Here is a 144,179-nt window from a genome sequence, read left to right on the forward strand (position 1 = left end):
TGACCCATCAATTTAGACAAGTGTTTCTGGGTAAGCGTCATCTAATATTTATAAAATATTTTTATCTGGACACTTTCTGTTCACCTGGTATATTTCCTTATTGTACGTTACTACTTTTACCACTTTTGGTCTTAATCTTTACTAAACTAATCTTTTCAGCACATGACCTCACATGTAAACCCTTAAAGAGATGGGTGGCAATGCTGAATGGGTGTAGACAAAGGAGAGCTCTCCAGTTGACACCAACACATTCAAAGGCCATTTTCTCAAAAGTGAGGTTAGAAAGTTTATCAACTTTCAAAGCACAGTTACTTTCCCATTCTTCCTCAAATGCAGTGTGTGATATATATCATTTTGTAGCTCTGAGTCTCTGATTTTACTCAATGTAAAAACACAATTTCAAATTTTGCTACATAAGACCGAATCAAGGCGGTCGGTCACATTTGAGCTGTTCTTGTCATAAAATGGACTTGGTCTTTTTTCACATCTGGCTATCTACTGTATACCACACCTACTTTATCACAACAACTGATTGGCTCAAACGCATTATGAAGGAAAGAAATTCCACAAATGAAATTTTAACAAGGCACACCTGTTAATCTAAATGCATTCCACATGACTACATCATTAAGCTGGTTGAGAGAATGCCAAGAGTGAGCTGTCATCAAGGCAAATGGTGGCTAATTTGAAGAATGTCAAATATAAAATATATATGTGTTTAACACTTTCTGGGTTACTACATGATTCCATATGTTATTTCATAGTTTTGATGTATTTAATATTATTCTACAATGTAGAAAATATTACAAATAAAGAAAAACACTAGAATTAGAACGTGTGTCCAAACTATTGACTGGTACTGTATGTATACAGTTGAAGTCGGAAGAAAACATACACTTAGGTTGGAGTCATTAAAACTTGTTTTTCAACCACTCAACAAATGTCGTGTTAACAAACTATAGTTTTGGCAAGTCGGTTAGGACATCTACATTGTGCATGACACAAGTCATTTTTCCAACAATTTGCACTGTTCGCACCAAAGTACGTTCATCTCTAGGAGACAGAATGCATCTTCTTCCTGAGCGGTATGACAGCTGTGTGTTAATAGTGTTGATGGTGTTAATACTTGCGTGCTTTTGTTTGTACAGATGAACGTGGTACCTTCAGGTGTTTAGAAATTACTCCCAAGGATGAACCAGACTTGTGGAGATCTACAATTGTTTTCTGAGGACTTGGCTGATTTCTTTTGGTTTTCCCATGATGTCAAGCAAAGAGGCGCTGATTTTGAAGGTAGGCCTTGAAATACATCCACAGGTACACCTCAAATTGACTCAAATGATGTCAATTAGCCTATCAGAATCTTCTAAAGCAATGACCTATATAATAATATATGAGTAATAATATATTGGCTAACTGAATGAGCCAACCTTTTATTTATTTCCTTTATAAATGCTGTCAGTCCTTGTGGTTGTGGCTGAGGGTCAAGTAATAGTGGGTATTATTTAATGAAGGCCAAATACAAATTGTAGTAAACATTAATAGGAACATGTAGGCTTATTAAATCATTATGGAGCTCATTATGGAGCTCAAACCATTACCTTGAACTTGATGCACAGCGCAAGACTTGGCAGGTGCCATCAAACAGTTCCATGGTCAGTGTTGGCAATTGGGTTATACTTATTAGTACATGTACACTATTCTCTATATTATAATTATAGGCCTATTGTAGGCTACAATAGGCCGACTTCCAACGTCACCATTGATGAATTGAATGTGGCAACTTTCAGAATGAATCAAATCACCTTTTTTCTGTTTGTGCATGAAGGCTCTATTTTTCCATGACGATTCATAAGATTCATGATGATTCCCTAAACATAAACAATGTGTGAAATCAGAGTGTTTTTAAATGGAGACAAATATGCATATGTTTTCATGGCTATCTTCATGGCTAATAGGGTGGAGGTGTATGTTTCAACTACTCATGGTGTGATTGTGATAACATAGAGGAACTCAAGTCCGTTTGTTCACCCGACCTAGAATACCTCACAATCAAATGCCGACCGTATTTCCTTCCAAGAGAATTCTCTTTGGTTATAGTCACAGCCGTGTATATCCCCCCTCAAGCCAATACCATGACGGCCCTGAAAGATCTTCACTGGACTTTATTCAAACTGGAAACCACATATCCTGAGGCTGCATTTATTGTATCTGGGGATTTTAACAGCAAATTTGAGGAAAACACTACCAAAGTTCTATCAACACATTGACTGTATGTAGGACTTGCATTGCCAAAACAATCGACCACTGCTACTCCAACTTCAGGGATGCCTACAAGGCCCTCCTCCGCTCTTCTTTCGGCAAATCTGATCACGACTCCATTTTGATCCTCCCTTCCTATAGGCAGAAACTCAAACAGGAAGTACCCGTGCTGTGGAATGCTGGTCTGACCAATAAGAATCCATACTTCAATATTGTTTTGATCACAATCTTGAACATATCATGGGATATGTTCCGGGTAGCGTCTATGAATAACATTGGCTGGAGTGTTTAAGGACATATTCAATCTCTCCCTATCCCAGTCTGCTGTCCTCACATGCTTCAAGATGTCCACCATTGTTCCTGTACCCATGAAAGCAAAGGTAACTGAACTAAATGACTATCGCCCCATAGCACTCACTTCTGTCATCATTAATTGCTTTGAGAGACTAGTCAAGGATCATATCATCTCTACCTTACCTGACACACTAGACCCACTTCAATTTGCTTACCACCCCCAATAGAGCCACAGACGATTCAATCGCCTTTGTACTGCACACTGCCCTATCCCTTCTGGACAAGAAGAATACCTATGTAAGAATTCTGTTCATTGACTATAGCTCAGCATTCAACACCATAGTATCCTCCAAGCTCATCATTAAGCTCGGGGCCCTGGGTCTGAACCCCGCACTGTGCAACTGGGTCTTGGACTTCCTGACTGTAGTATGCCTGATTACCAAAAATTACGAGACAGCCTAGAGGAATCAAGTGAGGGCCCTGGGAGTGTGGTGCCAGGAAAATAACCTCTCACTCAACGTCAACAAAGCAAAGGAGCTGATCGTGGACTTCAGGAAACAGCAGAGGGAGCAGCCCCATCCATATCGTCGGGACAGCAGTGGAGAAGGTGGAAAGCTTCAACTTCCTCAGGGTTCAAATCACTGACAAACTGACATGGTCCACCCACAAGAAGAAGGCACAACAGCACTGAGGAGGCCTCAGGACGCTGAAGAAATGTGGCTTGGCACCTAAAACACTCACAAACATTTACAGATGCACAATTGAAAGCATCCTGTCGGGCTGTATCACAGCCTGGTACAGCAACTGCACCGCCCACAAATGCAGGGCTCTCCAGAGGGTGCATCACCGGCGGCAAACTACCTGCCCTCCAGGACACCTACAGCACCCGATGTCACAGGAAGGCCAAAAAGATCATCAAGGACAACAACCACGCAAGCCACTGCCTGTTCACCCCGCTATCATCCAGAAGGTGAGGTCAGTTCAGGTTCATCAAAGCTGGGACCGAGAGACTGAAAAACAGCTTCTATCTCAAGGCCATCAGACTGTTAAATAGCCATCAGTAGCACCTTAGAGGCTGCTGCCCTATATACATAGACTTGAAATCTCTGGCCACAGGGCGGCAGGGTAGCCTAGTGGTTAGAGCGTTGGACTCGTAACCGAAAGGTTCAAATCCCCGAGCTGACAAGGTACAAATCTGTCGTTCTGCCACTGAACAGGCTAACCCATTGTTCCTAAGCCATCATTGAAAATAAGAGTTTGTTCTTAACTGACTTGCCTAGTTAAATAAAGGTAAAAACACTAGTCACTTCAATAATGTTTACGTATTTTTGCTTTTCTCATCTCATATGTACAGTGCCTTGCGAAAGTATTCGGCCCCCTTGAACTTTGCGACCTTTTGCCACATTTCAGGCTTCAAACATAAATATATAAAACTGTATTTTTTTGTGAAGAATCAACAACAAATGGGACACAATCATGAAGTGGAACGACATTTATTGGATATTTCAAACTTGGGCGTGCAAAATTATTCAGCCCCTTTACTTTCAGTGCAGCAAACTCTCTCCAGAAGTTCAGTGAGGATCTCTGAATGATCCAATGTTGACCTAAATGACTAATGATGATAAATACAATCCACCTGTGTGTAATCAAGTCTCCGTATAAATGCACCTGCACTGTGATAGTCTCAGAGGTCCGTTAAAAGCGCAGAGAGCATCATGAAGAACAAGGAACACACCAGGCAGGTCCGAGATACTGTTGTGAAGAAGTTTAAAGCCGGATTTGGATACAAAAATATTTCCCAAGCTTTAAACATCCCAAGGAGCACTGTGCAAGTGATAATATTGAAATGGAAGGAGTATCAGACCACTGCAAATCTACCAAGACCTGGCCGTCCCTCTAAACTTTCAGCTCATACAAGGAGAAGACTGATCTGAGATGCAGCCAAGAGGCCCATGATCACTCTGGATGAACTGCAGAGATCTACAGCTGAGGTGGGAGACTCTGTCCATAGGACAACAATCAGTCGTATATTGCACAAATCTGGCCTTTATGGAAGAGTGGCAAGAAGAAAGCCATTTCTTAAAGATATCCATAAAAAGTGTTGTTTAAAGTTTGCCACAAGCCACCTGGGAGACACACCAAACATGTGGAAGAAGGTGCTCTGGTCAGATGAAACCAAAATTGAACTTTTTGGCAACAATGCAAAATGTTATGTTTGGCGTAAAAGCAACACAGCTGAACACACCATCCCCACTGTCAAACATGGTGGTGGCAGCATCATGGTTTGGGCCTGCTTTTCTTCAGCAGGGACAGGGAAGATGGTTAAAATTGATGGGAAGATGGATGGAGCCAAATACAGGACCATTCTGGAAGAAAACCTGATGGAGTCTGCAAAAGACCTGAGACTGGGACGGAGATTTGTCTTCCAACAAGACAATGATCCAAAACATAAAGCAAAATCTACAATGGAATGGTTCAAAAATAAACATATCCAGGTGTTAGAATGGCCAAGTAAAAGTCCAGACCTGAATCCAATCGAGAATCTGTGGAAAGAACTGAACTTCTGTTCACAAATGCTCTCCATCCAGCCTCACTGAGCTCGAGCTGTTTTGCAAGGAGGAATGGGAAAATATTTCAGTCTCTCGATGTGCAAAACTGATAGAGACATACCCCAAGCGACTTACAGCTGTAATCGCAGCAAAAGGTGGCGCTACAAAGAATTAACTTAAGGGGGCTGAATAATTTTGCACGCCCAATTTTTCAGTTTTTGATTTGTTAAAGTTTGAAATATCCAATAAATGTCGTTCCACTTCATGATTGTGTCCCACTTGTTGTTGATTCTTCACAAAAAAAGACAGTTTTATATCTTTATGTTTGAAGCCTGAAATGTGGCAAAAGGTCGCAAAGTTCAAGGGGGCCGAATACTTTCGCAAGGCACTGTATATATTGTATTGTATCGTATTCTACTGTATCTTAGTCTATGCCGCTCAGACATTGCTCGTCCAAATATTTATATATTCTTAATTCCTTTAGATTTGTGTGTATTGTTGTGAAATTGTTGGATATTACTGCATTGTTGGAGCTAGAAATACACGCATTTTGCTACACCCGCAATAACATCTACTAAACGTGTATGTGACATAACATTTGATTTGATTTGATATTCTGAAGCCATTCTTCATAGTCTACATTCAAGTCTTGTGCAGATCAAATTCTTATTAAAAAGAACATCGTATTTAAAGGGATTGCTTTAGATAAATTAACAGAAAAACTAATTTAACAAAAACTCCCTGATCAAATTGGTAGGCTACCGAGTGGGTGTTTTCTGGGGTTGAATTAAATGTATTCAGTGCCTGCAACAGAATCATACCCGTAAACCTCATTACGTACCTCCTTCCGATAAGTCTGAATACCAACTACTGAGAAGTGCATATGTAATGCGTGCTTAGTCTGAATCGGCCCCTAACTACATAGGAAGGTTAGCTCCACACAACAGGTCCTTGGTCATAAGTAGTGTAAATATACTGTATAGAGAATATGGTGTCATTTGGGACACATTCCTAAGCACTAGAAGGGTCAGCTCAGTGGAGACTGGTGGGGGGACTTCACTGTGCTCTGCTAACATGGTACAACCAGGGAAGAACCAGGGGGATGAGCCCCTGTTTACCCCCACACTGCACTGCAGCTCTGAGGAGCTGGGTGTTTGCTTTAGGGGGTCAGAAATGTGTAGATTTACTCGTTTCTGAGTACAGACCAGTGTGAGAGTTACGAGTTAGGACTGTGTGTGTGTGTGTGTGTGTGTGTGTGTGTGTGTGTGTGTGTGTGTGTGTGTGTGTGTGTGTGTGTGTGACAGCCCCACCGTTAAACAGACTAACAATCTCAGACTACTCCCTGGAGACCTCTTATCTGCAGAAAGGCATCTTTGAGTTGATAATCCTGCTCGTCACCTCAGCACCACACACACACACACACACACACACACACACACACACACACACACTCCCCTCCTTGTCACTTCAGCACATCACACACAAACACACACACACACTCCCATTCAGCATCCCCCATCCCTTCTCACCCCCGCTCCCCTGCCCAGACCCCAAGGGAGAGAGAGGGCTGCTACCTGTCATTGCTTATGCCTCCTGGCGGCTGAACCAGAGAGGAGGAGGGTGGAGAGTGAGAGGTTGTCACTGTGCCCCGCATGAGTCACATTTCTAAAATTAACCAAACTAATTTTGTTTTATTAAGGTCGACGTGCTAGCTTAAAATGGTCAACTACAGAGGATCACCAACGTGTGACTGTCAAAAACCCTGGACAGCAGCATCATGTTCTAACAGACAGATAGAATCACATCAAATTATTCCTCTCCTCTGCGCTCCTCTCCTCCCTCGGCTGCCCATTAACAGTCATTACTCATTCTTTGAAATTCTCCCCTGCAACAAAACATTTGAATGACAACGGCATAATCCTATAACATCCCTACCAACATTTCCCTGACTAGTGCTCCGTACAGCTCCGCTCCCCTTTCCTTCCCTGGGTTCTTCAATCTCAAATCAATCAGAAGGAAAACAAACGACCTGGTTTCATATCACCACTGACTGACACACAGACACACACACACACACACACACACACACACACACACACACACACACACACACACACACACACACACACACACACACACACACACACACACACACACACACACATACGGTGATGTCTGAAATAGCTCCTCACTACAGAGGGAAATGAGTGTTTCCACGGTACAAAAGGTTCCATTAGTTGTGGCTGACCTGGTGCTATTGTGACGCCTGGCCCCTGAACAGGGCACCCTGGGACGGGCTGGGAAGGGGGGGATTGGGTATATGTCCCAGATAGCACCCTATACCCTATTGAATGGCCATAGGGCTCTTGTTAAAAGTAATGCACTATATAGGGAGGAAATAGGGTGTCATTCGGGACAAGTGAGAGGGGAGGACGAGCTCTGTGCTGTAATCCTCTGTGTACCTGGGTGGTTTATACCTGCTCTACTGGAAGAAGGCCAGAAATACTGTCTTTCCCTCTCACTAGGAATCTCGCTCTCTCTCTTTCTCAATCTTTCTCCCTCTCTTTCAATCTCTCTCTCTCTCTGCTCCTCTGTCTCTCTCCTCTCTCCAGATCTTTATCTCCCATGCACACTTTTGCTCTGTGTGTGTGTCTTGTACACTACTTCAAATATTGTACTAGGGTAAATGGGATTCTGTAATTGAACTGATCCTACCATTGTTCCCAATGTTGTAGGAGAGAGGCATTGCTCTGTCTGTCTGTCTGTCGTGTGTGTGTGTGTGTGTGTGTGTGTGTGTGTGTGTGTGTGTGTGTGTGTGTGTGTGTGTGTGTGTGTGTGTGCGTGCGTGCGTGCGTGCGTGCGTGTGTGTGTGTGCATGCTTTTGTTGTGTGGGATGTGTAGCTGAGATAGTGTTGATGTAATTAGTGATGTGCCAGGTTGGTCTGTCCTGTCTGTGTGATTTACTGCTGCTATCTACCTGCTACTGTTGTTCCTCTCGACTTCACTGGTAGTCTACACAAAAACAAGGCACTCTAAATGCTGACTGTACTGCCTACTACTCTGGAGTCCACACTGGAGGACCACTCCGGTCCACGCTGCCACTCCAGTCCACGCTGGAAACAAGTGTTTTGTTGTATATGTTTTTTACCCAAATAAATTCAATTCACACTGGGAGTCCACACACATACAAGACATCCTGAACACTGTATGTGCCTGTTTCTAAGCAAACACAGTAAGCAGTTAACAGCTAGCACATGGCCCAATAAAACAGGATGATGTCATAATTGGCCTACGATAGAGGGTTACTGAAACTGATACAAGAGTTGGAATTGCATTCCCTTTCTTCGTTCCCTTTCATCATTCTTGAATAGCTATGCAGTTTGGGAGTGGTGACTGAGGACTAAGGGGGAGGGGCTAAATTATGTGGAGATTATATAGCAAATGGTTCTCATTCTCCCCGAGCATGTTCCTTCATTAGCCCTAACCACGCAGCGCTAAGCAGCGCAGTGTGTCGTGTGGAGCAGAGAGGGACCAGAGTAGAGCAGGAGTGGCTGTACTAAGTGGTACAGAGCACATCAGCAGTTGGGTGAAATTCAACTGCCACTTTCAATGTTGATCACATATTGCAACTCGCAGCAACCCGCAACCCCGCAAGGCCGTAGTCTCGCACCGCGTCTGGGAAAGAGATGAAATGAAAGAAGAAGAGACATTTGTTTGTAATCCTACAAAGCAACACGGCAGAGAGAGATAGAATAAATAAATGCATAGTTGTATTGCAAATTGAGACTACGAGAAATGAGAAATAGGCCCAGGCCAGGGTTGCAAAACATAAATAACTCTAACTGTCATTTGGAATATAACTTTGAAGTCAAATCAGGGTTGATAGAAAAATGTTTCTGTCACTCTGTCTGTCACTACTACATTTTGAGTTTAACTTTAGTATTCCAATAGAGCTTCTCCATAGATATTTGAAGACAAATCAGGATTGATAGAAGAATTCTGTTACATAAGACTGCCCCTGAAGTGTCTGTCACCGAATTGTCTGTCACTTCATCACATTATCATGGAGAGTGAAGTTGTGAAGACGTATTAGGTTGATGTGAGTGATATAGCCTATTTGAGCAAATGCCTAAATTATGTTAAGTGAAGTTCATCTTCTTTTCCCTTCTTGTGCAACAATAGGCCTCTCTACTGACTGGTATCAGTCACATGGTGTGCAGTAATCGCCAAGGAGACCTGACACTGCCTTCTCACTTTTCTTGTCTTTACTTGTTTTTTTGTTTTTTTAAATACTGCCAACATTTTAGGTGCTAAAAAGTTCAAAGCTTGTATTTGTTTGTTGTTTTTCTCACGTTATTGGAGGGTATGCGCTATGCAGCTGTACCGTCATCTACCCTATTACAGTTTTTTTACGATTGCTTACACACTAAAATTGAACTTTTCCCACAATTAGCAAAACCTTACACTCAAGGAGCAAAACACAAGGCTAGATTTGCACAACTGTAAGCACATTGTCAGCTTCACACTATTTGCAAAACATTACACACAGTGATTTGCAAAACACTAAACACACTTGTATACATCAGACACAGAAGTATATCATGATGTCACTTCCTTGCAATTCCAAAGCACTGACCGTCAAATTACCACACCTATGAGCCACTCTGTTAAACACAGCCATCAGGTGCACAAACACATGATTGCTAAATTGTAGACACACCAATCAGGTTTAAGCACTATAAAAATGCAGCAGGTAGGTTCACCTGCCTTCAACCACAATGGAAGGAGTCAGAAGAAGAGTGAGGTGAGAGGAGGAGTACACAGAGAAGGGGGTAGAGGAAGAGGCAGAGGCCGAGGAAGAGGTCGAGCCAGAGGTCGAAGAAGACCTGAAGCAGGAGGAGAACGTGCACAAAGAAGAAGAGGACCAAACTTATCAAATGACATTCGTGCAACACTAGTGGACCATGTTGTGAACCACGGATTGACGCTAAGGGAGGCTGGACTGAGAGTTCAGCCAAATCTTAGCAGATATACAGTGGCATCTGTCATAAGGACTTTTCGACAGGAAAACAGATTAAAGATCTGTCAACAGTTACAGTAATCATCCGCTTATTGAATGCACCATATCAACACTTGTGATACCCCTTCCTGTGACATTGTACAGTAAGTTACATGTATTATTCTCTACATAGGTTTGAGGGTCGGGAACGACAAGGAGGAAGGGGGCCCATATTCACGGAAGAACAAGAGTGAGAGATAATAAACATGGTTTTGGCCAATAATGCTATCAGGCTCAGAGAACTACAAGCCAACATTATTGGTGACCATGCCATTTTCAATAATGTCCATCAGGTCTCTTAGTCAACACTGGCACGCATCCTGAAAAGACATCAGGTTCAAATGAAACAACTTTATCGAGTGCCTTTTCAGCGGAATTCAGAGAAGGTCAAACGGCTGTGGCATGAGTATGTGGAGGTTTGTATTGTTCACTTTAGCACTGATGTTGCATACTGCACACAACCTTTTTTTACATTGACTGTATACTAGACCTGAACTACACAATCTTGTCTTTCACTGTATTTCAGGGAGTTTTCCATCTGGATGCTGAGGAAATCCTGCATGAATTCATATATATTGATGAGGCAGGGTTCATCCTCACAAAAGCAAGAAGGAGAGGCAGAAATATCATTGGCCACAGGGCTATAATCAATGTCCCAGGGCAACGTGGGGGTAACATCACCCTTTGCACTGCCATTTCACAGCATGGGGTTGTCCTCCGTCATGCCAAAATGGGCCCTTACAACACACCTCACATTCTTACATTTTTGGACCGATTGCACCACATCGTCACAGCAGGTAATGAAATGCACCAGATGCAATACACGGTCATCTGGGACAATGTGTCATTCCACCGCTCTGCTTTGGTCCAGAACTGGTTTCAGCACCATCCACAGTTGACAGTACTGTACCTTCCACCATACTCTCCGTTTCTAAACCCTATCGAAGAGTTTTTCTCTGCATGGCCGTGGAAGGTTTACGATATCCAGCCCCAGGCTCAGGTACCCCTCATTCAGGCCATGGAGGACGCCTGTGACCAAGTCCCGCGTTGTCTTGCTAATGACGATATTGCGTGTGATGTTGATGAAATTCTCTGGCCAGATCCAGCTAGGCGAAGAGATAATGTATAGTATGTTTACTGTAGTATTTCTGTACAATATTGTCAGGTTTTTTTCCGAATTTTTTGCTATTTACTGTAATTGTAACCTGTACTGGATAGTATTTTACGTTTGTCTGCTTGCTGAGCTAACAGTGTTGTGTAGTAGCATGAAAACTGGGACATGTTTTGTTGTGATTTTTCATGTTGACTGATTTGGGTATATGGAGAGAAATAAATGATAATTTCCTCAGTCTGCAGCATTGGTCTTGTGTAGTGTTTATAGTTGCACTTTCTCTGTACTTCATTTACAGTACTCTAATCACTGACAATTAGACTTGCTAAAAGTGTTTTAGGTTAGCAACAGCAGTGTGTAACTGGTTCAAAAAGATTGAAGTCATGTGAAATGTGTGTGTTTCGTATGGTAACAAAATATTATTTTTATGAAGTCGTGTATAGTTTTGACAAAAGTGTTCCATTTGGCAAATGATCTGAAGTGTTGTGCTACTTTGGTGTAGGGTGGTGCTAATTGTGTGTAGTGTTTTGACAAACCGGGCCCTGTTTTCAAAATTGTGCTTAAACAATTGAAAAAAACTTACAAATGGCATGTTTCCTTCACCAGGTGGCAGTAAAGAGCCACATTGTCAGTATGGGGAGATGCACTGGCCTTTCACGCTCCATAGTCATGCAAGCAACAGATCCAACAAAATACACTTTTGGCCTACAATTTCAGAAATGAAATCATTTCTATCAGTCTGTCACTCCCCTCTCCATCTAAGAGTTGCTCTCCATGCACCCCTGCTCCTCCCATGCCAGCTCAAACTCTGGCCACCACTGTCTCTGACATGACACTCCATTCCCTTTCACAGTGCACTGCTTTTGAAAAGTAGTGCACTGTGTATGTGGTGCACTACGTATGGAAACGAGTGCCACGTCGGACATGAGTTCATTGACATGCTGTGCACTTTGGCCAGAGGTAACCTGGCTGGGGGTTGACACATACTGCATCATGCCGTGCCGTGAGGCTGAGCCATGTTCTCCATCACAGTCACTAAGGAACAGTAGCACATAGGCCGTAAGTGCTTTACATACACCAAAGACCCTCCGTATCAATATTGTAAAATTAGAAAGTGGCTTCAGGTCTGTAAGGGCCTGTGTGTGTGTTGGTTTGTGTGTGTGTGTTTGTGTGTGTGTTAACAGACAGACATGGATGGTAAAACTGCAAATAGCTTGACTGTAAATGAAGAGAGATCTAAGGTCACCATGCCCTATACCCATTGAACATTAATATTTCAAAATTGTTTACAGAGAATGGAGTTTTGAATCATCCTCTCAGGGTGATGTGGAGTTCCTTCCCGTATTTACCACAGCTTTTAAAGCAACACTACCGACTGCAAGCCAAGATACTGCTAATTTTGTATAGCCTTCACTACACATTAGTTAATTGTGAACAAAGATAAATAATCAGTCAAATCTGTCCTTTTTTTAAAGATTGAGGTGCCAAATTTGCATTTCTAGACGTGTTTAATTTAGTTTTTTTTTGTTAGATTTTGGGGTTTCATCCCGTAACGTGAATTTTTGTCTTACAAATGAATTGCATTTCAGAAGGTGGCAAATTTAGTTAGACAAAAAACTCTTTGTTCTCCCTATTTTTCATGAGATAACCAAACGTACATGATCAATAACACTAGAAAGAGAAATTGAGAAAGACAGAAAGAAAGGGATGGGCTGTTGTGCATAAGACAGACAGCAGGCCAAGGTGATGGTGAACAAGGAACAAGGAAATAAAGGAATAACAAGGAAATAAAGGAATAACAAGGAAATAAAGGAATAACAAGGAAATAAAGGAATAACAAGGAAAAAAGGTTGAAGGGACAAAAGGGAAAGAAAATTCTCTCACCTCACATTTTCTACTCAAACTAATGATCTCATAGTAGCCTAAAGTATAAATGTTTATATGAATGTTAACATTAGCCCTACTGGCTTGCTTGCTTTATTATTTCCATGTGTAATTGTAAGTGTGTCATTTGAATAAAAACTATAGTTTACAGACATGTAGAGTGGCCTAGTGTCAAGCAGGACTAAGGTCTGAGATAATTAGAATAGTGTGGTCTGCTGACTGCAAACATCGAGAAAACGAATGTGCACAGCCTAACAATCATCTCGGCCATAACCTCCCATGATGACTAACTAGTGTGAACCAACATCCTCTTCCAGTATTTGGGGGGTGCAATTCAAACAAAATAAATGTGTAAATTATATAATTTGAAACATTAAAGGAGAGCTGCAGAACCTAACCGCCATCGTTTCGACAGACATATATATTACATATATTATACCCCGATGAAGACAGCTTGTCTGTCGAAACGTTGGTTATTAGGTTATTCAATTATTGCATCTGAGCTCCTAGAGTGTGCGGCTCTCCTTTAATAGTTGAAGTGTTCTTTCGCCTCCAGATTTATGCCAACTTTTACCGACAGTTCTGGGAATATATTTGTAAAAAGCACACACCAGTTCAGTTGGCTACACAAGGCTGGTATTTTGTATTTGCATACAGGTGAGGGAGAAGTAAAACGGTAGGCTACCTGTCGAATCGAGAGAGAATGAGAGAGGAGAGAGAGAGAGAGAGAGAGAGAGAGAGAGAGAGAGAGAGAGAGAGAGAGAGAGAGAGAGCGCGCAAACAAACCAACGACATTTTCTCAGCAACCTCTCTAGCTTTGAGTGGAACAGAAGATGCTCTCGTGATCTTCACTCTCGTAGCCTATGCGTTCTCTTCTTGCGAAGGTGACTTTGCCTCTGCGCGCAAACTTCCCGACTTCCGTCAGCATCCATCCTTCTAAACTATGGATATGCATCACACTAACGAAACGGACCGGAGAAGCTAAGCCTGCAACTAGTTGTTCGTGTCGAAAACACTGTAAAATAGACTGATAAATACCGAAACTGCTAATATCGAAACTTTTTTTTATTTTTTTGTGTGTGCGCTCCCTGCCTGCTGTTGCTGCTGTGTGTATGTTAACCCAAGGAGGCTCGTAGTGTCAGGGTGGTCCGCAACGGAAGGTGTGCTGCGATGAAGGTACTCGGTTGGACCATTGTGATCCTCTCCCAGTGGATTTTACGAAAGGTAAGCGAGTCGGATAACGTCTGGTTAGGCTACTGAACCTTAACGTATTGAATTAACAGAAAGTTTTTGCACCGTTCTTCACTAATGTTCTTGTAAAATGTCAAACATGTTGTCTGTAAATGGTGTTTATCAAAATACTTTCAGAAGGTAATGGACCCCATCATCACGAGAACATTTTCAAATACATTCATAGACGAGTAACGTTTAGCCAATAGAGATGTTAGGTCGGGCTCATCTCTAAAATCTACCAAAGAGGATAACCTACTATTTGACATTCCACCTGTGTGACCTGCCAGTCCAGTCCAGCTACTACGTGAGAAGCGATGAGATGTCCAGATACATAAGCGCGCTTTTCAACCCCACTTTTTTTTTCATTATTTATTTATTTTTTTGACAGTTGCTTGTATCTCATGACTAATTAGCATATGTTTCCGAGGATAGTGTTTTTAACAGTTCGGGAGAATGGTGAGCTTCTCTGGAATGGAAGAGCGAGCGCATTACTTTTCCGCACACACCCTGCCACGCGCGGAGGCTCGCTTGGCCGATTTTCAACCGTAAAGCAGCATGCAGACAAACAGCTCCAGATCCTTACTGGCTCACAGCCCCGCGCTTCGCTGACTCAATTATTCCGTCTGAGCGTTTCCCTTCCCCCCACTTAAGCATCCCGCCATTATCTATTTATCTATTTGCGCTGGCAGCAACTTCCTTCAAATTTCTTCAGAAGTTAAAAATGCCTTGGGCTTGTTTTATCTTCACATCGTTTTACTAAGCAAATAGTTTGTGTGTTTATTATAGTTGGAATTTACAGTGTGTGTGTGTGTGTGTGTGTGTGTGTGTGTGTGTGTGTGTGTGTGTGTGTGTGTGTGTGTGTGTGTGTGTGTGTGTGTACGTGTGTGTGCGCGTGTGTGTATGTGTGAGAGGCAGTATAGAATGTACTGCGTGAAAATTCTTGGAACTTGGGAGGAGTAGTTGTTTTTTATTGTGGATAGAACAAACATGTTGTTTGCCACTTTGATCCATAAATACCGTTCAATCCTAGGTCATAGGAATGGTCTACATGTGATCAACCATCAAACCCACTCATTCATATAGAGGGGCAATGTTTTTGAAGAAAGGTACAATGGAAGGTTTGGTTAGAAGTGCTTGTGGATGAGTAGTAAGGGTCACACCTCAAGTCTCTCAAGTTCACCATGTGATCTGCATCATAGGAAGGGTCATGACTCATGACCTATGCACCAACCTTACTATAAAACCTTTTAGGAAAACAAACCCCTCTCAACCAGATAAGACATACAGTGCATCACGCAAACAGGCCTGCATTTTTTTGGGTGTGCAGGTATGAAAAGATGCATTTTGGTGACCTTGTGAATATTGAAATGTCACACCTCAAACTCTCTTATTATTTTAACATTATTTGTAATATTGATGTCAGTATATTTTACATTATATTACCCTAATTCTCATGATTGTGTTTGTTTATCATCACATGAAAACATGTATCAGAGACAAAAAGAACAGACTCACTCAAACGTTAGTAGCCATGGCGACAGCTCAGTAGCTTTTTAGCTATTTTTAAAACGACTTAAAAGCAGCCATGAAGTGTAAAACAAGTCTTTCTTTTTAGTCTGGAATCCAACAGAATAAATTGTTTCAAAGTGACAAACCTTAGTGTTACTAGGGCTGTGAGAAGAGGCTGAGGCGATCATTTTCAGCAGTTTGGGTGTGTGCGTGTGTGTGCCTGCCCGTCTGTCTGTGTGCCTACGTCCCTGTGTGTATCTGTGTGTGTTTGTGCGTGTGTGTGTGGGTATGTGTCTGCTTACAGACAAGTTTACAGTTGACTTTTCAGACATGTTGGGGATGTTAAAAACACCCTGTCATCTGGCAGATTGAGGTTACGCCAACTATTGTGACAGATGACACTTAGTTCTTTTGAGGATTTGAAAACAAACGGAAACATTTTACTGGTCATAAATTATACCTGTATTCTGCTCTCACATCAGCGTAAACTCAACTGCCACTGTATTGGTTTCTCTTAATGTTGGAGTTAAAACCAGAATGTAATAATGTGTCTTGAAACACTATTCCAATACATGTCTTCAGGACATTTATAGTATAGAGAGAACATTAAGTAATTGCTAGGTTGAAATCAAGTTATTATTATAAGCCTATGGGCCTGTAGATTAGGGGGGGGGGGGGGAAGAGAGAGAGAGAGAGAGAGAGAGAGAGAGAGAGAGAGAGAGAGAGAGAGAGAGAGAGAGAGAGAGAGAGAGAAAGAGAAAGAGAAAAGGAGGGAGGACCGGAAAGAAGCAGAATATGTGTGAAAAAGAGATTGTTTAGACTCCAGGCACTACGCAGCGTTGAAGAGGGATGATCACACATTTTCATGGTGGATGTAAAATGGCCCATCGCCGTTAGCTGATATGGAATTATGTTTTAGTCATATTTTTATGAGTAGTATTAAAATCGGATTATTATTATTACGTTTTGATGACCATTTTATGTTACATAGCCTATCTAATATTGTATACACTGACAAAAAATATAAATTCAACATGTAAAGTGTGGGTCCTATGTTTCATGAGGTGAAATAAAAGATCCCAGAAATATTCCATACACACAAAAACCTTATTTCTTTCAAATGTTGTGCACAAATTTGTTTACATCACTTTTAGTGAACATTTCTTCTTTGCCAAGAAAATCCATCCACCTGATAGGTGTGGCTTATCAAGAAGCTGATTAAATAGCATGATAATTACACAGGTGCACCTTGTGCTGGGTACAATAACAGGCCACTCTAAAATGTGCAGTCACACAACACAATGCCACAGATGTCTCAAGTTTTGAGGGAGCATGCACTTGGCATGCTGACTGCAGGAATGTCCAATAAAGCTTTTGTCAAAGAAGTTAATGTTTATTTACCATAAGCCGCTTCCAACGTCATTTTTAGAGAATTTGGCAGTACGTCCGACCCGACCTCACAACAGCACGCCACGTGTAACCACGCCAGCCCAGAACCTCCACATCCAGCTTCTTCACCTGTGGGATCATCTGAGACCAGCCACCAGCCACCAGCCACAGACAGCTGATGGAACTGAATCAAATCAAATCCAATCAAATTTTATTTGTCACATGCGCCTAATACAACCTTACAGTGAAATGCTTACTTACAAACTCTTAACCTATAATGCTTTAAGAAGTTTGACGAATAAATAAGTGTTAAGTAAAATATAGATAAGTAAAAAATGTAAAATAAAAGTAATAAATAATTAAACAGCAGCAGTAAAATAACAATAGTGAGGCTATATACAGGGGGTACCGGTACAGAGTCAATGTGTGGGGGCACTGGTTAGTCAAGGTAATTGAGGTAATATGTACATGTAGGTAGAGTTAAAGTGACTATGCATAGAAAATAAACAGAGAGTAGCAGCAGCATAAAAAAGGGGTCTGGATAGCCCTTTGATGAGCTGTTCAGGGGTCTTATGGTATGGGGGTAGAAGCTGAGTATTTCTGTCTGTAAAAAAGCCCTTCTGTGGGGAAAAACTCATTCTGATTGGCTGGGCCTGGCCCTCACAGGCCCACTCATGGCAGCGCCCCTGCCTAGTCATGTAAAATCCATAGATTGTGGCCTAATTCATTTATTTCAATTGACAGATTTCATTATATGAACTGTAACTCAGTAAAATTATTGACATTGTTGCATTATGTGTTTATATTTTTGTTCAGTATTTATATCTATAAATATACAGTGGGGCAAAAACATATTTAGTCAGCCACCAATTGTGCAAGTTTTCCCACTTAAAAAGATGAGAGAGGCCTGTAATTTTCATCATAGGTACCTTTCAACTATGACAGACAAAATGAGAAAAAAAAATATTTTTCTTTACGAAGCCCTCCTGTTCTCCACATTACCTGTATTAACTGCACCCGTTTGAACTCGTTACCTGTATAAAAGACACCTGTCCACACACTCAATCAAACAGACTTCAACTTCTCCACAATGGCCAGGATCAGAGAGGGTGTAAGAACATCAGGGATAAAATTGTAGACCTGCACAAGGCTGGGATGGGCTACAGGACAATATGCAAGCAGCTTGGTGAGAAGGCAACAACTGTTGGTGCAATTATTAGAAAATGGAAGAAGTTCAAGATGACGGTCAATCACCCTCGGTCTGGGACTCCATGCAAGATCTCACCTCGTGGGGCATCGATGATCATGAGGAAGGTGAGGGATCAGCCCAGAACTACACGGCAGGACCTGGTCAATGACCTGAAGAGAGCTGGGACCACAGTCTCAAAGAAAACCATTAGTAACACACTACGCCGTCATGGATTAAAATCCTGCAGCGCACGCAAGGTCCCCCTGCTCAAGCCAGCGCATGTCCAGGCCCGTCTGAAGTTTGCCAATGACCATCTGGATGATCCAGAGGAGGAATGGGAGAAGGTCATGTGGTCTGATGAGACAAAAATAGAGCTTTTTGGTCTAAACTCCACTCGCCGTGTTTGGAGGAAGAAGAAGGATGAGTACATCCCCAAGAACACCATCCTAACCGTGAAGCATGGAGGTGGAAACATAATTCTTTGGGGATGCTTTTCTGCAAAGGGGACAGGACGACTGCACCGTATTGAGGGGAGGATGGATGGGGCCATGTATTGTGAGATCCTGGCCAACAACCTCCTTCCCTCAGTAAGAGCATTGAAGATGGGTTGTGGCTGGGTCTTGAAGCATGACAACGACCCGAAACACACAGCCAGGGCAGCCAGGGCAACTAAGGAGTGGCTCCGTAAGAAGCATCTCAAGGTCCTGGAGTGGCCTAGCCAGTCTCCAGACCTGAACTAGAAAATCTTTGGAGGGAGCTGAACGTCTGTATTGCCCCAAAACCTAAAGGATCTGGATAAGGTCTGTATGGAGGAGTGGGACAAAATCCCTGCTGCAGTGTGTGCAAACCTGGTTAAGAACTACAGGAAACGTATGATCTCTGTAATTGCAAAACAAAGGTTTCTACACCAAATATCAAGTTATGCTTGTCATGCAATAAAATGGAAATTGATTACTTCAAAATCATACAATGTGATTTTCTGGATTTTTTTTAGATTCCGTCTCTCGTAGTTGAAGTGTACCTATGATAAAAATTACAGACCTCAGTATATACAGTAATATATATATATATATATATATATATATATATATATATATATATATATATCGTCCCCAAGAACACAGTGGCCTCCAGTTTGGAACCACCAAGTTTGGAACCACCAAGACTCTTCCTAAAGCTGGCCGCCCCGCCAAACTGAGCAATTGGGAGAGAAGGGCCTTGGTCAGAAAGGTGAACAAGAACCCTGACAGAGCTCAAGAGTTCCTCTGTAGAGACGGGAGAACCTTCCAAAAGTACAACCATCTCTGCAGCACTCAATCAGGCATGGTACAGTGGCTAGACGGAAGCTACTCCTCAGTAAAAGGCACATTACAGCACGCTTGGAGTTTGCCAAAATGCACCAAAAGGACTCTCAGACCATGAGAAACAAGATTATTTGGTCTGATGAAACAAGATTAAACTCTTAAGCCTGAATGCCAAGTGTCACGTCTGGAGGAAACCTGGCACAATCCCTATGGGGAAGCATGGTGGTGGCAGTACAATGCTGTGGGGAAGTTTTTCAATGTCAGGGACTGGGAGACTAGTCAGGATCGAGGGAAAGATGAACAGAGAAAAGTGCTGCTCCAGAGCACTCAGGACCTCAGCCTGGGGCCAAGTTTTACTTTCCAACAGGACAACGACCCTAAGCACACAGCCAAGACAATGCAGGAGTGGCTTCGGGAAAAGTCTCTGAAGGTCCTTCAGGGGCCCAGCCAGAGCCCGGACTTGAACCCTGTCGAACATCTCTGGAGAGACATGAAAATAGCTGTGCAGCGACACTCCCCATCCAACCTGGCAGAGAAACACCCCAATTACAGGTGTGCCAAGCTTGTAGTGTCATACCCAAGAAAACTCAAGACCCAAGAAAACTTGAGGCTGTAATCGCTGCAAAAGGTGCTTCAACAAAGTCCTGAGTAAAGGGTCTGAATATTTATGTAGATGTGTTATTTCAGTTGTGTCACGAGTCCGACCGAGGGTGTTTCCCCTTCCCGGGTGGGTGGCGCTCGGCGGTCGTCGTCACCGGCCTATTAGCTGCCACTGATTGTCTTTCCTCCCCCTCCTTGTATGTTTAGTGGTAGCACCTGTTTATGTTTAATTGGTTTGCCTTTATTAGACAGCCGGCCCGCCTGGTTGTTGTGCGGGATTAATTCAATGTAACCTTCGGCTCTGTTGTAAGAGGTACGTGTTAGTGCCTGGTCGTGATTTTTTCCATTGTACATTTTGATTCCCTGTGTTTGGGAACGTAACTTTTGTGAGCACCCTGTGGAGCGTTGGTGCTATTAAAAGACGCACAGCATTGAACTCTCTGTCTCCTGCATTTGACTCCACACCCACGACACCCGGAGCCTTACAGAATCACCCACCACAACAGGACCAAGCGGCGTGGTAACGGGCAACGGAAAAAGCAGCAGCAGGAGAAGCAACAGAGGCAGCAGCAGCAGGAGCAGCAGCAGCAGCAGTGGGAGAGGCTGCACTACTTGGAGAAATGGACTTGGGAGGAGATTCTAGATGGGAAAGGACCCTGGGCAGAGCCAGGAGAATATTTCCGCCCCAAGGCCGAGCTGGAGGCAGCAAAAGCAGAGAGGCGGCATTATGAGGAACTAGCACGGCAGAGCGGATGGAAGCCCGAGAGTCAGCCCCAAAAAATTATTGGGGGGGGGGGGGGGGGGCTAACAGGGAGTATGGCTATGCCAGGTAGGAGACCTGTGCAAACTCCCTGTGCTTACCGGCGGGCTAGAGAGACCAGGCAGGCACCGTGTTATGCTGTGGTGCGCACTGTGTCTCCAGTGCGGGTGCATAGCCCGGTGCGGTACATTACAGCTCCGCGTATCGGCCAGGCTAGATTGAGCGTCAAGCCAAATGCCATGAAGCCGGCTCTACGCATCTGGCCGCCAGTGCGTCTCCTTGGGCCGGCTTACATGGTACCAAGCTTGTGCACGGTGTCCCCGGTTCGCCTGCATAGCCCAGTGCGGGCTCTTCCACCTCGCCGCACTGGCAGGGCGACCGGGACCATTCAACCGGGTAAGGTTGGGCAGGCTCGGTGCTCAAGAGCTCCAGTGCGCCTGCACGGCCCGGTCTATCCGGTTCCACCTCCACGCACCAGCCCTCCGGTGGCAGCCCCCCGCACCAGGCTGTCTCTCCGTCTCATCCCTACAGGTGCTCCCTCCTCTCCAGCGCAGCCGGAGTCTCCCGCCTGTCCGGCGGTGCTGCCGGAGTCTCCCGCCTGTCCGGCGCTGCTGCCGGAGTCTCCCGCCTGTCCGGCGCTGCTGCCGGAGTCTCCCGCCTGTCCGGCGCTGCTGCCGGAGTCTCCCGCCTGTCCGGCGCTGCTGCCGGAGCCTCCCGCCTGTCCGGCGCTGCTGCCGGAGCCTCCCGCCTGTCCGGCCCTGCTGCCGGAGCCTCCCACCTGTCCGGCGCTGCAGCCGGAGCCTCCCGCCTGTCCGGCGCTGCTGCCGGAGCCCCTCAGCCCAGAGGCGCCAGAGCCCCTGCCCCTCTGTCCCGAGCTGCCCCCCCCGCTGTCCAGAGCTTCTGCCCCTCTGTCCCGAGCTGCCCCTCTGTCCAGTGGGGTCATTGAGAGGGGTGGCCATGGTTAGAAAGCCGGAGGCGGACAATAAGGTGGACTAAGACAATGGTGAAGTGGGGTCCGCTTCCCGCGCCAGAGCCGCCACCACGGACAGACGCCCACCCAGACCCTCCCCTATAGGTTAAGGTTTTGCGGCCGGAGTCCGCACCTTTGGGGGGGGGGGGTGGGGGGGGGGGGGGGGGGGGGTACTGTCACGTTCTGACCTTTATTTCCTTTGTTTAGTCATTATTTAGTATGGTCAGGGCGTGAGTTGGGGTGGGCAGTCTATGTTTGTTTTTCTATGTTTCGGCCTAGTATGGTTCTCAATCAGAGGCAGGTGTCATTAGTTGTCTCTGATTGAGAATCATACTTAGGTAGCCTGGGTGTCACTGTGTGTTTGTGGGTGATTGTTCCTGTCTCTGTGTTTTGCACCAGATAGGGCTGTTTTGGGTTTTCACGTTTCTGGTTTTTGTTAGTTTGTTAGTTTGTTCATGTGAAGTGATTTATTAAAACATGAGTCAAAATGACCACGCTGCGCTTTGGTCCGCCTCTCCGTCAATGGAAGAAATCCCTTACAAGTTGACATATTTTTATACATTTATACAAAAGTCAAGGGATCTGAATATTTTCCGAATGCACTGTATATACTGTATTTAAAAAAAATATATATTTTCCTTTATTATTTTCCCCTAACCCTACCACCCCTCCACAAATTGGAATACAGTAATGGAAAACAACACTTAGACTTCTACTTCCAGCTTATGCATTCTTTATATTTATGGACACAGTATATTTGACAAGAGTTCTCCTTTTTTTGTTTTTAGTCCCATCCTTCAGCTACCCTCAATCCCTCCCATCTATCTGAAGACCATCCAGTTCAACTGTGCTGTTTCACAAAAGTTATGAACCTACAGTATATACATTTTATAGACACATTGTATTTTGTAGTCCCACCATTCAACTCCACTCAACCCTTCCCGTCTATCTCTGAACACCATCTAGTTTTGATTTCTATTTGCCATGTATTTTTCAGCTGTGCTGTGATGTTTCACAAAAGTTCTGAACCTTTCTATTCTCATAGTTTCTACAGATTGTAAATTAAAGATAAACATTTTTGCTATTTACAGAGTTAGCTCCAGGTAAACGTTGCAATTCTTTATCCATTCCTGAACCTGTAACCAAAAACAAGCTACATATGGACAGTACCAAAGCAAATTATCTAATGATTCTCTCATCATTCTCTCAAAATTTTCAGAGCTGGGATGGTTGTATCCCCCCATATATATAACATTCTATTGGTTGCAAGAATTTTTTATATTAATTTGAATAGAAAAACTCTAGGTTTTGAATCTGGCTTCGTTTTGTGTATCAGTTCCATGTGCCATCAAATCGGTAGATCGAAAATCTCTTCCCAACTATTTTGCAGTTGCAAACCGTAGTCTGGCTTTTTTTTATGGCAGTTTTGAAGCAGTGGCTTCTTCCTTGCTGAGCGGCCTTTCAGGTTATGTCGAAATAGGAATAATTTTACTGTGGATATAGATACTTTTGTACCGGTTTCCTCCAGCATCGTCACAAGGTCCTTTGCTGTTGTTCTGGAAATTATTTGCACTTTTCACACCAAAGTACGTTCATCTCTAGGAGACAGAATGCATCTTCTTCCTGAGCGGTATGATGGCTGCGTGGTCCCATGGTGTTTATACTTGCGTACTATTGTTTGTGCAGATGAACGTGGTACCTTCAGGCGTTTGGAAATTGCTCCCAATGTGAGGTCTTGGCTGATTTATTTTGATTTTCCCATGGTGTCAAGCAAAGAGGCACAGAGTTTGAAGGTAGGTCCTGAAATACATCCACAGGTACACCTCCAATTGACTGAAATTATGTCAATTAGCCTATCAGAAGCTTCTAAAGCAATGACATAATTTTAGTGTATGCAAACTTCTGACCCACTGGAATTGTGATACAGTGAATTATAAGTGAAATAATCTGTCTGTAAACAATTGTTGGAAAAATTACTTGTGTCATGCACAAAGTAGATGTCCTAACCCACATGTCAAAACTATAGTTTGTTAACAAGAAATTTGTGGAGTGGTTGAAAAACAAGTTTTAATGACTCCAACCTAAGTTTATGTAAACTTCCGACTTCAACCAGTCCTATTAATTATATAGTTTACAAAGATTATCATTTTTTTTTTTTTCCCCCAAATATCATGTGTTTTCTTAGTCAATAATATTTGTTGAAGTCCGGCTTCATTCATGTAATGTAAAAGTTGTATTTTAGGTGGATTAAACTGGATTAAACAACCAACTTTCTGATCTCGATATTTTGGATATTTTCAAATAGGTTGTAATCTGAATAAAGAGAAAAAGGCCATTCTTGAACATGGTGTGAGACATTCTTACTAATCTGCTAGAGAAATTTAAATCTAACTTTTTTGTGACTGAAGCTTTTAGTGAGAGGTCTAATGCTTAAATATTAAATAATTTCTGCCCTCTGATTTCATATTCATTATTTAAATAGGACTTTTACATTTTTTTTGCCTGGCTTACCGTTCCAAATCAAATTGAATATTTTTTGCTAATAGAATTTTAAAAACAAGTCGCTAGGTGTAGGCAAGGCCATAAGCAAGTAGGTAACAAGGGGTGTGGCTAAATAGTTAATCAGTGTGATTTTTGCGCAAATAGACAGGTGTTTTCCTTTCCATGGTAGCAAGATTTGATCAATTTTGCTAACTTTCTATTACAATTTATTGTAGTGATATAATTTCTTTCTTTTGGGATATGAACACCGATTATGTACACTTCACCGTCAGACTTTTTTATTGGTAAACTACACGGTAATGTAAAAATATATATTTTTTGTGATCAATGCAAAATAAAATGCACTTATCATGATTTGGTTGTAAGAATTACCTAGATCCTCTATGAGGCTGTGGAGGGATCCAAATTGTGGATGCAAAAGAAAACATGGATCATCAGCGTACAGTTACACCTTTGTTTTTAAGCCCTGAATTTCTAGCCCCATGATATTATTGTTGGATCTGATTTTAATAGCTAAGATTTCTATGGCCATATTAAATAGATATGCCAATAGTGGACAACCTTGTTTTACTTCTCTTGACAGTTTAATACTTTCCATTATTTACTATTTACTATTTCACTATACATAACTTTAGCCCATTGTATAAGATATTCTCCAGAATTGAAATATTCCAGGCATTTATATATAAATTCTAGTCATACTTTATCAAAAGCCTTTTCAAAGTCAGCTACAGTATGAATCCCGGGCCTGGTTTCTCAGATTTTTCCTTTTATATTATATCCAATGTGTTGTCCATGAAAAAACATGTCTGATTAGGATGGAGTCTGAGGTCCTGAGCACTCTAGAGCAGGTTTTCATCAAGGATCTCTCTGTACTTTGCTCCGTTCATCTTTCCCTCGACCCTGACTAGCCTCCCAGTCCCTGCCACTGAAAAATATCTCCACAGTATGATGCTGCTTCCACCATTCTTCACTGTAGGGATGGTGCCAGGTTTCCTCCAGACGTGATGCTTGGCATTCAGGCCAAAGAGTTTCATCAGACCAGAGAATCTTGTTTCTCATGGTCTTTTGGCAAACTCAAAGCGGGCTATCATGTGCCTTTTACTGAGGACTGTCTTCTGTCTGGCCGCTGTACTATGACGGCCTGATTGGTGTAGTGCTGCAGAGATGGTTGTCCATCTGGAAGGTACTCCCATCTCCACAGAGGAACTCTGGAGCTCTGGAGCTCTGTCAAAGTGACCATCTGGTTCTTGGTCACCTCCCTGACCAAGGCCCTTCTCCCCCGATTGCTCAGTTAGACCAGCTCTTGGAAGAGTCTTGGTGGTTCCAAAATTCTTCCATTTAAGAGGAGGCCACTGTGTTCTTGGGGACCTTCAATGCTGCTGAAATGTTTTGGTACCCTGCCCCAGATCTGTCCCTCAACACAATCCTGTCTCGGAGCTCTACGGACAATTCCTTCGACCTCATGGCTTGGTTTTGCCCTGACATGCACTGTCAACTGTGGGACTTTATATGACAGGTTTGTGCCTTTCCAAATCATGTCCAATCAATAGAATTTACTATAGGCGGACTCCAATCAAGATCATCTCAAGGATGATCAATGGAAACAGGATGCACCTGAGGTCAATTTCGAGTCTCATAGCAAAGGGTCTGAATACTTATGTAAAATAAGGTATTTCATTATTTTTTATACATTTGCTCACATTTCTAAAAATCTGTTTTCACTTTGTCATTATTGGGTATTGTGTGTAGATTGATGAGGGGGAAAAAACATTTAGTCCATTTTAGAATAAGACTGTAACGTAGCCTGTTTATTGGGGAGTTTCTCCCATTCTTCTCATACTTTTCAAATGCAGTGAATGTTATGTCGGAAAAAGTAAGTAATACATTATTTTGTTGTGGTTAAAAACAAGTAGGTCACCCAATAGACTTTGATACATTATTTGATGGTCCGACCCCATTCTGTCCCCTATCAACACTTTTTAAACTTTTGGTGCTATCGAGAATGACATAAGAATGTATTCAAGACGATTAGCTTGATTGAGCTTTCGTCATGTATATCTCACTAGGTCAGGATATTTAAGCCTCCATACTTGTTCCAATATATCCATGATATTCGTGATTTCCTTAAGTGCACGAGGGTGATAGTTTGTAGGGATTTCCTTTACGGTCCATTGAGGTATTAAAAACCACATTGTAGTCTCCCACCATAGTAACAGAGTCTTGTATTTAATTCTTTCTCGCATCTATCTACGTGCTCTCACCTTTTCCCTTCGCTTGTGGACTTCAGTGCAGTTTAGCAGTTACACCGGCTGGCCCCGTTGTCAATACATTTATAAAACCAAAAGCTTACCTTGACTTGGAAGAGTTCCAGTGTTGGATAGCCATAGCCAGCTAGCTAACATAACATCCCTCTCTGTTTGAGCCGGGTGTTTGAGTAGGCTAAACTAGCTAGCTGCAGTCAATGCTAGCTAAGTAAGTGAATGTGAAAAAATATATACTATGAAATCTCTCTCTCATCTCCTTAATTTTGGAAGAAATGTATTTGTTAAAAACTGTTAAACTATTGTCTTTCTCTCTCTTTGAGTCAACTACTCACCACATTTTATGCACTGCAGTGCTAGCTAGCTGTAGTTTATGCTTTCAGTACTAGATTCATTCTCAGGTCCTTTGATTGGGAGCATATCTCAGTTCAATGCGTGTATACAACTACAGCTTGCCCACTCCATAGAAAGCTCCTATATCTGCACTGATTGGTGAAGTAATGTAATGTTGATCTAAATGTAAAACAAATAATAATAATTCAGAGGTTTAAAAAGGAACAGAAAGGAACAATATAAACCGTTACTTGTTTTGAGATTAAACGGTTCAGAACTTTATTTTGCTGGTCAGAACAGTGGAACAGAATGAAAAAAAGAATGCTTCTGTTCAGAACCAAACAATTGAAAAGTAATTTTGGTTCCAACCTCTCCTTCTGAAGCATGTGCTCATTCTATTGTCAGTCAGACACCTGAGCCAGCCACTAGAGTAGAACTGTTCCTCTCCCTGCCAGGTCATATGGCTCTCTCTGAGGGGGAGAGAGGGCAGGGTAGAAGGGGAAGGGTGTGTGTGTGTGTGTGTGTGTGTGTGTTTGTGTGTGTGTGTGTGTGTGTGTGTGTGTGTGTGTGTGTGTGCGTGCGTGCGTGCGTACGTGCGTGCGTGCTTACGTTAGTGTGTGTGGTGGTGGTTGGTAGGTAGGTAGGTAGGTAGGTAGGTAGGTAGGTAGGTAGGTAGGTAGGTAGGTAGGTAGGTATGTATGAGTGTATGACTGGCAGTCGTCCGGTCTATTTTCAAGGCACAGAATCATCCACAATAGGTCCCCTAATCTGTCAAATGATATTCTATGTTCACTAACCCATAATCTGTTGTGTAATCTGTTGCATGATGAAAAAAGCAATCACATTACTGGTATACCAGATGAGTAAGTATCTATCTATGCCTAGTGTATATTTATCATAGCTACTGTATTCCCTCTGAAACAGCATTAATTCCCATTGCCCAGATCAAACTATAGCCACCAGGATTTTTATTTTATTTTAACATTTGGCCTACCTACAATTATTAATTTCCGTCCCAATTAAGTTTTTGACATTTGTATCAACATTTAGGCTATGACAAACTACTGTTTTTATATTACTCATTGCAGACTACCAATTACCTTTCTTACAACGAGTACAAAATACCTTGGCTATGGTGCTAAATATTTTCTGTGGTTTTCTTTTGGATTGTCTAGAGATACAACCAGGAGGTTATCAATAATTTCAGACATGCCAGAATGTTCTATTCATTGATCTCAAGGCCTCCTTCAGACCTCTGGCTGGTTGGACACACAGCCTTAGCATTGTGGATTCATTGTAGTGTAGCAAGCAAATACATGTGTTGTTGTTTGTACATAAAACTTTAAAAAAAAACTTGAACCAATTTCCATTAAGATCAAGAACACTGCAAACATATTTCTCATTCCGACTGGAAGTATCTATGGAGTATTACAGTAAATGAGATGGACAGCATACCATCTGCAGAAAATGTCCTATGGAATTGTATCACAACCAACTTTTACCAGTGCTCTGGTTCGACCTCTCCTCTCTTCTCTTCTCCTTTCCTCAAACTCAACTCTTCTCTCCTCACACTTATTATCTCTCTCCTGTCTTATCCTTCTCTCCTCTCGTTTCTTCCTCTTCTCACCTCTCCTCTCTCTTTTCTTCCCCTCTCCTCTTCTCTCCCCCTGCCTCCCCTCCGCTCCTACCTTCCTCCCTAACCCTCATATTTCTTCCCTCCATTCCCCTTCTACCCTGCCCTCTCTCCCCCACCCCTCGTGCTTCCCCCACCTCCCCTCCCTCTCTGCCAGTGCTCTGGTTCCTCCTGGGGAGTCCTGGTCTACTTCTTCTTCACTTCTTCTAAAAAAAAATGAGCCCCATCTGTTCAGGCTCTCTGCTGGTGGGCCATGGTTGTTAAATTAGATGGCTTCTGATCCATCCATCTATCTGGCCTGATCTGGACACTCCTCACAACTCTCTCCCATACGTCCACAGGGGGGCACACCTCAGGTCATTAACTATCAGACACTATGGTTGGACTACGGATCGGATGGTGAGGGGAGGAGGGGCTGCCATCATTGGTGGTGTTAATGGTTGCTCTCTGTGATCTTATTCGGTATCTCCTCTCCCCACCCTACTGCCTTCCTGCCTCCCAGTAGGGTGGGGAGAGAAGAGGCAGAACAAGAGCACTGGGCTCCAGATCAGACCTCAGCCTGTTTGGATTGGCCAGGTCTGGGTGTATGGTGCCCTACAGTACATGGTGCCAGCCTGCTCTGGAGCTGACCATAGCCAGCTGCTGCCCTACTCCTCCAGGACGCCCTTCTCTCTCTGTCCATCGGGGAGGGGTCTTCTCTGTACTGGGGCCAGCCTGGTAGTGGTGAAGGTGTGGTGGTGGAGGGGTGCTTCCAGGACTAGTCTCCGCCAGAATGGCCAACAAATGCTGATGCCAAGACGACGTAAGGATGCCTGAAACCTGCCGTGTCTAGCTAGTCTACTCTGGTCCCATGTGTGGTGTAGCTAGCACATGCCTGGCATTTCAATTCACTCACATACCCCACACAGACACACAGGCCTGATAACAGTCCAGATCACCGACGACGACGATGAAACAGCTTTTTGGGAGGAGGTCAGAGACCTGGCAGTGTGGTGTCAGGACAACAACTTCTCCCTCAATGTGGGCAAGGCAAACAAGCTTATCGTGGACTACAGGAAACGGAGGGCTGAACACATCCCCATTGAAATCGACGCGTCTGTAGTGGAGCAGGTCGAGAGCTTCAAGTTGCTCGGTGTCCACATCGCTAAGGACCTATCATGGTCCAAACATGCCAACACAGTTGTGAAGAAGGCACGACAAAGTTCTACAGCTGCACCAATGAGAGCATCTTGACTGGCTGCACGGCATCTGAACGCAAGGCGCTTACAGAGGGTGCGTACGGCCCAGGTGGCAGGCACCTAGGAAGGCCCTAGAAATTGTCAAAGACTCCAGCCACCCGGCAAACTATACTGGAGCGCCTAGTCTGGTACCAAAGTCTCCTAAACAGCTTTTACCCCCAAATCATAAGACCGCAGAACAGTTCATCAAATGCCTACCCGGACTATTTACATTGAACCCCTTTATTATTTACATTTTTATTTGCACTGAATCTCTTGCACTGGCTCTATGCACAATCACTAGACTCTAGCCACACACTCACACATACTACACTGACACTCCAACACACACACGCATGCATGTACACACACACACACACACACACAACGTACGCTCACATACACACAACACAGACACAGACATGCATATTGAGACCACACACACACACACACACACACACACACACACACACAGACACACACACACACACACACACACACACACACACACACACACACACACACAGTCACTCTTCGACACTCTTCACACACACTGCTGGTACTCTGTTTATTATATATCCTGATTGCCTAGTCACTTTTACCCCTACCTACATGTACATACTGTATTACCTCAATTACCTTGTACCCCTGCACATTGAATTGACTTCAAATCATCTAATCAAATCAAAGGTCACATACACATGGTTAGCAGATGTAAATGCGAGTGTAGCAAAATGCTTGTGCTATTATAGCCTTGCTATTGTTATTTTATTGTGTTACTATTTCCTTCTTTTATATATATATATATATATATATATATATATATATATTTCTCACTTTTTAAATCTGCATTGTTGGGTGAGTAAGCATTTCACGGTAAAGTCTACACCTGTTGTATACGGTGCATGTAACCAATAAAATTTGATTTAATTTGACACACACATTCCTTGCTCAATGGATGGGTGACTGAGCATCACAATGGCATTGTGTTTGTGTAATTATTCAGCATATGTGACTGCTCCCCGAAAAGAAAAAATGTCAGGAAAAAAAATTCAGAGTAGATGATAATGTCTAAAAAGGAATCCATTTCAGAATATCCTGGGCAATACACTCATCCCAAGTAATAATCTGTGTGACAGATACAGCTATATATCACCACGCAACCAGCAGAGCACACTGGAAATGAATAGGCCAAAAGAGAAATATATTACCGACGCTAAGGCATGGAAAGCCATGGAAAATGAGGAAACGCTCGCATATACTGTGCCTCTGTTGTCAGGGTGCGAGGGGGGTAGACAAAGAGTGTATTTATTACACTGCAATTACCATTGAGGTATCACAGGCGTAATGGCAGTGGAGAAAATGAACACTTTGCGGGAACCGATAAAGGGGACATTATAGCAGGGTTTGTCATGCCCTGTGAGCCTCTCCTCCTGGTGGTCCACTATCCATCACAACCACCACACCACATCTGCCTTTAGAATGCACCTGCAGAGAGAGAGGAGGAGAGAGGGAGGGAGGCAGATGGAGGTAGAGGGGAGAGAGAACTAGATAGGAAGAAAAAGAAAGAGGGAGAGTGTCCCCACAATACAGAAGAGAAGAGTTAGGACTATAAGAGGCATCCTCATCATCATCATCACTTATGTTAACTCTGTGTGGTGAGTCTGCCTTCATCGTAGTGGTGTCTCTTTTAAGTGCCTCTTTGCATGTATCTAATAATGCCGAAGGAGGGGAGTTTATTGTCTTTAGCAGATGAAGTGGTCAGCCCTACTTTAGATTGGGAGTGTAGTGTGTAGGGTGTTCAGCAGATAAAGTGGTCATCCCTACTTTAGATTGGGAGTGTAGGGTGTTCAGCAGATGAAGTGGTCAGCCCTACTTTAGATTGGGAGTGTAGTGTGTAGGGTGTTCAGCAGATGAAGGGGTCAGCCCTACTTTAGATTGCTCTGATGCTCCAGTTAGAGAGGTCCCCAGTCGTGGCTGAGATGTGAAATGTGAGCAGTGAATAAATGTGTTCCCCTCTATAGCTCTGAGGAAGGCTATGAAATAGATCACATCATAAGGGACGGAAGGACTGGTTGGCACTGATCGTCTTAGCACCACTCTTGTTGGTTTTTATCTTAGTTACTTGTACAGTGCCTTCAGAAAATATTCAACCTTCTTGACTTTTTCAACATTTTGTTGTGTTACAAGATGGGATTCAAATTGATTTAATTGAAATTTTTCATCAAAGATTTTCTAAAAATACTTCCTAAGGTCAAAGTGGAAGGAAAATAATATATTTTTTTATTGTTTTTATGGAAAATATAACACGAATATATCTTAATTAAAAGATAAGTGTTCATATTCAACCCCCTGAGATCATACAGTGCCTTGCGAAAGTATTCGGCCCCGTTGAACTTTGCGACCTTTTGCCACATTTCAGGCTTCAAACATAAAGATATAAAACTGTATTTTTTTGTGAAGAATCAACAACAAGTGGGACACAATCATGAAGTGGAACGACATTTATTGGATATTTCAAACTTTTTTAACAAATCAAAAACTGATAAATTGGGCGTGCAAAATTATTCAGCCCCTTTACTTTCAGTGCAGCAAACTCTCTCCAGAAGTTCAGTGAGGATCTCTGAATGATCCAATGTTGACCTAAATGACTAATGATGATAAATACAATCAACCTGTGTGTAATCAAGTCTCCGTATAAATGCACCTGCACTGTGATAGTCTCAGAGGTCCGTCAAAAGCGCAGAGAGCATCATGAAGAACAAGGAACACACCAGGCAGGTCCGAGATACTGTTGTGAAGAAGTTTAAAGCCGGATTTGGATACAAAAAGATTTCCCAAGCTTTAAACATCCCAAGGAGCACTGTGCAAGCGATAATATTTAAATGGAAGGAGTATCAGACCACTGCAAATCTACCAAGACCTGGCCGTCCCTCTAAACTTTCAGCTCATACAAGGAGAAGACTGATCAGAGATGCAGCCAAGAGGCCCATGATCACTCTGGATGAACTGCAGAGATCTACAGCTGAGGTGGGAGACTCTGTCCATAGGACAACAATCAGTCGTATATTGCACAAATCTGGCCTTTTTGGAAGAGTGGCAAGAAGAAAGCCATTTCTTAAAGATATCCATAAAAAGTGTTGTTTAAAGTTTGCCACAAGACACCTGGGAGACACACCAAACATGTGGAAGAAGGTGCTCTGGTCAGATGAAACCAAAATTGAACTTTTTGGCAACAATGCAAAACGTTATGTTTGGCGTAAAAGCAACACAGCTCATCACCCTGAACACACCATCCCCACTGTCAAACATGGTGGTGGCAGCATCATGGTTTGGGCCTGCTTTTCTTCAGCAGGGACAGGGAAGATGGTTAAAATTGATGGGAAGATGGATGGAGCCAAATACAGGACCATTCTGGAAGAAAACCTGATGGAGTCTGCAAAAGACCTGAGACTGGGACGGAGATTTGTCTTCCAACAAGACAATGATCCAAAACATAAAGCAAAATCTACAATGTTCAAAAATAAACATATCCAGGTGTTAGAATGGCCAAGTCAAAGTCCAGACCTGAATCCAATCGAGAATCTGTGGAAAGAACTGAAAACTACTGTTCACAAATGCTCTCCATCCAACCTCACTGAGCTCGAGCTGTTTTGCAAGGAGGAATGGGAAAACATTTCAGTCTCTCGATGTGCAAAACTGATAGAGACATACCCCAAGCGACTTACAGCTGTAATCGCAGCAAAAGGTGGCGCTACAAACTTAACTTAAGGGGGCTGAATCATTTTGCACGCCCAATTTTTCAGTTTTTGATTTGTTAAAAAAGTTTGAAATATCCAATAAATGTCGTTCCACTTCATGATTGTGTCCCACTTGTTGTTGATTCTTCACAAAAAAATACAGTTTTATATCTTTATGTTTGAAGCCTGAAATGTGGCAAAAGGTCGCAAAGTTCAAGGGGGCCGAATACTTTCGCAAGGCACTGTATATGTTAGAATCACCTTTGGCAGCGATTAGAGCTGTGAGCCCTTTTGGGTAAGTCTCTAAGAGCTTTGCAATACCTGGATTGTACAATATTTGCCCGTTATTCTTTTTTAAATTCTTCAACCTCTGTCAAGTTGGTTGTTGATCAATGCTAGACAGCCATTTTCAAGTTTTGCCCTAGATTTTCAAGCTGATTTAAATCAAAAGTGTAACTAGGCCACTCAGGAACATTTAATGTAATCTTGGTAACTAATTATTGTAGGGCTGGGTGATATGGCCAAAATATAATTTCACGGTATGTAAAAAAAATTGATGGTATGACGGTATTATATGGTATTTTATGTTTTTGAATAATAAACATCCAACATTTGCTTTATGAGTAGTGCATGACTCTACGGTGGCAGAACATACATTCTAAGTGACTTCATTTTGATTTGTTTTATACTGCACAATTCAACTTCAACCCAAAATGTTAGCATTTTCTGCAATCGTTTGAGATCATTCTACACTGCCATGTAGATTAATCAAAATGCCTGGGAGGAGTTACTCTGACATAGTAGGAACCAAAGTGCTTCGTAGAGGACCCTATAATCTTTGGTTAAACTGAATGTTTTGACTTAGATACTTTATGTAGCTAACATATTCACGCTTTGTGTATTCCTCTTCGATTTAGAAGATACTGTTGCACAAACAACATAATGATTTAGGTCTACACCATCACTGGTATTATCAAGCCGTATAGCTAATTACGTTTGCTCTGACTCAGTACATTCATTAGCTAGCTAGCTAACTAGCGATTAGCATTAGATGCGAACACAATTTAGGCCCAACTTGCTAAGAAAAGACCAACTATACTGTTTGCAGATGTAAGAAACACAAACTAATAGTGTAATTGTAGAACACATGTGGATTTATATTAACCCTTGTGTAGTATGTATACTCCCCTTGTGTAGTCTGTAAAAAATTACCCTCCTTCACTAAACCCCTAAAATAAAGCATCTTAATTGAATTTTTTACCCTAAATCTATTTTGCACATGTAGGACAGTAAGCAAGTGTGTGTGCATGGACTTTGCAGATGTATTTCTCACGTGCAGCACATAGTATTTGTTTTACAGTCCTTCTTTGCACCAGCTGCAGCCTCAGGTGAATCAGATCAAGATCCAGCCCCCTGAACAGCTTTCACAAGTGCTGCAGTGGCTGCATCTTTTAATATGTGGGGTTACAAGTATCTTTTCCCAGCTGCTCCAGAAACACCCTCCTCTTGTTCCACTTATCAGGCATCCAGGTAGGGTTGATCTTGTTCCATATCACGAAGGCATTGAATGAGGACACATCAATGATGTTATGGAAGATGACCAGGGGCCACCGGGCAGTCATCCTCCTGCAGCTGTACGTTCCAATCGCCTTGTCCAGGTTGTCCATGCTTCCTTTGTTGTGGTTGTAGTCCAGGATGATGGCTGGCTTCCTGTCCTCACGATCACTGATCTCAGCCGTTTTGTGCAGTGTGCTCAGGAGGACCACATTCTTGTTCCACTTTGGGAGGTAAGAAACTAGAGTGGGGGTGGGGGTGAAGTCAAACTTTGATAAGAAGACCTCTCTCCCCCTTGTTGTGAGGAGTGCAGGGGGGAGCTCAGGCTTGTTATTTCTAACTGTGCCACCCATGATCTTTCTTTCTAACTGTGCCACCCTCTTCAGGAGCTGCTGGCTGAGTTCAATCAGTAGCACACCATCTCAATTTCTCATTGTGTGTGTGTGTCTGTGTGTGTCTTTGTGTTTTTTTGTGGTGTGTAAATGATCTTATAACTGCCGGGTCAAAAATGACCCTAAGACAATATTTGTACCCTGGTGGTGTACAGCTGTCATGGAAATATGAACAAAGAAGATGTTTCACTTTTTCCAATGTTGTTGTCACTCCAGGAAAAGTCATGCAATTTCAAGATGAAAAGAACATCATTTGGAGGGTATTCTCTGCCATTAAACATAGTGTTTTTATCCTTAAGGCAACACAAGGGTTAAGAAACAAAGTGAAAACAGCAACATTGTCATGAACATTGTTGCATGTGCTGCATTGACCATTCATACTGAAAGCAAGTGTCTTGTGGTTGAGGTACAACAAATGTGCTCCTTATGTGATGGGTGCGGGGCTAAGTCTGTGTGGAAAGCAGCATGGAGAGAGAGCGGAGAGAGATGACTCAAGTAGCGAAGTAAACTATAAAAATGGACATGGCGAATCACATTTAACAAACCAAACATTCAAATACCATTATAGAAGGTAAAGTAAAAACCCAAACCGTGCATAAATACCGGTATAACGTAAAATACCACCCAGCGCTAAACTCTAGTGTATATTTGGGCCTTTATTATAAGTTATTGTCCTGCTGAAAGGTGAATTTGTCTCCCTGTGTCTGTTGGAAAGAAGACTGAACCAGGTTGTCCTCTAGGATTTTGCCAGTGCTTAGCTATATTCCATTTATTTTTATCCTAAAAAACGCCCGTCCTTATTGATGAAAAGCATACCTATAACATGATGAAGCCACCACCATGCTTGCAAATATGAAGAGTGGTATTCAGTAATGTGTGGATTTGCCCCAAGCATAACACTTTGTATCCAGGACAAAAAGTGTGTTTCTTTTCCACTTTGTTTTCTGTATTACTTTAGTGCCTATAATGCAAGCAGGATGCATTATTCTGTACCAGCTTCCTTCTTCACTCTGTCATTTAGGTTAGTATTGTGGAGTAACTACAATGTTGTTGATCCTTCTTCAGGTTTTTCCTATCACAGCCATTAAACTCTGTAACTGTTAAGTAAATCACCATTGGCGAAATCCCAGAGTGGTTTCTTTCCTCTCCAGCAACTGAGTTAGGAAGGACGCCTGAATCTTCTATTGATATACCATCCAAAGAGTGATTAACTTCATCATGCTCGAAGTGATATTCACTTTGATGTTGTTGCCATCTACCAATGGGTGCCAATAGGTGCTGAAGAATGTGTGTACTATGTGTGTGTACCTAGGTGGTCTGAGTTATTAGACAGCCTTGGGTTTTCACAATGTTGTTGGTGATTAATAGTGACACACCTGGGAGAGATATATAGAGGACGATTTTGTGCATGTAATGAAATATTAAAGTGTAATCCCAGAGACACCAAATATCATAACTCATACTGCACACGGGAGTGCTCAGGGTCAGGCCGAACCCTGTGTGTGTGTGTGTGTGTGTGTGTGTGTGTGTATGTGTTTCTCGGTGTGTTTGTGTTTGTATTTTGTTTGTGTGTTTGTGTGTGTGTGTGTGTGTGTGTGCATGCGAGTGCCCGTGTACGGCTGGCTACAGATGTGACTGGGCTATTAGGATTAGTTTCTGTCATTTTTTAATATCTCTACCATCGTGCCTTGTAATGCATTAATTCAGACACGCATTGAATGTATTAGAGAGAAAAAAGTCAGTGGTCCACAGCTGAAATGATGACCCTGCTAAGCCAGACGGAAAGCACTGTACCTTTTGAAATACACACAATAAATACAGAAGAGATTGGAAATCATTTCTAAAATCCGTATTAGACAGACATATACAAGTCTCTAGGTTTTTATTAAGATAGATGCAGTATGTAATAATAATAGATATGGTGTATTGCCTGAAATCAGAGGATAAATAGTAGTGCTGGGAATTGCTAGGGACCTCTCGACACAATATTATCACGACACTAAGGTGCCAATATGATATGTATTATGATTTTCACGGTTCTCCTGATTCTATGTCTGTTGCGATTCAATACTGTGATTTGATGTTCCAAACGTATTTCTCACCATATGTCTGCTGCAGAGGGACAAGAGAGAGCATGACAAAATGAGTTTTGATCTGTCATGGCTCACTATGTAAAAAGAAGATGAAGAACAAGCTATGAAGGAAAAATACTGTAATTTTGGTGCAGGTACAGCTGACTAGCACAAAAATAATATTGCAATATTGTCCAAAATACTATCCCGAAATGTAATTGTATAAATGTTTTTGCACATAACTAATAAATTAGTAGAACATGTTAAAGAAAAGGGAAGACTTTTTGTTATTTTAGAATTATAATGTCCAGGAAAATATTTTGTCCATAAAGCCTTTATGTACATTTTCTGTTGGCAAGACTCTATGGCAAGCATATCATTTACCTGAAGAGAGCACAAGCAGTATTTGAACACCAATATAACTGACTCATCTTCTGCACCTGCCTTTCAATCCTGGCCAAACTGTCACATCCTGCTATCCTTCCTTCTTTCCTGTTGCTCTCTCTTTTCTTTCTCTTTCTTTTGCTTCCTCATTCTCCACCTATTCCTCGTCCTCCACTAATTCTTCGTCCTCCACCTATTCCTAGTCCTCCACCAATTCTTCGTCCTCCACCTATTCCTCGTCCTCCACCGATTCCTCGTCCTCCACCATCTTCCTTGTCCCCCACCTATTCCTCGTCCTCCACCTATTCCTCGTCCTCCACCATCTTCCTTGACCCCCACCTATTCCTTGTCCTCCACCTATTCCTCATCCTCCACCTATTCCTCGTCCTCCACCATCTTCCTTGTCCCCCACCTATTCCTCGTCCTCCACCTATTCCTCGTCCTCCACCATCTTCCTTGTCCCCCACCTATTCCTTGTCCTCTACCTATTCCTTGTCCTCCACCTATTCCTCGTCCTCCACCTATTCCTCGTCCTCCACCATCTTCCTTGTCCCCCAACTATTCCTCGTCCTCCACCTATTCCTCGTCCTCCACCTATTCCTCGTCCCCCACCTATTCCTTGTCCTCTACCTATTCCTTGTCCTCATCCTATTCCTCGTCAAATTATGTATCTATGGTGCTGTAGTGTGTGCACTGGTGTTTAGTCTGTACTGTAGTGTGTAGTGTTTAGTGGTGTGTGTAGTATTTAGTCTGGTACTCTGTGCTGGAGTTGTGTTGGTTATGTGTACAGTATGTGCTGGTTCTCTGGCTACTGTAGTGTTGTGAGCCTCTCAGGGTGTTAGTGGAACAGACAGCAATGGCAGACACACACACGCACACACCCACTCACACACACACACAGATATGAATCACACACTGTTGAATAATATACAATCTCAGCTTGGATTTTAGTTAATTAGTCGTAAGGAGGGGGGATGAAGGGGGGGATTGGATTCTCTCTCCTTTAACTTGGTCCAAGTTTGCCCAAAGGAGGTTATTGGGGATGGGGTCAGAGCTGTGCAAGGAGAGGGAGAGGAACAAACAGAAATTGTGATTTAGCAGGAGAAGAGGAAAAGACAACAGGGCAAGGAAAGGGAAGGAAAGGAGAAGAGACGAGAGAAGACGAGAGGAGAAGACATTTTTCACCACCAGGACAGATTTAAAGTGCTCTTCTGCTCAAGCTGCACTTGAACTGTCTGAATGAATTAGAATGACTGTGACAGATCTTTTCAGCGTAATGCTTTTTGGGGGGGTTGTTAAATGTTCACACTTCAGACATCTCCTTCTGCGTGGGCCTTGCGTAACTTTGCAGGAGTTTAACTTGACATGTTCTGAAAACAATGTTGAGAACACGGAGAGCTAGAATATTTGGACTACTGCCTTGGCTAAAATGTCATCACGTCATAACAGAGCCATCCAAGACAGAGGATTTGTCTGAAATGGCTACCTATTCCCTACCTAGTGCACTACTTTTTACTAGAACCCTACCGGCTCCTGGTCAAAACTAGTGTACTATATAGGGACTATATAGGATTCCATTTCAGACATCCCCAGATTGTGTCTAAATACGTCTGCCATCTTGTAGTCCAGGGAACTGTGCAGATGGAACATACAGTAGCTCCCCTGTATTCCCAGATTACTTAACCTACCAGATGTCATCCTTCTGTTGGTTAGCTCCTAGATCACATAGATAGATCCAATAGAGACACAGTCAGTCCTCTGTAGTAACAACAACATGACCACTCAGAGGAGAGGAGAGGAAGGGAAGAGGGCAAGGGAGGAGAGGATGGGAGGGCAAGAGAGGAGAGGATGGGAGGGCAAGAGAGGAGAGGATGGGAGGGCAAGAGAGGAGAGGAGTCCACGAAAGGAAGAGAAAAGGCAATGCAGTGCAGTTCACCGTAGAAAAGAGTGAACAATGCAACGCTGCATGAACCAAATGATGTACCGTAAGCAGAGTATCTACCCCCCCACCCCCACGGCACCAGCAGGGGAGTGCTGATGTGCTGTTCTTACTCTCAATGACTGGGGAGAAAAGCTCCAGTTATCCTCAACATTATAGTAACAGCTAAAGGAGGTAAATGTAGTGATGTTGTGTTGTAGTCCAGCTGTGTATTTAGTGAGGTGAAATTCAACATTCAGACAGCTGACTCGCTTCGCTATTCTATATCTGTTCTACACTGAACATTGTTTTGAATGTGGTTTCACCCTCAGCAGGCCCCAGTTGACAATGACTGTAAAGCTCTTTAGAGAATGTAGCAACAGAGAAAAGGGACTGAAATCTTGTCTTTGGCGCGTGAATTGAAACAAGTACCCCTGATAGTGTGGAAGAGGCTATAGGCGTTTTTAAACAAACCCCAGTGGAGCCGAGACTAGTCTGGGGGTCAACCAGATCTAGAAGGCCAGGTGATTCTAGAAGGCCTGTCTGACAACATCAATCACTGGAGAGATGGACAGAAGGATGAGAGGGGGCAGAAAGATCGAGAGAGATTAAAAAATAGATTAATGGCCCTGTAAACCAGAATTGCTACCAAAGAAATCCTTGTAGTTGTTGTACCGTCACCCCCCAGGACCTTGAAGCAGTAAGCAACTAGTGTACCACAAACGCACACATGTACACACGCATGCATACACCTACTGTACCATAAGAAACGATGTTGCACTGCCTGCCTGGAATTTATTGCATTTCAATCCTTGGTTTTAGAATGCTTTGCCTGTGATTGTTAGTGTCTATGATTGTTAGTGTCCTGAAAGCATTGTAAAATGTAGATGTAGCAGATGCCGAAAGAAATAAGCTAAGAGGTACATGCATGGTACAGTACCTTAGGCCTGTATCAGTGCTGTAATACTGTAGTTTTATGTTCATGAATGGTTTCAACTGTAATTCTCTGGGATTACCTACTAACCCTGGGTCAAGCTGAGTGAACACACTATCCCCCCCTCACCCTGACATGCATGGGTATTGCACAATCTCCAAGTAATATATAACTTAGGAAAATACAAGCATCACATACATACAGTGAGCTCCAAAAGTATTGGGACAGTGACACATTTAAAAAACATTTTTTTTGGCTCTGTACTCCAGCACTTTGGCTCTCTACTCCAGCACTACTTTTGACTAGAGCCCATAGGGATGCCATTTGGGATCCAGTCATAGTCTGAATCAGGGAAACACACAGCTTGGAGGGCAGACAGGCAATGAAGCACATTGATAGACTCACTGAGGCAGGCAGGCAGTGAGCCAGTCAGAGGTATAGTATAGGCCTATAGACTGTACCAGGCAGGCTAGCAGGCAGTCAGTCAGGGGTATAGTATAACAGGCAGATTGCTCAAGAGTGACTTCAAAATTGGATGTCTATCCATGTCCTGAGGATGTCGGGAAGTCACTTCAAAACCCGACCACTAGGGGCAACATTGAGCACTATTTCAATCAAGTTGGCTTGGGTTTTTCAAGGGCATTGTGGACAGGGGTGGTGAATAGGTTCTGGGACTCTGGATCAGAAGGTTGTGTGTTCAATCCCAGCAGTGAAATTTTTTAAATATATTTTTTTAACCTTATTTCAAACCTTAACCTTATCAAATTGTATTTGTCCTATGCTTCGTAACAACAGGTGTAGACTAACAGTGCTTATTTACAGGTCCTATTCCAACAATGCAAAGTTAAAGGTAAACATTTATAAAAAAATAAAAATAGAAATAGTGACACGAGGAATAAATACACAGTGAATAACAAATACAACATGGCTATATACAGGGAGTACCAGTACCGAGTCAATGGGCAGGGGTACGAGGTAATTGAGGTAGCTACTGCATGTACATACAGTATCAGTCAAAAGTTTGGACACACGTACTCATTCCACAGTTTTTCTTTATTTTTATTATTTTCCACATTGTTGTAGAATAATAGTGAAGACATCAAAACTATGAAATTATGAATCATGTAGTAAACAAAAAACTGTTAGTGTACTGTAAGTATGTGTGAGCGTGTGGGTAGAGTCCATTGTGTGTGCATAGAGTTAGTGCAAGAGAGTTAGAGCAAAAAAGGTAGTCCGTGCAACCATTTTATTAGCTATTTAGCAGCCTTGTGGCTTGGGGGTAGAAGCTGTTCAGCGTCCTGTTGGTTCCAGACTTGGTGCACAGGTACCACTTGCTATGCGGTAGCATAGAGAACAGTCTATGGCGTCGGTGACTGGAGTCTTTGACCATTTTTGTACTGGGCCGTACTCACCACCCTCTGTAGCGCCTTGCGGTCGGGTGCCTTGCAGTTGCCATACCTAGCGGTCATAAAGCCAGTCAAGATGCTCTTAATCAGGGCCTTAAACTAGCTTCTTTGTCTACCAGCGACCACCAGCCACTGTGGCAGCCACTCAGATATATATTTTTTTAATCGACCAGGCACTGAGGTTTTTTACCAGCCCAAATATTTTTTGTACATTTCTAAAACAAGGATTGTTTGTGACCCGTCATTCAGTTTGCAAACAATGTAATTGGGTTCGCGCCCAGGCTCTGTCGTAACCGGCCGCGACCAGGAGGTCCGTGGGGCGACGCACAATTGGCCTAGCGTCGTCCGGGTTAGGGAGGGCTTGGCCGGTAGGGATATCCTTGCCTCATCGCGCACCAGCGACTCCTGTGGCAGGCCGGGCGCAGTGCACGCTAACCAAGGTCGCCAGGTGCACGGTGTTTCCTCCGACACATTGGTGCGGCTGGCTTCCGGGTTGGATGCGCGCTGTGTTAAGAAGCAGTGCGGCTTGGTTGGGTTGTGTATCGGAGGACTTTCTGACGGGCTGCCCCCATGTAGTGAAGGTAGGAAACAACATCTGCACCCGCTGATCCTCAATACTGGGGCCCCACAAGGGTGCGTTCTCAGTCCTCTCCCGTACTCACTGTTAACCCATGACTGCTTGGCCATGCACGCCTCCAACTCAATCATCTAGTAGGCAGACGACACAACAGTGGTAGATTTGTTTAGCAACAATGAAGAGACAGCCTACAGGGAGGAGTTGAGGGCCCTCGGAGTGTGGTGTCAGGAAAATAACCTCTCACATCAGAGCTGGGATCGAGAGACTGAAAAACAGCTTCTATCTCAAGGCCATCAGACTGTTAAACAGCCATCACATACATAGAGAGGCTGCTGCAACACACAGCCTCAAATCACTGGCACTTTAATACATTAATTTAATAATGGTATCGCTAGTCACTTTAAATAATGGCACTTTAATAATGTTTACATATCCTACATTACTCATCTCATATGTACAGTATTTATACCATCTATTGCATATTGCCTATGCCACACGGCCATCGCGCATCCATAATATTTATATGTACATATTCTTATTCCATCCCCTTACATTGTGTGTATATGGTAGTCATTGTGAATTTGTTAGATTACTTGTTAGATATTATTGCACTGTCAGAACTAGAAGCACAAGCATTTTTGCTACACTTGCATTAACATTTGCTAACCAAGTGTATGTGACCAATAACATTTGATTTGATTTGATATGAAGAGAAACGATAGACAAAACGTATTGGTGCTCATGGGCCATTGAACCTTACACAACAAGTCGGAAATGCAACTTTAACATTGAGTGGTTTGGAAGAAATCAGTGGCTAATTGCAAAAGTTACAAAGCAATCACTATTTTGCTTCCCATGCCTGCTATTCGGTGGTGAGGGTGTGTGGTTAGAGATTTAAAACATCTGTCTGAAAGGGTCTATTTTCCAAGCTTAAACAAATAAACTTTGGTTGAATACATTGGCCATGCTGTCAATCCAGCATGACTTCTGCTGCATTCAAAACAACTGGGAACTTGGAACTCGGAAATCTCCCATTTCTACCTTCAGTGCGTTCAAGACAACTGAGAATTCTGAAAAGAAACGAGCTCCGACTATGAAAATACGCTTTGAACGGTCATCCAACTCGGAATTCCAAGTCGGGAACTCGGGCCTCTTTCTAGAACTCCGACTGAAGATCACTGACGTCGTGATTCAAAGTAGAGGTTACAACGTCTACTTTGTGCATGACACAAGTAATTTTTCCAACAATTGTTTACAGACAGATTATTTCACTTATCATTCATTCACTGTATCACAATTCCAGTGGGTCAGACGTTTACATACACTAACTTAACTGTGCCTTTAAACAGTTTGGAAAATTCCAGAAAATGATGTCATGGCTTTAGAAGCCTCTGTTAGGCTAATTGACAACATTTGAGTCAATTGGATGTGCACCTTTGGATGTATTTCAAGGCCCACCTTCAAACCTAGTGCCTCTTTGCTTGACATCATTGGAAAATCAAAAGAAATCAGCCAATACCTCAGAAAAAGAACTGTAGAAGTCCACATGTCTGGTTCATCGTTGGGAGCAATTTACAAATGCCTGAAGGTACCACATTCATCTGTACAAACAATAGTATGCAAGTATAAACACCATAGGACCACACAGCCGTCATACCGCTCAGGAAGGAGATGCGTTCTGTCTCCTAGAGATGAACGTACTTTGGTGTGAAAAGGGCAAATCACTCCCAGAACAACAGCAAAGGACCTTGTGAAGATGCTGTAGGAAACAGGTACAAAAATATCTATATCCACTTTAAAACGATTCCTATATCGACATAACCTGAAAGACCGCTCAGCAAGGAAGAAGCCACTGCTCCAAAACCGCCATAAAAAAGACAGACTATGGTTTGCAACTGCACATGGGGACAAAGATCGTACTTTTTGGAGAAATGTCCTCTGGTCTGATGAAACAAAAATAGAAGACTTTGGCCATAATGACCATCGTTATGTTTGGAGGAAGAAGGGGGAGGCTTGCAAGCCAATGAACACCATCCCAACTGTGAAGCACGGGGGTGGCAGCATCATGTTGTGGGGGTGCTTTGTTGCAGGAGGGACTGGTGCGCTTCCCAAAATAGATGGCATCATGAGGTAGGAAAATTATGTGGATATATTGAAGCAACATCTCAAGACATCAGTCAGGAAGTTAAAGCTTGGTCGCAAATGTTTCTTCCAAATGGACAATGACTTCAAGCATATTTCCAAAGCTGTGGCAAAATGGCTTAAGGACAACAAAGTCATGGTATTGGAGTGGCCATCACAAAGCCCTGACCTCAATCCTATAGAAAATGTGTGGGCAGACCTGAAAAAGCGTGTGCGAACAAGGAGGCCTACAAACCTGACTCAGTTACACAAGCTCTGTCAGGAGGAATGGGACAAAATACACCCAACTTATTGTGGGAAGCTTGTGAAAGGCAACCTAAAACGTTTGACCCGAGTTAAACATTTTAAAGGCTATGCAACCAAATACTAATTGAGTGTATGTAATCTTCTGATCCACTGGGAATGTGATGAAAGAAATAAAAGCTGAAGTAAATCATTCTCTCTACTATTATTCTGACATTTCACATTCTTAAAATAAAGTGGTGATCCTAACTGACCTAAAACAGGGAATTTTTACTAGGATTAAATGTCAGGAATTGTGAAAAACTGAGTTGAAATGTACTTAGCTAAGGTGTATGTTATCTTCCGTCTTCAACTGTATGTCTTCCATTCTGCTGCATAAAGGAAGCAATATGCCATGGAGATATTTACACTGTTGCTAAGAAATTAATACTAAGTGTATGTTGTGTAGTAAGCTGTTAGTAGCCCATGTGTCTCACCCTAAAAATGTGGTCCCCCCCCTCAGAACCTGTACAGAACCGTACTGTTTGACTTGGTGGTGCACATGTAGCCTATAACCTGTTTTTTGAGAATTGTCATCATCAAATATTGTAAATGCTTTCATTGTCTGCTAATATATGCAGAGAATACTGTAAGAACGGCCCATTTTCTGAATTCTGTCGCTGTCCATTTCAAAAGTGCTCAGCAAATAGGCATATCACCACGTTTTTTTTAGCTCGCGCTCGTTAATGTCTTCATCGAAGTTACTGCTTGTCTCTTAACCACAAGTTCGATAATAGGCCGCTGTATTTCCAGTTGACGTTGCAAGGGTTGTTTTGTTTGCACACTGCGCTGTCTGTGCATCAGTATGTTGTCTATAAAAGTAGATGTATTTTGTGTACACAATACAAATACAATACTGATTGTAATTTCCCTTCCTTTTTAGACCATATAGGCCTAATTAAATACTTCAAATGGTATGCTAAATGAATCTCTCTCATCTCTCCCTCTCTCTCTCCCTCTTTCTGTGTGTGGTGACTTGAAGAAAAGTTAAGTTAAGGCCTCATCATCTTTCTGAATTTATCTTAGGTAACATCTTTCTGAATTTCTTTTGGTGTCCATTTTGAAAGTGTTGAACAAAGGCCTGCCTCGTTGCAGCTTATTTGCTTGCACTTGCTTATACTTAGAGCTAAGTGTTAATGATATAAGAACAAGCATTATGGATTTACTGAACGTAAACGTAATAATATTTGTGTAAAAGTCAAAACTCATGTCGGCATTCGTTATTGTTGCAGGAGAATGCAGTTCTTAATGGGTTACACAAGTCCACAAGAAGTCAGTAGAAACCATATTTATTGAAGCAAGTCAGAAATATCATCTATGGCTTATAAAAAGCCAGTAAATGAGGCTGAATGAACTGTTTCCACTGCCAGACGATGCTCCGCTGTAAGCCAGGTGTAGTGGTGGTAAGAATTCACTCCATGGTGCTGAAAAGAAAGCTCTGCTGTTGGGAAAGCTTTATGTATGCCCTAACAGTTTGAAGGCACTGTTTGTCGCCGCAAGACCATTAGTGAGGTCGGGGACTAATGTTGGGCGATTAGGCCTGGCTTGCAGTTGGACTTCCAATTAATCCCAAAGGTGTTTGATGGGATTGAGGTCAGGGCTCTGTGTAGGCCAGTCAAGTTCTTCCACACTGAATTCGAAAAAAACATTTCTCTATGGACCTCGCTTTGTGCACGGGGGCATTGTCATGCTGAAACAGGAAAGGGCCTTCCCCAAACTGTTGCCACAAAGTTGGAAGCACAGAATCGTCTAGAACGTCATTGTATGCTGTAGCGTTAAGATTTCACTTCAATGGAACTAAGGGGCCAAGCCCGAACCATGAAAAACAGCCCCACCAAACTTTACAGTTGGCACTGTGCCTTGGGGCAGGCACTATGCCTTAGCAGTCTCCTGGCATCCGCCAAACCCAGATTTGTCTGTCGGACTGCCAGATGGTTAAGCTTGAATCATCATGCCAGAGAACATATTTCCACTGCAATTAATGTGTGGTTTAGTGTTGTGTTTGGTAGTGTCTTTGCTGGCATGCATCTAAAAAAAAAGTCTTTGTTTGCCTCACCAAGATTCACATGCTAAAATCGGCACTGATTACTAGCAAGAAGTAATGTGGTATATTGTTCCATTTAATTTAATATTTTGTGACTTGAGTTTTTTAACCAAAATATCACAGATGAGACAAAAATGTTCAACTGCCCCTTTAAGGTTAATGTGGTAACGGGCCACTCGAGTCCTCATCATGTGTGCCACTCGAGTGTGTGCCAGTGAGAATCTGACTAGTAGAGGCTGACAACATCTCTTTGCTAGCAGTGGAAGCAAACTCAAACATTGAAAAACAACCTGATTGGGTGAACAAAACAATGGAAATATCCAAGAAACACGAGGATAGAGTCTCACTTAGTTAGACCAACTTTTATACCTGTGTGCATTGCTTCTAAAAACGTATATTTTAGCACTTCACTCACAGTGCATACAGCAGCCCACCAGCCAGGCAGTGTGGCTGCGCGAGGTGGGATAGCTATAACGTTAGGATTCCTATTTTTATGTGCATTACCAGATATGAAACCAAACGGCATAAATACTTAGAAAACAGCTATTGCAGGATTTATTTAGCTATAAATCACTACTCACACATGTGCCCAGACTTGACTTTTGACTAATTTTAGGAAATGCTCACATGTTAGAGCCCTGAGTGTGACCACCTGCAAGTGTGGCTGGTGAATTAGACATTCTTACCTTGCCAAAATCTTCCGGCATTTGGCAAGTGGCAGGTGTTAATTTTAGGCCCTGCTCTCAATGGTGCAGCTGTATACCTTTTTTGAGGATCTGAGGGCCCATCCCAAATCTTTTCAGCCTCCCGAGGGGCTAGCATTCTAAATTTAATGTTCGGAGCAACTTTGAATTTTGATGTAATCCCATGACTCTGGATCAGGTTGCATGTTCGATCCCAGTGGAGGGCAGTTTACATTATCTTTTTTTTTTAACCCTAATCCAAAACCTTAACTGTTAACTTTCTAAATGTGATGTTTTAAGCAATTTCGGAATTTGAGGCTTGGAGAACGGAACAATACTGAGCAGGATTTTGTATATACTGTGTTCTAGTCAAGGCCTATCCTATTGAACTATTGCTGTTCATATACTATTCTTCACATACATTCTATCCATATACTGTCTATATTGTCTATACATCTTATCACATACATACAGAGCATCCGGAAAGTATTCAAAGCCATACATTTTTTCCACATTTTGTTACTTTACAGCCTTATTCTAAAATGTATGAAATTATTTTTCCCCTCATCAATCTACACACAATATACCAAAATGACAATGTGAAAACAGGTTTTTAGAAATGTTTGCAATTGTATTCAAAATAAAAAAACTGAAATACCTTATTTACAGAAGTATTCAGACCCTTTTCTATGACACTTGAAATTGAGCTCAGGTGCATCCTGTTTCCATTGATCATCCTTGAGATGTTTCTACCAGTTGATTGGAGTCCACTTGTGGTACATTCAATAGATTGGACATGATTTGGAAAGACACACCCCTGTCTATATAAGGGCCCACAGTTGACTGTACATGTCAGAGCAAAAACCAAGCCATGAGGTTCGAATTAACTACAATCAAATCCATTTTTATTAGTCACATGCGCCGAATACAACAGGTCTTACAGTGAAATGCTTACTTAACCAACAAAAAAATCCCCTAAACAACAAAGCTGTTTAAAAACAAATACAGATGAGAATAAGAAATAAAAGAAACAAGTAATTAAAAAGCAGCAGTAAAACTACAATAGCGAGACTATATAAAGGAGGGTACCGGTACATTGTCAATGTGCGGGGGCACCGGTTAGTTGAGGTAATATGTACATGTAGGTAGTTATTAAAGTGACTATGCATAGACTATAACAACAGAGAGTAGCAGCGGTGTAAAATTGTCCATAGAGCTCTGAGACAGGATTGTATCGAGGCACAGATCTTAGGAAGGATACCAACAAATGTCTTTAGAATTGAAGGTCCCCAAGAACACAGTTCCCTCCATCATTCTTAAATGGAAGACGTTTGGAACCACACCTGACACACCTGTGGGGAGGTGACCAAGAACACGATGGTCACTCTGACAGAGCTCCTTCTAGAAGGACAACCATCTCTGCAGCACTCCACCAATCAGGCCTTTATGGTAGAGTGGCCAGACAGAGGCCACTCCCCAGTAAAAGGCACGTGACAGCCAGCTTGGAGTTTGCCAAAAGGCACCTAAAGGACTCTCAGACAATGAGAAACAAGATTCCCTGGTCTGATGAAACCAAGATGGAACTCTTTGCCCTGAATGCCAAGCGTCAGGTCTGGAGGAAACCTGGCACTTTCCCTATGGTGAAGCATGGTAGTGGCAGCATCATGCTGTGGTTTTTCAGTGGCAGGGACTGGGAGACTAGTCAAGATTGATGCAAAGATGAACTGAGCAAGTACAGAGAGATCCTTGATGAAACCCTACTCCAGTGGCTCTCAGGACCTCAGATTGGGGCCAAGGTTTACCTTCCACCCTAAGTGGACCCGAAGCACACAGCTAAGACAACACAGGAGTGGCTTCTGTACAATTCTCTGAATGTCCTTTTTTATATATTTTTTTATTGAACCTTTTTCTAACTGCAGGTGTGTCCTTGAGTGGCCCAGCCAGTGCCTGGGCTTAAACCCAATCAAACATATCTGGAGAGACCTGAAAATAGCTGTGACGCTCCCCATCCAACCTGACAGAGCTTGAGATGATCTGCATAAAAGAATGGGAGAAACTCCCCAAATACAGGTGTGCTAAGCTTGTAGCGTCATACTCAAGAAGACTCGAGGCTGTAATTGCTGCCAAAGGTGCTTGAACAAAGTACTGAGTAAAGGATCTGAATACTTATGTAAATGTCATATTTCAGTTGTTGTTGTTTTATTAAGAAAATATAACATTTCTAAAAACCTGTTTTTGCTTAATCCTAATAGGGTATTATGTGTAGATTGATGAGATAAAACAACATGTTAATCAATTTTAGAATAAGGCTCTAATGTAACAAAATGTGGAAAATGTCATGGGGTCTGAAAAGTTTCTGAATGCATATATCACAGGAGGCTGCTGAAGGGAGAACCACTCATCATAATGTCTGGAACGGAGACAATGGAATGGCATTGAACACCTGGAAACCATGTGTTTGATGCATTTGATACTGTTCCACTGATTCCGCTCCAGTCATTACCATGAGCTGTTCATCCCAATTAAGGTGCCACCAACCTCCAGTGACATTTATACTTCGGACTCCGACATTGCTCGTCCTAATATTTATATATATCTTAATTCCATTCTTTTGCTTTTTAGATATGTGTGTATTGTTGTGTATCGTCAGATATTACTGCACTGTTGGAGCTAGGAACACAAGCAATTCTGTCACGCCCTGACCTTAGAGAGCCTTTTTATTCTCTATTTAGTTAGGTCAGGGTGTGACTAGGGTTGGCAATCTTTGTTGTATTTTCTATGTTGGCCTGGTATGGTTCCCAATCAGAGGCAGCTGTCTATCTTTGTTATTGGGGATCATACTTAGGCAGCCTTTTTCCCACCTTAGTTTGTGGGATCTTGATTTTGTATAGTTGCTGTGTAGCCTGCAGAACTTTACATTCGTTTTATATTTTGTTGTTTTTCGGTGGCCATTTGAATAAAAGTAAGATGGTCGCCTACCACGCTGCACCTTGGTCTCCTCATTCCGACGACGAGCGTAACAGTTTCGCTACACCCACAAAACATCTGCTAAATGTGTATGCAACCAATAACAAACAAACAACTAACTAACACCCTTGTCTTCTGTGAACTAATACTTCTTTCACATAGGATTTACGATATGTTGCCTGTAAAAAAAGGCAATGTGTTTTAGAACCCAATTCATATAGTCCCATTTTTACCATATTCTTGCCGGGATAAGCCTTTTTTACCTCCGGTGCACATGCCAGCAAGTTTAGGAGTGAGACAAGTTGGCACTATGCATTCGGGCAAGTAGCATTCTCCTAGTATCCCCCAAACCCATCTGGCAGTCCGACGGACAGGAGGAAGACTCTGGAAGCGCTGGACAGGAGGAAGACTCTGGAAGCGCTGGGCAGGAGGAAGACTCTGGAAGCGCTGGACAGGAGGAAGACTCTGGAAGCGCTGGACAGGAGGAAGACTCTGGAAGCGCTGGACAGGAGGAAGACTCTGGAAGCGCTGGACAGGAGGAAGACTCTGGAAGCGCTGGACAGGAGGAAGACTCTGGAGGCGCTGAACAGGAGGGAAACTCTGGAAGCGCTGGACAGGAGGGAGACTGTTGAAGCGCTGGACAGGAGGGAGCACCTGGAGGGAGGAGACGGAGAGACAGCCTGGTGCATGGGGATGCCACCGGAGGCCTGGTGCGTGGAGGAGGCACCGGATGGACTGGACCGTGGAGGCGCACTGGAGGTCTCGAGCACCGAGCCTGCACAACCCATCCTGGCTGGATACTCCCCGTAGCCCGGCAAGTGCGGCGGGGTGGAACAGACCGCACTGGGCTGTGCTGGCGAACCGGGGACACCGTGCATAGGGCTGGTGCCATATAACCCAGGCCGAGGAGACGCACTGGAGACCAGATGAGCTGAGCCGGCTTCATTGCTCCTGGCTCGATGCCCACTCTAGCCCCGGCCGATACGAGGAGCTGCGATGTAGCGCACCGGGCTATGCCTGCGCACTGGGGACACCGTGCGCCTCAAGGCATAACACGGTGCCTGCCCGGTCCACCTCTCGCCACGGTAAGCACGGAGAGTTGGCTCAGGTCTCCTACCTGACTTAGCCATACCCCATGTGCTCCCCCCCCCCCCCCCCCAATACATTTTTGGGGCTGCCTCTCGTCCCTGTTGCGCTGCTGTGCTAACTCCTCATAAGGCCGCCGCTCGGCTTTAGCTGCCTCCAGCTCCTCCCTGGGGCGGCGATATTCCCCAACCTGTGCCCAGGGTCCCTTACCTTCCAAAATCTCCTCCAATGTCCAGGAGTCCAGAACCCTCTGCTCCTGGTTATCACGCTGCTTGGGCCGGTTGTGGTGGGTGGTTCTGTAACGGTTGTCGTCTTCCTCTTCTTCTGAGGAGTAGGAAATATCGGACCAATATGCAGCGTGGTAAGTGTTCGTCATATTTCTTACACTGAACACAGGAAACAAACGAACAAGCGAATAAAGAAAAAACGAAACAGTTCCGAATGGTGAAAAACACTGAAACGGAAAATAACCACCCACAAACAAGAGTGGGAAAACAGGCTACCTAAGTATGGTTCTCAATCAGAGACAACGATTGACAGCTGCCTCTGATTGGGAACCATGCCAGGCCAAACACATAGAAATATAAACACAAGAACAAAACATAGAATGCCCACCCCAACTCACGCCCTGACCAACCTAAAATAGAAACATACAAAAGGAACTAAGGTCAGGATGTGACAGAAAGGTGTTAACCTTTTACTGCAGTGGGCTAAATCAGGGTCACACAGAGTGTTTCTTTGTAGTTTTAAATAGATCTACTTTGAAACAAAAGTATATACCTCACACACATGGTTATGGGCTTAAAAAAAGAAGACATTGCACCATGTGAGTTTTGCATTCCAATATTATACATCATATACCTATATCATATCACAGGAGACTGAAATATAGCAAAATAGTTTTAAATAGAAACAAGCAGTTTTGCAGTTTTTTTTCAATCATGATTTTTCATTGTGAAATTATGAAAAATATGAATAACATTCCACCAATGAGGCCACTAGAGGGCGTTGTTATGTAAATGCACGCGAAAATGAACCAGTGGCTGGACTTGGCCCCAAGTCAGAGCAGGTCCGCCGGAGCCAGGCCCAGTGGGACACGGGTGCCGGCCCGCATAGATGGAAACAGAAAAGTCTGGGCCTTTTTGGTAAAACACCAGGATAAATCCTCAGAGGAAATGCTCCATTAATGTGTGTTTTACCTATAGCTCATGTGTGTGATGTGCATGTGTGTGTGTGTGTGTGTGTTGATGGGCTAAGCTCCCTCCCCAGAGAATAAGAGAGAGACAGGGGAGATAATGAGTGCTCATGATCTTAAAAAACACCATTGAGTCGAGAAGGGAGGTGTGATAGAGGGGTTAAAATAAGAAAATACAAAATCTAAACAGCATCTCAAAATTAAAAACATTCCAAAATGAAATAAAGATGACTGCCTGTTTTGAGCCGCCCGTCTTAATCTAAAAGTCAAGTAGATTAAATATATATACAGTGAGGAGCTCCACAGAATGCTAAGCCTGGTCTATGCCTTCTCCCTGCAACACGGACTCTGCTCTTCGATTGTTCAATATCACAGAACATAGTATGGGATCAAAGCCATGCTGCTCTCCTGTGCTCCCTCCCTCTCTCTGTCCAAGGAGAAGGGAAATCCCTTCTCTTCTCCTCCACCCTCTCACTCCATCTCCTCTCTCTCTCTCTCTCTCTCTCTCTCTCTCGTTCTTTTATCTAATTTTCTCTATTTCTCTCTCCACTTCTTTTTTCTCTTCCTCTCTCTCTCTCACTCATTCTCCTTTCTCTCTTTCTCTCTAGGAGGAGAAAAGGAAGCGGCTCTCCCATATTTAATACAATTCGGTGTTATTTCCTACTCAACCCTATAATGCTTTTATTATTGCAGATTTGCTTAGTGCCCAAGTATTGATCAAGAGCCAGATCCCCAACTGGGTTCAAAGTACAGGAGGAGAGAGGAATAGAGGCAGTGGGTGTTTCTGAATATGCACACTACCGTGCTCTGATTTTGCAAATTGAAGCATGCATCAGTCGGATTGAGGCCAAATCAAATGCTTCAATCAAAGTATGCGAAATGGAGCATGGACGGCACTTCGAGGATGCACACTCCTTTTTTTACACACTTTGAAGCATGTATTGATGCAAGTTTCAACGGAATGTATGCACAGAAAAACGATGCAACATTTCTTGAAATCAATGGCAGCCATTATTTGGGCTGAAGCGAGAGAAAATAACCTCAAACTTCGGAATGAGATATTGCCCATATTGCCCATTCACGTCTCATACGTTGTTATCTTGATACGTTAATAAATTCAATTTATGTTTATTTTGCCACGATTACCTGCCTACAATACCCACGGTAGTGTGCGTAGATCGCAACCCCATAGTAAGACAATAATTAGTCTACCTAGCTAGCTAGCCACAAAGAATTGGTAGCTAGCTTTTCATGAAGAATTTACAAGTAGTAATCTACCTTTCATTACAATAGTTTTAGGTTGTTTTTGTCTGTTAAACTAGCTGGCTAGCTAGATATAGCTAGCTGATAATTATGAAGTTAAGAGTTTGTTTATGTAGTCATCTTGTGTCGCCTGTGTTGCCATTAGCCTGGCAGCAGATTGAGTGAACAGGCAGTAATGTTACAGGGCATAGCTAGTTGCTGGTATTGCTGCGGAGGTGACTGTGAGGCATGCACATCTCTCCTCTCTCAATATCTGACAGAGGGGATGGCGTCCAGTGTTATATTGGCATGTTTTCCCAGGGTTGATAGAGTACTTGAAGGCTGTGTAGTAGCCCATGTAGCCATGGATCACGATGAGTGATAGCTTAGCTAGCCAGCTAATTGGGCAGCTTGCTAAATAACCATGGATCATGACGAGGGATAACCTATAGCTACTGCTAGTAGATAAGTAGTGTCATTATCTATGCCAATGTTAACGTTGTGTTAAAGTATGTTGCAAACTAATACATATTATGTAAACACAAGTCCTCCCTTGCTGAAGATAGCTAGCTAGGTACTTTCGTTAAACACATTTCTTTGTAGCTAAATAATACAAAACACAAACAGATTAACAGTCTCAATTGCTTTACTGACAATAATGCAATATTAAACAACACCCAGTTTGTGTTGTCTGAAGGCAAGGGGGGAGAGAGAGAGAGAGAGAGAGAGAGAGAGAGAGAGAGAGAGAGTTGGAGGGTGTATCTTGACATGCTGTAGAGAGGGCAATGGTTATCTGAGAAGCCAGAGAAAGAAATTGTATTCCAATGCGTTATTGACCAGAGGAGTTGTCTCCAGTTTCACATCTGTAATGCGAAGATCCAAGGAGACAAACCCTCACTGCCATAATGTCCACCACCTACACCAAACTACTTTCTGTAGTTAAGTGTTTAGATATCCATTGGGGTGTCCATCCATCTGTGTATTTTAAGACATTTATAGCCAGGTTTGTTCTAGCTCTTTATCAAATTGTGTTTTCACACTGTTTTTCATTTACCTTTCTTGCAAATAATCATTCTCAGTGGAAATAAAATAAATAACACTGAATATTGAAAAGCATAATCAGAAAAACAATGTTTCACCACCTCTCAGGTGTTTATCATCACCCTCAAGATGGTGGAAGCTTGGTTGCATATTTTGAAACATTTTCTTTTACAGAAACAGATGTCTGTCTGTCTGTGTGAGTGAATGTGTCAGGGCCTCAGAAGAACCCAGTTCCTATTCTTGTCCCTTGTGGCTGAAAACAGTCACACACACACACACACACACACACACACACACACACACACACACACACACACACACACACACACACACACACACACACACACACACACACACACACACACACACACGCACGGACGCACGTGCAGTAGAGGACCTATGCTAGCTAACGACTGTTCCTGAAGGTCACCAATCCCTGGAGAGGTGTATTGTGGGAAAGATGTCTCCGCCACGTGAGGGATGCCAGAGTGGATGGGATTGTCTTCTTTGACTTTGTTGTCCCCAAATTCATCACCGCTCCCTCTTTGTATATGTTTTTTGCACTCTCGCTCTTCCTCTGTCTTTTTCTCTTTCTGTCTCTCTCTCTCATACACATTTTCCTTCTTTCCTCTCTCTCTTACCTGTAACTGAGAACGGGGGTCTCCAACTACAACCGTATACTCTACAAGACACTCCTCCATCATTTTGTACCACTAAGTACCGGAAGTATGCAGGTTGAGAATAAGACGGGGAGAGTCAGAGATTCAGAGAGAGAGAGAGACAGAGAATCAGAGACAGAGAGTGTGAAAGATACAGAGAGAGAGATACACACACACAAAACAAAGAAAGAGTGTGAGAGAGAGAGAGAGAGAGAGAGAGAGAGAGAGAGAGATAGATAGAGAGAGATGGAGCGTGTGTCTCAGCCTCTCCAGTCTTTGTTTGCCTTGGATCATTAACTAGTGATATAATTAGCAGGAATGCCTGGCGGCCACAGTAGGAATACAGGCAGGGAGGTGTCAGGGTGAAGTGTGTGTGTGTTTGTGTGAGTATATTTGTGTGAGTGTGTTTGTGTGTTCATCTGTACGTCTGTGCGCGTGTGTGTGTGTCAAAGTGAAGAGTGTGTGTCCTCCTGTCCTGTGACACTGACCTGGCCCTGCCTGGCTCACAGTCTCACAGCTTGTTAGAAATTACAGATAGACATACTCCCTCCTCCCCTCCTCCCTCCAATCCCTCCATCCCTCCATCCCCCACTAGGCTCCCATCTGCTCTACACCAACACTGGCACCAGTCCACATTCTAAATGGGGGGGTGGGTATAAGGGCTGTGTGTGTGGGATGTGTATGTCCACATTTTTACATTTGAAATATCTACCTGTTGTTCCTATCTACGTCTTGGATTATGTTACTTATGTTACACAAAATTAAATATATTTGAACTACACTGTAAAACTCCTCCTGCTGTTTTTACTGTAACTTACATGCATCCAGTTGCCTGTAAGTTACCGTAAAACAACAGTACAATGCATTACTTGGGGTTGGGGTTTGTATTTTACAGTATTTTACCGTGATTGCATGGGATTGGTTCCAGCAGGTTGGCTGCTAGTTAATGTGTTTATACCTACAGCATATCAATGAATGCCAGTTTGGTCTCAAAGACGTAACATAGTAAAGTAAATCCGGGACACTCAAATTAGTATGATATGTTACGTATGGTTTTGTAAAAAAAAAAACACAGTAGGGTACATAAGGCAAAACGAAAGGAGGGTGGTTGGTCAGGGGGTATAACGTGGTCCAATCTCATCACATACAATTTGAGCTAATTAGCAACTTTGCAACTACTTGCTACTTTTTTTTAGCTAGGGTAGGGTTAGGGTATGAATACTTTCTGAAGGCACTGCATTTTTCGTCAGATGATTTAATTAACCTACATCATGTTATTTCAAGTTATCCCTTTTGAGCGCAATAACACATTGTTGGCCCTTTGACGCGTACGATCACATATTTGTGATCATTGTTGAGTGGTCCCTGCAGCGTGCCATCGCAAATATGTGATTGGAACAGTAGAAACGTATGACGCGACAAACACGTCTAAACAGGATTGTTGTGTCACGCCCTGACCTTCAAGAGCAGTTTTATTTATCTATTTGGTTAGGTCAGGGTGTGATGTGGGGTGGGCATTCTATGTTTTGTTTTCTATGTTTCTTTATTTCTATGTTTTGGCCGGGTATGGTTCTCAATCAGGGACAACTGTCTATCGTTGTCTCTGATTGGTAATCATACTTAGGTAGCCCTTTTTCCCTCCTTTCAGTGTGGGTAGTTAACTTTGTTTGTGGCACTTTGCCCTGTAAGCGTCATGGTTGTCTTTCTTTCGTTTGTTGTTTTGTTGGCGACATTTTAAAATAAAATAAAATGTACGCTCACAACGCTGCACTTTGGTCCACTTCTTACGACGCCCATGACATGTTGCCTGAAAACCATCGAAACAATGTTTGGTACTGATTGGAAATAAAGGTCTTCACAAGTTTATTTCTAAATATCACCATTTATTGTAAAAGATAAATGCGAACTTCGTCATCCAAACATCAAACGGAACACTTATTCCATAAACCAGTCTAAATAACAGGTTGAGCTGACAAAAAAAAAACAGAACTATGCAACCTAAAAGCTAGACTTGTTTACAATGTACCACATTTCTGGTGAGCACAAGGGAGAAATGTAATATTGTTAAGAAAAGAGATGCATGTCAGCTAAGCTAACAGCAGGTAAATTCTTGATGATGGCACACATGTTTGTTTATGTTTGACAAGCGAAAACCTAATCCCAGAATGCCATTCACTATGAGAGGCAAATAAACAAAAGCTGTGTTCGAATACTCATACTAACTGCACTAACCGTACTATTTGTGATGTAAATCAAGTATGTAGTATGCTTATTGGTCATACTATGGATATAGTTAGTATACCAAAGGTTCCCGGATGCCGTACTACATTCACCAAAATCCGAAGTATGCAAGCACTATTTCCGTGCTTTTAGGGCCCATAATGCAACTATTCCGAAAATGGCCGTGGCTTCAACGTTTTCAGATTTGAAGAATCTGTTGGAAAATGTTGGAAAATATGCAGCCGAAGTCTGACGAGAACGGATACAAATTAATTGCTTTAACTAATTATGTTGAGCAATGTAATAAAGTAATGACTTTTCAAATAAGTTACGTTATGGCTGACAATTTGTTAGCTATTCTATCCTTACTAGCCCACCTATAATTTAGCCCAAACAACTACCTCTTTCCCTACTGTATTTATTTATTTTATTTATTTATTTATTTTGCTCCTTTGCACCCCATTATTTTTATTTCTACTTTGCATATTCTTCCACTGTAAATCTACCATTCCAGTGTTTTACTTGCTATATTGTATTTACTTTGCCACCATGGCCTTTTTTTTGCCTTTACCTCCCTTATCTCACCTCATTTGCTCAAATCGTATATAGACTTGTTTCTACTGTATTATTGACTGTATGTTTGTTTTACTCCATGTGTAACTCTGTGTCGTAGTATGTGTCGAACTGCTTTTCTTTATCTTGGCAATTACGCAATTGTAAATGAGAACTTGTTCTCAACTTGCCTACCTGGTTAAATAAAGGTGAAATAAATAAAAAATAAAACAAACCGCATAGCATATCATTACAGCAGAATGTTAGCTAGCTACCTAATGTTAGTTGGTTACTAATACATCGGACTTGCCATTATAGTAACTATATATTTTTTTATTTATCCGTTATCTTACCAGGTAAGTTGACTGAGAACACGTTCTCATTTACAGCAACGACCTGGGGAATAGTTACAGGGGAGAGGAGGGGGGTGAATGAGCCAATTGTAAACTGGGGATTATCAGGTGACCATGATGGTTTGATGGCCAGATTGGGAATTTAGCCAGGACACCGGGGTTGACACCGGGGTAAACACCCCTACTCTTACGACAAGTGCCATTGGATCTTTAATGACCTATTCTTAGCTTAGCTAAGTGGTATAGTCGTTGTGCATTCTCAATGGATATTGTTAATTCGGGTGCGTTCGTAAATTCGCTCTGGCTATCTAATCTGATTTCAGAACACTCCCATCTGAGTGTACCAGAGCGCAGAATAACTGATGACTCTGAATACTCCGAGAGGGAAACACTCTGAATTTACGAGCGGACAAACTGACAACGCTCTGAATTTACGAACGCACAGGGTGCACTCTGAGCGCATTCTGGCCCTCCAGATTGAATTTACAAACACACCCAAAGTCGTAAGATGGCCAGCTAGTAATTTGTTATGCTAACGAGCTAACAAGAGGTTGCATAGCAACAGCGTCAACTTCCGGTAGACAGCCGTAGCGCTTGTACGCTCAACTGAAAGGATACCATTCATTTACAGTATACTAAAATGAACTAATAGTACATAGTATGTAGTATATACTCATTAAGTATGTAGTATACAGTATGTTAGTATGGGTATTCGAACACAGCTAAAGTCAAAGTCAAAGATGTCTGCGCCCATTGCCTGAAAAATATTAACTTATTTTGGCCACTTTTCAGCACATGACTTGACAAGTTGTTTACCGTTTTTGACAAATCACAAAGCATATAAAATGTTATCACCTCACAGATCATCAACAAAATACAAGCCTACTGCATAGCCTAACCGTAGCATGAAAGCTAAACAGGGATGAAACCATTTTAGGGGGGTTTCTGGGGGGTATAATTACATTTGTGAGGGGTTTCAAGTCCATATGTCGTAGAAATGGGAGAAGGTATCATGGGGGGATATGATGCAGGAAATATTACTATGGTGGGGGTTTTATCAATAAATGGAGGGGCAAACACAGAATAATACGCTAAATAAAAATAAAACCCTGGGAAAGGGGGGTCTAAACTGGCAACCCCGAAGTTACAATCTGATGATGTGTTCAAAACAACTTGGAACTGGAAACACGGAAATCTCAGACTTCCAACCTAAATGCGTTCATGACAACTGGGAACTCGGAAAAAATGAGCTCCGACTTGGAAAAAACTTTTTGAACGGTCATCCAACTCGGAATTCCAACTCGGGAACTTGGGCCTCTAATTATAAATTGACAAGTTTAAACATAAACTATAGATAATTACCAGGGAGTGTGACTTGGTTTGAGGGCAGCGCGGGTTAACTCTCCTGCTGCGTAACAATCACATTAAAAAAACTAGTGCTGGAGGAAGCATTAGAGATATTTGGATATTTGGACACTTGAAAAGTATTAAAACATATGCCTAAATTAGGCATGCCTATACAGTGCCTTCAAAAAGTATTCATACAGCCTAAATTCGAAATTAATGAAATATTTTTTTTTCTCTCACCTATCTACACATAATAGCCCATAATGACAAATTGAAAACATATTTTTAGAAACTTTTAGACATTTATTGAAAATTAAATACAGCAATACAGTCAGAAGTTTACATACACCTTAGCCAAATACATTTAAACTCAGTTTTTCACAATTCCTGACATTTAATCCTAGTAAAAATTCCCTGTTTTAGGTCAGTTGGGATCACCTCTGTATTTTAAGAATGTGAGATGTCAGAATAATAGTAGAGAGAATTATTTATTTCAGCTTTTATTTCTTTCATCACATTCCCAGTTGGTCAGACGTTTACATACACCCAATTAGTATTTGGTAGCATTGCCTTTAAATTGTTTAACTTGGGTCAAAGTCAGCCTAACCGACTTGCCAAAACTATAGTTTGTCAACAAGACATTTGTGGAGTGGTTGAAAAATGAGTTTTAATGACTGCAACCTCAGTGTATGTAAACTTCCGACTTCAACTGTATCTTATTTCATACCCTTTAGTCAATACTTTGTGGAAACACCTTTGGCAGCGATTACAGCTGTGAGTCTTTCTGGGTAAGTCTCTAAGAGCTCTCCACACCTGGATTGTGCAACATTTGCCAATAATTTTTTTTATTCTTCAAGCTCTGTTAAATTGGTTGTTGATCATTGCTAGACTACCATTTTCAGGTCTTGCCATAGATTTAGGTCAATACTATAACTCGGCCACTCAGGAATATTCACTTTCTTCTTGGTAATCAACTCCAGTGTAGATTTGGCCTTGTGTTTTAGGTTATTGTCCTGCTGAAAGGTGAATCCATCTCCCAATGTCTGGTGGAAGCAGACTGAACCAGGTTTTCATCTAGGATGTTGCCTGCACTTAGCTCCTTTCAGTTTATTTCTTTCTGAAAAACATTCCTTAATGATTACAAGCATACCCATAACATGATGCAGCCACCACTGTGCTAGAAAATATGGAGAGTGGTAATAAGTAATGTGTTGTGTTGGATTTGCCCCAAATATAACACTTTGTATTCAGGACATGAAGTTAATTTCTTGGCCACATTTTTTGCACTATTACAGGTTTCTTTTTTCACTCTGTCAAATAGGTTAGTATTGTAGGAGAAACTACAATGTTGTTGATCCATCCTCAGTTTTCTCCTATCACAGCTATCAAACTCTGTAAGTGTTTTAAAGTCATCCTTTGGCTTCATGGTGCAATCCCTGAGCGCTGTACTTCCTCTCCGGCAGTTATGAAGGACGCCTGTATCTTTGTTGTGACTGGATGTATTGATACACCATCCAACGTGTAATTAATAACTTCATCATACTCAAAAGGATATTAAATGTCTGCTTTTGTATTTTTACCGATCTACCCATAGGTGCCCTTCTTTGCGAGGCATTGGAAAACCTCCCTGGTCTTTGTGGTTTAATCTGTGTTGGGTACAGAGATGAAGTAGTCCTTAAATAAACATGTTAAACATTATTATTGCACACAGAGTGACTCTATGCAACTAATTATGTAACTTGTTAAGCAATTTATTTTCTCCTCAACTTATTTGTACTTGCCAATGGGGCTGAATACTTGTTGACTCAAGACATTTCAGCATTTAAACATTAAATCAATTTAGAGTTGTTAAATGTGAGTGAAGAGTGTGTTGACAAGCACCAGAATTTGTAAGAAAATAAAACATTATGCATACCAACATATTAGCAAAGAATTAAGAGTGATCAATGTGCTTGTGTCAGGCGAAAATTAAATAAAACGTTTTACCATTGCAACATTTGATGTACAGTCACGTTCATTGGTGGTTGTCTGAAGCTTGCACAAATGTCGATGCCTCATTGCGATTGGTTATTCCCCATCATTGGCAACAATGTCAATGAGTAATGTCAATGAGCACAGTTCATCACAATGGTCAGTACATTTACATTTGACATAAGCCTCAGAGAAATCTGAAAACATATTGATGTCACAAATATATACGTTTTACAGTTCTTTATAAAAAAATTAGTAATTTGTTACATTGGACTGTGTAAAACCTAGTAGTACTACTTATTTCACCTAGTGTGAGGTGGATGTATAGCATTTTGCACAAAAAAACATGATTATTTGTCTCTTTGAAATGAACCCATCAAGTGATAGATTTTAAACAAATACATGTCTGTCATTGAACAATGCCATGATTGGATAGTGAAAAAAATAGCCAATATCTTTCATAATTTCTTTAAACAATAAAAGCTAATTTATCAACAATTCTGAAAATGGATATATAGCATTTTGAAATGAAACGCTTCAAATGCACAAATTTAACATAGAAATCCTTGAATGAGATGGCCAGTATCTAGGTATTCCACAAATTGCAGCATTTTCCATCAATGGGGAAGTCTTTAAATGATTACGTATTGTTATTATTACGTTTATTTCAACAGGAACAATGTACAGTACAACAAAACAGTCTCAGTATCATGGATCATGACGGATAGTACAGTTCTCAGATTATAAATTAGAAACACAGGGCAGGCAAAGGGCAGGTCGAGGGCAGGCAGAGGTTCGTGATCAGGTCAGAGTCAGGCAGGTACAGGACGGCAGGCAGGCTTGGGGTCAGGGCTGGCAGAGGTTTGTAATCAGGTCAGAATCAGGCAGGTACAGGACGGCAGGCAGGCTCAGGGTCAGGGCAGGCAGAATGGTCAGAACCAGGCAAAGCTAGGAATCAGAACTAGAGAAACAGGATGGTGGGAAATAACGCATGTAAGATCTGACAATACAAGACGAACTGGCAACAGACAAACAGAGAACACATATTTAAATACACAGGGGATAATGGGAAGATGGGCCACATCTGGAGGGGGGTGGAGACAAGAAAAAAGACAGGTAAAACAGATCATGGTGTGGCACTTGAGAACAGATGTGTCAGACCAGATTTAGCCAACAGCTAATTTCTATCTGCAGTACTTGGAAAGGTGAACTTATAAACAATAAAACATCTGACATTAAAAAAACTAGGTGAATCTAGGTGAATATATATATCATTGTTGGCCTATTGTTCCCAATCAGAGGCAGCTGTTTATCGTTGTCTCTGATTGGGTATCATATTGAGGCAGCCATTTCCCCATTGTGCTTTGTGGGATGTTGTCTAGGTATAGTTGCCTGTGAGCACTACTTTGAGCTTCACGGTTCGTTTTTTCACTTTATTGTTTTTCTTTGAGTTTCTTTTCCTAATAAAGAGGATGGAAATATACCACGCTGCATCTTGGTCCACTCCTTATAACGATCGTTAACACAGATACGTTTCCACACAGGAGAAAGACATTGTACACAATAATCATCGGACACATTGCTATTGGAAATATAAGTTGTAAAAACAGTAAAAAAAAACATCTACAAAACCAAACAGCAAAAAAAAGGTTAATATTGGCTACAACTCTGCTGTTCTTTTAAGCACTGTTTCAGTTTTTGTGTAAACGCACTGACAACAGCTATACATTCTACGTTTTTCGGGAAGCTGATTGGGCAAAAGCTGTTCTGCACACTGGAATTCTACTGTTGCCATTCACTATGTGACCCTATAGATAGTAGTCACTTGACTAAACATTTAAAAAACAGCTTACATTTCAACATTTACAAAAACTTTCAAAACTCAAAGTTGAAATCCAAGTGAAACTGGGTGAAACTGCCACGTCCGTTTGTGATATAACAACAACAAAGAAGTTACTGCAAACAACAAACATACATTTTGTTCTCTCTGACATTATTGCACAACGACGGAACAGCAGAATCTATACTGCAATTGTTTTTGACCACACTGTTCGACGCACCTCACCTCCATTTTGTCCACAAAACAAAAACAATAGCAAAGGTTTTGGGGCGGACAGTGGTGCTGTTTCCCCTAATGTGGATTCCATCTTTAACAAATTGTGTTTCTTGAGAATTAAACAGTGGCGATGATCATTTGGTTGTAGATCAAAAAATGTTCAATGCCGTTCAGCAAACTCTAGGAGCTTACATTTGTTGGATGACATGAAAATAGAGCTCTTTGGATTGCAAATACATTCATTCAAAAACATGACTGCCTACAAAAAGACTAACACAACCATTCTTCTCTCTTGAGTGCAAGCAGACAAAAAATAAAATTTGTCTGTTCTAAAAGTCAGAATGGATCAATACATTTTCTTTGCAATCACTAAATCATGATCAAATTTGGAAGTACAACTATCCAAAGGTCTAGAATTCTGGGCAATTGCTCTCTTTGTATGCATATTTTACCAAACATTTTCATACAGCTCAAATCCAAAATGATTCCTGAGGAAAAAATATATATGAAATAATAAGCACATTGTGTGAAGTATTTATTCATGAGTATCATCACAATCCAATTCCATGTATTCAATATAAAGGTTGGTTTATGTATAGTTTTGTAGACTTTCAATTGGTGGACAGTCCACAATAGAAATAAGGAAAGGTGAATACAATGGAGGAACACAACTGATATGAATGTACAGGCCTAAATCCACATCTAAGCAAAGCTCTATAGTGGAAGGCCACAATGATGGAGATGATGACTTAGGAGTAACCCAACTTCATTTTTTGCATCTCTGCATGCAAAAAAAAAATCATAACAATATGACAGTCCCCGTTGACTAGATCTTTCCATTTTACAAAGTAATACACTGATGGAGTGATTTCGAATTCAGTGCAGTAGCATTGATTATTAACACAATTGCACAGATTTCTCCTCTGATGAAAACAATGTGTTCATATTCTGTGAACAAAACATTTAACAGTACATTTTGTATTCAATGACATTTGTATTTAACGTTTTGCAAAAGGTGGTCTAAGATATCCAAGTCAGGTACTAAAAAAATGTGTTTGGTAAATGTATTTGAGCATTTGATCATTGCTGTTCTGCTTCAGATCCAACAATTGCTTGTACGCGAATGAGAAAAACTGTAAATATGAATATGAATGACAAAGTAATAACACTGGACATTCTAGGCATGGAAACCCACATGTTTGAATTAATGAAGCTTGCACTTTTTAGCAGAAAATCTTTGAGGCGTCTGTGAAATGGCATATATTTTACAACAGTGACCAGCTGGGATCATATGTCATTGTTCATTTCCTGTATCTTTTATTACAAAGGTCAAGGTGGATAATTCTGTCCGGCTATCTCTTCTCTTTAAAGACCAGACACGACAGTGAGGAAAACTCCTTAGGGCTGGAAAACATAAATTAGAGGTAGTAGTACCAATATCCAATCTCGTAAATATGAAAAGTTTATTTTAGAAACGCGATAAACGCATTTTTTCCACGTTTACATTTTTTCATCTGAAATTAAGACTCATGGGTCCCTTTCTATGTGTATGAATTATTGCAAACTTTTAAAACATTTACTTCAGGTGTGCTTTATTTTTTTTCCCACTAAATGCATCTGGCACAAAAGTGAGTCATTTAGCAAATCATTTCCATTATATTTCTCTATTCAGTTGTAAGTTAGGTTTCTCTAAATATTCTTCCCACACTTCAGAACCTCAGAACCTTATCTTATTCATTTAGACTAACCCCTGACTTAGTCAGCCAGAATTGGTGATAGACAGCTGCCAACGTAAAAAAATATTACAGTTTACGAATACTACAGTATCGGCTTGGGCGATTTACCGTTTATACCGTAAACCAGGGTATTTCGAAATACCGACGGTATGATATATATTTTTTAAATAGTGCCCCTTGTACTGTATACCACGTTATGGTACAGAAACAGTATGACAGTATGAAAATCTGGATACTACCCAACACACCTACAATACTTACTATAGAATTGTATTTTATAAGAGAATTCATACTTTCTCGTCTTTTGGTCACTAGAGACACGGCTCAGTCGTTTGGTCGATTAGTTTGATTTTCATGGACGTGACCCAGTTGTTCGTTCTTTATGTTCCGTATACGTAATACGTAGTATACGTAAGGGATAAACACAGACATTCTGTACATTACCTTGGCAATAATGGACGTTGAGTCCCTTTGCATAGTAATGTACAGAACAAAAATGTTTATCCCGCTTATACCACAGTTGCAAATCTTAGATTTTTTTTTTATAGTATAATTCAGACTTTCTCATCTTTTTTGTTGCTAGAGACGCGACCAAGTCATTTGTTCGATTAGTCAGATACAGTACAATTGGAAAGTATTCAGACCCCTTGACTTTTTCCACATTTTGTTACGTTGCAACATTATTCAAAAATGTATCAAATCTTTTTTTTCCCTCATCAATCTACACACAATACCCCATAATGATAAAGTGAAAACAGGTTTTTAGATTTTTTTGCAAATGTATTAAACATACAAAACAGTACATAAGTATTCAGAACCTTTACTATTAGACTCGAAGTTGAGCTCAGGTGCATCCAGCTTCCATTGATCATCCTTGAGATGTTTCAACAACTTGATTGGAGTCCACCTGTGGTAAATTCAATTGAATGGACATGATTTGGAAAGGCACACACCTGTCTATATAAAGTCCCACAGTTGACAGTGCGTGTCAGAGCAAAAACCAAGACATCAGGTCGAAGGAATTGTCCCTAGAGCTCCGAGACAGGATTGTGTCAAGGCACAGATATGGGGAAGGGTACCAAAACATTTATGCAGCATTGAAGGTCCCCTAGAACACATTGGCCTCCATCAGGTATTCCCTTTTCCCTTTCATAAATGGAAGAAGTTTGGAAGCACCAAGACTCTTCCTAGAGCTGGCCGCCCGGTAAAAATGAGAATTTGGGGAAAACGGCCTTGGTCACGGACGTGATGGTCACTCTGACAGAGCTCCAGAGTTCCTCTGTGGAGAGGGAGAACCTTCCAGAAGTACAACCATCTCTGTAGTACTCCACCAATCAGGCCAGACGGAAGCCACTCCTCAGTAAAAGGCACTTGACAGCCCACTTGGAGTTTGCCAAAAGATGCCTAAAGGACTCTCAGACCATGAGAAACAATATTCTCTAGTCTAATGAAACCTGGCATCACCCCTACGGTGAAGCATGGTGTTGGCAGCATCATGCTGTGTGGATGTTTTTCAACGGCAGGGACTTGGAGACTGGTCAGGATTGAGGGCAAGATGAAAGGAGCAAAGTACAGAGAGATCCTTGATGAAAACATGCTCCAGAGAGCTTAGGACCTGGGCGAAGGTTCACCTTCTAAGCACACAGACAAGACAATGCAGGAGTGACTTCAGGACAAGCCTCTGAATGTCATTGAGTGGCCCAGCCAGTGCCCGGACTTAAACCCAATTGAACATCTCTGGAGAGACCTGAAAATAGCTGTGCAGCGCTTGAGAGGATCTGCAGAGAAGAATGGGAGAAACTCCCTAAATACAGGTGTGCCAAGCTTGTAGTGTTATACCCAAGAGGACTCAAGGCTGTAATCACTGCCAAAGGTGCTTCAACAAAGTACTAAGTAAAGGGTCTGAATACTTATGTAAATGTGATATAATTTAATTTATATTTTTATACATTTACAAATATTTCTGAAAACCTGTTTTTGCTTTGCCATTATGGGGTATTGTGTGTAGATTGATGAGTGAAAAACACAATTTCATAAATTTCAGAATAAGGCTGTAATGAAAAAATATGTGGGAAATGCACTGTATGTTCTGTATGTTCCGTTGCCATGCTTGCTGGCAACATTCTTGTCCGTTGCTTGCTAGCTAGCCACCTAGCTATAGCTAACACAGTCATGACCTCTGCAGTCAAAACAACAGCAAAGTAGCTGCATTTGACATTAATTTGGATACATCCATAACAATGAGCTGATGATGCCCGATTTTGCCTGGCGTAGCTAGAAAAGTCTGCCTTCTCATCAGGACACTTGACAATGTTCATTACAAGGAGATCACATTGCATTTCAAACACTAGGCTACATAGGGACCGGAGAAATTCACGTTCATCACTCATCACATTAACAAATCAATGCTAGCTCGGTAAGTTTTTCCCAGTTGGACCTGTGGTTACAATGTAACCAATTTCAGTTTGTGTGGTTGTTGGTTAAGCTTTCTGTAACTTTGTAACAAGTGCAGGCTCCATGCGCATATTGCGTCATGATGGCAAGGTGTCCCGATATCTTTTCCAACTGTCCCATTATTCAATGTCCATTCTAAAATTGAGATTTTGTTTCACTGGCCTATATCAAAGTGGAATTATGTTTTTATCCATTTTTACTAATTCATTAAAAATGAAATGCTAAAATGTCTTGAGTCAATAGGTATTCAACCCCTTTGTTATGGCAGGCCTAAATAAGTGCAAGAGTAAAAATGTGCTTAACAAGTAACATGTTGCATGGACTCATTCTGTTTGCAATAGTAGTGTTTAACATGATTTTTGAATGACTACCTCATCACTGTTCCCCACACATACAATTACAGTGCATTGGGAAAGTATTCAGACCCCTTGACTTTTCCACATCGTTACGTTACAGCCTTATTCTAAATTTTAATAAAATAGTTTATCTACACACAATACCCGAATAATGACAAAGAAGTAACATTTTTTTTAACCTGACCCCTTGACTTTTTCAACATTTTGTTACATTACAGTCTTATTTTAAAATAGATAAAACAATACCTCATAATGACAAAGCAAAACAACTTGTATTTTATTTTTGCAAATGTATTACAAATAAAAAACTGAAATATCACATTTACATAAGTATTCAGACCCTTTACTCAATACTTTGTTGAAGCACCTTTTGCAGAAATTACAGCCTTGAGTCTTCTTGGGAATGACGCTACAATCTTTCCCTCAAACCTGACTAGTCTCCCAGTCCCTGCTGCTGAAAAACATCCCCACAGCATGATGCTGCCATCATCATGCTTCACCGTAGGGATGGTGCCAGGTTTCCTCCAGACGTGAAGCTTGGCATTCAGGCCAAAGAGGTCAATCTTGGTTTCATCAGACCAGAGAATCTTGTTTCTCGTGATCTGCGAGTCCTTTAGGTGCACTTTGACAAACTTCATGTGGGCTGTCATGTGCCTTTTACTGAGGAGTGGCTTCCGTCTAGCCTGATTGGTGGAGTACTACAGAGATGGCTGTCCTTCTGGAAAGTTCTCCCATCTCTACAGAGGAACTCTGGAGCTCTGTCAGAGTGACCATTTGGGTCTTGGTCACCACCCTGACCAAGGCCCTTCTCCCCCGATTGCTCAGATTGGCTGGGCGGCCAGCTCTAGGAAGAATCTTGGTGGTTCCAAACTTCTTCCATTTAAGAATGATGGAGGCCACTGTGTTCTTTGGGACCTTTAATGCTTATATGCTTTATAGCCAGCAGCATACCACCCTGCATACCACTGCTAGCTTGCTCCTGAAGCTAAGCAGGGTTGGTCCTGATCAGTCCCTGTATGGGATACCAGATGCTGCTGGAAGTGGTGTTGGAGGGCCAGTAGGAGGCACTCTTTCCTCTGGTCTAAAAGTATCCCAATACCCCAGGGCAGTGATTGGGGACACTGCCCTGTGTAGGGTGCCGTCTTTTAGATGGGATGTTAAACGGTGTCCTGACTCTCTGCGGTCATTAAAGATCCCATGGCACTAATTGTAAGAGTAGGGGTTAACCCCGGTGTCCTGGCTAAATTCCCAATCTGGCCATCAAACCATCACGGTCACCTAATAATCCCCAGTTTACAATTGGCTCATTCATCCCCCTCCTCTCCCCTGTAACTATTCCCCAGGTTGTTGCTGCAAATGAGAATGTGTTCTCAGTCAACTTACCTGGTAAAATAACGGATAAAAAAATATTTTAAAAATGCTGCCGAAATGTGTGCCTCGACACAATCCTGACTTGGAACGCTACGGACAATTCCTTCAAGCTCATGGCTTGGTTTTTGCTCTGACATGCACAGTCAACTGTGGGTCCATATATAGACAGGTGTGTGCCTTTCCAAGTCATGTCCAATCAATTGAATTTAGCACAGGTGTACTCCAATTAAGTTGTAGAAACATCTCAAGGATGATCAATGAAAACAGATTGCACCTGAGCTCAACTTCGAGTCTCATAGCAAATGGTCTGAATACTTATGTAAATAAGGTATTTCTGTTTTTCTTTCTTTTCTCTTTATTTGCAAAAACCTGTTTTTGTCATTATGTGTTACTGTGTGTAGATTGATTAGGTGGAAAAATTATTTTATACATTCTAGAATAAGGCTGTAAGGTAATATAATGTGGGGTCTGAATACTCTCCGAATGCACTGTACAGTATCTGTAAGGTCTCTCAGTCGAGCAATGAATTTCAAACACAGATTAAACCACAAAGACCAGGGAGGTTTTCCAATGCCTCGCATAGATGGGCACCTATTGGTAGATGGATAAAAATAAACAGACATTGAATATCCCTTTGAGCATGGTGTAGTTGTTAATTACTGTACTTAATGGATGGTGTATCAATACACCTAGTCACTACAACGATACAGGCTTCCTCCTAACTCAGTTGCCGGAGAGGAAGGAAACCGCTCAAGGATTTCATCATAAAGCCAATGGTGACTTTAAAACAGATACAGAGTTTAAAGGCTGTGATAGGAGAAAACAGGATGGATTAACCACATTGTAGTTACTCCACAATGCTAACCTAAATCACAGAGTGAAAAGAAGGAAGCTTGTACAGAATAAAAATATTCCAAAACATGCATTCTGTTTGCAATAAGCACTAAAGTAAAACGGCCAAAAAATTGGTAAAGAAATAACCTTTATGTCCTGAATAGAAAGCATTATGTTTGGGGCTAATCCAACGTAACACATCACTGAGTACCACTTTTCAAATGCTTTAAGTTCCTCAGCGTACACATCACGGTCAAACTGAAATGGTCCACCCACACAGACAGTGTGGCGAAGAAGGCGCAACAGTGCCTCTTCAACTTCAGGAGGCTGAATACATTTCTCGTCACCTAAAACCCTCAGAACATTTTACAGATTCACAATTGAGAGCATCCTGTCGGACTGTATCACAGCCTGGTATGGCAACTGCACCGCCCACAACCACAGGGCTCTCCAGAGGGGGGTGTGGTCTGCACAACGCATCACCGGGGACATCCAGATAGCGAGGTCAGTACAGGTGCATCAAAGCTGGGACTGAGAGATTGAAAAACAGGTTCTATCTCAAGGCCATCAGACTGTTAAACAGCCATCAATAGCACAGAGAGGCTGCTACCTTCTTATTTTTATTTGACCTTTTATGCTACCTTCATACAGACTTGAAATCATAGGTCACTTTAATAAATGGAACACTAGTCACTTTAATGATGCCACTTTAATAATGTTAACATATCTTGCATTACTCATCTCATATGTATATACTGTATTCTTTACTATCTATTGCATCTTAGTCTATGCCGCGGTCATTGCTCATCCATATATTTATATAGTCTTATTCCATTCCTTTACTTAGATTTGTGTGCATTAGTTATTTGTTATGGAATTGCTAGAAATTACTTGTTAGATATTTCTGAACTAGAAGCACAAGCATTTCGCTACACTCGGAATAACATCTGCTAACCATGTGTATGTGACCAATAAAATTTGATTTGATCATGTTATGGTTATGCTTGTCATCGGCAAGGACTAGGGAGTTTTTTAGGATAAAAAGAAAGGAATTAAGCTATGCACAGGCAAAATCCTAGAGGAAAACATGGTACAGTCTTCTTTCCAACAGGCACTGGGAGACAAATGAACCTTTCAGCAGGACAATAACCTAAAAGACAATGCCAAATATACACTGGAGTTGCTTACCAAGACCACATTGAATGTTCCTGAGTGGCCTAGTTGCAGTTTTGACCTATATCGGATTGAAAATCTATGGCAAGACTAGAAAATGACTGTCTAGCAATTATCAGCAACCAACTTGACAGAGCCTGAAGAATTGAAAAATATTGTGCAAGTATTGTACAATCCAGGTTTGCAAAGTTCTTAGAGAGGTACCCAGAAAGACTCACAGCTGTAATTGCTGCCAAAGGTGATTCTAACTTGTATTGACTCAGGGGTGTGAATAGTTATGTACATTTGATATCTGTTTTTCATTTGAAATACATTTGCAAACATTTCAAAAAATATGTTTTACTGTCATTATTGGGTATTGTGTGTAGATGGGTGAGAGAAAAAAACATATTTAATACATTTTTTATTCTGGCTATAACACAACTAAATGTGGAATAAGTCAAGGGACGTGAATACTTTCTGAAGGTACTGTAAATATACTACAGTATTTCATTTGCAAATACCCTGCACATTCAACTCCCACGTATTGCAATTTGTGCCACCCATAAGTAACAAACCTACATGCCAAGTATAGACCATGTATTATGTTTCCTACAGATTATAGAAAAGAGCAGAAGCGCAGTTTTACCTGCCCACAGGTTATGGAAATGTGTTGTTTTAATATTTCTCCAGTAGGTTTCCTGAAGGTGAAGGCCTCAATTTCTATGTTGACAATAATTCAACCTAAACACTACAGTATACTACAGTCTGCAAAAACGCTACAGTAAATACTACAGTATATACTACAGTTTTATTTTACCATGTTATTTATTCTATAGGTAACTGTAAATACTACAATATACCACAGTAAATACTACAGTGAATACTTTAGTATTCATACCATAGTATATGATCATTTTTTTTCATGCACGTGTCACTCTCAGCTGTTCGCGTGCTGACTACCTAGGGTCATACTTTGAGCTCTTGCGTGTCATGGAGTTTTTGGTTATATATCCCTTCGCCAGTTTGGAGCCTGTGGTATCTGATCCTGTTGGTCAAAATAGGAAACTTTCTAAACAACCTCATGAAAAGGAGAGAGCCAAGATCCAGCAATGGGAAACGATAATAGGCTACTTGCTGCAAACATATGGAGGCTGCAAACATCCTAACAGGAAAACCTGTAAAAACCCCATAAGATTGTTCCAAAAGTTGCTTAAATGTCCAAATAGAAAACACACATTGTATACACTGTTCACCCTCTGAATACAACAAAATGAGTTATGTTATATTGGCACAGTATAGTTGAAACAAAGGAATCATTTTTAAATGTATTTATTTATGTATCGATACTTTATTACATGTTACTGTTTAAAACCCAATCGGGATACTTTTTCTATCGGAGTTCTGTTCTTACTTAGGAGCATGGGGGGAGGGGACTCGTTGCCTGGTCCAGTCAGTGTTCCCCCTCCGCAAAATACAGCTGGAAGATTTTTTCATTAATAATTCTGATAAAACGTGGGCTTAAAAACTATGTTTAGTAATTCATTTAACGTTTAACATTTTAATAACAAGGGCAAATCTGAGGGGGCACGTGCCCTTTGTTCCCCCTATGTCATGACACCTCTGGGTGAGAGTGTGTGTGCGTGCCTGGATGCATGTGTACGGGCGTGTCTGTGTGTTATTATAAAGGTGTGTGTGTATTTACTAAAGCTATTAGACCTACCCATCTAGTCAACAGGCAGACAGAGGGACACACACAGTAATTGAACCAGCGATACTGCTGCCCTGCAGTATCGAAATGTGAATCCCTTTGTAAGAAATGTGAATCGCTTCGCTAGCTAACTAGCTCAGCTATGCTGATCTTGAACGACTGTTAGTATATGTCTTTCTTTTGTAAATTCATTCTGGCTATCTACTCCGGTTTTAGAGCACTCTCTGAGTGTGCCAGAGAGCAGAAAAACTGATTAATTTACGAAATGCGCAACACCCGCTGAATATGACAGGTGTAAGTAAAATTCGGCAAAAAAAGTTAAATTATTGCCAGCTATTATTATTATTTCCAGTTAGTCATTAACACTCTAGATAACATGTGAACAGCCTAACCAGCTCTGCTAGGGTGGGTAAAATGGTCAGAGTAAGATGTTCTCTCATTTGTGTCTGGAAGTAGGTAGCAAGCAAGCCAACTTTAGCCAGTTAGCTCGGGTGCTTGACTGCCGTTGTGCGAAACGCTACTCCTCGGGCCAGATCTTCCAGTTTAAATAGTGCGGTGTGCGCTCAGAATGCTCAGAGAGTGAACCACTCTGAATTTACAAAAACACAAATCTGACAGGGCTCGTCATTTACGAACCACCCAGAGCACACTCTGACACACTGAAGGCAATTTATGAACCCACACTTAGTTGTCAGTCAAATGTATTTAGCATCGATCAAATGGGCAGGCAGGTTCCCATTCAGTTGTCAAAACGTGGGTTGGGACAAGCATGCATTTGCAGGGAAGCTGCAGAAGGATGAGCAGGCTACTATTCCCCATTGTTTATCAATGCAATTTTGACGGCCAGCTAGCTGAAAAAGTTTGAGAGGGTTTATCTAATGTTCCCTCGTTAGATTTTAGCTCATCTCACTCTGGCTAGCATTAGTTGTTGATCTTGTTGTTGTTGATGTAAATAACTAAGGGAGAGAGGGCCTACCTTTTCATGGTTGTTTGATCAATAGGACTGTATATTTCACAAATGTGAGAGGAATCCCATGGTGTTTACATATTTGCTGAAATCAATTCAGGTGTATTTTATGGCTGTTGGTGAATGTGTTCTAATGATCTAAATTTGCGGTGTTGCAACTACCTGTAAACACACAGTCCAGTTCAAAGTGAATGGTGGCAGGCCTTTGTGGCCAAAAGCTTATTTGCATAAAGGCCTACTGTAGCTCTGATTGGCTATGGCACACTGGTCTGCATAGACTCTGGTTCTGGACGAGACAGATGGGTTTTATTTACGGCGGTGTCTATTAATTGTCCAAATGCACGGTCGCTTTCCCACTCTATATTGCTATAGAATTCTCACAAATGCCTTAATTTCCAAACATTCTATGAATTTATGAAGATGTGAAAATGACCAAATCCAAGTGCTTGCTTGTCAGAAAAGAAAGAAAAAAAGAGGTGTCATATTCTTCCTGTGGGTGTATATGAACAGATAAGAATAAGAATAAGATTTTGTGTTGCTAAAACGCTGTCAGTTCCACTTTAATTCATTAATCCATTCATTCCGATTACCGTATGCTATTACAGTAGGTCTCCTCTAATATGAAATACAACATGTTACTTGCCACTAGGCTACCTATAAGTTACTGTCACATTTACGTTTTCTCTGTTCACATCTGTCACATATTGGACTTGTGAGAATGAAACTAAGTGGAATGGTGATGGAAGAGGCGCTCGGTCAGTCTCGGGAGCGGATGGAGGGATCTCCCTCTCTCTATGTCTCTCACTCTTTCCCTCTCTGGCCAGTTCTGGAGGAGTAAAGACACTGACATACATCACATATCTCCCTCTATACGCCTCTATACGCCCTCACTCCCAATCCAACTCTTCTGTGGATTTACCACTCTCATTCCAGGAGAACTATCTAGCTACGCTGGATCGATTAGCCTGTTCTGTAGCTACCCCACATCAGACCTGGGTTCAGATACTGTCTCACATCATTTCATATTTTATCAGAGCTTTATTTAGATTGCCTGGTTACAATGTAACCAATAGTATAGTCCCAAAATGGCAAACCCCAATCTGGCACTCCGGGCAGGCTAGAGCAAATGTACTGTTTGAAAGTTGTTGAATAGTATCAAATCGTTTTTGAACCCAGGTCTGCTCCACATCTCCACATCTAGCAGTTTCTCTCCAGGAGAGAGGAGAGCAGTAGAGGAGAAGAGATGTGGTCAGCACTACTGCCTTTATGTCCAGATGGTGTGGATTGTAGAGAGCCCAGTAAGGGGTCCCTATGCTATGTCCTTGGGCAGACACAGTGATTCAGTACATACAGGACATACAGCCAGACATTCAGAGGTAAAGTAAAAGCATCCAAAATGCGTGAGAGGAAGACCTCACTGTACAGAAAGCACTGCACTGTGTATTCAGCTCTGTATTCAGAGTCCAGACCACAGGAAAGCGTTGGGATAATAACTGAAAGTGGTAGCTACAGTGGTTACTGTTATTTGTGAAGGATATTACACTATTTAGATATCTATAGAAACAAATTGTTGACATTAGTGTAAAATTTTCTGGCCCCATCGGAAACCGAGCCTTAGCCAAAGGAATTGTGCTCCTCTGCTGTAGTTTAGTAGGTGATAGGGTAATGGCTGTGTGTGCCCATAGATCGGCCAGACCAGCACAGAGGGGAATCAGGGACATATTCATAAGCACCATCCATTGCCTCAGCTCCAACTAACCACCATCAGCCATCTCTCCATTTCTGAGCCAGCGAAAAATAATAGGTCAAAGAGAGAGAGAGGGGAAAGAGAGAGAGGGGGGAAGAGAGAGAGGGAGGGAGAGAGAGAAGGAAAGGGAGCCAGCTAGCGAGAGAGAACGAGAGAGAGAGAGAAGGTCAGAGAGGAAAAGAGAAACCCGTCTGAAACACAGAGAGAACAGCTCACAGGAGGAAGAAAGACATGAAACGTTTAGTCTTTTCATCATTTTCTAATCAGCCAATTACATCCCGCCTAGCGCTACTGCCTGCCTTACAAACCACTCCAATTCCTTTGATACCCACTTTGCTCTGTGAGGAATTGGAAGGCGAAGACCAGATCGTACAGCTCTGGCAATGCATTGGGGGAAGGAAAGGAGGGAGATGGAGAAAAATGGGAAAGAACAAGAAAAAGAAGGAAGCCTCGACCGACCACCCAACTTACTGGCAATGCAGTAGGGAGAATGAAGGGAGGAAGGGCGACAAAAAGAAAAGTGGGTCTTTATTAGTGCGAGTAACTTTGACACTTTGGGCAGACCACAGAGCACCCAGCGCCAGTCCATCCGTCATCCAGCTTTCCCACTGATGAGCTGGGGAAACAAATCACAGGCAGACCAGGCTTTGCCTGCAGCCCAAACGGCACCCGATTCCCTAACCTGGTCAAAATTAGTGCACTATGTAGGGAATAGAGTCCCATTTGGGACACAGCCTTTATTTTGCCGCCTGGGTGACTTGCTTGTCTGCGTTGTCAGAAGCAAGGCCCATGTGTTCCCGGCATCCCAATCCCAATCCCGCTGATGTCTCCCCCCAACCTGCTACACGCCATCCCCTCATCTTCCCCTCACCCGCTGGGACTTCTCTCTTCTTCTCTTCCTTCTCTCTTCTTCTCTTCCATTTCTCCCCCTCCTTTTCTCTCCCCCTTCTCCCTTTCCTCCCATATCTTCTCCCCCCTCTACTCCTCCCCCTCTACTTCTTTCCTCTTTCCCCCCACTACCCCTCTCTCTCTCCCTCTCCCCCATTCCCCTATTTTTCTATTCATTATGTAGATAGGTCTCTCCGTTTTACCCCCATCCCTGGTGTTTATGTTATTCTTTATTCATCGCTGATATACAGTATATTTCTGCTATTTATCTCTTATGGAGTGGCAGCGTCATTGCTTATACTGCTTGATAAGTTGAGAACACAGAGAGCATCAATCACTGTCACTTAGCGCCTCAACGCAACGACGCGTCAACGAGTCCCGTCTCTCATTCTGCCACCATACGCTCCCTCTCTCCTATCTGCCTCTCTTTCTCTCACTATATCTCTCTTTCTCTGTCTCTCGCTCTCCTCCCTCCTCTCCTCCTTTAACTGCCATGAACTCAACCAATACATAAATCTGCAAAGGGGGCACGGTTTGGCGTCGGCAATCTGAGTCAAATATATGTTTACACATTTACAAATGAGAAATTCAGCAGCGCGACGTCGGTTCTTATTCCGCTTTGCCTTTTTCGCCCCCTGGGAGGCTGCCTAGCTCTCCCCCCTCCGCCTAGCGCCCGGCTTCTAGCCTCCAACTCCGAGAGTTTCTCTGTGCAACTTATTTAGATGAATGATTAAACTTAAAGCACAGCCAGGAGTCTTGCTACTCTTATTTAAAGAAGAATGGGAAAGCTGTCATCTTTTGATGCATTGCCTGCCATCCGGCATGCAAAAGAGATGCCCCCCCACCCCCCACCTCTCACTACCTCCCTCTCTCTGCCTCTCTCTTTTTCTCTCGCTCTGTGCCTCTCTCTCTCTCTCTCTACCTCCCTTGCTCTACCTTTGCTTCTCCTCCTCCCTCTCTCCCCCTCTCTCCCTCTCTCTACTCTGAAAACAGTGTGATTGATCAGGGTGGAGTGGCATCAGTGACAACATCGTAGTCCACCCACCCAACCGCCACCTGAGCAGGGCATGCTGATCTGAGAGAGATATGCTGATCTGAGAGATAGATAGAAGATTGCTTACTTCTCGCTGATCTATCAGTCACTGAAGTTACTCCAGAAAGAAAGAAAGAAAGAAAGAAAGAAAGAAAGAAAGAAAGAAAGAAAGAAAGAAAGAAAGAAAGAAAGGTTCCAATGGCTTTGGCTCTTCCACATCAAGCATGCACAGTCACACTCACACTGTAGAAGAAAGCATTCTAGCATCATCATCACCTGTCTCTCTGTTAGAGTTATAATTATGTTGGAAGGAATGCTGAAACCTTGAGAACACACACACACAAATGCTGAATTCCCCCAAAACCGTATCTCTAGATGGAAGAGTTACTGTGTTGATTGATGAGGTAATAATTTTGTTTTACTAAAAGTTGACTATAGAGTACTTACTATAGAATGCTGTAGTAAAGTGTAGTATACTGCACATTGTAGTATCACTTGATCATGGGTAGTACTTAGTACAGAATTGTGTAGTATACTGTAGAATACTATAGTAAATACTAAAGTATTATCCACACAAAATAACACTATAGTAAATACCAAAGTAATATCAGAAAAAGCACTACCGTCCGCTAAAACACCATTTTTTTAAACTACTGTAAATACTACAGTATTTCATTTGCAAATACCATGCCCATTCCCCTCCCCTGTATCCCAAATTTGTAACACCTGTAAGTTAGAATGCGACATGCCAAATATAGACCATTTAGTGTGTTCCCTATGGTTATAAAAAAGAGCAGGAGCTCTGAACTCCCTGTTCAGAACCAAGTCCGACCTGCCTACAGGATATGGGAAATTTGCTCTTTTAGTATTTCTCCAGTAGGTTTCCTAAAGGAGAAAGCCCCCCACTTTTTTGTTGAAGTTAATAAAACAAAAACACTTTAACAAATACTACAGTAATGTCCCCAAAAACATGACAGTAACTACTACAGTGTACCGTACTACAATCTGCAAAAACACTACAGTAAATACCACTGCAGGGGTACTCAAGTACTATTTGAGAAGGTCCGGTCACACACATTTCCTAGGTGGTAAAGGTCCGGATGGATAATGTAATTTATCGGTGTAAAAACAAACCCCCACCTTTCAAACCGTGCAACCCCAAACTTTTCACACCCCTCTTGTTGGACGAGAGAAAATGTTGCATTTTGCACGGGGCAGAGATTTTCCAATTGAGTATGGAGGTACTACATCATAATACAGTCCACAAAAACACTACTGTAATTACTACAGTATAGTATACACTACCGTTCAATAGTTTGGGGTCACTTAGAAATGTCCTTGTAGGGGCCTCCCGAGTGGCACAGTGGTCTAAGGCCACTAGAGATTCTCGGTTCGAGTCCAGGCTCTGTCGCAGCTGGCTGCAAGCGGGAGGCCCGTGGGGCGGTGGACAATTGGTCCAGCGTCGTCCGGGTTAGGGGAGGGTTTGTCCGGCAGGGATATCCTCATCACGCACTAGCAACTCTTGTGGCGGGCCAGGGCCAGTGCACGCTGACACGGTTGCCAGGTGTACGATGTTTCCTCCGACACATTGGTGCGGCTGGCTTCCGGGTTGGATGGGCTTTGTGTCAAGAAGCAGTGCGGCTTGGTTGGGTTGTGTTTTGGAGGATGCATGACTCTCGACCTTTGCCTCCCCCTAGTCCGTACGGGAGTTGCAGCGATGAGACAAGACTGTAACTTCTACCAATTGGATACCACGAAATTGGGGAGTAAAAAGGGATAAAAATACAAAAAAAAGAAAAAGAAATGTCTTTGTTTTTGAAAGAAAAGCACATTTTTTGTCCATTAAAAAACATTAAATTGATCAGAAATACAGTGTAGACATTGTTAATGTTGTAAATGACTATTGTAGCTGGAAACGGCTGATTTCTAATGGAGTATCTACATAGGCGTACAGAGGCCCATTATCAGCAACCACCATCACTCCTATGTTCCAATGGCACATTGTGTTAGCTAATTCAAGTTTATCATTTTAAAAGGCTAATTGATCATTAGAAACCCCTTTTGCAATTATGTTAGCACAGCTGAAAACTGTTGTCCTGATTAAAGAAGCAATAAAATTGGCCTTCTTTAGACTAGTTGAGTATCTGAGCATCAGGATTTTTGGGTTCGATAACATGCTCAAAATGGCTAGAAACAAACACCTTTCTTCTGAAACTCGTCAGTCTATTTCTGTTCTGAGAAATTAAGGCTATTCTATGCGAGAAACTGCCAAGAAACTGAAGCTCTCATACAACATTGTGTACTATTCCCTTCACAGAACAGCGCAAACTGGCTCTAACCAGAATAGAAAGAGGAGTGGGAGGACCCGGTGCCCAACTGAGCAAGAGGACAAGTACATTAGAGTGTCTAGTTTGAGAAACAGACTTCATTAAATAGTACCTGCAAAACACCAGTCTCAACGTCAACAGTGAAGAGGCGACTCCGGAATGCTGGCCTTCTAGGCAGAGAAAAGATTAAGATGACTAAGAATACAGACACTAGACATGGGAACTCTGCCTAGAAAGCCAGCATCCCGGAGTCACCTCTTCTCTTTTGACGTTGAGACTGGTGTTTTGTGGGTACTATTTAATGAAGCTGCCAGTTGAGGACATGTGAGGTGTCTGTTTCTCAAACTAGACACTCTAATGTACTTGTCCTCCTGCTCAGTAGTGCACCGGGGCCTCCCACTCCTCTTTCTATTCTGGTTAGAGTCAGTTTGCGCTGTTCTGTGAAGGTATAAAGCTTGTTTTAGTTTAGTTTATTCATTCAACCATTTTAAAAAACAAGAACACATAAACTTGAAAAAGCCATACATGCACATGAATAAAATCATGGAGGATAACACACAATATAGTCTGGGACTTTTTCCCATTGTGGTCCTCCTGAGACAAGATGGCTAGACAAGATCGAACACAGTATGGCAGTGAAATAATAAAACAAAAACAGAGAAGAAGAACATCTATATCGTCATTCCAGTTACATCATAGGGGTTATTCATATGGGCACAGAAGACATCAAACATATTTTTACTTTATTTTTAAAGCTGCCCAGAGAGGACATTGATTTTATGGGCAGAGGCAACTCATTCCATTCTGAGGCTCCAGTATACAAGAAAGTACCTTTCCCCAGCATTACTCCTGAACCTGTATAAGCACACATCAGCAACACCTGATCTGATGCTGTGATTGTGTGCATCCCTATCACGAGGAAAGTAATCACTTAGATATCTGGGCGCAGGACCATAAATACTCCTGTAAACCAAACCTAGCCTAATCTGGGACACCCTAGCCTCAACAGGCAGCCAATTTAGTTCCTGAAAGCAGCTCCTGCCTATGTGAGTACGTGGACCCACCTTCAATACTACCCTGATCAGCTTATTCTGGGATATCTGGAGCTTCCCCTTCATAAATTTAGATACGCTCCCAAACTAGGATTTGCTAGCATAGTCAAAATTGCATTGAATGTGGGCAGTAGCAAGCACTTTCATGGAGAACTTATTAAGCAGCTTGGAGTTTCTAGTCAAAAACTTAGTCCTGGCATTAACCTTTCCTAGCACCTTATTGGCCATGCTCACACCTCCCAAGCTTCCATCAAGGATACATCCCAAGTAGCTAACAGAGGTTTTAGAAATCTGCACCTCACCCCCTAACTCCACTCTGATTTCATACAACCTACACAATTTAGGTCTGGATCCAAAAATAATTGCTTCAGTTTTCTCTAAGTGCAGAGATAGCTTATTATCTCCAAGCCATTCGCTAATGTTAGTAAGCTCTGTGCTAAGTATGCTCTCCAACATAGTTTTACTTTTGTGAGACACCAGAAGTGTAGAGTCATCTGCATAAAGAAAAATACGGCAAGAACAATCATTGTTCAAATCATTAATATACAATGAAAAAAGCAGAGGCCCAAGCACGCTCCCCTGCGGAACGCCACAACTCATTGGTTTTGCCTGAGACAGTGAACCATTAACCTCTACCACTTGCTCCATTCCTAATATATAGGACTTTACCCAGCCTAGAGGGATAGTGCTTAACCCCAGTGCCTCCAGTTTGAAGATTAGGAGAGAGTGGATAACTGTAGGTAAAAAGGTATAAAGAGGAGGAGAGCTCTAGGAAATTGTCTACTAACCCTCCAGCCCTATTAGAGAGAGACCTTTAGTCTACACTGTATATCTATCTTCTGACTCACTGCCAAAACACAACACAGGCCAAGTCAGCCACAAGAAATACAGTACAGGAGTTATAGCTTTGTCTTCTCTCTCTGAGTTAGGTGTGTGTGTCTTGGATCCCGTTGGCTTTCTAAGGAAGAGAAGACTTGCATCCCAAATGACTATGTACTAAATGGCACCCTATTCCCCTATGGGCCCTGGTAAAAAGTAGTGCACTATAGGGAATAGGGTGCCATTTGGGATGCAAACAATACCATGTATTCATTCATTTTGAAGGAATTGTTATTCTAACAAACCATACTTTTTTACTTTACCGAGCTCAGTTATTGACATCATCTGTCTATCCATAAACTATTTTGAATCTTTTATAGCTCATACTCGTACCCTGGGTCATGATTTATTTTTCTCTCTTGTTGAAGCCTCAGTGCAACACTCATATTGTACTATGCAACACATGCTGCATATTACAGTTAAACCAGTCTACTAAGAGAAAGTAGCAATGGAATGGAAGGTTTCAATCTTACTGTACAGGCATGCTTTATTGTTCTCATTCATTAATTCATTCATTTACATGATTACATTTATTATTTGTTTCAAATTCATGTTTATACAGCACATAACTGTGTGAAGACAGGCAAGGAAAGCCATAAACAAACATTCCGGCTCGTCTATACAGATGCAAGCAACAATAAAATATGTAAATAGCAGGCTACTGTTTTTCATTTGTTCCTCATTCCTAGTGATGAAAAGTACACGGTGTGTTTCAAATCAACCAGCCGTTATACCTAATGATCAAGCAGCTGTTTTTAAAATGATTCTATCATGATTTACAGATAAATTATTGTTGACTACGCCTATCAGTCCTCCAGCCAAAATCACAGTCCCAGAACTACCTTAAAATTGCATTTGAGATATTACTGCTGTAGAAGCTACAGTAAGATTATTCATTATTGGGTGAAGAGATCCTCATTTCTCTGTTATTATGCTCTCATAATCTCTCTTTGTGTCATATATTGTTTTTATTTGGCCTGTCTTTCTCTTTTCTTTCTTGCAATCTCCCTTGATATTCTCTTGCATGTCTTATTAGACCTCTCACTCTCCCTTTCTACTCTTTCTTCCTTACACTCCTCTCTGCCTCTCTCTCTTCTCCCCCCTCTCTCTCTCTTCCATCTATTTCTCTCTCTCCCACTCTCTCTCTCTCTCATTCCCCACACTCCTCTCATTCGTTCTCTCTGTCCCCCGTCCCCCCTTACTGTGGTTATGTGTTATCTGCCACGGCTCCATTTCCCTGCTGACTGATACTCCCTGACTCAGTCGCTTTCATTTTCATGATAATCCAGCAACACCACTAGACTGCCAAATCGCGTTTACTGCCTTTTCTCTTTTTTTCCTATTTTTTCCCCAACTGGTTTATCTCTTTTCCTTGGGGCTTTATTTTTGCTCTCTGTAATTAAATGTCATTTCCAGCTCTCCCTTCTTCTTCAGCGAATGAAAAAAAAGTATATTATTTTGTTATGAGATCATTGTCAAAATAGAATGGATGGATACGTCCTTGCCCTGTATCTGTAGTATGCATCCCAAATTCCATCCCATTCCCTTTATTGTGCACTACGTTTGACCAGAGACCCATGGGAATACGCACAAAAATAGGAGAACACTTTTTGTTCCAGGTAGTACCTTTTTGAGTTTCATGAAGGCTTCTAACTGGAACTAAAAGTGTTCTTCAAAGGGTTCTCTTATGGGGACAGTCAAATAACCCTTTTAGGTTCTAGATAGCACCTTTTTTTCCCCCTAAGAGTATAGATTGCCATTTGGGATGCAGACTTTGTGACTTGGCAGTACACTGAAGCCCCACCACCAGCTATCTATGGAGTGAAAACAATATAATTCTACATTTCTGAAAGCCTTTTTATTCATTTGAATGAAAACAGTATCTGTCATCCTGTGTGTGACCCATATAGTGCTGTAACTTCAGTTTCATATTCTACTCCATTCAAGTTCATTTCCATGGTAATAAGATTGTTTTATCTCATATCATATATCCAGTAAGCTAGCAACCTGTACTACTACACTAATCAAGACTGACAGAACTATGCCATTTCAATTTGTGAGAATCATTTTTAGATACTTCTACTACTCTTGTTTATAGCTACGTTTGTAGCTCAAATGTAATGTAGTGTAGTGTAACATACACATATATCAAACACAGCATGTGCAGGTGTTGTTTGTTGGATTCTCTCTTACAAGATCAAACCTTACTTGCCAGATAGATGTCTTGATTTGAATGGCTGGTTGATTTGAAACACACCGTGTACTTTTCATCACTAGAATGAGGAACAAATGAAAAACAGTAGCCTGCTATTTACAAATTCATTGTGAATTTCAGACATAAGGTTTATAAAAAAAAAATGTGTTCTGTTTTGCTTGAAAAGGAAATCGAACAGTAGAGCGAGCAAAAGGCAGAAATGTTGAGGTATAGCTACCACATGTAAAAGTATGCTCGCTCAAACGAACACGAGAAGACTAATATGTGGAGTACGCAAAAAGTAAAAAATCCAAACTCCAGCCGGCCCATTGCTCATCTCTAGTGCATGTGGGGTGGTCGGTGTGGCGGTGGTAGATTCTTAAGGGGAAAAAAAGAGTTCCAAAGGGGTTCTTTGTGGAGGATACGGGTTCTACCAAGAACCGTCTTCATCTGAAGAACCCTTATTGGAAGATGAGGGTTCTTTGTAAGGCAAAGGATTCTACCTAGAACCTTAAACATCCTAAGAACCGTCGTTTTTGTGGGGAAAAAAATATTTAAGGATTCTTTGGAAGGCAAGAAAGATTCTTTGGAAGACAAGAAGGTTCTACATAGAAGCCTTCTGAATCTGAACACAGCAAATTAGCCAGAGAGAGAGTAAAACTTTTGCTGATTTTTATTGATTGTCTTTGTTTTTTCCATTTATGTATTTATTAATCTTATGCTACCTCATGATAAATAACATACAAAATCAAATCAGTCACATACACATGGTTAGCAAATGTTAATGTGAGTGTAGTGAAATGCTTGTGCTTCTAGTTCCAACAGTGTAGTAATATCTAACAAGTAATATCTAACAATTCCCAACAACTACCTACTACACACAAATCTAACAAGTAATCTAAAAATTTCTCACCAAATACCTAATGCACACAAATCTAAAGGGGTGAATGAAAATATGTCTATATAAATATATGGATGAGCGATGGCCGAGCAGCATAGGCAAGGTGCAGTAGATGTTGTTTCCTACCGTCACCACCTGGGGGCGGCCCGCCAGAAAGTCCAGGACCCAGTTGCACAGGGAGGGGCTGAGACCCAGGGCCTCCAGCTTGATGAAGAGCTTGGAGGGTACTATGGTGTTGAATGCTGAGCTGTAGTCAATGAACAGCATTCTTACATAAGTATTATTTTTGTCCAGATGGGATAGGGCAGTGTGCAGTGTGATGGCGATTGTGTCATCTGTGGACCTGTTGGGGTGGTATGAAAACTGAAGAGTGTCTAGGGTGGCCGGTAAGGTGGCGGTGATATGATCCTTGACTTGCCTCTCAAAGCACTTCATGATGACAGGAGTGAGTGCTCCGGGGCGGTAGTCATTCAGTTCAGTTATCTTTGCCTTCTTGGGTACAGGAACAATGGTAGCCATCTTGAAGCATGTGGGGACGATAGACTGGGATATGGAGCGATTATATATGTCTGTAAACACACTAGCCAGCTGGTCTGTGCATGCTCTGAGGACACAGCTAGGGATGCCGTCTGGGCCAGCAGCCTGCGAGGGTTAACATGTTTAAATGTTTTACTCACGTCAGCCACTGAGAAGGAGAGGGAGGGCCACAGACTTTGTTAGCGAGCCGAGACGGTGGCACTGTATTATCCTCAAAGCGGGCAAAGAAGGTGTTTAGTTTGTCTATAAGCGTGACGTTGATATCCGTGACGTGGCTGTTTTTGTTTTTGTAGTCTTTGACTTCTTGTAGACCCTGCCACATACATCTCGTGTCTGAGCCGTTGAATTGAGACTCCACCTTGTCCCTGTACCGGCATTACACTTGTTTGATTGCCTTGCGGAGGGAATAACTACACTGTTTATATTCAGCCATATCTCCAGACCTCTTTCCATGGTTAAATGCAGTGGATTGCGCTTTCAGTTTTACGCGAATGCCGCCATCCATCCACGGTTTCTGGTTAGGGTAGGTTTAATGGTCACAGTGGGTACGACTTCTCCAATGCACTTATTTATAAACGCACTCACTGAGTCAGCGTATAGGTCAATATTGTCCTCTGAGGCTGATCGGAAAATATTCCAGTCTGCGTGATCAAAACAATCTTGGAGCGTGGCTTCCGATTGGTCAGACAGTGTTGAATGGTTCTCGTCACTAGTACATCCTGTTTGAGTTTCTGCCTATAAGCCGGGATGAACAAGATGGCGTCGTGGTCGGATTTGCTGAAGAGAGGGAGGGGGAGGGCTTTGTATGCATCACAGAAGTTAGAGTAGCAGTGGTCAAGAGTATTAGCCCTACGTGTTGTGCAATCAATATGCTGATTGTCACGAAAGTCGTCAGGGAAATGACCGGACCAAGGTGCAGCGTTGTGAGTGTACATTCTTCTTTAATGTTATAAATGTTGCCAACAAAACAAGAAAACACCAAAATACGAACGTGAAGCGGACTAGGGCTATACAGGCCACTAACACAGACAACTACCCACAATTAAGGTGGCAAAACAGGCTGCCTAAGTATGATTCCCAATCAGAAACAACGATAGACAGCCTGACCTAACCAAATAGAGAAAATAACGGCTCTCTCGGTAGCATTGTTCTCAAATTTGCTTTGTTAAATTCCCCAGCTACAATAAATGCAGCCTCCGGATATATAGTTTCCAGTTTACATAGAGTTCAGTGAAGTTCCTTGAGGGCCCTCTTGGTGTTCACTTGAGGGGGATGTTCACAGCTGCAACTATAACTGACGAGAATTCTCTTGGTAGGTAGAATGGCCTACATTTAATTCTAGGTCGGGTGAACAGAAGGACTCGAGCTCATGCATGTTGTTATGATTGCGCCACCTTCCTCTTCCCAGAGAGGTGTTTATCTCTGTCGGTGCGATGCATGGAGAAGCACGGTGGCTGAACCGATTCCGACAACATACCCCGAGAGAGTCATGTTTCCGTGAAACAGAGAATGTCACAATCTCTGATGTCTCTCTGGAAGGCAACCCTTGCTCGAATTTCGTCTACCTTGATGTCGAGAGACTGGATATTGGCGAGTAGTATACTCGGGAGTGGTGAGCAATGTGCCCATTTACGAAGCCTGACAAGAAGACCGCTCCGTCTGCCCTTTGTCCATTGTAGTGTTGGTAAGTTGACGTTGCTCTTATATCCAATAGTTCTTCTTAAGTCTTATTACATAAGACTTAAGATTACATGTTTCTAAACTAATCCAACGTTCAAATTGTATTTATTGCACCTGTTACAATTCAAATGGTTTAGATCAGGAGTATTCAATTCTTACCCGACGTGGTCCGGAACCTGCTGGTTGTCTGTTCTACCTGATAATTAATTGCACATACCTGGTGTCCCAGGTATGAACCAGTCCCTGATTAGAGGGGAACATTGAAAAATGCAGTGGAACTGGCTCTGAGGTCCAGAGATGAGTTTTAGGGGTTTAGGTAGTCTCCTTTACCAATGCTCCTAACCCTGGCAGTCATTCTGAATACTGGTTGTGGGTGGATAAAAATTCCAACTGTTGGATATCATAACTCTGGCTGAATCCCAATAGGAATTATACATCACTTTGCAAGCTAGTATAATATTACTTGCAGGCCTGATGTGACCTGTAACCCAGGAGTTTTCTACCACCTCTGTGTTAGGGTAAAACTAGGCTATCAAAGTAAGGCCTTGTGATATATATAATTGTCATAAAGAGTTTAATTTTAAAGGCTAATAAGGCTCTAGGAAGAAACCTTCAAAGATAAAAGGATTCTCGGTAGAACCGTTCGTATAGGGTTCTAGGTAAAACCATATACAGGATTTTTATGAAGAATCATACATAGAGGATTGTAAGTACAACCCTCTGCAAAGGGTTCGTCCTAGCACCAAAAAGGGTTCCCCTGTTGGGAAAAACCGAAGAATCCTACATGGTTCTACTTAGCACCTTTTGTTAAGGAAAGTGTAGTGTGTGTGTGGAGGGGCAGACTTGGACAACATAGTCCTACTCCTTTTTTAACCAGTTATTTTCAACCAGCTCCTGATTAAGACAAATACAAAATGTATTGCACCACTTGAGATACAACTCAACACCAGAACTGTGCCACTGTTGCCTCCTTGTTGTGCAGCCTGTCTCTGCGTCTTCACTGCTGTCACTCTGTCGGTCTGTCTATGCTTCTCCTTGTGCTCCTCTGTTGACACTGTCTGTCTGACTGTCTGTCCGACTGTCTGTCACTCTGTCTGTCTGTCACTCCTAAGTGTTAATTGCTATAACATATAGAGCCAACATATTAGGGACTTGTAGTACATCTCTGTCTCTCTGTTTTACTCGAACCTCCACTGCACCCACCCCTGAGCTGTCTCTGCTAGCATCCTTTTCCACAGCACTGGTACCAGAAGGCCAAGGGACCACGTTGCCGGTGCTGTGCGCAGCAACATCCTAGGGTAAAACTGTATTTTAAGGGTCCATATTAATAATCCATTTATAAGGCATTTACAAACCGTTCGCTCACCATTTATTAATAATTACTCCCACATTTGTAAATGTTAGTAAGCTAGTTATTATTGTTCACATGTACCTTGCAAAAGTCTTCATACCCCTTCTTGGGTAAGAGCTTTACACTCCTGGATTGTGCAATATTAGTCCATTATTCTTTTTATAATTCTACAAGCTCTGTCAAGATGCTGGGGATCATGGCTAGACAGCAATTTTCAAGTCTTGCCATAGATTTTCATGCATATTTAAAACTGTATCTTGACCACTCAGGAACATTCACTGTCTTCTTGGTAAGCAACTCCAATGTATATTTGGCTTTGATTTGCTCTAAACATTTTTCCGGGTGTATGCCAGGTTATGTTTTTGATTTGTTATTGTAAAAAAAAAAAACAGAAATAACTTATTAACATAACTATTCAGATCCTGGGCCTCCCGAGTGGCGCAGTGGTCTAATGCCACTGGAGGTTCAAGTCCAGGCTCGTTCGCAGCCGGCCGCGTCTGGGAGACCCATGGGGCGGCACACAATTGGCCCAGCGTTGTCCGGGTTTGAGGGTTTGGTCGGCAGGGATGTCCTTGTCCAATCGTGCACTAGCGACTCCTGTGGCGGGCTGGGTGCATGCTGACACGGTCGCCAGGTGTATGGTGTTTCCTCCGACACATCTGTCTTCCGGGTTAAGTGGGCATTGTGTCAAGAAGCAGTTGGGTTGTGTTTCGGAGGACGCACGGCTCTCAACCTTCGCCTCTCCTGAGTCCGTACGGGAGTTGCAGCAATGATACTGTAAGGACCAATGCCGGCGATGCAGGTACGGGGAGTTGAAATTTAATTCGTAACAGACAAAAAGTGCAAGACAGAATCAATTCAGCAACGGGGAATAGAACTGGGGAGCTGACAAATATAGGGGTGGTAATAAACAGGTGATTGAATCCAGGTGAGTCCAATAGTTGCTGATGTGCGTGACAGGGGGAAGGCAGGTGAGCGTAATGATGGTGGCAGGAGTGCGCAATGCTGGGGAGCCTGGCTCCCTTGAGTGCCAGGACGGAAGAGCGGAAGCAGGCGTGACAGTATCCCCCCCCCCTAGAGGCGCCACCCAGCGCCCCACCTAGGCGAGCCTGACGGTCCGGCTGGGTGTGAAACCCCCAATGAACCCGGCAGGGGCTGTTTCCTATGTCTGCCTATATAACCATGATTTAAGAAAGCTTCAGGTTGCTCTTTGGACTAGGTGTCCCGCTGGTGGGACACAACATCCGGTGAAATTGCAGGGCGCGCAATTAAAATAAATATTTGTAATATCATACATTCATGAACATACAATGTTCATATATAAGATACCAACATATACAACAACAACATATACAACAGTGGTGGGCCATCAGGGCCAGCAAGGACTTCTCTGCTGGCCTAAACATCATCAGAATATAATTTAAAAATATATATATTTTCCCACAAATATCTATTCAATTATTCCACAGAGTAAGAGTTATACTCTTCATTTCATAGCTTTCCTCTTGGTTGCATTGCTTCCAGCCCCAGGTTGAGATTTGGAGGGCTGGTCTTTATGTTAGATCTTTTATCCAATCGTATTCAGCCATCATAAGTTGCCAGGGGTCTAAAATCTGCCCTCAGGCCTTCAGAATCAACAGTGCGGGCGCTTGTAGCTTGAAGTGAATGGAAATGAAAATTTAGTGTCAACCAATCAGCTTTAGAGTTGGCTATTGTACGCCTGCTGGCTGGCTCCAGTGTTACACAGGAGCCAGCTAGCAGGCGTGGTGCGTGCACGTCTTAGATTGGATTACCAATATTGAGAGGCAGGTCCAATGGGCAGGTCTATGCAGAACCTCAGAACTAGGAAACTGAATTAATTTGCGTACTACTAAGCTGTTTTTCCAACCCACAATGGCGGAAGGAGGAGAAGATATCAATTTGGTCGAGGATATAATTTAACGCCATTCTCAAGACGAACTTTTCAAGAAAAGTTAGACATTGTAAGGAGAGGTCGCCCGATGCCGACGCTACAAAGCCTGTCACAGGTGGGAAAGGGGTTCATTCGGCACTTTCAAAGTTCCAACTACGAGCGCTATCAATGGCTCACAGGCTCTGAGAAGCACTGCAAATTGTACTGCCTATTATCGGAATGCCTATTATTTGCAAGTGATGGATTTGGTGTTTGGAGCCACACTGGCTTTGCAAACTTGAGTTGTCTAACAAAGGCAGCAACGAGACACCAAAATACGGCTGGGCACTTACAAGCAATGGTGCTTTGGAAAACTTTTGGGGACACCCGAGTGGATCTACAGCTCAACGAACAAGCGCGCAGGGCAACGGAGCAGCACAATGAAAAGGAAAATAGGGAAATATTTAAAAGACTCATTGATTGTGTCATGTTTTTGGGTGACACCTGGTTATACTGCGTTTCTGTCTAAATGTATAGTGTCTAGAGCCATGGCATCATAATGATGGTAATAAGAGGTGGATTAATTCGGGTGGGACTGTGTAGGACCTCACTGAAGGCCCAGGCCTCAGGCCCACGGCACGCCACTGATATACAACATATATAACATATATAAGAAACATACAGTGTCTTATATAATTTAAAAGCTTAACTTCTCGATAACCCAACTGCATTGTCACATTTCAAAAAAGCTTTACGGCGAAAGCATACTATGCGATTATCTTAGGACAGTCCCCCACATCAACATATTTTTCAACCAGAACAGGCTTCACAAAATCACAAATAGCAATTAAATAAATCACTTACCTTTGAAGATCTTCCACTATTTGCAATTCCAAGTGTCCCAGCTACAACATGAATGGTCATTTTGTTCAATAAAATCCATCTTTATATCCCAAAAATGTTTAGTTGGCGACATTGATTTCAGGGAATCCACTTGTTCAACAGCAAACAAAGGAGTCCAAAAAGCTACCGGTAAACTTCATCCAAACAACGTTTCTATATAATCCTCAGGTAGTCTAACATGTAAATAAACTATAATATTTCACACGGAAAGTACTATGTTCAAAAGGAAAGGACAATTTGTAAGCGCACGCCCGAAAGACCGATTTGGGCCAGGTGCAACAAAAACTCTAAATACTTGTTCGTTTTTCAAAAAAGAAACCTGAAACCTTGAATTAAGACTGTTGAAATCTAGTGGAATAGGAATTGACATCTAGTGGCCTTAGGAATTGCAATTTGGGTGACGGACATATGGGTTTCCAATAGGTTTCCATAATAAGAGCCTGTGAGATGAAATTGTTTTTTTTCTGGTTGGATTTTCTTCAGAGATCTGCCTGACATATTAATTATGTTATAGTCTCATACATCATTTTAACAGCAGTTTAAGAAACTTCAGAGTGTTTTCTATCCAATGCTACCAATTATATGCATATCCTGGCTTCTGGGCCTGAGTAACAGGCAGTTTACTTTGGGCACGTCAGTCAGGCAGAAATTCAGGATACTGCCCCCTAGCCCCAGGTGCATTAGATAATGTTATTCTAACTTACAATTAAATACTAAACCGTACATACGTGTCATGAGTCATCAATCTAAGAAGCCTCTAAGGATACTACATATTTGGCAACGAGGATAACTATGGAGGACTGTGTTGGATTTTTTTGCCACGAATTCAATGGAGTGTTTGGCGTGTGACGCTGGATGTGAGACTCAAGTGAGCGGTGGAAGAAGGGTTGAAGGTTTGATTCCCTGGATACGGGTAGTTCAAATTATTGACTGTGTGAGGGGAGAGAGAATCGGAAAAGATGGTTTTGGCAACAATAGGCTCACTACCACCATTTGATCATAAACATCATGAATGGGAGGATGGAACAATGGAACAATTCTTTGCTGCTAAGGAAATAAGTGATGTTGCTATACAGAAATCCATACTTATAAGTGTTGTCGGTGCACCGATGTGCAGTTCATTGAGGAACCTGTTGAGCCCAGATAAACCAGGAGAAAAGGCATTCATAGATCTAGTCGATCTATTAAAAAATCACTTCAACCCCAAACCCAGTGAGAGAGTGCAAAGATTCAAGTTTGATTCACGTGTCAGAAAATCTACCGAATCAGTGGGGGAATATGTGGCTGAGTTGAGAACTAGCACTGGACTGTAACTATGGGATTACATTATCGCAAATGCTTCGTTATCGGCTGGTGTGTGATGACAGGACACAAATACGCTTGTTATCAGAGCCTAATCTCACGTTTGAGAATGCACTCAAACTGGCCCAGGTCATGGAGTCCGCAAACAGAAATGCACTGGATTTGCAGGCAAGGGGCGCAACTGGGTGCCATACAGTAAAAGAGAGCAGCTCTCCGGGGGGCAGCAGCAAAAATAAACTGTTATCATAGCAAAGGCAAACACGCAGCGTTTGACTGTAAATTCAAACATGAAAAGCATGTGGGATAATAGGTCACATTGCCAGGGCGTGCCGCAATAAAAAAAAAAGCCACGGGCTGCAGAAAAGAGAACGGACAGAAAACCGGATACCTCCAGACGCTCTTGCTACCTCTAATCAAGTGATAGAAAGTGAAAGTGAGTACGCAGACGCAGAGCAAGCATTCTCAATGTACAGTGTACAGGGGGCAGAATATGAAAAAGGTGAAGCCTTTCATTGTGGAAATGTGAATAAATGGATTTAAGGTACCTTTTGAAATAGACACAGGATGCAGTGTCACACTGAACAGGCCCCAATTCTATAGGAAGTGGAAAAAATTTGAAGTGCCTTAACTGAGAGACACCCCCAATAAACTCAAAACGTACACAGGGGATAAGATCACTGTGATTGGATTTGCTGATGTTCAAGTGGAATATCAAGGACAAAATAAAAGTCTGCCTCTCTTAGTAGTGGAAGGCAATGGCCCTAGCTTACTAGGGAGAGGGTGGTTGGAGGAAATAAAATTAAATCAAACATGTCACCACAGAGACATTGACACTGCAGCAGGTGCTTTCAAAGCATGAGTGTGTGTTTAAAGAAGAGCTAGGGACATTAAAAGGAGTCCAAGCTACCATTGATGTTGCTGCTGATGCTACTCCCAGATTCTATATGCCTTGATCAGTTCCATGTGCCATGAAGCCTAAAGTGGATGTGGAAATTGGCCGACTCTTAGCAGAGGATATAATTATACCTGTCAAGTTCTCTGAGTGGGCAGCACCAGTTGTTCCCATACTCAAACCAGATGGTTCAGTCAGATTATGCGGTGACTATAAACTGACTGTAAATAGAGTTTCCTCTCTGGAGCAGTACCCCATACCCAAAGTGTAGGATTTGCTTTCAACGTTAACCAGAGGGCAACAGTTCAGGGTGTCTTCTGCACCAGCTATCTTCCAAAGAACCATGGATGGAGTTCTGCAGGGGATACCCAAGTAGCGGTTTACCTCAACAACATTCTTGTCACGGGAGTCACGAAGGAGGGACATCTCAGAAACTTGGGTGAAGTTTTGAGGAGGATAGAGGAGGCCGGTCTCCGGCTGAAGAGGAGCAAGTGTACACTGTTAGCTGATGAAGTGCAGTACCTGGGTCTCAAGGTGGATGCCACAAGGGGTTACACACTGTCAAAGCTAAAGTGAGGGCTGTTGTGGAATCTCCAGCTCTGACAAACGTTACAGAATTGAAAGCCTATCTAGGCTTACTGAAGTATTATAATCGCTTCCTCCCTAACCTCTCTACCCTCTTAGCTCCTCTGCATCAACTGTTAAGGAAGGATGTGGCCTGGGAATGGTCAGAAAGACAGGAAGAAGCTTTTGCAAAGTCAAAGGTGTTACTGCAATCAGCAGAAGTGCTTGTGCACTACTCAGCAGACAGAGACCTCATCTTATCATGTGATGCCTCATCATATGGGAATACAGGAATAGTGCAGAGAAACGTATCGGGTTCATGTCAAGAACGTTGTCGCCAGAGGAGAAAAAGTACTCTCAGCTGGACAAGGAAGGATTGGCTGTCATATTCGGAATACAGAGATTCCACAAGTACTTATACGAGAGAACATTCACTATTGTGACTGACCATAAGCTTCTGATCTCTCTGTTCCATGAACAAAAGCCAGTACCACAAATGGTCTCTCCAAGAGTTCAACATTGGGCTGTGTGGCTCAGAGCCCACGAGTACAGAATAATTTACAAACCAGGTAGATACCATGGGAATGCGGATGCTCTGAGTAGGCTGCCTGTTCCAGAAATCATCATTCAGGAAGAAGAAAATGACCAGGTCTTGATGATCAATGAGTTGGATGATGTACCGGTGAGCACCGCACAAATCAGGCAATGAACTTCAAAGGATGTGACATTATCACAAGTGCATGAATTTATCCTGAAAGGATGGCCTACAGTGACAGAGCCTCAGATGATGCCTTACTACACTCGCCGCTTGGCCTTGAGTGTTCAAGATGGATGTGTTCTGTATGACTCAAGAGTAGTTATCCCACCACAAGGGCGAGGTATGCTACAGAAGTTGTTGCATCACTCGCATCCAGGAATGTCGAGAATGAAAGGCCTAGCAAGGTCATACGTCTGGTGGCCAAAGATGGACCAGGATGTGGAAAATAAGGTTGGCCGGTGTGCAGATTGTCAGAGTAACAGGAAGCCCCCCCCCCCCCCCCCCCAACACGCCATTACATCCATGGAAATTGCCATAAAAACCATGGACACGACTACATGTGGACTACGCTGGACCTTTCCTAGGAACATTTTTCCTTGTGCTGATTGATTCTCATTCAAAATGGGTGGATGTTTACCCCATGAACATGTCCACATCGTAAGCTACGATTGAGAAGCTGAAACAAAGCTTCAGTGTTATGGGATTGCCTCAAATGTTGGTTAGCGACAATGCTACTTGTTTTACAAGCACTGAATTCACACGTTTCATGAAACAAAATGGAATTCAGCACTTAACGTCGGCCCCTTTTCACCCATCTTCAAATGGATTCGCAGAACGGCAGTTCAGACCTTGAAGGAGGGGATGAGGAAGATGCAAGGGCCCAGCATTGAAACAAGGTGTCAAGATTCTTGTTTAGCTACAGGATTACTCCTCAAGCAACAACAGGGTTGTCAACTGCAGAAATGTTGATGTCATGGAGGTTAAGGTCAACCTTGGAACTCATCAGTCCAGACTTGAAAGTGAAAATACACCAACACTGAGACGCTCTATTAGAGAGAGACGTTTGATCAGATGTAAATATGAAAATAGAATAGCTCAGAAAGGAATTCAGTTGGGTTATTAGCTTTAAAGGGGGGGAATGTAGTAACCTGGTATATTTATGTTTATCAATAGACGGCAGTATTGACTCAAGATGGGGGTTTGCTTTCTGCTATCCGTAGCCGTTTCCTATGTCTGCCTATATAACCGTGATTTAAGAAAGCTTCAGGTAGCTTAAGCCAGGTGCATTAGAGAATGTTATTCTAAGTTACAATTAAATACTAAACCGTACTTAGTGAGTCATCAATCTAAGAAGCGTCTAAGGATACTACAGGTACCAAAACATTTCTGCAGCATTGAAGGTCCCCAAGAACACAGTGGCCTCCATTATTCTTAAATGGAAGAAGTTTGGAACCACCAACAAGACTCTTCCTAGAGCTGTCCGCCCAGACAAATTGAGCAATCGGGGGAGAAGGGTCTGAGGTGACACTCAGACCATGACATCTGGTCTGATGAAACCAAGCTTGAACTTTTTGGCATGAATGCCAAGTGCCACGTCTGGATGAAACCTGGCACCATCCCTACGGTGAAGCATGGTGGTGGCAGCATCATGCTGTGGGGATGTTTTTCAACGGCAGGGACTGGAAGAGTAGTCAGGATCGAGGGAAAGATGAACGGAGAAAAGTACAGATGGAAACCTTCTGTAAGGGCTATTTGACCAAGAAGGAGAGTGATGGAGTGCTGCATCAGATGACCTGGACCCCACAATCACCCGACATCCACCCAGTTGAGATGGTTTAGGATGAGTTGGACCACAGAGTGAAGGAAAAGCAAACAACAAGTGCTCAGCATATGTGGGAACTCCTTCAATACGGTTGGAAAATCATTCCAGGTGAAGCTGGTTGAGAGACTGCCAAAAGTGTGCAACGCTGTCATCAAGGCAAAGGGTGGGTTGTGTGCTTGTTCTTTTACCTGGTACTGCAGGAATGGCATGCCCATCTTTTTGTCAGAAATTACAATGGTCACTCAAAACATTTTATAAAGTATTTATAAAGAAAAAATAGAACTGACTTTAGATTAAGGCCGGCAAAACTACTTTAGTAATGATTAATACATGTATTTTAAATGGTTTATTAATGACCCTTAAAATAAAGTGTTACCACTCCTAGTTGTGAATTAATAAACAGATATATTAGACAAAAAAGAAAATCACTGAATAAATGCCATATAGATGACCATTCTGCATATGTAACTTTCTCACTCATCATCATTCACGATTCACTCAGGATTATCCATAATCGTGGTAGCATACACATTAATGTAGAAGTATTTCTAAGTATATTATATTCTTATTTACAAAGTGACTCTAAAATTACATAACACATCCTATTGTAACGCTCGAAGAGTGATGGGTGTGGAGTCAGAGGCAGAGAGCAGAGGATTCGGGAAAACGCTTTAATGTCCGTACAGGAATTGCGCACAAACGGGTGACGCCGAACACAGGCGTAAAACACTCTACCCAAATACAAACTGGTACATACGGACAGCGAAAATCCCAACAATAAACAGGAACACCTCTTGACATAACAGCAAACAAGCCTGCACAAACACAGGCGTGCTAATTGAACTTAAATAACCCCAACCCCAAAACCCCAACAAGGAACAGGTGAAACCAGACAAAACCAAACGAAAAGGGGAAAAAGGGATCGGTGGCAGCTAGTAGACCAGCACCCGAACGGGAAGGGGAGCCACCTTCGGTGATATTCGTGACACCTATACCCTTCATTTCTATTGGGCACAAAATAAATCTGAACACAACCAAAACAAACAGAAAATGCTTCCAACAAATGTGTAGTCAGAAGCTTGATGTAGTCATTGCTGGTAATGAATATGGGACCAAATACTTTCTACTACTTTAATACACATAAGTGAATTTGTCCCAATACTTTTGGTCCCCTCAAATGACTATGTATTAGGTGCTGTAATTTCTAAACGGTTCACCCGATATGGATGAAAATACCCTCAAATGTAAGCTAACAGTCTTCCCTTTAACCTCATAGTCATGGTATAATTTCAAACCTCATAGTCATGGTATCATATCATGCCAAGAAGTGATGGGTTTTCAGTGTACGAAATAAGCGGGATATAGGCTGGACTTTTCAGCATTCAGTGGTGGTGGTTATGTAATGTAATCCGCCCCTAGTCTCTGGTCTGGAACCTGATGTCACGAGCTCTGCTGGTTGGCTACTGGGTAGCAACCTAACGGCGCCAAAAGCCTGGGCCTACCCTAGAAAGCTTATGTAAATTACGATCACAAGAAAGGCCAAACATTTTAGATTGCCCTTTTGGCCGTTAAATTGAATTTATTACGATCAAGTTCAATCCCCACAGTGAATTGTTTTCAATTTAGCTACAAATCAAGATATTTAATAAAATAGTGATCCATTCTGACTAGCACATTTATCGTCACACAGGACCACATGCTGACACAGATCAATCACAGGCTAGCAGGAGGCTCGCGCCCTCATGGGATATTTTATTTCACCTCATGGAACATGTGACCAACACTTCACACCAACACTTCACATTCACACTTCACATATTTTCGTTCAGTATATTTCATACAATATACTGCCAAAATATTAGCCCTAACTGGCAGCATTAGGCTACATACATGAGGCTACATACATCATCTGTGTCAGTGTGCGTAAGTGTCTTTCTCTGTTTTCTTCCTACCTTGACTGCACCAAAGCATCTGATCTGTCATTTCTCAGAGACATAGACACAGCATTGGACCAGCAGAAGCTGAACTTTAAGCAAATAAGTTGGTTAATTTCACACATTTAGCAGCGTTGGCCTCAATCCTTTTTTTGCTCTCTCTACCTTTCTGTGTTTCTGTTCTGACTGAGTGACTGACAAAGAGTCAGAGTGGGTCTCACTCCCTTGGATGAGGCAGGTTTGACTTTGAATGTGAGTTCGCGCCACCTCAGTTCAGCCCACTTATCCCCGAAGCCAGCCACACCAATGTGTCAGAGGAAACACAGTACACCTGGCGACCATGTCAGCATGCATGCGCCAGAACCACCACAGGAGTCGCTAGAGCACGATGGGACAAGAACATCCCTGCCGGCCAAATCTCCCCTAAACTGGATGACGCTGGGCCGATTGTGCATGAGTCTCCTGGTTGCGACAGAGCCTGGACTCAAACCAAGATCTCTAGTGGCACAACTAGTGCCATAGACCACTGTGCCACTCGGGAGGCCGTGTGTGTGTGTGTGTGTGTGTGTGTCTGTGAGAGAGAGAGAGAGAGAGAGAGAGAGAGGATGGGGGGGTCAATTTGACTCTTCTCAGTGACAGCAGATCAATGGTAGATGAGAGGGCAGTGGGAGAGATAGAAATGAATTGATTGTCACAAATAAAACTCCAATTAAGCAAACGAACAGCCTGGTGGGTCAAGTGCTCCAAGATGGGCTGCACTCATCCTCCGACTATCAATCCTATGGGGGGGAGATAGAGAGAGAGTCATGTATCCTCATATTACTCTTCTGGGAGAGAGAGCAATGTCAGCCATGGGATGGTGGGCAGGCAGGGCAGGCCACATCCCCTGGCCACACAGTCACTTACTCACTCAATCTATCTCTCTCTAGGAGGAGGATAGGTTTTAAAGGATAAATGTAAGTATGAGTGAACTGTAGATCAAGGATCAGACCATTGCAGCTGCCAGCTCATTGATCCAAAGCTTCCTAATGATGAAAATAGATCTTAATTGTAACAGTCATTGACACATCAGAAGTCAATTTCACCTGACACCCTAACCCTCTGGCATTTGATAAGTGAGTATGAACCTACTTTCTTCCTGCTGCATCGAACATGCTTTGGCTTTCCAATCACTGCAAGTGCTTCCCAAATGGCACCCTCTTCCATATATAGTGCATTGCTCACGACCAGAGCTTGATAGGCCCTGGTCAAAAGACCCTGGAATAGTAGTGCAAAACACAGAGAGTAGGGTACCATTTGGGACAGAGCCTGCTTCTCTCTGTATGCACTTACAGTTGATCGGCTAGCTCTGCGCTCCTCTTTCCTAAACAGTGTACTAAGATGCTTTTTGCTCGTAGACCCACCAAATGAAGTTAAAGTGTTATTAATGTTTCAACATCCCCTAGAGAAAGTGCATGTTCTTGCGCTTCTCTCTCATCTCACCTCTTCAGTAATAACATTTTCCTTAGCTTATTCTCTCTCTCCTGTAATGTCTCGTAATTCAATTCTCTTCCTGGCAAATTTCTTGCCTGTATCATACAAATGTATACAAGATTTTACCAGAAAAAAAAAATCCCTCCATCTTTATCCGTTCCCCTCCCAAACCATAAGATTGGCAAATAAATGGGTGGGGGGGGGGGGGGGGGGGGGGGCGTCTGAGAGAGAATCTTGTGTAAAATCATCTTAGCTGTGAAACGTTGCTGACATATATCATGCTGGCATGCCAAATAACACAGATGCATTACTTCAATTGACCACCTGTCCCTTAGAGGTGAACTGAGTTTGGTGAATGAGATTATTGGGTTGATTCGAAGTGCTTGTATGGTGTGAAGAAACCTATTTCTGTCAGAGAAGAGGGAAAGATTGCTTCACTCCGTTTTATGATTATTATCTGAGGGAGTCAGAGGGACGGCTATATTTGTCAGCTTTTCAGGCGTAGGCCTCCAGTACTTAAGTCTTTTTTTAATGGTACTGCGGAATTACTTTGTGTATTTACAGTACCTTAAGAAAGTATTCATACCCCTTGACGTATTCCATATTTTGTTGTGTTACAGCCTGAATTCAAAAGTGATTAAATAGATATTGTTTCTCACCCATCTACACACACAATACTCCATAATGACATAAGTATTTACACCCCTGAGTCAATACTTTGTAGAAGCACCGTTGGCAGCGATTACAGCTGTGAGTCTTTCTGGTTAAGTCTCTAAGATCTTTCCAAACCTGGACTGTGCAACATTTGCGCATTATTCTTTTCAAAATTGTAAATGGTTGTCGATCATTGCTAGACAACCATTTTCAGGTCTTGCCATAGATTTTCAAGTAGATTTAAGACAGAACTGTTACTCGGCCACTCCGGAACATTCACTGTCTACTTGGTAAGCAACTCCAGTGTAGATCTGGCCTTGTGTTCCTCTAGGGTTTTGACTGTGCTTAGCTCCATTCCACTTCTTTTTATCCTGACAACCTCCCCAGTCCTTAAGGATTACAAGCATACCCATAACATGATGTTGCCACCACTACGCTTGAAAATCTGGAGAGTGGTACTCAGTAATGTGTTGTGTTGGATTTGCCCCAAACATAATGCTTTGTATTCAGGACAAAAAGTTGATTTGTTTGCCACGTTTTTTTGTTGCAAAAGGATGCAGGTTTTGGAATAGTTATATTCTGTACAGGATTCCTTCTTTTCACTCCATAGGCCAATTATGTTATTTATGTGGAGTACTTTAACTACAATGGTATTGATCCATCCTCAGTTTTCTCCTATCACAGTCATTAAACTCTACAACTGTCACCATGAGTCTCATGGTGAAATCCCTGAGAGCTTTCCTTCCTTTCCGGCAACTGAGTTAGGAAGGATGCCTGTATCTCTGTAGTGACTGGGTGTATTGTATCAATGTAATCAATTTTAAATTCATGCTGTAACACAACAACATTTGGAAAAGGTCAAGAGGTGTGAATACTTTCCGAAGGCTCTGCATGTAGCTAATGCGGATTTATGCACCTCCACTGGTCTGGATTTTCCAGTCTGTGAAAAGTGGAATATACTGTGTATGTGTTTAATTTAGATTTCAACAAATAGCTTTAGGCCTACTGTGTATATACATTTCTGGACATATATATATTTTTTAATTATTTTATTTATTCCGCATAGTCCTTTCAGCAACAACCAGCATTGATTTTAAAAGGATCGTATAGCTATACCCCCCCCCCCCCCCCCCCCTTTCCTGCCGTGTTTGAAGCAACATTGCTGACTCCATACTTTCAACCCTAATCTTTGACCTCACTGTGTGATCTCCTGGCGTGTGGCTAATTTGCTAAAACATTATCTGCTCCCCATGTGAGAGAAGCCATTTCACCCTTTACCAACCTCTACCCAGTGTGTCTTTGATTTAAAATATGAACCATATCTTTAGCTTACTAACCTCGGCGCAGTGTCCTTACTAGGGCTGTGGCGGTCACGAAATTTCATCAGCCGGTGATTGTCAAGCAAATAACTGCCCATCTCACGGTAATTGACTGTTAATTAACATAAACACATTTAGCAACTCCTGACTTCCACACATAGCCTTACAATCAACTGATGCAGAGCTTTGGAACGTCTACATTTTAAAATGTCTAATAAATCCATGTAATATAACCTACACCCTCACAATAAATCAATTATTTATTTTAGACAGGTCTAAAGAAACATGATATGAAGAAAATGTAGTCTATTTCAGAAGAACAGAATAGTGTTGTCCTTATGTTAGGTCCTGATCTGGCTATGTGATATGGCTGTGGGCTACACTCATTTAGCAGCCAAGATTTGCTTAGAATCTGGTGGCATTATTTTATCTTATTTTATACTGTAGTATGAAGAATACAATTGAACAAAGCTGAAAAAAAATAGAAAGGATATTTTCTCCAAACAATTTAAGAGAGTGTGCCCATGCGGCTATTCTGTGTCGAGCGGTTAACAAAGAAACAGGCACTTTATGCTTCATTTAGAGTTACTAATGTAACTTTAGTTGTGATATAAACATTGGGCTATATGTTTAGATTTTTTATACATTCTAAGGCTGCGTGATGCAACTCTAATGATGACTTGAAAAAAAAGTTGCATGAAAGGCATGAGCTGTGCTTTGTTTTTTTGTGCAGGCTGTACACACTTCATCAATCTCTTATTCACAACTTGACAAGCACTTAATAATTTTACGGCTACATCGCCTTTGTGTGGCCGTGATGCCCCCTAAAAAAATCCATGCCTTTTGCGGCCAGTGGCCATTTTGCCCTTGGGCTGAATATAATCATTTGTATTCCATTCTCCCTGTGTGCTGCATGCTCTGAGGCACCTCTCACTCACATGGCTCTCTGATCGAGTGTTTCTCACAGGCTACAAGTGAAGACAGACACATCAGGGACTCAACTGCGCACATCCTTATCCAATTCCGAGGCGCATATTGAAGACATTGGAAGAACTGTCCACATTTACTTTTCGTCAGCCAACAAGATGAGTAGGCTGTCACGCTCGCTATCCTCAAACTCCCTGTCATAAATCAACCAATGCGCAGCGTGCATGTAGTTCCACATCTTTTAACCTCTCTGAGCACGGAACCCGGTAGCGGGCTGAAATTCCACAGCATATGGTGATCGCTATGTAAATAGTCATATTAAACATTAATGAAAATACAAGTGTCTCACATGTATCGAAAGCCTAGAATCTTGCTAATCCAACTGCGAATACGATGCGATTATCTGAGCTTAGAGCCCCATAAAAAAAACAATTTCAACCAGCACAGGCGTAACAATCAAAAACTGCATTAGAAATAAATTGTTTACCTTTGACGATCTTCGTCTGTTTGCAATCCCAATGCTCACACAATGAATTATCTTTTGTTTGAGAAAATCAGTTTTTATAGCCTAACACAAAACATTTTGTGAACTGCTTGTGTCGTGAATTCCGTCTCATTCCATTTTCGACGACACATTCCAGGTAAATAACCCACACAGAACGTGACTTTTCCAGTCATGTTTGGTTTCATTGCAATCAACTGGTTTGTTTGTAACACAACCAAACCTGATGGGCCATTTCGCGGGACGTATTGACTGAAAGAAACCGATTTGAAGACAAGAAGTAATGACTTCACTAATGCACCAATGATGTTTTGTTGATTGACTGTATTTTAACCCAATGACCACTGATCGTCTTGAAATCTAGCTGGGTAGATAGCCAATGAGCTGAGGTAAACGGCAGTATGCAATGGTTGTGTGTTGGAAGACCAACCCATGTCGTAAACTCCAGCGTAAAGAGAGTCATTCGCTATTGAAGTTTAATTTTGGAAGGAGCTACGCATTTTACGCACAGCGTTGTTTTGGCAAAGTGCAGATTCAGCTGTTTATATATCAATCAGTATGGCGATTAAGTCAGGGAAAGCTAAATCTAAGTCAGATATACAGATGTACACACAATTTGAAAAGAAATTGATTGGAAAAGTGAGACAGAGATTGTTGTAGGACGATTCATTTAGCGATTCCCAAGTGGAGGATTTTTTTTTTTAACGGAGAGGACACCGTTGTAGCCACTGTGTATAATCTGTAACGTGCCTTCAGAAGAGGAACAATGTCACCGTTTTGGACTGGTAAGTTCTTCTCATGCTAATGCCCTTGTTTGAAATTAATAATATAAAATATTATTAATTAATATAATATTATTATGATTTTTTTTAATTTCAGAAGCAATATATAAACATGTAATGTCATGAAATGTGAGATGCGTGTGTCTGCCGCCCCACACCAACCCACATGAAATAGCCTATTTGAGGCTGTTGAGGGGAGGGCAGGCCCACAACAATGGCCAAAGTGAAATGGAGACAGTAGATACAGCTGGTCTGTTGTAATATAATAAAGACAGTAGATCTAGCTGGTCTGTCATAATATAATAAAGACAGTAGATCTAGCTGAAATGTCAAAGTATAAAAGAGACAGTAGATGTAGCAGGTCTATAATAATATATTCAACCTTATGTTCCCTGTACTCTATATATACAGTGGGGAAAAAAAATATTTAGTCAACCACCAATTGTACAAGTTCTCCCACTTAAAAAGATGAGAGAGGCCTGTAATTTTCATCATAGGTACACTTCAACTATGACAGACAAAATGAGAAGAAAAAATCCAGAAAATCACATTGTAGGATTTTTAATGAATTTATTTGCAAATTATGGTGGAAAATAAGGATTTGGTCAATAACACAAGTTTCTCAATACTTTGTTATATGCTCTTTGTTGGCAATGACAGAGGTCAAACGTTTTCTGTAAGTCTTCACAAGGTTTTCACACACTGTTGCTGGTATTTTGGCCCATTCCTCCATGCAAATCTCCTCTAGAGCAGTGATGTTTTGGGGCTGTTGCTGGGCAACATGGACTTTCAACTCCCTCCAAAGATTTTCTATGGGGTTGAGATCTGGAGACTGGCTAGGCCACTCCAGGACCTTGAAATGCTTCTTATGAAGCCACTCCTTCGTTGCCCGGGCGGTGTGTTTGGGTTCATTGTCATGCTGAAAGACCCAGCCACATTTCATCTTCAATGCCCTTGCTGATGGAAGGAGGTTTTCACTCAAAATCTCACGATACATGGCCCCATTCATTCTTTCCTTTACATGGATCAGTCGTCCTGATACCTTTGCAGAAAAACAGCCCCAAAGCATGATGTTTCCACCCCCATGCTTCACAGTAGGTATGGTGTTCTTTGGATGCAACTCAGCATTCTTTGTCCTCCAAACACGACGAGTTGAGTTTTTACCAAAAAGTTATATTTTGGTTTCATCTGACCATATGACATTCTCCCAATCTTCTTCTGGATCATCCAAATGCTCTCTAGCAAACTTCAGACGGGCCTGGACATGTACTGGCTTAAGCAGGGGGACACGTCTGGCACTGCAGGATTTGAGTCCCTGGCGGCGTAGTGTGTTACTGATGGTAGGCTTTGTTACTTTGGTCCCAGCTCTCTGCAGGTCATTCACTAGGCACCCCCGTGTGGTTCTGGGGTTTTTGCTCACCGTTCTTGTGATCATTTTGACCCCACAGGGTGAGATCTTGCGTGGAGCCCCAGATCGAGGGAGATTATCAGTGGTCTTGTATGTCTTCCATTTCCTAATAATTGCTCCCACAGTTGATTTCTTCAAACCAAGCTGCTTACCTATTGCAGATTCAGTTTTCCCAGCCTGGTGCAGGTCTACAATTTTGTTTCTGGTGTCCTTTGACAGCTCTCGGCCTTGGCCATAGTGGAGTTTGGAGTGTGACTGTTTGAGGTTGTGGACAGGTGTCTTTTATACTGATAACAAGTTCAAACAGGTGCTATTAACACAGGTAACGAGTGGAGGACAGAGGAGCCTCTTAAAGAAGTTACAGGTCTGTGAGAGCCAGAAATCTTGCTTGTTTGTAGGTGACCAAATACTTATTTTCCACTATAATTTGCAAATAAATTCATTAAATATACAGTGCCTTGCGAAAGTATTCGGCCCCCTTGAACTTTGCGACCTTTTGCCACATTTCAGGCTTCAAACATAAAGATATAAAACTGTATTTTTTTGTGAAGAATCAACAACAAGTGGGACACAATCATGAAGTGGAACGACATTTATTGGATATTTCAAACTTTTTTTTTAAATCAAAAACTGAAAAATTGGGCGTGCAAAATTATTCAGCCCCCTTAAGTTAATACTTTGTAGCGCCACCTTTTGCTGCGATTACAGCTGTAAGTCGCTTGGGGTATGTCTCTATCAGTTTTGCACATCGAGAGACTGAATTTTTTTCCCATTCCTCCTTGCAAAACAGCTCGAGCTCAGTGAGGTTGGATGGAGAGCATTTGTGAACAGCAGTTTTCAGTTCTTTCCACAGATTCTTGATTGGATTCAGGTCTGGACTTTGACTTGGCCATTCTAACACCTGGATATGTTTATTTTTGAACCATTCCATTGTAGATTTTGCTTTATGTTTTGGATCATTGTCTTGTTGGAAGACAAATCTCCGTCCCAGTCTCAGGTCTTTTGCAGACTCCATCAGGTTTTCTTCCAGAATGGTCCTGTATTTGGCTCCATCCATCTTCCCATCAATTTGAACCATCTTCCCTGTCCCTGCTGAACAAAAGCAGGCCCAAACCATGATGCTGCCACCATCATGTTTGACAGTGGGGATGGTGTGTTCAGCTGTGTTGCTTTTAAGCCAAACATAAGGTTTTGCATTGTTGCCAAAAAGTTCAATTTTGGTTTCATCTGACCAGAGCACCTTCTTCCACATGTTTGGTGTGTCTCCCAGGTGGCTTGTGGCAAACTTTAAACAACACTTTTTATGAATATCTTTAAGAAATGGCTTTCTTCTTGCCCCTCTTCCATAAAGGCCAGATTTGTGCAATATACGACTGATTGTTGTCCTATGGACAGAGTCTCCCACCTCAGCTGTAGATCTCTGCAGTTCATCCAGAGTGATCATGGGCCTCTTGGCTGCATCTCTGATCAGTCTTCTCCTTTTATGAGCTGAAAGTTTAGAGGGACGGCCAGGTCTTGGTAGATTTGCAGTGGTCTGATACTCCTTCCATTTCAATACTATCGCTTGCACAGTGCTCCTTGGGATGTTTAAAGCTTGGGAAATCTTTTTGTATCCAAATCCGGCTTTAAACTTCTTCACAACAGTATCTCGGACCTGCCTGGTGTGTTCCTTGTTCTTCATGATGCTCTCTGCGCTTTTAACAGACCTCTGAGACTATCACAGTGCAGGTGCATTTATACGGAGACTTGATTACACACAGGTGGATTGTATTTATCATCATTAGTCATTTAGGTCAACATTGGATCATTCAGAGATCCTCACTGAACTTCTGGAGAGAGTTTGCTGCACTGAAAGTAAAGGGGCTGAATAATTTTGCACGCCCAATTTTTCAGTTTTTGATTTGTTAAAAAAGTTTGAAATATCAAATAAATGTCGTTCCACTCCATGATTGTGTCCCACTTGTTGTTGATTCTTCACAAAAAAATACAGTTTTATATCTTTATGTTTGAAGCCTGAAATGTGGCAAAAGGTCGCAAAGTTCAAGGGGGCCGAATACTTTCGCAAGGCACTGTATGCATTGTTTCTTGCCTTATGCTGGGCATTTTTCGCAAGTGATAATATATAATTTACAAGTGCAAGGCTAAAAATGTCACCCATCAGACTATTCTTGTCTTTACATATACTAAATAATGTGTGAAATTTGTTTTAATTTAGAATGGGCCATTATCATGCATCTGTATCAAAACAGGGGCAGGGGGAAAATAATAAATGTCATGTATGCACTTAAATAGCATTTTCATGCCAGCTAGGTAGGCTATACTCCTGTTGTAAAGACAAGCAATGTGCTTAATACTAGGAAAGTTGAGGTATAAATATAGTAGGCCTAGCTTATAGAAAGCTGATGGGATCCCCCTCTTTTTAATAAAGGTCTTCACTCTGTTTACTCACGCAATTGCATAGCCTATAGAAATGTTGCACAACATGAGCTCATGGGCTCTCATGAAGTGTTTGATTAGATTTTCAATTACATTTGCATTGATGTCAGAGTGATTAGAGGGACAATAGCGTACTGAGTACCAGGCGGTTAGCAAGTTTTGTAGGCTACTCATGACCACCAGCAGCATCAGAGCTTGGAGTAGCCCAATTACTGTGATTAAACGGTCACATGGAATTTGAATTTCTTCATGACTCAGTGACCGCCGGTGTAGTTGTAATATGGTCACCGTAACAGCCCTAGTCCTTACCAACCTCTATCTAGTGTGTGTCTTTGATTCAAGATAGTCACTTTTGATGGACAGATTAAATCTTAAATCTCTCTGTAAGGATGAATATCCTGTACTGACTCGTCATATAAAATAGGAGTATTTAGGACTCCTCCTCACTGACGCATTCAAAGGGGGTACTCTGTCTGTTTTATACTTCAACCTTTTTCTGTTTCGGGATCCAGCTTCGATTGCTGAAATGGAAATGACAAGTCCAGGTTATCACATGGATATTGTATCTGCTGTGAGGTGTATGCAAGGGTGAAAGTAAGGCGGTACGGTCCAGTACAACATCCCAGCAAAATAATTATTTACCATACCGATTAAATATGAGCCTATAACAATTACTGAAACAAAATGTCAAGAAAGCTTTAGGCTATTCCATCACATTTTATCATTACCGCACAGGATTGGGGAGTAACTGATTACATGTAATCCGTTACATGTAAGGGATTACAAAAAAAACTGTAACTGTAATCCGTTACGTTACCAGCACAAATATTGTAATCAGATTACAGATACTTTTGAAAAACTAGATGATTACTTCATGGATTACCTAGTGAAAAAAAATCTTTGACACTTCTCTGTTTTCTCAATGACATTCAAATCATAATTGGAAAAGGCACAAGTTTAAGTTCGTTCCACCTGAGCGACTCTAACCACAAGTCAGAGACCGCTATGTGTTTGATGGATCGCGGGAAAAGAACAGAAAAATGAATTTTGTAGGCTACAGTCTAAGTTATGTATTCCAATGGTGCGACTGCTGTCGGCATCCAAAGATTAACCAACTTGAATAAACGCTTGGAGGTAAGGATGACAGCAGTGGTGTAGTCTACGGCGATATGGATATAAATTATTATTGATATCTACATAGCACATTGATGTGAATCACACTGCTACTCTCTCATTTAGCTATTTGCGCCTTACGTATTGTGGTTGTTGTGGATGGCTATTCACAAATCTAAATGGGTATTTGAACCCAATAATAGTTGAATTCAAGAAGTTTTGGCTGCCTATCAATCATTGTTTTTGAAACCAGTGGACAGCCAGTGAAAATGTGCTCATGTAACAGCTGCATAGTGCAGATCCCAGCCTATGGAATAAAAATAGGGCTTTTATTACTCAAATTCATGCTGACAAAAAATACACCCATAGGCCCAAGGGACACATGCTCAAAGTCGCACACTTTTGATAGACTTAAAGGGGCAATCTGTAGTGGCTACATCAATTTTTGGACATATAAGTTATATATATTAATGCAAAGATATAGTTTAATCCTATTATTATATGTAGTAGAAAGCGATGGGTTAGAATAAGTCTACATAACCAACCCATGAAGTAAAATTTGACATCGATATGGCCAGCTATGTAAACTTTAACAATGATTTATCCTGCAATAGATGTCGTTCAATTGGTAACATACATTTTTGTCTTCTTCGAATGCCTCTTAAGGGGGAAGTAATCTAAAAGTAACTGAATGTAATCAGATTCAGTTTGGGTAATCCAAAAGTTACGTTACTGATGACAATTTTGGACAGGTAACTAGTAACTGTAACGGATTACATTTAGAAAGTAACCTACCCAACCCTGTCACCGCATGTCAGAAGCATAAAAAATGTGTGAATGGACTCCAAAATGTGGTTTGATGAGTTCACTAAGCTTACCCTAAAGTAAATTGAATTAAATTGCCGAAATGATGTAACCTAATTAGCCTATACCTGTCTATACATAAATGAATATGAATCATTCAAAATAGGCTACTACACCAAAAATCATGATTCGGCCACAGAGGATCATTAGCTTATTTTTTTTTGAATAACTGTGGATTGTTTTTAATCACATTATATGTATCATAAAATCATTCTGAAATATTGTGCTATAAACATATATATACAGTGAACATACATCATTGAACTAATTGGATAATTTGATTGGAGTGCAGTGAATCAAAAACTATTCATACCCGACCACATTTTGTTGTGTTACAAAGTGGGATTTTGCTCCCTAGTGGCGCAGTGGTTTAAGGCACTGCATCTCAGTGCTAGAGGCATCACTACAGACCCTGGTTTGATCCCGGGCTGTATCACGGGCTGTATCAGTCCCAAAGGGCGGCGCACAATTGGCCCAGTGTCGTCCGGGTTAAGGGAGGGTTTGGCCGGGGTAGGCCGTCATTGTAAAATGAGAATTTGTCCTGAACTGACTTAATTGTATTTTCTGTCAGTGATCTACTCAGCATACTGTGTAATGTCAAAGTGGAATAAAAATGTATCAACAAAAAAGTATTAATTGAAAATAAAACACAAATATATTTTGATTAGATAAGTATTCAACCCCCTGAGTCAATTCATGTTAGAATCACCTTTGGCAGCCATTAAAGCCGTGAGTCTTTTTGGGTAAGTCTTTAAGGGTGCTGCAAATCTGGATTGTACAATATTTGCCCACTATTCTTCTTAAAATTCTTCAAGCACTGTCAAGTTTGTTGTTGATCATTGCTAGACAGCCATTTTCAAGTGTTGTTTTAGATTTCCATACCAATTTAACTACGCCACTCAGGAACAATCAATGTCGTCTTGGTGAGTAACGTTATCGTCCTGCTGAAAGGTAGATTTGTCTCCCCGTGTCTGTTGGAAAGCCTGTGCTTATCTCTACTCCTCTTCTTTTTATCCTAAAAAACTCCCCAGTCCTTGCCAATGACAAGCATACCCATTAGATGATGCAGCCACCACAATGCTTGAAAATATGAAGAGTGGTACTGAGTGATGTGTTGGATATGCCCCAAACATAATGCTTTGTATTTAGGGCAAAAAGTTCATTTATTTGCTATATTTTTTTGCAGTATTACTTTAGTGCCTTATTGCAAACATGATGCATGTTTTGGAATATTTTTATTCTGTACAGGCTTCCTTCTTTTCACTCCATCATTTAGGTCAGTATTGTTAAGTAGCTACAATGTTGTTGATCCATCCTTAGTTTTTGTCCTATCACAGATGTATGTTTGGGGTTTGGGGTATAGAGATGGGGTAATCATTAAAAAATCATGTTAAACACCATTATTGCAGAAATAGTTAATCCATGCAATTTATTATCTGACTTGTTAAGAAAATTCTTCAGCTTTTTTCAGGTTGACATGTTTTATTAATTTGTAAACATTTCTAAAAACATAATTCCACTTTGACATTATTAGGTATTGTGTGTAGATCAGTGACACAACATCTAAATGTAATACATTTTAAATGCAGGCTGTAACACAACGACATTTGTAAAAAGTCCAAGGGTCTGAATACTTTCTGAAGGCACCGTACATCCTATGTAGGCTGGATATTGTAGTGAGGTGTATGATTTAGCTGACCTCTTAAGCTCCAATTTTGAGTTCAGGCTCCTTGCTGGTGTGATGATCATGGAACCATAATAACATAATAACCACTATGTTCATCACACACACACACACACACACACACACACACGGAGCCTCTGCATAACACCATGCTAACAGAGCTGTGATGATTAGGTCTAATAATGCTGTGTAATTCAGTGTTAGTCTGAGAGATTGCCACACATGGCGATACCTGACAGCACTGCTGACATGGCTGTCAGAGAAGGTAAAACTCTGCATGCATGTGTTACATGTACATTCATTACAGGGCATACATGTATAATGTATTATTGTAATTATGCTAAAACCTACATGACATGTAACAAAATACACTGGAAATACACTACACCTACGTACAGTTGAAGTCGGAAGTTTACGTACACCTTAGCCAAATACATTTACAGTTTTTTTGGATTGCTTACACACTAAAATTAAGAGTAGTACACTATTAGCAAAACCTTACACTCAAGAAGCAAAACATCAGCCCATATTTGCACAACTATAAGCACATTGTCAACCTCACACTTGTTGCAAAACTCTACACACAGTGATTTGCAAAACACTAAACACACTTAACATACATTACACACAAAAATCTATCATGAAGTCACGTCCTTGCAATACCAAAGCACTGACTGTCAGATTACCACACCGTCCAACCAATTGGTTCAACACAGTCATCAGGTGTGCAAACACTCGTTTGCTTAATTGTAGACACACCAATCAGGTGTATAAGCACTATAAAAAGCAGCAGGTGAGTTCATCGGTCTTCAAGCACAATGGAAAGAGTCAGAGAAAGAGTAAGACTAAGACGAGGAGGAGGAGGAGGAGGAGGAGGAGGACGAGGAGGAGAACGAGGAGGATGAGGAGAACGAGGAGGACGAGGAGAACGAGGACGAGGAAAAGAACGAGGAGGATGAGGAGGAGGAGGAAGGGGAGGAAGAGGAAGAGGAAGACAAGAAGGTGCTCAAAGAGGACCGAATCTGACAAATGAGATCCACGCAACACTGGTTGACCACGTTGTCAACCACGGCTTGACGCTGAGGGAAGCTGGACTGCGCGTACAGCCAAATCTAAGCCGATATACAGTGGCAAGTGTGATGAGAACATTTAGACTGGAAAATAGGTATTGTAAAAATATCATCATATCAAAAACATCTGCACGGTTTACAGTACTTACTTGCTTACAGTACTGTATTCTATTCTATGCACTATCAGCACTTCTGTTACCTTTTCCTGTGAAATTACTGTACTATTGTATACTGATTTTTTTCTAAATAGGATTGAGGGTCAGGGACAACAAGGGGGAAGACCTCCTATGTTCACAGAACAGCAAGAGAGGGAGATAGTAAACATGGTTTTGGCCAACAATGCTATAACACTCAAGCAGCTCCAAGCTAACATTGTCAATAACCACGCCATTTTCAACGATATCCATCAGGTCTCAACATCAACACTGGCACGCATCCTAAAATAAAAACGTATTCAAATGAAGCAAATGTATTGAGTGCCTTTCGAGAGCAATTCTGAAAGGGTGAAACGACTGCGGCATGATTATGCAGAGGTATGTATTCACTTTAGCAGTGTGATCTTGCATACTGTCTCATAATCTTTTACTGTACTGTAATATGTATACTAGATCTACACTGAACTACACAATTTTGCCTGACACTGTTTTTCAGAGTTTTACGAATGGATGGAGAGGAGATCCAGCATGAGTTCATTTACGTAGATGACGCTGGGTTCAACCTGACGAGAACACGAAGGAGGGGAAGAAGCATCAATGGCCACAGGGCTATAGTCAATGTCCCAGGGCAAAGTGGGGGTAATATAACACACTGTGCAGCCATTACACAGAATGGGGTCCTCCAAAGTCATGCCTATATGGGCCCTCACAACACATACTTACATTCTTGGACCAATTGCACAACATTACAGCAGCAAATCAAGTCGATCATATGCAATACATTGTTGTCTGGGACAATGTGTCTTTCCACCGCTCTGCTCTGGTTCAGATCTGGTTTCAGCAACATCCACATTTCACCGTCCTATATCTTCCACCATACTCTCCATTCCTCAACCCTATAGAAGATTTTTTCTCGGCATGGCGGTGGAAGGTATATGATCTCCGTTCCAGGCTGAGGTACCCCTCATCCAAGCCATGGAGGAGGGCTGTGACCAGATGGAGGTAGCTTCAATGCAAGGATGGATTCGTCATTCAAGACGTTTCTTTCCAAGGTGTCTTGCTAATGACAACATTGCCTGCGATGTTGATGAAATTCTCTGGCCAGATCCAGCTAGGCGAAGAGACAATGTCTAGTTATTTTTTATTTTATTTTTTTGAACTTACAATATGTAAAGTGACGTTTGGTTACAGTATTATGAATCTCCATGTCAACATTTTGGGCGTGTTGAGAAATAAATTAGTTTCTTCAGTCTGCAACATTGGTCTTTTGTAGTGTTTGGTGAATTTACATTATATTTGTACTTTGTTGATAGTAGCCTACTCTAATCATAGGGAAGTAGAAGTGCTAAAAGTGTTTTAGGTTTATCACAGCAGAGTGTAACTCGTGCAAACAGAGTATAGTAATGTGAAACGTGTGTGTTTCATATGGTAACAAAGTGTGGTTTTTAAAAAGAAGTGTATAGTTTTTACAAGAGTGTTTAATTTTGCAAAGGATCTGTGGTGTTTTGCTATTTGGGTGTGTGGTTGTGCTAATTGTGTGTAGTGTTTTGAAAACACGGGCCCTGTTTTGAAAATCGTGCTTAAGCAATCAAAAAAAACTGTAAACTCAGTTTTTCACAATTCCTGACATTTAATCCTTGTAAAACAACCCTGTCTTAGGTCAGTTAGGATCACCACTTTATTTTAAGAATGTGAAATGTCAGAATAATAGTAGAGACAATTATTTATTTCAGCTTTTATTTCTTTAATCACATTCCCAGTGCGTCAGAAGTTTACATACACTCAGTTAGTGTTTGGTAGCATTGCCTTTAAATTGTTTAACTTGGGTCAAACAGGTTCCACAAGTTTCCCACAATAAGTTGGGTGAATTTTGGCCCATTCCTCCTGACAGAGCTGGTATAACTGAGTCAGGTTTGTAGGCCTCCTTGCTTGCACACACTTTTTCAGTTCTGGCCACAAATGTTCAATAAGATTGAAGTCAGGGCTTTGTGTTTACTTTGTTGTCCTTAAGCCATTTTGCCACAACTTGGGGTCATTGAAGTATGCTTTGGGTCATTGTCCATTTGGATGACCCATTTGCGACCAAGCTTTAACTTCCTGACTGATGTCTTGAGATGTTGCTTCAATATATCCACATAACTGTCCTACCTCAGGATGCCATCTGTTTTGTGAAGTGCACCAGTCCCTCCAGCAGCAAAGCACCCTCAGAACATGATGATGCCACCCCCGTGCTTCATGGTTGGGATGGTGTTCTTTGGCTTGCAAGCGTCCCCCTTTTTCCTCCAAACATAACAATGGTCATTATGGCCAAGCAGTTCTATTTTTGTTTCATCAGACCAGAAGACATTTCTCCAAAAAGTATGATCTTTGTCCCCATGTGCAATTGCAAACCGTAAACTGGCTTTTTTATGGCGGTTTTGGAGCTGTGACTTCTTCCTTGATGAGCGGTCTTTCAGGTTATATCGATATAGGACTCGTTTTACTGTGGATATAGATACTTTTGTACCTGTTTCCTCCAGCATCTTCACAAGGTCCTTTGCTGTTGTTCTGGGATGGATTTGTACTTTTCTCACCAAAGTACGCGCTCTAGGAAACAGAATGAGTCTCCTTCCTGAGCGGTATGACGGCTGCCTGGCCCCATGGTGTTTATACTTGCGTAATATTGTTTGTACAGATGAACGTGGTACCTTCAGGCGTTTGGAAATTGCTCCCAAGGATTGTGGAGGTCTACAATTTTTTTTCTGCGGTCTTGACTGATTTCTTTTGATTTTCCCATGATGTCAAGCAAAGAGGCACTGAATTTGAAGGTAGGTCTTGAAATACATCCACAGGTACACCTCCAATTGACTGAAATTATGTCAATTAGCCTATCAGAAGATTCTAAAGCTGTGACATCATTTTCTGGAATCATCCAAGCTATTTAAAGGCACAGTCAACTTAGTGGAATTGTGATACAGTGAATTATAAGTGAAATAATTTGTCTGTAAACAATTGTTGGAAAAATTACTTGTGTCATGCGCAAAGTTCAGTCTTAAACTTTTACTGTGCCTTTCTATGCAAATTATGTTTAAATAGGTTTTTAGACACATACTGACTTTCTCGGTCATCTCGCAGTCAAGTCCATGTTACCTATCTTTGATTTAGATTCTGTGAGTTCACTGCCCCCCCCCCCCCCCCCCTTCCTCAGACACACACACATAGCAACCCACCCAGGGGACTCCAGCGACTGTTAAAAATCCACCAGCAACTCGTTATCAGATCAATAGCCATTCATCAACATCTGTCTTTTAATTAATTCAGCCAGCGCTCAATATACTTCCAGTCATTTCACCCCGATCAATTCACCTTAAAACCAGACTGCTGAGGCCCGCTTGTCCTCATGTTAATGAATGAGCAGGAGAAATGCATACATTCATTGAATGAGTGTCTGCGTCCCACATGGTACCCTATATCCCCTATACAGTGCGCTACTTTTGACCAGAGCCCTATGGCCAAACCCTATGGGCCCTGGTCAAAAGTGATGCACCATATAGTGCCAGTTGGAACGCAGACGTAGATACATTAATGTGTGTATTGAGTACTGTATTAGGAGTCTGAGACAAATGGCAACATGAGGTTATTATTGGGATTAATGATTGATAGCAAATGAGCAGAATTTTGGCACAAACCTGTCTGTTCTACTTCGCTGGTTTGGTCAGACAGAATTAGGAGACAAAAATCATTCTTGCATGAGTATTTACGCCGACGTCTGACTGTGGGGGGTGTTGCTCTCTTTTTTTGAGTTTTGGTTTTGCTTGTTTGATGGTTTGTTTATCTATTAGGATAATTTTATACTGTAGCTGGATTGCGATGTGTCTCTGTTGTGAGGAGCTTGTGTTGGTGTTATAACCCTTTAAAAAAAGCTGTAATTTTAAACGTCAAACCGTCATCTTCTGGGGTGTGTGGCAGAATGTGTGTATGTGACAGTGCTTCATAGTCTATGTGTTTGGCAGTGACATGATTGATGAGACATGAAGGGAGAACAAGAGAAGATGTCTAGTCAATCACCTCTGTGAATAACCACTTACTAGACTGTGGATTAAAGCTGTGTCGCCTGTCTGAACAAACCCGTCCATTATCTTCACATGTAAAATCTGCTTTACTGTGTAAAACAACATCCACAACAAATTGTCATTATAAAAATAGATGCTTTGTGTCTGGTTGGAATCGGAGGATGAAGAAAAGCCATCCAAGTCATCTAACAACCTGCATAGTGTATGAGATGAATGATAATCAATATTCCTTGACACTAACTCTCTCCCCCCTCTCTCTGTCTCTCTCCCTCTCTCTCTCCTCAGGCGCAGGGACTGGAGAAGCAGGTGGCCAAGGGCTACCCTGGACTAGACCTGGGTCCAGCAGGCTCAGTGATGAAGACCCTACCGTATGGCATGGGAGAGGGAGCCGTCGGCACCGGCGGAGGGGCTACAGGGGGAGTCAAACCCCCATACCAAACCACCTCCCGCATCTTCTCCACCGGCATGGACGGGGTCGGCAACCCGCCCATGAAGCCTCCTCTGAAAACCCCCACCTACAGCTTTTTTAACCCCTACGACTGGGCTCGTAATCAGTCGCTCCTACTCGACCAGACAGGCTACCGCAACAAACGCAAACCCTCACTTAAGACGGCCCAGAAGACCAAGAAGATCTTTGGCTGGGGGGATTTCTACTTCAACGTGAAGACCATGAAGTTCAGCCTCTTGGTCACGGGGAAGATCGTGGACCACATCAACGGCACGTTCACCGTCTACTTCCGCCACAACTCGTCCAGTCTCGGTAACGTCTCTGTCAGTATTGTCCCTCCCACCAAGGTGGTGGAGTTCGAGGTGTTGCAGCACCATCAACCAGGCCTCCACGCTCAGCTCCACCCAGAGCTCACCCAGATCACCCAACAACAGACCCCGCACCAGTCCACCATCGACCCCAAAGAGATAAAGACCTTCAACTGCCGGGTGGAGTACGAGAAGACCAACCGTTCCAAGAAGCCCAAGCCCTGCCTCTACGACCCCTCCCAGACCTGCTTCTCAGAGCACACTCAGTCCCATGCCGCCTGGCTCTGCGCCAAACCATTTAAAGTCATCTGCATCTTCATCTCCTTCTTCAGTATCGATTATAAGCTTGTGCAGAAAGTGTGTCCAGACTACAACTTCCAGAGTGATCATCCTTACCTTGGATAAGAGAGGAGGGATGAGGAGAGGGGAGGGGAGGGGAGAGAATCTTAAGCGCGTTTGAGGGGATCAGTTTGAGAAAGGCTCCAGACGCAGAATGGCCAATATTGATCAGAGAATGTGTAGTTATTTGGGATGCAAGGTGATTTGTAGATCAGGGATCCCATGAAGTCCGACTCCAATGTATTGTAGTCGATCTCAAACACTCACAATGACAGGACTGATGACCACAGGGATGGTATTTTTCTGCTCTCAACCTCCTGTTGGATTGTGGATATTATTAATGAGAAGTACGGCTTGTCGGCGTCATGGATGACATACATTATATGGCAGATTTTTCAAAATGACCTAAAAACCCTTGTATTAGTTGACTTTAATTTCTATGTAAATAATGTTTTAAAAAATCTATACAGCTCTGCTCTTTAGACATTGGTTATCAATTTTAAATCATTTCTGTCTGTTCGATTTAAACTTTCAAAACAAGCTGGGAAGTATGGACGTTTGATTTTGATGATGTCATATTCTATCTGATGATCTGAATGTGTCATGCTGTCCCTATTATACTATCATGCAGTCCAGAGTCTTGGAACCCGGAACCAAATCTTGCGTGTGCAACAGTCTGCCGCAAGAGACTAGACCTTGTATGGATTTATAGGTTCTAGAAGACTGTTATGTTTTCATTCAAACTTTTCAAATCCTGGATTCAAGAGAATATATAGTCCTGGAGTTATATGTATGAGAAATGATATGCTGGATATGCATACAATATATGAGCAAAGCACATTAAAATGATCTGTTTCAAGTCATTGAATAATGGTCAACATACTGGGATTTATTTTCACATTAAATATTTTACGTTCACTGAACACATTTATTAGGCATTGTATGAGTCAAGAGCATTGTACGAGGCATTATCTAAAAAATAAAGGAATCTTAAATTAATCTTCAGTTGGACATCATTATTTGTATTTATTTGCTTGAAAATAATCTTCATTCAGATGTTTGTGTCTTTCTTACTCACCTTCCCTATACCGGTCTTCTTATACTATGTATCACTGTCAGCTCTCTCTCTGTCTTGCTACACTTTCAGGGATAGACCAGGGTTTTTTGCCCTAGCACGACACAGCTGATTCAAATAACCAACTCATCATCAAGCTTTGATGATTTGAATCAGCTGTTTAATGCTAGGGCAAACAACTAAACGTGCACCCAGGGGTAAGATTGGAATCTGCTGCAGGTTTTCATTAAATAACCCATTGCTAGTGCTTAATTGAATTGTGCTCGATATCCTATTATGTTCTTGATCAATGATGTTCAGGTGGAATGGAAGACCCCGGAGCTCTACTACCCATGTATCTTCTGGATCTGCTCAGGACACACACACACACAAAATGTACTGTTTCTTCTGGAGCTGTTTAGGACACACAGGACACAGAGATTTATGTAGTTCTACGTCCCAGGAGAGCACCTCTTTATCACGTCTCACTGTTGTGGTTGGGAAGCGTCTCCATGTTATGCTACATCTCCTTGACACTGTCTCTGACACTCTCTCCCAGAAGAGTAATATGAGGATACATGTGTGTATGTCTCTCTAGCTTTCTGTGTCACGATCTCTCTCTCTCTCTCTCTCTCTCTCTCTCTCTCTCTCTCTCTCTCTGTGCATGCACGTGTATGTGCATCTGTGTGTGTGTGTGTGTGTGTGTTTAATCAATAATAAATCAGCCATGTTAGAAGTAACTACACAGGTCATGCAACAATATGTTCTGCAGCGAGGACATTGCTTTGATATTGCATTCTCTTAATCCTACTTGTCCACATTGACAGTGAGCAGCCTGTGTCAAGGCCCTGAGGACTGGGGATGAACCCGACCAGACAGACTGCCAGCCCCGTAGTCTATATTGCCAATTGTTGTATTTACAGAGCACATTTATTTTGAAGAATCTTTAGAGAAGTAAACATATAGTCTACAATGAATGAAGGAGCCCTGCATGTTGAATGATTATGATATGTAGAAAGTAAGTATAAATTAAATATTTTACAGCTTCAAAATGTAAAGTAAGTGTCCATCAGTCTGGTTTCAGGCCAAGTCATTTGGCCTGCAGCACTATTTCTGCTGCTTCTTTGGTGCAAAATTACACTGTAAATTGCATGGACAAAAGGCAGCATTGTACTGCCCATTTTTATAGACCTGTTAAAGCTTTCAACTCTATTGATCATTCATTATTAATTTGTAGACTATTTGCAATTGGCCTGCATTTGGTTTGAAAACAACCTGAAAGACAGGACACTGGCTGTGTTTAAAAATGCATACTTGTGTTCTATCTAGGGTGTATAGCAAGTACAGAACACAACTGTCATTTTTCAAATTAATTTCCAACATAGAGATAGAGGACTCATCTGTGTACATGTATCTGTGCCATTTACCGTCCATGATGAGTCCTCCATTTATCACTATGGATTCCAAAACATATGAACGTGAAAAGGCAAGTATGTACTAAGCTTACTAGAAGTTCCATACCCTTACTTGGGAGGTCTGGAAAACAGCACACAGGGGCGCATACTTGTACTGACTTTGCTTTTTCGTTCCCTATCCCGTAACATAGGCTATCCCATAAAACCGTGGGTCGCTGCGAAAATTCCCAAAACTTCTGAATTAATGGAGGACTGAAGTCCCACCTTGGGAGAAAATGTTCTAGAGGAATAAGGAATATCTTTGTTAAATATAAGTATGTAAGTATTACGTTTATTCACCAAATTATGTTAAAATGCTCAACAAATTACTTCCACATTAATTTTTTATTCAAATATTGAGTCACTGCTGTTTATAAGCCCGCTAGCCAAGCTAAGTTAGCTCGTCGGACAAGATGGACTCTTAAAACCTCTTGAAACTAGGGGGCACTATTTTATTTTTGGAAAAACAACGTTCCCAAAGTAAACCGCCTATTTCTCAGGACCAGATGCTAGAATATGCATATAATTGACTTTGCTTAGGATAGAAAACACTCTAAAGTTTCCAAAACTGTAAAAATATTGTCTGTGACAAACAAAAGGAGGTATTTTGGGTATAAAAATAATCTTTATGGAACAAAAGGAACATTTGCTGTCTAACTGGGAGTCTCATCAGTGAAAACATCCGAAGATCATCAAAGGTAAACGGTTCATTTGATTGCTTTTCTGATTTTCGTGACCAAGCTTCCTGCTGCTAGCTGGACATAATGCTATGCTAGGCTATCGATAAACTTACACAAATGCTTGTCTTGCTTTGGCTGTAAAGCATAATTTAAAAATCTGAGATGACAGGGTGATTAACAAAAGGCTAAGCTGTGTTTCACTATATTTCACTTGTGATTTCATGAATATGAATATTTCTAGTAATATTTTTTTGACCGTTGCGCTATGCTAATTAGTGTAGTTGATGACAATTCTCCCAGATCCCGGATGGGTAGTTCCAAGAGGTTTTAAAGGAAGCAGCGTGGTCAAAGACTTAGTAACTTAGCTGTATTCACAATATGGTTACCTATAACTACAAAGATAGTTGTATTTTTTATGCAGTGGTGTAAAAATACTTTAAAGTACTACTTAAGACATTTTTGGGGGTATCTGTACTTACTATGTATATTTTTGACAACTTTAACTTTACTACATTCCTAAAGGAAATTATGTACTTTTTACTCCATACATTTTCCCTGACACCCAACAGTACACGTTACATTTTGAATGCTTAGCAGAACAGAAATGGTCCAATTTACACACTTATCAAGAGAACATGGTCATCTCTTCTACCTCTGGTCTGGCGGACTTGTCACAACTTCTGCCGAAGTCGGTTCCTCTCCTTGTTCGGGCGGTGTTCGGCGGTCGAGGTCACCGGTCTTCTAGCCATTGTCATGACGTTGGCCTGGGGGATAGATTTATGACAGTCATAAATACCTCTTTCCCCCTTAGGAAGGAACAGACAGAGTATCCCATCTATCACCCAAAAACGTTACTACAACGTATCCAATCGACAACCAGAGACATTCTTCAAAGGACTCGGTTTGGCAACACGGTCTTCCATCTACCACCAACCTACCGAAGCGCAGCTCAGAGTAAATATTTATTGCATTTTCCTTTTCCAAATTGGTGGTAACTTAGAATGCATCAGATATTGCACTTACGATAGCACAGCTTCTCCCTGTGTCCCTCAGTCTTACCAATCTTTCACACAAACCCAGCCCTTTTCCTTTGTGTAACAAGCGGTCATATCTGTTCCGCCCGCTAGGGACGTTTCCTTTATGACGTCATTTGTAAACAAGTTATGATTTAAATATGTGTATGTGTAATTCTGTGTGATTAGTTAGGTATCTAGTAAATAAATAATTAAAACACAATTTTGTATTGCTGTTTCAAATTGTTAGCCAGGGTTCGGGCAGATAACTAAGAATTTACAACTTTCAGATGAGACTGAATTAAGGTGACGATTGATATTGACTGCTATTGATGTAAAATATTACTAGGTCTTTAAGAGTTTATTTGGAAGAGAAACAGCTCTATAAATATTATTTTGTGGTGCCCGACTCTCTAGTTAATTACATTTACATGATTAGCTTAATCAGGTGATATTAATTACTGAGAAATTATTTTATAGAATAGCATGTCATATCACTTAATCCGGCATAGCCAAAGACACGACACCATCATCAATCTATTTTTCATGTTACATTTGTTTTGTCTGGTTGTCGCACTTACCTGGTTTCAATACCCTAATTACATGTTGTATATGTTCCCTCTGTTTCCCCCATGTCCTTGTCGGGAATTGTTTATTGTAAGTACGTGTGCTTTATGTGACTGGTGCGATACGGGTTCTTGTGCCCATGTGTTTTGTTACCTTTGTATGCCGGTAGTTATGTACATTAAACGGCTCCGGCCATTTACCAAGTTCTGCTCTCCTGCATTTGACTTCCATGCCACCAGTTACGGACCCCTTGACAGGACTCAATAAACACAAATGCTTTGTTTCTGAATGTCTGAGGGTTGGAGTGTGACCCTGGCTATCCGCAAATGTCAAAATAATTAACAATTGTGCCATCTGGTTTGCTTAATTTTTGAATTTTAAATGATTTATACTTTTACTTTTGATACTAAAGTACCGTTTTGTAATTACATTTACTTTTGATACTTAAGTATATTTAAAACCAAATACTTTGACTTTTACTCAAGTAGTATTTTACTGGGTAACTTTTACTTGAGTCATTTCCTATTAAGGTATCTTTACTGTTACTCAAGTATGACAATTTGGTATTTTTTTCACCACTATATCTTTAGAATAATAATAATAGTATAATAGTGACATATAATAGAGACATCAAAAATGTGAAATAACACATATGTAATCATGTAGTAACCAAAAAACTTTTAAACAAATCTAAATATATTCTCTATTCGAGATTCTTCAAAGTAGCCACCCTTTGCCTTGATGACAACTTTGCACATTCTTGGCTTTCTCTCAACCAGCTTCATGAGGAATGCTTTTCCAACAGTCTTGAAGGATTTCAGACATATGCTGAGAACTTGTTGGCTGCTTTTACTTCACTCTGCAGTCCAACTCACCCCAAACCATCTCAACTGGGTTGAGGTCGGGGGATTGCGGAGACCAGGTCATCTGATGCAGCACTCCATCACGCTCCTTCTTGGTCCAATAGCTCTTACACAGCCTTGAGGTGTGTTCGGTCATTGTCCTGTTGAAAAACAAATTATATTCCCACTAAGAGCAAACCAGATGGGATGGCGTATTGCTGCAGAATGCTGTGGTAGCCCTGCTGGTTAAGTTTGCCTCGAATCCTAAATAAATCACCAACAGCGTAACCAGCAAAGCACCCCCACACCCCCTCCTCCATGCTTCACGGTGGGAACCACAAGAGGAGATCATCCATTCTCCTACTCTGCGTCTCACAAAGACACGGCGGTTGGAATCAAAAATCTCAAATCAGACCAAAAGACAGATTTCCACCGGTCTAATGTCCATTGCTCGCATTTCTTGGCCCAAGCAAGTCTCTTCTTATTATTGGTGTCCTTTAGTAGTGGTGTCCTTTTGCAGCAATCGACCATGAAGGCCTGATTCACGCAGTCATCTCCGAACAGTTGATGGTGAGATGTGTCTTTCATTTGAACTCTGTGAAGCCTTTATTTGAGGCTGGTAATTCTAATGAACTTATCCTCTGCAGCAGAGCTAACGCTGGGTCTTCCATTCCTGTGGCGGTCCTGATGAGAGCCAGTTTCATCATAGCTCTGGATGGTTATTGAAATTTTCCGGATTAACTGACCTTCATTTTTATTTATTTAACCAGTTAAGATAGTTGAGAACAAGTTCTCAATTACAACTGTGACCTGGCCAAGATAAAGCAACAGAAACAACAACACAGAGTTACATGGAATAAACAAGCGTACAGTCAATAACACAATAGAAAAAAAATTGTCTATATGCAGTGTGTGCAAATGGCATGAGGAGATATGGCAATAAATAGGCCATAGTAGCAAAGTACATTACAATTTAGCAGATTAACACTGGACTGATAGATGAGCAGATGATGATGGTGTGTAAGAAGTGATATTTGTGTGCAAAAGAGCAGCAAAGTAAATAAAAACAATATGGGGATGAGGTAGGTAGATTGGGTGGGCTATTTACAGATGGACTATGTACAGCTGCAGCGATTGGTTAGCTGCTCAGATAGCTGATGTTTAAAGTTAGTGAGGGAAATGTAAGTCTCCAGCTTCAGCGATTTTTTGCAATTCATTCCAGTCACTAGCAGCAGAGAACTGGAAGGAAAGGCTGCCAAAGTAGGTGTTGGCTTTGGGGATATACCTGCTGGAGCGCGTGCTATCGTGACCAGTGAGCTGAGATAAGGCGGATCTTTACCTAGCATAGACTTGTAGATGACCAGTGGAGCCAGTGGGTCTGGTGACGAATATGTAGCGAGGGCCAGCCGACTAGAGCATACAGGTCGCAGTGGTGGGTGGTATAAGGCGTTTTGGTTTCAAAAACAGATGACACTGTGATAGACTGCATCCAATTTGCCGAGTAGAGTATTGGAAGCTATTTTGTAGATGACATCGCCGAAGTCGAGGATTGGTAGGATAGTTAGTTTTACTAGGGTAAAAGTTTGGCGGTGCGAGTGAAGGAGGCTTTGTTGCGAAATAGAAAGCCGATTCTAGATTTGATTTTGGATTGGAGATGTTTGATATGAATCTGGAAGGAGAGTTTACAGTCTAGCCAGACACCTAGGTATTTGTAGTTGTCCACGTAGTCGGGCGGGCGGTTGAAAAGCATGCATTTGGTTTTGCTAGCGTTTAAGAGCAGTTGGAGGCCACGGAAGGAGTGTTGTATGGCATTAAAGCTCGTTTGGAGGTTAGTTAACTTCTTAAGCTATAGGGGGCAGCATTTTCACTTTTGGATAAATAGCGTGCTGATTTAAACTTCCTGCTACTCATGCCAAGAATATAAGATATGCATACTATTAGATTTGGATAGAAAGCACTCTGACGTTTCTAAAACTGTTTGAATCATGTCTGTGTGTATAACAGAACTTATGTAGCAGGCAAAACCCAGAGGACTGACCGTTCAGATTTTTTTTTTTTAGGTCTCTTCAGTGAATTCTCATTGGGAAATGATATTTCTTAGGCACCTGTTTTTTTTTTGTTGCTTCCACTGGATGTCTCCAGACTTTGGAATTTGGTTGAGGTTATTCCTTTGTGCAATGAAGAAGTACGGCCATCTAGGAACTGGGTAACACTGTTGAGAGTGCGCAAGACTTGAAAAGTAGCTTTGGTTTGTTGTCTTCCTGAATTGAACACAGATAGACCCGTCTTCAATTTGATCGATTATTAACGTTTAGAAATACCTAAAGTTGTATTACAGAAGTAGTTTGAAATGTTTTGGCAAAGTTTACAGACAACTTTTGAGATATTTTGTAGTGACGCTGCGCAAATTCGAAGCTGTTTTTTTCTGGATCAAACGTGCCAAATAAATTGACATTTTGGATATATATGGACGGAATTAATCGAACAAAAGGACCAATTGTGATGTTTATGGGACATATTGGAGTGCCAACAAAAGAAGCTCGTCAAAGGTAAGGCATGTTTTATATTTTATTTCTGCGTTTTGTGTAAGGCCTGCAGGGTTGAAATATGCTACTCTCTTTGTTTACTCTTGTGCTATCATCAGATAATAGCTTGTTATGCTTTCGCCGAAAAGTCTGACATATTGGCTGGATTCACATCGAGTGTAGCTTTAATTTAGTATCTTACGTGTGATTTAATGAAAGTTAGATTTTTATATAATTTTATTTGAATTTCCTGTGCTGCATTTTCCCTGGCTTTTGGCCAAGTGGGACGCAAGCGTCCCCTATACCTTAAGAACTTAACACAGTGTCCAAAGAAGGGCCAGATGTATACAGAATGGTGTCATCTGCGTAGAGGTGGATCAGAGAATCACCCGCAGCAAGAGCGAAATCGTTGATATATACAGAGAAAAGAGTCGGCTCGAGAATTGACCCCTGTGGTACCCCCATAGAGACTGTCAGAGGTCCGGACAACAGGCATTCTGATTTTACATACTGAACTCTATCTGCGAAGTAGTTGGTGAACCAGACGAGGCAGTCATTTGAGAAACCAAGTATATTGAGTCTGCCAATAAGAATACAGAGATTGACAGAGTCGAAAGCCTTGGCCAGGTCAATGAAGACGGCTGCACAGTACTGTCTTTTATTGATGGCGGTTATGATATCGTTTAGTACTTTGAGCGTGGCTGAGGTGTACCCGTGACCAGCTCAGAAACTGAGCGGAGAAGGTACGGTGGGATTCTAAATGGTCAGTGATCTGTTTATTAACTTGGCTTTCAAAGACTTTAGAAAGGCAGGGCAGGATGGATATACTGTAGGTCTGTAACAGTTTGGGTCTAGAGTGTCACCCCCTTTGAAGAGGGGGATGACCGCGGCAGCTTTCCAATCTTTAGGGATCTTGGACGAAATGAAAGAGAGGTTGAACAGACTGCTAATAGGGGTTGCAACAACGGTGGCGGATAATTTTAGAAAGAGAGGGTCCAGATTGTCTGGCCTAGCTTGTTTGTACGGGTTCAGGTTTTGCAGCACTTTCAGAACATCTGCGATCTGGATTTGGGTGACGGACAAGCTGGGGAGGCTCGGGCAAGTAGCTGCGAGGGGTGCGAAGCTATTGGCCGGGTTTGGGGTAGCCAGGAGGAAAGCGTGGCCAGCCGTAGAGAAATGCTTATTGAAATTTTCGATTATCATGGATTTCTAGGTGGTGACCGTGTCTTAAAGTAATGATGGACTGTCGTTTCTCTTTGCTTATTTGAGCTGTTCTTGCCATAATATGGACTTGGTCTTTTACCAAATAGGGCTATCCTCTGTATACCACCCCTACCTTGTCACAACACAACTGATATGCTCAAATGCATTAAAAAGGAAATACATTTCAAAAATTAACATTTAACAAGGCACACTTGTTAAATGAAATGCATTCCAGGTATATACACTACCAGTCAAAAGTTATTACAGGTTGTTCTTTATTTTTACTATTTTCTAATTGTAGAATAATTGTGAAGACATAAAAACTATGAAATAACACATATGGAATCATGTAGTAACCAAAAAAGTGTTAAACAAATCAACATGTTGAGATTCTTGAAAGTAGGCCATCTTTGCCTTGATGACAACTTTGCACACTCTTGGCATTCTCTCAACCAGCTTCATGAGGTACAGTGGTTCTTCCTTTAACTTGTTGAGTGTAGGGGGAAGTATTTTGATGTTTGGATGAAAAATGTACCCAAATGAAACTGCCTATTTCTCAGGCCCAGAATCTAGAATATGCATATGATTGTCAGATTAGGATAGAAAACACTCTAAAGTTTCCAAAACTGTCAAAATATTGTCTGTGAGTATAACAGAACTGATATTGCAGGTGAAAACCTGAGGAAAATCCAACCAGGAAGTGCTATTTTTCCTGAAAGATCTCTCTTCCATTGCATGCCTTCACTCCATTTAAAGGGATATCAACCAGATTCATTTTCCTATGGCTTCCACATGGTGTGAACAGTCTTTAGACATCGTTTCAGGGTTTTATTCTGAAAAAATGAGCGAGAAACATCCCATCGCGTCAGTGGATGGCTGGGTGCGAGCAGCGTTTTTCATGCTCCAACAGAGTGGAGCAGACATTTTCTCTCTCTCTCTTATTGAAGAAGCTACTGTCCGGTTGAAATATTATCGATTATATATTCTAAAAACAACCTGAGGATTGATTATGAAAAACGTTTGACATGTTTCTACGAACCCTTACGGATACTATTTGGAATTTTCGTCTGCCCCGTCGTGACCACTCGAGCCTGTGGATTTCTGAACATAACGGGCCAACCAAATGGAGGTATTTTGGATATAAAAATAATCTTTATGGAACAAAAGGAACATTTATTGTGTAACTGTGAGTCTCGTGAGTGCAAACATTTGCTTTTCTGACTTTTGTGACCAATCTACTTTGCTGCTAGCTGTTTGTAATGTTTTGTCTGCTGAGAGAGATGTCCTTACATAAACGCTTGGTATGCTTTGGCCGAAAAGCTTTTATGAAATCTGACACCCCAGGTGGATTAATAACAAGCTAAACTGTGTTTTGCTATATTGACTTGTGATTTCATGAAAATTACATATTTTTTGTAATTTAATTTGAATTTGGCGCTCTGCAATTCAGCGGATTTTGCGAAAATGATCCCACTAACAGGATGGGTGCGTCAAGAAGTTAAAAGTTGCGTGATACTGCAGCACACCTTGCGGGCTGTCGCGGAATTCTATAGCATGTAATTTAATTGTCAGCCATTGTTACCATTAATGCTAGTTAATGCTAGTTTGACTACCTGAGGGCATGTGATAGACTTCAACATTGACTGTACTAGAGAATTTAAAACCTTTTTGGTAAGAACATAGTATATATGGAATTGATTTCAAGAAATGTAGCTTAATTAATTTGATTAATATTATGGTGTTTCTATTCCAAGGAAAATGAAAAACGAAACCTTCAAGGTTTCCATTAGGATGGAGCGGAAAATATGGCGCTGTACAAAGTGACGGTCGGGGGTAGGCTACAGTACTATGAGAATAACATTTCCACACGCTAATTGTAGTCTAACCAATACCCAAACGGAGATTCAGTGAAAATAAAAATCTCATCGATTTATAAAGACCAGTCCCCATGCTTGTCTCAGAGCAACGCGCAACGGTGCTGAAATAGTTGACCACAGCAGGTAGACTATTCCTTCAAATTGTCACAACTTCCGCCGAAGTCGGTCCCTCTCTTGTTCGTTCAGCGGTCGACGTCACCGGCTTTCTAGCCGCCGCCGATCCACTTTTCGTATTCCATTTGTTCTGTCTGTCTTTCACACCTGGCTTCACTCAAACAATTACTTGTTTATTATTTAACCCTCTGTTCCCCACGTTTTGTTTGTGAGTGATTGTTCTTTGTACATCGGTCTGTTTTTGTGGGCTCACTCTGTTGATTTGTATTTTTTGTAATTTTGAGTAAAGTATGTTGATTACTCATATCTGCTGTCCTGCGCTTGACTCTCTACACCAGCTACACACAGGACCATTACACAAATCTTATTGCTTCTAACTTCAAAATGCTTTTTAAATATATAAGACCTACACCACTTTTAACAGCATATCACTCAACACTAGTGAGACTCAAGTTGCCTACGGTATGCCTACAGTATATTGAAAAATATTTTTTTCAATGACTTGACTCTCAGCCAATAATTAGACTTAGACGATTGGAGGATTCTAAATTAATATCTAAGGGGCATTTTTCGTTAGGGAAAATCTGATCTGTGAGAATTTCTAAGGGGCTTTTATGTAATTCTAAATTAATTAATAATAATCGCTTTGTTTAAAAAAAAAACTATTTTGGAGATTATTTGTTTTCAAAATACTGTAAAGTGAGCGACAAAAAGGCCATTCTCAAACATAGGGTGAGGCATTGTTACTAATTTGTAAATATAGCCAAATTGTTTATTTCTGTTTTTGGAGGGAGAGTAACCAAAAGTCTATCAGCGCCTCATGGGTCTCCCGGTCGCAGCCGGCACAGGTATTGAACCAGCATCTGTAGCAACGCCAGTGTCTTAGACCACTGCACCACTCAGGCACTGTACAACATGACTGGTTAGGAGTAGGCTACTCTACTACGGTAAGGGCAAAATAATCATAATAAACATTTACACACACTAATTCGAGTCTAAGTTTCTCTTAGAATAAAAAACTTAGTGTAAAAACAGTTTTAGTAAGTAATACTGAAGAGTAGTAACAAAAAAATAAGTATTTTTTTCTGGGTGTGCGAGTGCAGGACAGAGGAATAGCAGTTCTTACACTATTGTTCTAAACTCAATCACCTTCTTCATCCTCATCATTCAGTTCATTGAAATAAAATGTTTAAGTCGCACACAATTATCAGTTTGTATTTGGTTTATGTCGCCCATTCATTGTCAGTCAGAGACACAGTAGCGCCTTGGGACCCAAAAGCATAATAAGTGCTCTAACTCCCCTTGCGCTGGTCTGGAGCAATGAAGTAGTGATGCAGGGTACTGTACTAAACCACAAATGTCCTCTAAATCCCGCAACATAATCACAAAACTTTTAGTTGAGCAACCACTGTAGTCAGCTGGAATGCATTTCAATTAAAAGTTAATACGTGGAATTTCTTCCCATCTTAATGTGTTTGAGCCCATCGGTTGTGTTGTGATAAGGTAGGGGTGGTATACAGAAGATAGCCCTATTTGGTAAGACCAAGTCAACATTATGGCAAGAACAGCTCAAAAAAGCAAAGAGAAATGACAACCATTACTTTAAGACATGAAGGTCAGTCAATCTGGAAAATTTCAAGCTTTGTTAGGTTACAATCGCTAACCGTTAGCTAGCTAGCTAACTAACTATCGCATAGGCTAATGTGACTCTGTGTTCTATTTAGAGTCCCATCAACTTCTGCAGATGCATCAACATAAAGCTCAGCACCAGGAAGTGGTGCAAGTCACCTTCTAAAACCAACTCAATATTTCCATGACAAGCAAATAAATATACTGGAGCTGGGCATGAACATGGTTTGTGGCTTGTTGTCATAGTTGGTGTTTTTACAGGTAGGCTACAACTTCTACTGTAGTTCTTTCTGTATTATGCAGGTTCAGTTGATTATTCTAGTAGGTATTAGTAAGGAAGGGATTGTGTGGGTGACTGACTGGTGTCTGTTGTGGGGGGGGGGTGGGGGGGGGGGGGTATTGTGTGTAAAACTTAGTCTGCAAAATGTATTGGCATTAAGGGGGTGGGTGGATATAGCACCTTGTTTGAGTGTGTATTAATGGGGGCAAAGTAGCAAAATGTTGGCTAGTCACTGACTACTGTGTGTCCTACAGACTCATCCTGCTGCTAATGACAACAATGACCTTGACACCAGCATTAGTAGTACACCGCCTGTAGACCCATTGGATGAAAGCTTTCAGCCTGGAATAAGCACAAGCTCAACATCCTCTGACTTTGAAACAAGCCAGGACAGCCAAAGGTATTTATGAAAGCACAACACCCTCTTGAGAATAAAAAATCACCAATACACTAAACTGTCTAGTGCTCCTCAAACATTTCACACCCTTGCAGTCAGTTTTTTGGCATGGGGGAGAGTTACTGTTAGTATACTCTTCTAGCCTATTCATTCTATAGTTGGCAGTGTTTGTCTAGTCAACAGCACAACTGTAGGTGCTTATACACATCAGCACACGACTAGACTGTCTACAAATCAAGCCCCCTTCAATCTTTGCTAACAGCCTATCTCAATGCCCCATTATTAACTGAGTGTAGCAAAACATACCAGTCTACTGCACCCTTTTTTGTTTACAGATGAACATGGATTATTGTATGGTTATCCTGTTTGGGATAGGGGGCAGCATTTTCACTTTTGGATGAAATGCGTGCCTAGAGTAAACTGCCTCCTAGAAAACACTCAGAAGTTTCTAAAACTGTTTGAATGATGTCTGTGAGTATAACAGAACTCATATGGCAGGCGAAAACCTGAGAAAAATACAACCAGGAGGTGGGAAATCTGAGGTTTGTAGTTTTTCAAAGCTTGGCCTAGTGAATACACAGTGTCTATGGGGTCAAGTTGCACTTCCTAAGGCTTCCACTAGATGTCAACCGTCTTTAGAAACGTGTTTCAGGCTTCTGCTATAAAGGAGGGGGGAATGGGAGCTGAATGAGTCAGGCGTCTGGCATAGTGTTTCAGGCTCGTGACGCACGTTCCCGACAGAGTTAGCTCTCGTTCCAGGGCTTTTCTACAGACAATGGAATTCTCCAGTTGGAAGTTTTATGTTAAAAACATTGTAAAGATTGATTCCATACATCGTTTGACATGTTTCTACGACCTGTAACAGACTTTTTCAAGTTTTTTTCTGGACGTAGTGCTCGCGCCTCATGAAGATGGATTACTGGGCTGAACAAGCTAACAACAAGTGACTATTTGGACATAAATGATGGACTTCATGGAACTTTATGGAACAAATCAGTCATTTATTGTCGAACTGGGATTCCTGGGAGTGCATTATGATGAAGATCATCAAAGGTAAGTGAATATTTATAATGTAATTTCTAACTTCTGTTGACTCCAACATGGCGGATATTTCTTTGGCTGGATTGGGCTCTGAGCGCCGTACTCAGGTGAGGCTTTTTCCGTAAAGTTTTTTTTAAACCTGACACAGCGGTTGCATTAAGGAGAAGTCTATCTTTAATTGTTGAAGCCAGGGGTTCCCCTTTTGTTCGATAATATTCATTTTATATCCATAAATCTCGGTTTACATTGACGCCATGTTCAGAAAATTCTCAAAAATGTCTGGAGAAATTATAGAAAGCTATGCCAGATAACAGAAATATTCATCATAAACTTTGACTAAAGATACCTGTTCTACATATAATTAAAAAGATACACTGGTTCTTAATGCAACGTTTTTTTTAACGTTACGGAATTAGCCTACCATGCAATAATCTGATACGGCACTCAGACGTAACAATAACAGTAACAATAACAGAAATACAAAATGACAACATAAATATTCCCTTACCTTTGACGGTCTTCGATCAGAATGTAGTGGAAGGAGTCCTACTTCAACAATAAATCATTTTGTTTCATAATGTTCAATTCTAGTGTCCATGTAGTAGCATCTGCTACCACTTTCAGCTCAAATGCCCAAAAAATGACTTCTGGTCCAGAATAATTTTGCATCAAAACTTCCAAATTACATACATACAGGTCGCGAAACTGGTCAAACTAAGTGCAGAATCAATCTTCAGGATGTTATAATCATACAGATCGAATATCATTCCAACCGGGACATCCATGTTCATCTGAGGCTGATTGGCACAAAGGAAGCACTCTTTCCAATGCGCGCCTTCACGCACATGAAAATCTTTGCGACACTCACTACTTTTCTTCCCATTAGGTCAAAGTTCACAGCATATGCTCCATTCCACTTTCTACTGAATGAGGACATCTAGTGGAAGACATAGGAAGTGTTTCTAGATCCATAACTTGTTGGGAAGGGAGGGGGCGATGACGTCAAAGTTGCCCCAACTTTCAGGATTCCAAAACTATTTTGGAAGATTGCCTGCCCTGTGAGTTCTGTTATACTCACAGACATTCACAGACATAATTCATCCAAAGGGGAAATACTGCCCCCTATCCTGAACAAGTTATTAATTAAATTAATAACACTTGTATCTTATATCAATGTTTATTATGAGTATTTCTGGGATTTGATGTGGCTATCTGCAAAATCACTGGATGTTTTGGAATCAAAACATTACTGCACATAATGTAAACTAAGATTTTTGGAAATAAATATGCACATTATCGAACAAAACATACATGTATTGTGTAACATGATGTCCTATGAGTGTCATCTGATAAAGATCATCAAAGGTTAGTGATTAATTTTATCTATACATCTGCTTTTTGTGACTCCCATCTTTGGCTGGAAAAATGGCTGTGTTTTTGTGACTTGAGTCTGACCTAACATAATCATATGTTGTGCTTTTGCTGTAAATTGAAATTGGACACGATGGGTAGATTAACAATAAGTTTAACAAGTCCAATACAGCAAATGAAAGATAATGTGTGAAAGTTACATATTTAAAAAATATATTTTTGAATTTCGCGCGCTGCCTATTCAGCGGAATATTGTCGAGGGGTTCCGCTAGCAGAACGCCTGCGCTAGAAAGGTTATACGTCTTCATGATCAGTCTTCATGTCTTTCCAGGAGACTTGCAGTACAAATCAAAGCAGTAGGAAGTGAAGAAAGTGTACGAGAGGCTTGTCCACCTGGCTGTGGAGTGCAGAAAAGGACCAGACAGTTATCTACAAGGAGCCTGAGTCACAGCTTCCCAAACCCAACATTCCCTCCAACATCGTCACAGCACCAAAGCCTGCTAAAACAGCTTCCATTACGCAGCACAAGAAGAAGTTCACCAGTTGACAAACATTCTGGAATGCAAGTCAACTACTTGATTGATGAAGGCATGTCATCCAGCAAATGCAGCAGCGCAGTTATCAACTACATGCACAATTTCTTCACCAACTACGGAGTTGGGGAAATACGCGTGGACCTGAATTGTGATAACTGCAGTGTCCAAAACAAGAACAAGCTTGTGCTCTGGTATTTTTCCTGGCGGACCATGCTCAAGCTCCACCAGTCTGGACCTTCACTTCCTAATCACAGTCCACACCAAGTTTGCCCCCCACTGGTGTGTCGGCCTCAAAAAAGCAGCGATTCAGAAAGACCAGAGTGAACACCGTCTGACATTATTGGTGTTGTGAAGGACAGCACTGACAGGGGTCAACATCCCACAGCTGGTTGGACTGGAGGATGGTTCGGTGCTGGTGGAAAGCTATGGCTGGCAACAACACCTGACTCCGTACTTCAGGCCAGTGCCACAGATCAAGCAGTACCAGTACCAGTACCACTTCAGGTGAATATAATTTTCATTGCATGAGGTTATTCTTCTTATCTAAACTTGGGAAGTGACTTGATGTTGTGCACGGTCTAATGTCTTTTTGTAATTTCTTATTTTACAGCTTTGATGCTCTGGGGCCTAGTGTAGTCGCCAAGGAGCGTTCGGACCAGGTTTCAGCTGCTGCGAAACGCTGCCATCCTTCCTCCCATAGATGAGCACCACCTGTACAAGCACCACCTGGACAGGACACAGCTAGACAAACGTATCATTTGAGAAGACCTCTTTGTCGCAAAGGACATCACATGCCCTGCACCAAAGTCAAGGGCAGGACAGAAACAGGCTCTCCGAATTTACAGTTGAAGTCAGAATTTTACATAGCCAAATACATTTCAACTCAGTTTTTCACAATTACTGACATTTAATTATTGTACAAATTACCTGTCTTAGGTCAGTTAGGATCACCACTTTATTTTAAAAATGTGAAATGTCAGAATAATAGTAGAGAGAATGATTTACTTCAGCTTTTATTTCTTACATCACATTCCCATGTATTTGGTAGCATTGCCTTTAAATTGTTTAACTTGGGTCAAACGTTCCGGGTAGCCTTCCACAAGCTTCCCACAATAAGTTGGGTGAATTTTGACCCATTCCTCCTGACAGAGCTTGTGTAACTGAGTCAGGTTCGTAGGCCTCCTTACTCGCACATGTTATTTCAGTTCTGCCCACAAATGTTCTATAGGAATGAGGTCAGGGCTTTGTGATGGCCACTCCAATACCTTGACTTTGTGGTCCTTAAGCCATTTTGCCACAACTTTGGAAGTATGCTTGGGGTCATTGTCCATTTGGAAGACCCATTTGCGACCAATCTTTAACTTCCTGACCGATGTCTTGAGATGTTGCTTCAATATATCCACATAATGTTCCTCCCTCATGATGCCACCTATTTTGTGAAGTGCACTGGTCCTTCCTGCAGCAAAGCACCACCACAGCATGATGCTGCCACCCCCGTGCTTCACGGTTGGGATATTGTTCTTTGGCGTGCAAGCCTCCCCCTTTTTCCTCCAAACATAACAATGGTCATTTTTATGGCTGAACAGTTCTTTTTGTTTCATCAGACCAGAGGACATTTCTCCAAAAAGTACAATATTTGACCCCATGTGCAGTTGCAAACCGTAGTCTGGCTTTTTCATGGTGGTTTTGGAGCAGTGGCTTCTTCCTTGCTGAGCTGCCTTTCAGGTGATTGATATAGGACTCGTTTTACTGTGGATATAGATACTTTTGTACCTGTTTCCTCCAGCAACTTCACAAGGTCCTTTGCTGTTGTTCTGGGATTGATTTGCACTTTTCGCACCAAAGTACGTTCATTTCTAGGAGACAGAACACGTCTCTTTCCTGAGTGGTATGACGACAGCCTGGTCCCGTGGTGTTTATACTTGCATACTTGTCACATTCGTTGAAATGAGCGCAGCATGCATAGAGTTCCACGCTCATTAAAATGAAACTCACCAACAAAAACAATAAGCAGCAAACGAGACGTAACGACTGGAGTGCTCACAGGCACAACACAAAACCAAGATCCCACAAACGAAAGGTGGAAAAAAGGCTGCCTAAGTATGATCCCCAATCAGAGACAATGATAGACAGCTGCCTCTGATTGGGAACCATACCCGGCCAACAAAGAAATAGAAAAACTAGAATTCCCACCCAAAACACAACCGACCTAACCAAATAGAGAAATAAAAAGGCACTCTAAAGGTCAGGGCGTGATAGTACTATTGTTTGTACAGATAAACGTGGTACCTTCAGGCGTTTGGAAATTGCTCCCAAGGATGAACCAGACTTGTGGAGGTCTAAAGAAAAAAATCTGAGGTCTTGGCTGATTTCTTTTGATTTTCCCATGATGTCAAGTAAAGAGGCACTGAGTTTGAAGGTAGGCCTTGAATTACATCCACAGGTACACCTCCAATTGACTCAAATGATGTCAATTAGCCTATCAGAAGCTTCTAAAGCCATGACATCATTTTCTGGAATTTTCCAAGCTGTTTTAAGGCACAGTCAACTTAGTGTATGTAAACTTCTGACCCACTGGAATTGTGATACAGTCAATTAGAAGTGAGATAATCTGTCTATAAAAAAAAATAGTTGGAAAAATGACTTGTGTCATGAAATTTGTGGAGTGGTTGAAAAACGAGTCTTAATGACTTCAATTGTATAGTTAAATACAGTAGCGGTGAAATTAACGGTAGGCTCCTTTAAGGGTAGGTAGCATAAACTTAACCACATGTAACAAATGGATTTGCATTAGTATACACATCAAAAGTCCCAGTGCAAAGTTACACCTAACTTTTCAATTTGTTCAGTTATTACATAAAGCTGATCTGAATTTCGAAGTCGATGAAGTCATGTTTTTTCGTGGTGTGATGTAATATGGAGGACTCGCTAAGCTAGCCTATTACCTATATTGTAAACTCCAACAGAAATCAGTTCGAAATGTATAACTTCAAATTAAACCATATCGTTTGCACTCATGATTACTGCTTTCAATTTAAATGTCAGCCAAACTACAAGCAAATACTCTATGAATTTATTGTTACTAATCAACTTGCAAGGTTGCTAGCCATCTAGCCTGCTAACATTAGCCCTACTAGTCTGCTTACATTAAATAAGCAGTGAATGAGTCAGCCAGTTGCTGTCAGCACCTAGCTTACAGCTACATTAAAGGGAATGTGAATGGGGATAACTAGTCAGTTGTACAACTGAAATGTGTCTTCCGCATTTAACACAACCCCTCTGAATCGGCGCCCGGGGAACAGTGGGTTAACTGCTTTGCTCAATGGCACAAACAGATTTTTAACCTTGATTAAAGTAAACCAAAGTTTTGGAAATACATAACGCCATCTAACCAAATATCAAAGAACGTTAGCTATATTAATAGCTCAAATAAGCAAAAAGAAACGACAAGCCATCATTACTTTTAAGACATGAAGGTTAGTTAATCCGGATAATTTCAAGAACTTTTAAAGTTTCTTCAAGTTCAGTCGCAAAAACCATCAAGCATTGATGAAGAAACTGGCTCTCATGAGGACCGCCACAGGAAAGGAAGACCCAGAGTTACCTCTGCTGCAGAGGACATGTTCATTCGAGTTACCAGCCTCAGAAAATACAGCCCAAATAAATGCTTCGAAGTTCAAGTAACAGGCATCTCAATATCAACAGTCAGAGGAGACTGTGTGAATCAGGCCTTCATGGTCAAATTGCTGCAAAGAAACCACTACTAAAGGGCAACAATAAAAAAAGTGGTAATTTATAAACAATGACAAGTGTTGAAGTCTCCACACGGTTCTGGTTTTGAGGCTTGGGCATCTGGGTGCTGCAGTTCATCTGTCTAATCCCCTGCAAGGAGAGAGAAAGCCATTACTATTATTACAATGGTGTATTCATTTAACATAATATATTCCTGTTTGATATGCATGCATATAATTAAATTGGACATGTCCTCCTTTATAATATGCCAGTGTTTGTTTTGTATCCAAATGCATTTAGTTTAGGATGAAGTAGCCTAGGCCTTCTAATCTAGTTACATTGCATATCGCCTATGAATATTATTTACCTATGCACAAGGTGAACATGAAATCAAGCCATCTTGAACATCAGGTTAATTTAATAATATGCACGGGTGATATCGTTGTATGAATATATCACAATGCAAGCCTGTTCATTGGAAATACATCAACAGCAGTACTAATGCAATGCAATATTAGTGTCACAGTGAAACACCACCATTCTGGCTCGATCATTCATTAAACAGTAAGCAAAATAGCTTAGCTATTACATTAAAAAAAATATATATATTTGCTTCAGCCTCTCTACCATGCATCCAAGCTTACCAGTCATACGTCCAAAGATGTAGCAGCAGACCAAGCAATGTGCGAGAGGAGGACCCAACAAAATAATGATTCTAGTTGGTGTTAGCTTAATTCAGTAACAGGTACTGAGGAGATCAATTATGTTACTTGTTATTTGTGTTAAATATTTCCATTCTGGAATAGTTGTCCACTGAATTACTAGCACTAGTTTATCACGCTGCTACATTGGCTACAATGTAAACAGACATAGATGGCTAGCATAACAATCAAGTGCCTGGAGCTAGTTTTGTTGACGCTGGCTGCGTGATGTGGTTTCCTGTTTAGGTTAGAGGTCACGTTGAAGACAGTTAAAATGTAACAGACTAGACAGTATGCTCTCTCAGGTGTTCTTAGCAAATCACCCCTGAAAGAATGAGAGAACAGAACGCAAGTGCATATTTTGAAACACAGCCAATGTGTTTCTTCTGATGATGTTAAGTAAGCTTTCCTTGATATTACTAAAGGTGTCCCCCAAGGGCCGATTTTGGGCCCTGTACTTTTTAATATTGGTTTGTCTGTAAGAAATTGTAGCCACTTGTATGCGGACGATACTTTTGCGTCACAGAAAGACTTTGTAGAACTGAAATTGGTACTTAACGCAGGTAAAACTGGCTCCCGAGTGGCGCAGTGGTCTAAGGCACTACATCTCAGTGCTAGAGGCGTCACTACAGTCCCTGGTTCAATCCTGGGCTGTATCACAACCAGCCATGAATGGGAGTCCCATAGGGCGGAGGAAAATTGGCCCAGCATCGTCTGGGTTAAGGGATGGTTTGGCCGGGGTAGGCTGTCATTGTAAAATAATGATGTTCTTAACTGACTTGCCTAGTTAAATAAAAGTATGTGTTTTCTTCCAAAAAGCTTTAAGATTTGTCTGATAATTTATTCAAGTGTACATTGGATTGACCGGGTATATGGATTGATGGAAAGCTGTGTTTCAAAAAGCATAATGTTGTTAGTTAGTTAGTTACAGTGCCAGAAAGAAGAGAGTATTCATACCCCTTGACTTATTCCACATTTTGTTTTGCTACAGCCCGAAATCAAAATAGATTTTTTTTAAACACATAATGACAAAGTGAAAACATGTTTTTAGAAATGTTTGCTAATGTATTGGAAATGAATAGAGAAATCTCATTTACATAAGTATTCACACCCGAGTCAATACATGTTAGAATCGTCTTTGTTTTGGAGATGACATAGCATAATGCAGACAGAATCTGTTCTACAAAATATATTCCCAAATATTTTATGTTCTCTGTTACTCTGTGTACACAGAACTGCATGAAGGGAATTAAATAGTCTATTATCCACAGCAGCTTTCAACTCAGAACGCGATACATACTGTAGCCTACAGCTGTACATGCTGGCAAAGTAATTCAAAGCCTACACTTTATCTCAGGATGTAACTTTCCAGTGCTACTATTTTGCCATGTAATGTTGTTAAGAAAACCAAAATCAGACAATCCATAGTAGAATAGTTTACCTATTTACCTGGTCGGCTTGTTGTGTGTACTATGCGAGATAGATATCCCTCTCCAGGCGCATTCAAATTACGAGAGCCATGCAATCCATTCTTAACGCAATCGCGGAAAAACACTTCTAAAAGCAGTTTTGCCAAATTTATTTTGAAAGCAGGTTTGGCCTTTGTTAAAAAACGGAGGGGATCCCAGTTTTACATTGCTACCATGTTTATGTCTCTACTCCCTCTAAACAAAATGCAGTTTTACCACATTTAGGTACAAGCATGGTTTTAGGCACAACTTTGCAACAGAGATCTTAAAGAGGCAATGTCTCTTAAAAAGGGCAATGACATACTTTGTAATTGAAAACAAAAATAAACATTGAGAGATATTCATATGTATAATAAAATAATGACAATCAAGATGTTGTGTCCAACGGGGTAAATGCAGATGGACAAATTCCATGCATCAGCCTATGTACATTTTATAACCGCTATGCTTTATCAGTTGGGCTACAGGTGATAATGCTTATTGCTAACAGCACATCTGATAATATAGAGCATGCATAGACAAGGTCCAGTATGTACAAAATAAAACATTAATACCAATATGCTATTGGGCTCATTTCTTGAGGTGGAAATTATATTTTAGATGGTGTCAGTATAATCTTGTCAAACATTTTGGAGTAGAATGTAAAAAGTTACAGGGAGGACCCCAGACCCCTAAGCAAGTGGAGTGGAATTGGTCAAGCGATCCGTTTAATACATGTACAAAATTATCCTCTTTCCCTAAAAGCATGATGGTCATGACTTTTTTTACATGAACTGGGAGTTTTACTTGGCCCCAGAAAATCGATATGAGAATGACTTAAGTTTCAGTCATGGGATTTTGTTTTCTTTAACCTCTGCTTATTAAAAAAACATTTAAACATAGTGCATTCGGAAAGTATTCAGACCCCTTGACTTTTTCCACATTTTGTTACGTTATAGCCATATTCTAAAATTCATCAAATTAAATGTTTTCCTCATCAATCCACACACAATACCACATAATGACAAAGCAAAAACAGATGTTTTGTATTAAAAATGAATAAATATAAAACTGAAATATCACATTTACATAAGCATTCAGATCCTTTACTCAGTACTTTACTGAATCACCTTTTGCAGCGATTACAGCCTTGAGACTTCTTGGGTATGACACTACAAGCTTGGTACACCTGTATTTGGAGGGTTTCTCCCATTCTTCTCTGCAGATCCTCAAGCTCAGTCAGGTTGGATGGGGAGCGTCGCTACACAGCTATTTTCAGGTCTCTCCAGAGATGTTTGATCGGGTTCAAGTCCAGGCTCTGGCTGAGCCACAGTCCCAAAGCCACTCCTGCGTTGTCTTGGCTGTGTGCTTAGGGTCGTTGTCCTGTTGGAAGGTAAACCTTCACCCCATTCTGAGGTCCTGAGCACTCTGGAGCAGATTTTCATCAAGGATTTCTATATTTTGCTCCGTTCATCTTTCTCTCCATTCTGACTAGTCTCCCAGTCCATGCCGCTGAAAAAACATCCCCATAGCATGATGCTGCCACCACCATGCTTCACTGTAGGTACGGTGCCAGGTTTCCTCCAGACATGATGCTTGGCATTCAGGCCAAAGAGTTCAATCTTGGTTTCATCAGACCAGAGAATCTTGATTCTCATGTTCGGGAGAGTCCTTTAGGTGCCTTTTGACAAACTCCAAGCGGGCTGTCATGTGCCTTTTACTGAGGAGTGGCTTCCGTCTGGCCACTCTACCATTAAGGCCTGCTTGGTGATGTGCTGCAGAGATGGGAGAACCTTCCAGAAGGACAACCATCTCCACAGAGGAACTATAAAACTCTATCAGTGAGACCATCAGGTTCTTGGTCACCTCCCTAACCAAGGCTTTTCTCCACTGGTTGCTCAATTTGGCCAGTCGGTCAGCTCTAGGAAGTGTCTTGGTGATTCCAAACTTGTTCTATTTAAGAATGGAGGCCACTGTGTTTTTGGGGACCTTCAATGCTGCAGACATTTTTTGGTACCCTTCCCCAGATCTGTGCCTCGATACAATCCTGTCTCGGAGTGCTACAGACAATTCCTTTGACCTCTTGGCTTGGTTTTTGCTCTGACGTGCACTGTTAACTGTGGGACCTTATATAGACAGGTGTGTGCCTTTACAAATCATATTCAATCAATTTAATTTCCACAGGTGGATTCCCAACAAGTTTAAAAGCATCTCAAGGATGATCAATGGAAACAGGATGCACCTGAGCTCAATTTCGGGTCTCATGGCAAAGGGAGTGAATACTTACGT

General features: G+C 41.7%; 1 protein-coding gene and 1 non-coding gene across 2 annotated transcripts; both read left to right on the forward strand.

Moving 5' to 3' along the window:
• Positions 1–13,920: 13,920 nt before the first annotated feature.
• On the forward strand, positions 13,921–120,421 carry LOC110527699 (neurexophilin-2-like). Its single transcript, XM_021609154.2, has 2 exons — positions 13,921–14,380; positions 118,617–120,421. Exons 1-2 carry the CDS (start codon positions 14,327–14,329, stop codon positions 119,490–119,492), a joined length of 930 nt encoding a protein of 309 aa, XP_021464829.2. The 5' UTR covers positions 13,921–14,326; the 3' UTR covers positions 119,493–120,421.
• Positions 79,975–80,028, forward strand: LOC118965405. Its single transcript, XR_005052731.1, has one exon. It is a non-coding gene; the product is annotated as a U7 small nuclear RNA (small nuclear RNA).
• Positions 120,422–144,179: the final 23,758 nt, after the last annotated feature.

Source organism: Oncorhynchus mykiss, chromosome 7 (genome assembly GCF_013265735.2).
Source record: "Oncorhynchus mykiss isolate Arlee chromosome 7, USDA_OmykA_1.1, whole genome shotgun sequence".
Classification (NCBI taxonomy): Eukaryota; Metazoa; Chordata; class Actinopteri; order Salmoniformes; family Salmonidae; genus Oncorhynchus; species Oncorhynchus mykiss.

Coding starts and splice junctions, on each gene's coding strand:
- LOC110527699 (XM_021609154.2), top strand. CDS start 14,327: ATGAAGGTACTCGGTTGGACCATTGTGATCCTCTCCCAGTGGATTTTA. Junction 14,381..118,616: donor CCCAGTGGATTTTACGAAAG/GTAAGCGAGTCG, acceptor CTCTCTCCTCAG/GCGCAGGGACTGGAGAAGCA.